Source organism: Amphiura filiformis, chromosome 2 (assembly GCF_039555335.1).
Source record: "Amphiura filiformis chromosome 2, Afil_fr2py, whole genome shotgun sequence".
NCBI lineage: Eukaryota > Metazoa > Echinodermata > Ophiuroidea > Amphilepidida > Amphiuridae > Amphiura > Amphiura filiformis.
Window position 1 is genome coordinate 95,006,478 of NC_092629.1, and position 144,179 is coordinate 95,150,656.

General features: G+C 37.6%; 3 protein-coding genes and 1 long non-coding RNA gene across 5 annotated transcripts; 2 read left to right on the forward strand and 2 right to left on the reverse strand.

Annotated features, from left to right (window-relative positions):
- Positions 1–30,451: 30,451 nt before the first annotated feature.
- LOC140137724 (uncharacterized) lies at positions 30,452–68,554 on the forward strand. Of its 2 annotated transcripts, none has more exons than XR_011856889.1 (5): positions 30,452–30,540; positions 38,601–38,692; positions 62,330–62,475; positions 62,660–62,813; positions 68,178–68,554. It is a non-coding gene; the product is annotated as an uncharacterized lncRNA (long non-coding RNA). The 2 variants fall into 2 exon arrangements; XR_011856890.1 differs by having other exon boundaries at positions 30,452–30,535.
- Positions 68,555–77,860: 9,306 nt separating this feature from the next.
- Positions 77,861–78,370, reverse strand: LOC140145117 (uncharacterized). Its single transcript, XM_072166900.1, has one exon. The coding sequence runs from the start codon at positions 78,368–78,370 to the stop codon at positions 77,861–77,863; it is 510 nt and encodes a 169-aa protein (XP_072023001.1).
- Positions 78,371–89,467: 11,097 nt separating this feature from the next.
- LOC140145125 (craniofacial development protein 2-like) lies at positions 89,468–90,493 on the reverse strand. The gene has a single exon (XM_072166905.1). The coding sequence runs from the start codon at positions 90,491–90,493 to the stop codon at positions 89,468–89,470; it is 1,026 nt and encodes a 341-aa protein (XP_072023006.1).
- Positions 90,494–98,772: 8,279 nt separating this feature from the next.
- On the forward strand, positions 98,773–126,022 carry LOC140146862 (uncharacterized). The gene is made up of 16 exons (XM_072168752.1): positions 98,773–98,814; positions 99,279–99,365; positions 99,805–101,049; positions 102,537–102,593; positions 103,788–103,835; positions 104,920–105,162; positions 105,920–106,036; positions 106,990–107,111; positions 107,637–107,783; positions 109,353–109,746; positions 110,058–110,212; positions 110,616–110,756; positions 111,315–111,424; positions 118,134–118,405; positions 121,520–121,598; positions 123,272–126,022. The coding sequence occupies exons 2-16, from the start codon at positions 99,311–99,313 to the stop codon at positions 123,978–123,980; spliced, it is 3,894 nt and encodes a 1,297-aa protein (XP_072024853.1). The 5' UTR covers positions 98,773–98,814; positions 99,279–99,310; the 3' UTR covers positions 123,981–126,022.
- Positions 126,023–144,179: the final 18,157 nt, after the last annotated feature.

Sequence of the window (144,179 nt, forward strand, 5' to 3'; positions counted from 1 at the left end):
TGGTTTAATTGCTTTTAAAATAATGCCTGAAAATGAGAACAATCAAATAGCTACATATTGATACCAAAATGAATTCATTTTCATCAGTAAAACTTGAGTTTGGGGGATTTGTATGCCCCCTCACCCCTTAATATTGTCATATTTTACGCTGTTAGACATTGAATATTAACATTTTCATACATTTTATGTCTATCTACCGGACAACTAATGGCTTAATTGCTTTTAAAATAATACTAGAAAGTTAGAACTATCAAATAGCTACATATTGATACCAAAATGAATTAACTTTCATCAGTAAAACTTTGAGTTTTGGCGATTTGTATGTCCCCTACCCCTTAATATTGTCATATTTTACGCTGTTAGACATGGAATATCAAAATTTTTCTCATATTGTTTGTTTAAATACCTGATAACTAATGGTTTAATTGCTTTTAAAATAATGCCAGAAAATGAGAACAATCAAATAGCTACATATTGATACCGAAATGGAATTCATTTTCATCCGTAAAACTTGTTTTTGGTGATTTTTATGTCCCCTGCCCCTTAATATTGTCATATTTTACGCTGTTAGACATGGAATATCAACATTTTTCTCATATTGTATGTTTAACTATCTGGCAACTAATGGTTTAATTGCTTTTAAATAATACTAGAAAGTTAGAACTATCAATTAACTGCATATTGTTACCAAAATTAATTCATTTTCATCAGTAAAACTTGAGTTTTGGTAATTTGAATGTCCCCTACACCTTAATATTGTCATATTTTACGGTACTACACATGAAAAATTGATATTTTTTAAACATTTTATGTCTTTCCAGCTAACAATTAATGGTTATTTTGCTTTAAAAGAGTACAACAACCAAATACCTATATATTAATGCCAAAATGAATGAATTATAATGAATAAATGTCGAGTTACGTTGGTTTGCACGTCCCCTAACCTTTAATATTGTCAAATTTAACGCTGTTACACATGGGAAAATTAACATTTTTATCATATTTTATGTCTATCTTATGGTTTTTCTGTTAAAAATAATACTGGAAAGTTAGAGCAATCAATTAGCTACATGTTGATACCAAAATGAATTCATTATCATGAGTAAAGGTTGAGTTATGGTGGTTTTTATTTCCCCTACCCTTAATAATGCCATATTTGACATGGTTATACATAGAAAAGTAACCTTTTCTTACATTTTATGGCTATCTACCTGACAATTAATGTTTGCATTGCTTTAAAATAATACTAACACGTTTGAACAATCAATTAGCTACATATTAATTCTAAAATGAATTCATTATCATGAGTTGAAGTTGAGTTATGATGGTTTATATTTCCCCTACCCCTTAATATTGTTACACACGCTGCTACATGTGGAAAAGTAACTATTTTTTACATTTTCAGTCTATTTTCCTGACAAACAGCGGTTGATCTCACCCCACACATATAAATATTCAAAATATTACATGAATGGCAACTTACCAAACAAATTTTGTTAATAGAACTTATATAGTTTAGCCGAGTGACATATTAAGACATGTAAAACACCCCAACCCTGAACCCTATACACACCCCACACACACCCCCACACCCCCACACACACCTACCCCAAACCCACACAACAAACACACAAACCAACATGCAAGCAAACATGCACATACATAAATATTTGAACCAGAACATCAAAGTTTGCCTAGATATGCTTGATATTAAAAACAAAATTAAAAAATGGAAACTTAATTAATTTTGAAAATAAAAATTGGCACAATAGTAAAATTTGAAGCCAATCTCACAAAAACACCCACCCTACGCATTGTTGTGAAAAATCTGATTTTTCACTAGTGTATTGACTGGCCACTTCAAATCATGATCAAATGAAACCTAGGTTTGCTTTCAAATAATACTAGGCAGTTAGATCATGGAGGTATATAAATAAATGGAGAATGATCCAGCCAAGCCTCTTTTGTACTACGTTGGTTATGACCAATTATTGTTGAATAGGCAATTTTAGGTTTATATTGATTATGCTAAGCCGATTACATTGTGAAGTCTGTTTCACTGGCCATTGATTTCAATGGGGTAAAATGAAGTTTATACTTATTGGAAAGGGCTCATGTTTCATAAAATTTTGATATCAAAATCTCATTTTCGCCAAATATTGAGTGCTTAAATTCTGAGACTAGTATACCTAGGTTTAGGTATAGGCCTACTAGTCTCAGTTAAATTGCATCAAGAAATCAGTCTCTTTGAAAAAAGAAACACCTTATCTGTTGTCATCTTGTGACTCCCTACATTTTGGTCATGAAAAATTGAATTATGACTTTTTTTTCCAAAAAGTTATGACCCCCCGTATATTTGGAACCCCTCCCTCCAAAGAAAATGATAGCCCCCTAATAATATTAATATAATCCTTTAGGCCTAAATACTGATAATTATTTATTATAAAATGAGAAGTTTAATGATGATGATTTAGGCGGCCTATACGATTTCATGACAATACAGAATTAAAAGTTTAAAAACAATAACATGACATATCCGTCATGGCACTCAATCAATTTGACCCGAAGCTTCAACCAAAATCACGGTTATCACACACTAAACTATGAGAAACTGTTTAAACAAAGTATGTAGGGCCTACACATTCCGTATATCAATTTCTCTCTAGAAAAGATCTGATCATCACTTTTGCTTGAATTCCGAAGTACTTCCGGTAAATTTTGCTCGCTCGTAACTCAAATGGCCCAAATTGGCCCAACATATTTTTTTTTCACAATCGGAAGGTAAAAACGTTTTGCTTTCATTTGCACTATATTTGAACTCCCTCAGACCCCTTAAAAGCTTAATATATGAACATGAAAACTAAGTATATTTGTCAAGTTACGGCACAACTAGTGTAGAAAACAGTTTCATAACTTGAGAACAGAACATCCGAATTTCTTCGGGTTTTCGCACGATCATACATTGAAACTATAAGCTATCAAAACTGGTGACTTTGAACATCTGGTTGACTAGCTGACGTCATTATTATACAGTCTCTTTTACAAGGCTTCCGGTACGGGTCAATGTAGGGTCAATTCCTATGAGGAAATTTTGGGAGTGACAATCAATGAACCATGGTAGAGGCTCATAACCATCGTGGAGATCAATAGCTTGGCTGAAGTGCCTGGTCAATTCAAGTTTGGTGACTCATTGAATAGAGGTAACGGGATAATCTCCACTTAGGAGATTAGAATTCTGGCGATCATTCTCCATTTATTTATATACCTCCATGGTTAGATCAATCAATTAGCTACATATTCATACCAAAATAAATTCATTATTATGAGTAAAAGTTGAGTTCTTGGAGTTTATATTTCCCCTACCCCTTAATTTTGTCCTATTTTTGGTGATTTTATGCGATTATACGTCCATACATAAAATGACCTGTAAAAAAAAGTGATACCACAATTTGAGTCCACTACCTACCTAGCAGTGATCTAGAGGGTCCATACTAACTACCTATGGTGTCAAACCTTGTATGTAGTGGGGGATGAACCAAGTCCTTATTTAGGCCCCCTGTGGGATCTTGCTCCTGGACTTGCGTGCAGGCATTCTGAAAATGCTTAATTTGCATATTTTACTTTCTGCGATGATATTGTTGTGTTTTAATCTTTCTCAAGTTTTCCCAAACTATTTTCAGGCAGTAATGTCTTGACTTAACAATAAGAGAATACAGTAAGCCAAAAAATTAAGGTACCAGTAACGTTCACCCCCTGTATATCCTAAACAAAGGCAGATATGTAATAATTGGAACCAACAGCCAATAGCTGCATCTTTTAGCTCGAATTTAAGACCTCATTCGTTGACATTGTTTAAGAAATAAAGACACGACGATCCAAAACCCAAGGAAGATGCAAATATAAAAGTTGCAGTTTGCCACATTGTATACCCTATTGATTTGTACACAAAGCGTCTGCGAACAAGATAGCTAGCGCTGTGCTTTCATTGATTAGCACGAAAAACTAGCGTCATGCTTTCATTGATTAGAACACATGTGAAACTTTTTGGGTGGGTGCGGCGTGCCGCACCCACCCTGTATTCTCTGACTATTGACCTACTTTTTCACATGCCGCAGTGTTGAGAAAATATTCGTGCCGGTTATATCCCAAACACCCACAGAGGTGATAGTTTACGGCGAGTTTTGTAATTATTACTTGATTTTGATATGTAAGTAATACGATAAAGTCGTCATAGGCAGTAATGTGTTTGTATTAAAAGAAATAACAAAAATAATTATTTAAGTAATATAAATACTATTTGGAAATTGCAGCAAGATTTGCAGATGTTTTTATTTGAACAGTACCAGTTCACCAGTTTTGCTAGTTTTCCTAATCTTTGGGCTAAATTAATAGCATCGTGAAGGTCATATATATCATTTTATACTGACAGCTTCAGCATGTAGGCCTATACTCTGGTTGCTCTATCAAAAAGGAATTACTATCAAACCCACAAATTTATCCAATTACCCCCTGCTGATGCCCAATTATAAAGCTATCAAAATGGTGTAAAAATATCCCATAATACCATTATTACATAACAATTTTCTATCTTTTGGCTTGTCTACTGTGGTTTATCATTGGGGTGCCCTAGTCTAGCCTGGAGTGAATTTGGCTGAAGGGGATAATTACATTTGTACTAGTAATTGGTCCTGGATAAACATCCCTTTTTTCATAGAGCAAGAGGACTATACTTAAATACAGCTTGTATGTGCATTGTGTTCAGTGTGTACATAGGCTATTTACTTTTCAAATCTTGTGACAAATAGTGCTTGTATAAGGTATTATAAACAAATTATTGGATGTGCACCAGTAGAAATATGAATGAATATTTTATTCCCTGGATTATTTTTGTTGGGACAAAATAATGATATAGTTTGACGCTTTGAAATACAGTTATGTTAATCATAATAAAGTTACAAAGTTAAAAAATAATATCGAAATATTGTAAAATCAAACATTTCCCCTCATAAGTTGCAATACAACATATTGAGGAAATTGATATGACAGATTTTAAACTTTGATATGGAAAGATACCCCAGCCCTGTTGTCTCACCAGAGAAGATGAGCAGAAGTCTTTCTATCTGATGATAAAAAAAACCTCTAGGTATGATTACGAAAATGTTTTAAATAACTATTATCTACAAAAGTTTTATAACCATGCTTTATATAAAATGTTAACAAAAAACGTCTTGTGTTATGATGTGAAGGGTTAATATAAGGAAAATCTGTTCCAACTGACCAGCAGAGAACAAAGGATAAGCAATAGATCAAATTAAAATCAGGGAAAATATGACACAACCTCCAATGGGGGAATAACAAACGTATAAACGTAGAAAGTTAAAAACTCTTTTAACTTTGTTTTATACGTTTTGTGTTATTCCCCTATTGGAAATCGATGTTGTGTCATATTTCCCTGTTTTTAATTGTGAACTTGACTGACTCATTCTTTCATTTCTCTTGACAATTTTTCATTTGCCCACCCTATTCCTTTTAAAGGAATTTTTATTATTTCGTATCTTCATCAGGTTTCTACCGTTTCTTTAATTCTCCAATTTCAACAAATAAGGTCTTAAATCAGAGCTAAAGAGTACACGCATCAGCTGTTTGTTTTGACACATTTGTGTTTATTTAGGTTATTATACAGGGGTGAACACAACTGGTACCTTAAATTTTTGGCTTACTGTAGTGCGTAAACCTGTCAAATTTCTTGATATTTTGGCAATAGAATCTTGTAAAGGATTTGGTACCTTTTCTATATATATTGTACATTAAATTTCTCATTTTTCAAATGTTTGATTCAATAACATTTATAACAGTTTTCATATGCAGGTATAATATTGTTTTTACATGCAGATAATTATACGTGTATATACACAATACGTAGCAGCTAAAATTTGAATATCTATTTAGTCATTCTGTTTACACTTGTTATGGTACTTTTTTTTTTCTTCTTTCTTTTTTTTTTTGGCATGCAAGCCCAGAGACTTCGAGTCTAAATTCAATATATCCACATACTTTTATCAAAGGACACATAATATAAATTATGTACACAATTTGATGGTCAACTACAGAAACAATCACTTCGATTGCTTAAGTTTATAATCTATAAACTGAATATTCATCTCATTGTAACATGATCAAGAGAAATGATGCTAATGTCAAATATACAGATTATTGTTACACCAGTTACTAGTGCTTTAAAACTGCTATGTTTGATGCAAACAACATGCAAATTAAACTCTATGTTACTAGTTAAGCTACATATTAAGCGACATTAGACTCAGTTCAATTGTTCATGTCACATTTATGGACATTTATCATTAGTCATCTGTCGTATCTATTGGGTCATCCACTGGTCGGACATTTATCCTTCGAAGCTACAAAATAGAAGAGAAATATAATAAAGTTATCATTAATTGAAATACTTTTTCTTTAAATCTAATATATTTTATAATAGTAGAGATGTATTTTCAGTTTCTAACCTCTGGCTATAATTCATCCATATTTTTGGTGTACAAAAAATAGGACTACCACCATATCCCAGGCAAAAATTCACGTGTATCGATCCCGGGTATTGATTTTAGTGACTCATAGATAGGCATTTTGAGCAAGTGTGAGTAACTTTGAACTCTATTCCCTATGACATTTTTCCACTTAATGAGGGGGAGGGGTGCTATTGAAATGGCTCCATAGGTGAAATTAATCCGCTTATAGGTACTCTACCAATTGATACAGCACCGAACGTGACTGAGCCCTCATGAGGACGTTTAACAATTTGACATCTCCGGTCTGACGAAAGTTGGCTTTTAGCTTGGAGATCATACTGCGGGAAACTCCCAAAGTTGCCGCAACTTGAGGCATGTCGCCCTTAAGCTGACCAATAGCTTCAGCCCTATCCAGATATGATAATCGAACCATGGTTAATTAGTAGAACTTTCTTGCAAATGACGACAATGAAGAAGTGACCAGCAAGAGAGATTGACTTTTGTTGGTCCATTTCGATCCACCTGTAGAACTATTAATCCCATAGCACTTTTATTTAAAATGATATACTGATACTGCCAACAACTTTTCATTCATGCATTAACCCAGCGCTCTGCAAGGTTTATTGTTCTATTGTGTCCGATTTGAGCGCTGACATATTGCAAAATGTTGCCAATCAACATTCATGAGAGTGTGTGTACATTCAACGTCCAGTTTTCAAAATTGGATGACTTGTGTTTGGCAGGTATGAAGTACATCTGACTGGGCGTATCAATTACGTAACGCATAAAGGCATTGACATCATCGAGTGGCTGCCCAGGGCTGTTATGTGTTCAGTCTCTACACTCACTGCAAAAACAGTGTTTAGAAAGTGAAGTCAAGAATGTGTTAAGAAACGATGTGTTTAGAATATGGATATCAGATATTTAGAAATTGAACACCATCACTGACCAATGTTCAGGAATTTGACACATGGTGTTTACCTTCTTAAGGGATCTGGAATGAGCGTTTTGAGAGTTTCGACAGTATTTTTTGTGGGACATGAGAGCACACCAGACATATCGAATTGGATTCTGAACACGAAGAATGTCTTTCTGATATCAAATAATTTTCATTTTTATGTCATATTTATGACAAATTGTTCAAATTTGTTATTTTTCACATTTTTGATATAACAGTCCTCGGAGTAAATTTTATAAATCTAATGATATATTCTTAAAGTGTATGTAGCAGGGAGGAAAAGCCGACGATCATTTGAAAATTTTGACCTTATACATTGAAGATATGGATTTTCCCCCAAAAGACCTCATTTTTTTGGTGTTTTGGGGAAAAAATCCATATCTTCAATACGAAAGGTCAAAATTTTCAATTGATCGTCGGCTTTTCATCCTACCTACATACACTTTAAGTATAAATCATCAGCTTTATAAAGTTTACTTCGAGGATTGTTAAATATCAATTTTTAATCATTTGCCATAAAATGTGTATTACATTGCGAATTTAAAAAAAAATTAAAATTATTTGATATCAGAAGGACATTCTTCGTATCCCACAATAAATACTGTCCAAACATACCCACCCCTTAAAGTGAAGGTAAAATTGTGCTTATATTAGAAAAGTGTTATATTTCTAAACACTGTTTTTGCAGTGTATAATAATTATTATTACATTTATTTATCATTCCTGTCTTTTCATTTCTCTGTATATCCTTATTCTTTCCTAGGTTTACTTTATCACTCCCTCACTCTTCTTCTCTCTCTTCCATTCTCTCTCCCTTCTCTTTCTCCCTTTTTGTTTTTTACTTTTTGTCCCCTTTTACTCTCCCTGTCATTCCCATCATTTTTCCTTATCTTTCTATTTATTTACTTCTCTATGTTGTTTTCTCTTAATTTCTTCCTCTCTCTCTCATCCTCCAGGCTCCTCTCATTCTCCATATCCCCTCTCCCCTTCCTCCCTCATTCAATCCCAAGACTTCTCACTGGGGAAGCTGCTCCCTCCCCTTTCTTGGGTACGCCACTGTTAAAGTTTCTATGCTAATCTCCTTAAAATAAAAATTAGATGAAAATTTGTGAAATTGATCAGCACAGAACATTCAATTTATTTAAATGAAGTGCCTAATTTCAGGTGGGTGATCACGAACTGTACATCGACGGCTAAAGTGTGCCTTTTGTGTTTTCGGCTACTCAAATACACCTCTTTTTTGAAGAGTTTATATAGACCCGTACGAGTTGGGGTAAATTTTTCATTAGCGATATTAAGGGAAGGGGTATGAACGTTTGGACAGTATCTTATTGTGGGACATTAGAGCACATCAGACATATCGAATTGCATTCTGAATACGAAGAATGGCCTTCTGATATCAAATAAGTTTGATTTTTTGAAATTCGCAATGTAATACACATTTTATGGCAAATCTTTAAAAATTGATATTTTTGATATTTAACAGAACTCGAAGTAAACTTTATAAATCTGATGATTTATACTTAAAGTGTATGTAGGTGAGATGAAAAGCCGACGATAAATTGAAAATTGTGACCTTTCGTATTGAAGATATTGATTTTTTCCCAAAACACCAAAAAAATTAGGTCTTTTTGGGAAAAAATCCATATCTTCAATATGAAAGGTCAAAATTTTCAATTGATCGTCGGCTTTTCCTCCCAGCTACATACACTTTAAGACCCCGTTTACACTAGGGAAAAGTCGTACTTCAACAACGACTTTTTTGAAGTCGAGTTCAGTCGAATTCAGGTCTAAACAGGTACAGTCGTTGTTCAAGTACGACCGAAGTCGAGTTCAAAAGTCGTTGTTCAACAATGCTCCCGAGGTTCATTAAGTCGAATTGAATTCGACCTTGTCGTGGTTGAAGTGCGACTTTTCCTGGTCTAAACAGTCAGTCGAATTGAATTCGACTTTTTCATGCGTGTTGATGACCTGGCGAATTTCCAGTCCGTTGATTTGTCGGTAAGCATCGGCACTGTGATATCGATAAACAGCTCTTCTTGTGTATTTTCGTACATGCACAGCATACTGCAGTGAGTGTACATCCATGCACGAAAGCTCACGAAGTGCATATCTGATCGTATCTTTTTCGAGTTTTAGGAATAGTTTTTGCTAATTTTGCTTTAAATTGATCGACCTGAAATTGAAATGGTTCGCAAGGTTCCCAACAACTTCAACAAGGTCGAACCAAAAAACTTGGGGTAAAATGTGGACTGAAAAGGAACTTGATAAATGCTTTTTTTGATGACCACATACAGAGTCGAATTCGTTCGGGCGCATACGGTGTAAACACACAGTAAAAACAACAAACACAAATATGCTAATCCTCTGTTTAATCGAATTTGATGTCGAGTTTGAATTCGACTTTCCTCTAGTCTAAACGGGGTCTAAGACTATATCATTAAATTTATAAAATTTACTTTGAGGACTGTTATATCTCCAAAATGTGAAAAATATCAAATTTTTGTAATTTGTCATAAAATTTGTATTATATCGTGAATTTCATCAAATGAAAATTATTTGATATCAGAAAGACATTCTTCGTATTCAGAATGCAATTCGATAGGGCTGATGTGCTCTCATGTCCACAAAAATGCTGTCGAAACGCTCAAAACGCTCATTCCAGTTCCCTTAATATGTAAAATTTGAAAAGGTTGGCTCTCAAAATACTCACGGGCCAAGTTCAACTAAGGCCGGTCATAATTAAAAATCTTACACTAAAAGACTCTGCCTAACAATATTAAAGATTTAAAAAAAAAAGGTATACCAAAGCACTATGGTTTTATGTGACATTACTAAAAAAATCCTACACTGATTGTTTTTTATTGAAAAAAATTAAAAATGAATTTGAAAACAAAAATGCGTGTCTCAGAATTGTGTTGATTTAAACATGACTCCATCGACTTCCAGCACGACTGTGCGTAACAATTCGCCAGCGAAGTGTTACGTGTAATCCGATTATCACCATGTCAATTGGGTCACGGCTTTTGAGTTGTGCACCACAATCGAAATGATCGCAACATAAAGTCTATAGCATGGGTCTTTTTATCTTTTCAGTTTCCGTAAGTCTATTATTCAGATACGAAAACGCAAGGGATTCAGTAAGTTTACTGTAATCTGACTTCATTGTTAACTTTGACGTACCAATCAGCTTATTTCAATAGGGGATGCCTATGTCAATAAAAGAGGAAGAGGCAAGATTATGAAACACCTGTGTTAACACCGGTGTTTTTAATGGTCTAGCGCCCTCTCGTCTTTGACATTTTTAAAGTGATCTACATTAATTTGACAAAATGCATGGCAATCCGAAAGACATAGTCCACTTTTTTCTATAAAAACGTTGAAAATAAGCCCTTAAATCACAAAAGGTCCGCTTATGAGCCTGTCGCACCCCAATGCACTGTGCAGGGCCACAGTATCGCCCTCCCTCGTATCAATGTCTATCTCCTTATATTGCTTCCCCCCTCCCATGATCAATCTCCCCTCCCCTCCCCGGTCCCTACTCTCTTCTCTTTCTAGTCTTTCCGTCTCTCCCTCTCCTTTCTTTCTTCCTCACCCCCTCCCACTCTCACTTGTTCAGTCTCAAGTATCTCCCTCCCTCCCTCCCCCTCCCTCCCTTTTTGAAATTTATCAGTATGATCCATGACTGAAAATAAGCTCTGCAAAAATAAACATTTAAAATTAACCCAAGTCTTGCATATAGGCCCAACCAATTATCAGATTAGCTTGCCATTGCTACGAATGAATAGAATAAATTATCTTGGCTCCAATGCAATAAAACACAACTGCCTAATAGACAGTTAATAGGCAGTTGAAGACAAATGACTGCCTAATCAAACTATCAACAAGAAGTTGCTGGAAAATTAGGCAGTTGAAGGCCTGTGACTTAGGCAGTCAAAGAACTTGACAGATATGAAGGTATATAATAGGCAGTCACTATATGAAGCTCTAATACTTTGATTTTTTATCTAATCAAAATGAAGCTCTAATACTTATGATTTTTTCATCATCAAAATGAAGCTCTAAATGAAGCTCTAATAGGCAGTCAGACCTAATAGACAGTCAGAAGCTAATTTGCATAAGTCATGACCCGGTCACATGATCATCAACTGCCATTTCAAATTTGCTGTTGGATTCAACAAGCTGTTCTTTAGATGGTGGTGTTTTAATGGTCTCTATCTTCACACAAATCATTCATTCTTTATGGGGAATTTTATACTACAGATGACTACAATGACTATATACACCTGTTGATGCACAGGTAAATTAAAGGTTTGCAGGGTTGCATTGCAAGCAGTATAAATGTTGTAAGCTTATCAACTGCATGTACAGATAATGTGTGCACAGGCTGCTGAATTATGCAGTATGCACTTGCATGTATCCCGTTAGTTTTCTGTGATAACCTTGCTTTCTAGCAACTGCAAATTGGATTCATATCATTGGCAATAACTGATACGTCTAAAAGGTTGGGGATCACATGATGCAGTCATGTCTACAGTAGAATTCATCTCGACCTTTGCAGGACTTAACCCCATTAAAAGCTATTAAACCAAGATAACACTCATTGAAACAGCTCAACTGATTAAATCGGATCTTCTCTGGTTGTGCACAAGTGACTGTTTTCATGTGCGATATCGCAATAAAGCTGGTATTCATAGCTTCAGTTGGGTAACCGATTATAAAGGAAACGAAAGGAAACAATGTTATGTGTGGCTTTGTTCACGAAATCAGACAATGTCGTGCTTTTTGTAAACCAGCATTCTTGAAAATGAGCAACATAATGATTTTTGACTTAACACGGTTTAGAAATAATTTCTTCATATTTTTGGTGTTATCTGTCGTTTACATGTCCTTCCTAAAACACAAAAGTACGACCCTCTCCAAACACCTAAATTAGCTAAAAATTTAGGACATGTTACAAAACTTTATTTTCTAGAACCTATTTAGAATAATTTAAATGTAGCTTTTACCGGTTTTTTGTGGCATCCTTCAGAAGTGAGCGGTCCGATACCAATATTTTCGGTCAAATCTCCATTCAAATAACACGGGGAGTTGGCTAGCTATGCCTTGCCCTCACTCATATTTTACAAAAGTACGACCATTTCTGAACATCTAACCTAGCTGTAATTTTAGGTCATGTTAGAGAAATATATTTGCTAGAAGTTTTGGAGAATAAATAAAATATTGGCTGGTTATTTTTCACACAGTGATGTTAACTAGGCAAGTGTCCATTCTCCCAACATACATCATTTGTAGGGTCACGCGTCAATGGTGAGAGCACTGTGTATTGTGTATAGGAAAACGGACAGTAACTGCAGTATGAGAGGTATAGTGGTACAATATGCCGCAAAGTATATGTGGTGTACTGATGGGCCCGGGTTGGCACCAGTGGCGTAACTAGGGTTGGTAGCGCCCGGGGCAAGAAACCAAATTGACGCCCCTACCCCCCTCCACTTGACTATTTTAGACCCCCATCCCAATTTTGGACAAATAAGGCCTACTACTAATTAATTTTGGTTACTAGAAGGTGAATATCGGTCTTAAAATGTTCTTTCAATTGATTCTGTGCTGAAATACGCGCGAAGCGTGCGAAAATTGACTTTCATCGCTTGGAGGGGCGCAGAATCGATGCTGAATTTGTCAATTTGGCGCCCCCTAAGAGTGGCGCCCGGGGCACGTTTCCCCCCTCTGGCCCCGGTAGTTACGCCACTGGTTGGCACCTAGGAATCTGATACTTTAAAAAAAATTGTCCGGGCCTTGGATTTTAGTTTTGCATTTTACTTTGTGTTATCATGTCATATGGTGATGGGACTCAAAATCATTTAGTGTTTAATCAGGAACATGGCTGTCAACTCTCACACCTATACTCGTAGCGCAGCTAAACGAGGAGACAGAAAAGCATAGTGTGCACACTGTACATACAAAACGAGGAGTTTTCAAAGGAATGTGACGAGGTGTGTGAGGAGAACTTAGCACAAATACAATTATGGATCTCCTCGAATTGAAGGAAATGCCGGAAAAAGACGTCCTAACACCCCTATAGGGTTCTCCACTTTGAGAAGCTCCTCGAATTACTGCTTTTTGGGTCTAACCTCCTCGAATTCCTGTGTTTGTAAACACTCAACTCCTGGTTTCGCACGTGGTGCACACACGCATTGGCCGCGAGTTTCACGCATTGGGTCACTTTCTCACGGTCTCACGCCAGGGTAGTATAATCTCACTCCTAGGTAGTAAATCTCACGCAAAACGCTGGAAAATGAGTAAAATCTCACGCATCATCAAATAATTTGTTGCTCCTACCCTCCTGGCCCCCTCAATAGCCAAACATTGTTTCCAATCTTATCTGGGTGTATGGTCACCGGTTCATGTGTATGAATGATTTTTTTATGTTGTTGGAATTGATGTGTAAGAGCATACAGCATTATATGTTTGATCTCTTTTTTACAGATCTTTTTTTTTCAGAAATAAATGTAGCTTGCTATCTGAAAGAATGAATACATGATGCTTGTCTTACTTTGAGTAACACAGATTGAAGTGTACACTGTCAAAATATGGTGAAAAGATGTCATGTTGACCAGGAAAAGACTGCAAATTGCTTTAATTGTTGGCTGCCTGCTGAGATTTGAGGCTTCATTGAAAGAAATTATGGCATAATTGATTGTCAGCTGAGGGCATGCTACAATCAAACATTCCCCAATAATTAAGACTGGTCTGCTGTATAAATCAAATAAGTGTTGGCAGACTTCAAAAAATGATTTTTCTTCAAACTTTGTGCATGGATGCACCTTGGGTCAAAGTCAACAGGAATGACATTCATGTCGCCTCTGCACCTTTGGTTACCATGGCAACCGCCAAAATGTAAATTTGCCCAATTTTCAGCATTTTCAGCATTTTCACATGTAACAAAATGTAGAAATATCAGGTCAGATTTCAGGATGAAGGAAATCATGTTCAGTACCCTTCTTTTATACAGTGAATAAGATATCCTTTCTCTCTATTAAAATCATGTAAACACAAACAAATCACTTTCAAAAGTGGGTGAAACCATTATGTAAAATAGGGGTGTTTTTCATTATTTTCGGCCATGCCAAAACTTGTGTTGGGAAAATTGATGTAACCCCCAAAGTAACACTTTTCTCACAATTATCTGCTCAGGGTAGGTAGATAAGATGTTGGTCTAGTAATATCATGAAAAAAAAGTTTTGGTTATTTTCATACGTGGGAGCAGTGTTGCCAGGAAAATTGCACAATTTTCAGGTTTTTAATTTAATATATTATGAAAAATAAGGGCTTTTATCCACCTAGTGGATGGTGATGCATTTTTATGATATTAGTATGAAGACATTACCAACTGTAGTGCATGAGTATCAAGTATTTCTGCCTAAGTGTTGCCAGAAACCTCACTTTTTTGACGTTTGAGATTTTATTTACAATGGAAAATGCTGATTTTAACAGACAACTCTCTTGTTAATTTTATGCAACACTCTAGTATTGTTATTTGAATTAAGTGCATGGTGTGACATGATTTGCATTGGTTTCAACACCAGTGTTGCCAGTAGCGTTGCCTTTTCAGGTGCTGTTATAAAGTAATTTTCATACGTGGGAGCAGTGTTGCCAGAAAAATTGCACAATTTTCAGGTTTTTAATTTAATATATTATGAAAAATAAGGCTTTTATCCACCTAGGGGATGATGATGCATTTTTATGATATTAGTATGAAGACATTACCAACTGTAGTGCATGAGTATCAAGTATTTCTGCCTAAGTGTTGCCAGAAACCTCACTTTTTTGATGTTTGAGATTTTATTTACAATGGAAAATGCTGATTTTAACAGACAACTCTCTTGTTAATTTTATGCAACACTCTAGTATTGTGATTTGGATTAAGTGCATGGTGTGACATGATTTGCATTGGTTTCAACACCAGTGTTGCCAGTAGCTTTGCCTTTTCAGGTGCTGTTATAAAGTAATTTTCATACGTGGGAGCAGTGTTGCCAGGAAATTGCATAATTTTCAGTTTTTTAATTTAAAATGTTATGAAAAAAAGGGCTTTTATCCACCTAGAGATGATGATGCATTTGTATGATATTAGTATGAAGACATTACCAACTGTAATGCATGAGTATCAAGTATTTCTGCCTAAATGTTGCCAGAAACCTCACTTTTTTGACGTTTGAGATTTTATTGATGATGGAAAATACTGATTTTAACAGACAACTCTCTTGTTAATTTTATGCAACACTCTTGTATTGTGATTTGGATTAAGTGCATGGTGTGACATGATTTGCATTGGTTTCAACACCAGTGTTGCCAGTAGCTTTGCCTTTTCAGGTGCTGTTATAAAGAAACAGCGAAACCAGTTTTGCTAGTAACATTGTCTATTTAATGAAGTATAGCGTGACGTATAGCGGGTCCTGGACTGCTATTATTCACATGTCAACAACAGTTTTGCTAGAAAACTCACTTTTGTATTATTGAGGTTAAATTTACTGTTTAAATTAAGTGTAGTATACTTTACTTTGCTCACTGTGATTTCAACACCAGTGTTGCTAGTAACCTTTTCATTTTATTTGCAACGGCGAACCTGATGAGTTCGAATTTCAACCAGCCTAATCATGAAGCTCCCGTGGCCAAGCTGTTAAGGCGTAGGTCTCGTAACCCTGAGGTCCTGGGTTCAATTCCCAGGCGGGATCATTTTTTCTTCTTGTCTCCTTTATTATTTGTGAAGGCGAACCTGATGAATAACAATGTTTATTTATATAATTCCCGTCGATCCTGCCACTGTTTTTCCGTGTAATATTTGTGAACTTGTAAAACAAAGAGTCTGATCAAGCAAACTGTTTCAAAACTTAAGGACATATGCATATACCTCAACATCGACACCTAAACGTCCGTATATCAAGAAAATTGAAAGCTTTGTGGAAGGGTGTTCCTGTTTAGTTACAAACAATGTTTTGAACAATTTCAAAAAATGTAATGTTTCTAAGCACTATGTCTGTAAATGTCGGTTGGCAATCTTGTATCTTCCGTAATGTGAGTCATCAAATGAGATGAAAAAGGGTACTCTGCTGCATCATATCTAGTGTATGAACTGTAACAGACATAGCTAACCATGTCACATCTTTAGATTCTTCTGTAGCTTTCTCAATTGTTTCAAAATAACTGAAAATGTTACTACCAACACAGCTGAAATCACAGTGAGCAAAGTAAGGTATACTACACTTAATTTAAACAGTAAATTTAACCTCAATAATACAAAAGTGAGTTTTCTGGCAATACTGTTGTTGACATGTTGATAATAGCAGACCAGGACCCGCTATACTTCACGATTTGAAAAAATTGAGTATACTATGTATACCAGTGCTGTTAACCTCCTTTTCTGTAAGTTTGTCATTATGTCATTAAGAGTGTCATTATCCTGTAAACTGACTTAAATAGACAATGTTACTAGCAACACTGGTTTCGCTGTTTCTTTATAACAGCACCTGAAAAGGCAAAGCTACTGGCAACACTGGTGTTGAAACCAATGCAAATCATGTCACACCACCCCCTTAATCCAAATCACAATACTGGAGTGTTGCATAAAATTAACAAGAGAGTTGTCTGTTAAAATCAGTATTTTCCATCATCAATAAAATCTCAAACGTCAAAAAAAAGTGAGGTTTCTGGCAACACTTAGGCAGAAATACTTGATACTCATGCACTACAGTTGGTAATGTCTTCATACTAATATCATAAAAATGCATCATCATCCCCTAGGTGGATAAAAGCCTTATTTTTCATAATATATTAAATTAAAAACCTGAAAATTGAGCATTTTTCCTGGCAACACTGCTCCCACGTATGAAAATAATTACTTTATAACAGCACCTGAAAAGGCAACGCTACTGGCAACACTGGTGTTGAAACCAATTCAAACCATGTCACACCATGCACTTAATCCAAATAACAATACTAGAGTGTTGCATAAAATTAACAAGAGAGTTGTCTGTTAAAATCAGCAATTTCCATTGTAAATAAAATCTCAAACCTCAAAAAAGTGAGGTTACTGGCAACACTTAGGCAGAAATACTTGATACTCATGCACTACAGTTGGTAATGTCTTCATACTAATATCATAAAAATGCATCATCATCCCCTAGGTGGATAAAAGCCCTTATTTTTCATAATATATTAAACTAAAAAACTGAAAATTGTGCAATTTTCCTGGCAACACTGCTCCCACGTATGAAATTTACCAAAACTTTTTTTTCATGATATTACTAGACCAACATCTTATCTACCTACCCTGAGCAGATAATTGTGAGAAAAGTGTTACTTTGGGGTTGCATCAATTTTCCCAACACAAGTTTTGGCATTGCTGAAAATAATGAAAAACACCCCTATTTTACATAATAGTTTCACCCATTTCTGAAAATGATTTGTTTGTGTTTTTATGAATTTTATAGAGAGGAAGGATGTCTTATTCACTGTATAAAAGAAGGGCACTGAACATTATTTCCTTCATCCTGAAATCTGACCTGATATTTCTACATTTTGCTACATGGGAAAATGCTGAAAATGCTGAAAATTGGGCAAATTGACATTTTCGCTGTTGCCATGGCAACAAAGGGTTTAGAGGCGATATGACTGTCACTCCTGTAGACTCTGACCCAAGGTGCATCCACACAAAAAGTATCAAGAAAAATCATTTTTGAAGTCTGCCAACATTTTTTGAAAATATCTGATTTTTACTGCATAGTGTTCTTAATAACCAAAATGGAAAGTAAGTACTTCGATTCAGGAAAACAAGATTCAACAGCAAATCGGGAGACGTCCAGCGATCTTCCTGTATAATCGCAAGCTTGCGTTTTATTTGAGGCAGTTGACGACTGCAAGGACAGTCTTTTAGAATTGCAGGAGAACGTTTTAGGTCTGATGGAGCCTTCAAGGAGAGCTGTTTTATAGTGCATTTACAATAGAATAAAATAGAATAAAATAGTAAGATAAAATAGTAAGATAAAATAGAATAAAATAGAATAGAATAGTAAGGAGAAAATGGTCAACTAAGGAGAGCTAAAATCACTCTCCTATATCGGGTTTAAGGAGAGCAGCTAGACTGATTGCTCTCACTCTCCTCAAAAGGCATGTCCTTGCAACTGCTTGGATTAGAGCTTCATCTGAGGCAGTCAACTGCCTAATTTAGAGCTTCATTTGACTGCCTAAATTAGAGCTTCAGTAGAGACTGTCGACTGCCTAAATTAGAGCTTCATTTTAGGCAGTCAACTGCCTAAATTAGTGCTTCTTTTGAGGTCGACGACTGCCTAAATTAATATTAGAGCTTCATTTGAGGTGAACTGCCTAAATTAGAGCTGAAGGTGAAGGTCTATGAACTGCCTATAGTGCTTCATTTTGCCCATTTTACATGTCTAGGTACTGCCTATGTGCTTTCATGTCTATATAGAGTTTCATATATCAACAGCTTCAAGTGACTGCCTGTATTAACTGCTTAACAGACTGCCTAATAACTGCCTAATGAAGGCTTTCATTTCGGTAAGGGGAATTCAGTAAGTTTACTGTAATCTGACTTCATTGTTAACTTTGACGTACCAATCAGCTTATTTCAATAGGGGGGGATGCCTATGTCAATACAAGAGGAGGAGGCAAGATTATGAAACACCTGTGTTAACACCGGTGTTTTTAATGGTCTAGCGCCCTCTCGTCTTTGACATTTTTAAAGTGATCTACATTAATTTGACAAAATGCATGGCAATCCGAATGACAAAGTCCACTTTTTTCTATAAAAACGTTGAAAATAAGCCCTTAAATCACAAAAGGTCCGCTTATGAGCCTGTCGCACCCCAATGCACTGTGCAGGGCCACAGTGTCGCCCTTCTCTCGTATCAATGTCTATCTCCTTATTTTGCTTCCCCCCTCCCCCCCATATGATCAGTCTCCCCACTCCCTCCCCGGTCCATACTCTCTTCTCTTTCTAGTCGTTCCGTCTCCCCCTCTCCTTTCTTTCTTCCTCACCCCCCTCCCACTCTCACTTGTTCAGTCTCAAGTATCTCCCTCCCTCCCTCCCCTCCCTTTTTGAAATTTATCAGTATGATCCATGACTGAAAATAAGCACTGCAAAAATAAACATTTAAAATAAACCCGAGTCTGGCATATAGGCCCAACCAATTATCAGATTAGCTTGCCATTGCTACGAATGAATAGAATAAATTATCTTGGCTCCAATGCAATTCTTTTGTATTGCATTTCAATATAAAACATGATTACCAAATCGCCACTTGTACGCGCCTCATTGGGAGATATTTGGCTATTTCAGACGCTAGTTTCATCGCCAATATGAAAGACTTTTGCTTATAACTTGGCAACATGGTTAGTATATATTTCGATGCAAGACTAATTTTACGAGCTACTTACGCCTAGACGTAAGTGCATATACACCAAACACAAGTCAATTGAAGTCGTACAATTTACCGCGAATTTAGGACCGTAAAATTTAGACTCTTCTTTTGTCTAGATTAGCACCCAACAGCACTTCTCAAGGTTTTATGTCAAAAATCAATATAACTTACCAAAACGAAAACTGAAATTCACGAGCTTCAAATTTTCAGTAACTAACAAAAGGCTAGAATAAAAGATTGGTCACACCTGGGAGACTACCACTTCAGAATAACAATGACTTACAAAAACGGATACGGATACGGAAACAGAAACTGAAAAGATAAAACGACGGCATGTATATAATAAACTACTAATTCCAAAAGATGTGTGATCCAGTTACCAAGATAGGACTTCTTTTCTTGTGTTCGGAAAAGCGAGCTACCTTATTGGTGAAATACCAATCGCGTGTCAAATTTGTTTCTAGATTATAACAGATGAATGTATCAGATGTATTTTAGCATAATTTTTTGTTGGTACTCGACTGGTAAAATGCTTCAAATTATTTTCTGAAACCTGGTAACAAATTGTGGCATATATTCTGAATGCGTGAGTAACAAAAATATTCATAAAATCGTCAAATTTCAGCCAATTTTCTTTGGGTATTTTTTTTTCTGTAGAACTAATTTAAAGAAATATATTAAAAAAACAGGCTGTAAAATGACTCACCCTGTAAGGGTAATATTCACATTTCTGTAGTGTATATCGAACACTGCCATGAGGATGATGCTACAAAAATATACTGCCATCATGCGTCCAATTAATTTACAGGGTTGCTATGATTCGGTTCGGTGGTAAATGAAAAAAAGACGGCACAGAGTCAATGCAGACGCCTGGTGATATAGAACTGAAAGGCTGTTTCCATCAGGATTCTCTGCGTGGACTAAACAAGAACGTAACGTACAGTCATCAAGAATCGTGTGTACAATACTTTATTACCAAAACAGTTGGGATCTGTACAGGATCAGTTATCATTTAAGTAAGGTAAGCTTATTACTCTTATCTATGTGTTATTTTACAATATTTTATACCTATTTTGATTAATAATATTAAAACACTCCCCATTTCCCCAGTTTTGGTTTCGCTTTTGTTCAGAAATCAAAAATCAAGGGATTAGGTTTGGATAAAACATTTATTAGACCCTAATTTTGTTAGCACTTGAAAATTTTTGGAGGTTAATGTTCTTTCTCAATTCAACCAGGACACTTTAATTTTGTTCAAAACTAATGCCAATATAAACTGTGTTTTGAATTCCTTGAAAAATTCACAGGTTGCCGAAACCATAAAGAATTGGTATCTGTATAGAGACAAAGTTAAGGAAAATATGGGTTATGGAAATATTACCACTTGCAGGATCCAATCTGGTAGAACAAAAATGTCCGGCTGAAAACAAAACAGTTTTTCTTTTATCCCGAGTGGAGTAATCTTGGTATTTCTACTCTTTCTGATCTTAATAGAGGTTACAATTTAGTTAAGACTTTCGAGGATCTTATCATTGAGTATGAAATTCCAATTAGAGATAGACGGAAATACAATTCCCTTATGAATGGAATTCTGATTGAATGGTTTGAAAATCTATCTGCACAAATAATTTCCTTTATAAAATTGGTAGAACAGATTCGCCTTTGTGTTTCTTTTGTAAGAAATCAAATGAATCTTTAGCTCACATATTCTGTGAGTGTGATTGTGTGTCTCTTTTGTGGAACAAACTTACAACTCTTTTTTTATTTATAATAAAACTGGTGAAAATTTTATTTTTCTAATTTTGAAAATGTTTGGGACCGATACCACCAGTACAAAGCATTACACATGCTTGAACTTTTGTATTCTCTGTCTCAAGTTTTATGTTTACAGGTGTAAGTTTCAACAAATTATTCCAAATTTTCAAGCCTTTTTAAATTTGGTCAAAACTAAGTTTAAAACTGAATATAAAATTGCAGAAAAAAATGGTAAATTGAGAAAACATTAAAAAAAAAAAATTCATTTGATATTTCAGGAGAATGAAATTCAATTTATTTTAATTCATTTTGTTTTTTATTCTTGTTTTTCCTGAAATTACTTCTCCCATTTATATTTCATGCTTCACATATTCAGGTAATCAGCCTGCATGTGTTGACTGTATTCTTCACCATGTTCCATGTGTATGTGCCCATTTATGCCCATTTATACAGATAGTAGTACATGTACATGTATACATGTATTCAAGAATACCATCATGAATTTTTGTCTCTGTCTCTTTTGTCCCTCTCTGTACCTGTTGCTTTAAAAAGGATTGATTATGATATTAAATATATAAAAATTAATGTGATTGTAAATATAAATGTATTTGTTCATGATCGTTGGGAACTGGTGCACACCGACATCGCCTGGCTAATAATTACTTGGTACACCAGAGATACTAAAATCAATACCCGGGATCGAAACACGTGAATGTGCTATTTTGATATTCTTTGGATACCGGGGTAGAAAATGATGAATATCTCCGTAAATAATTTCGTCCAAAGAAACCAGATGTGGTTGCACTTGAATATATGTGTTGAACAGATATGATAGTCGTTAGCTTGCGACTTGAGAAAGAAGCTTGCGTCTTGAACTCAAAAACTTACAATAATTCTGATTTTATATAGCGCGGTGTATAGGCCAATCGTGGGTAGTCTAAAAGCATATGACCTATGGCGTACCATGCTTGAGTCACACACAGCCAGGTCAGTCACCGGGCAATTGTCAGTAGCCTTAGTCAGATGTCCTTCGGCCCATTATGCGTTTCAAAACTATTAAACAGGTCGGAACAAAATGGCCATGAGTGGCGGTGCATTCAACCTACCATGGCGATTTCTGCCATGAAGATATCGGGCGATGACACTGTGTGGTGGTTCATTGTGTATGTTTTTTCTCCCTCCACCAGTTCCAAGCACAGGGAATAAAAAAAAATCAAGGGATTAAAAAGGGGAGATGAACTGGTCTGCAATCATAACAGCATTGTGCTGGGAGGACACAGTGTCGTAGTGTTGGGTATATAAAGTTAGAGAATAAACGATAAGGATTTTTGTTTTTACTATCCTCTACCGTGTGATAGACGAACGGTTGAGTGTATAGCATCATAAGAGCTGTGTGAGCTTATAGCTGGTGGCTATTGAAACATACGGCATATTTGATTGTTTTTTGTCAAAACCCCGAATGCCTCCTTTATCCAATCAGAATTGTTTTATATATATATATCGAACGAACACTAACACTCCCTCTAAAAAACGTGTTTTTTTTCATTACGTCAACGTGACAGGTAACAAGGCGAATGTTGTAATCTGTTGAAAACGACCTATTCTAGCACATTTTTGACCATAATTATTGTGGGTTTTAAAAGTCAAAACCCCGAGTGATGCTTAGAATATCTTTCAAATTTGATGCCATTAAATGAAAGAGCACACTTATATTATCCATTTAATTTCAATGAGCAATGGCCAATTCTCTTTAAATAGGAAATCGTGTGCAAAAAGCTACTATTTTCGCCTGTTTTATCATAATGGTTATGAACAATAAACTTTGCTTAAAGTGCGCTTATAAATTGATATGGGTTAAAGGGGCTATGCAATAATTATATGTACCCCCGGTTGGAGAATTCTCAAAATGGTCTTCCAAAAATTGCCCCCCCCCCCCTTGGCCGTGCCAAAAAACCTTTGCCCTCCCTTTTTGACGTGCCAAGAAATCTTTTACCCCCCCCCCCCATTACACATGTAAGATTTTGGGGAACCCGAATTTAAAACCTTAACATGCTTAAGTTGTCTTATATTATAATGCGATCGCAGTGAGCAGGAAATTTTGCATATTTGAACGTGTTCCAAATGTTTTCCTACACCTTTGGTATTTAGAATCGGTGCCCAAAATACATGTGTCAAAAATTCGGCCCCCCCCCTTTCGACCTGCCAAAAATCGTTTGACACGCTCCTCCCTCTTCAACATGCCAAAAATGCTTGCCCCCCTTTCGTCCTACCAAAAAAACTCCCCCATATAATGCACCAACCCGGGGTTACACATATTTATTGCACCCCCCCCCCCCTTACGCTAAAGTACGGTAGTAATAATAATTGCTGTATAAATGTTATCATCTAATAATAATATTTAAGAGAATACTTTTTTCGTCTTGCGGTCATCTTATCATTGCTTGCTTGACCATAATAAGCACAAGACAACACTGCACACAACAGTTGTAAATGAGTTTTGTGTGTTGTTCTTTTTTATTGGTTCAATTTAAATTATTCAATAAGGTGTACGTAGTCTCATTAAACTAAACAGGGACGGTGGATAAAAAAGAATCGATTTGGCGCCCCCTCGAAGCTGTGAAAGTCAAAATGTCAGCATTTCAGCGCAAATAGTTATCTAAAAGATCATTTTAAGACCGAAATTCAACTTCATTGTAACCAAATTTCATTAAAGTGGCGCCACAACCCCTACCTACGCAATCGTCCATTGAGCTGTTCCATTTGAAATTCATACACCCCCTGTGGAAGATATAACCTTAATCTCCCACACAGGGAGTGTGAAGTCTAAATAAATGGGGCTACCTAGCTTTAATACCTGGATGGGTGACTTCATTTGAAATCTATACACTCCCTGTGTGGGAGATTAAGGTCATGTCTTCCATATGAGGCGTATGAATTTCAACTGGAATAGCCGAGTACAAATACAGTCTTGGACAAAAGTTTGGAATATTTTTATTTTTTTGCACTGTTTTAAGTGCAGATTTCTTACCATCAATGACCCGTTAGCCATGCAAAATGGATCACGGCTATCTGGCAAGGTCTTAGGTACCATTCCATATCACACAATACATAATGTGGGACAATGACTTCTTATGCCTGACCAATGAACCATCGGGCATCCTTTTCACAGTTATTTTAGCGATATGATTCATAAGGTTACATTGGTTTTTGCATTACCGTGTGAAGAAAGCAGCTTTACTTTGTTGCATCTGTCTGTTTTATACGATATTTCTGATCATGGGGTGCGAGTTGAGCGCATTGACTTACATAATCACGGCTACAAACAGAAGGATATTGGTGTCGCTTTAGGAATTACATAAGGTGCAGTTTCTAAAATTTTGAAGAGACGTCGAGAGACCGGAACTACTACACCTAGGCCAAGGTCAGGTCGGCCCCAAAGACAACCGCCAGGGAAGACCGATCTCGGCTACAAACAGAATGGCTAAGGTCCATAAACGCGCCTGTTACCAGGAATCTTGCGAAAAATAGACTGGTTAGTGCAGATTTTCGCACAAGATGACCAATAAGAAAGCCAATACTTCTGAAAAGACATCGGCATGCGCGCTTACTTTGATCACAGAGACATTGGAACTTTACAGTAGGCCACTGGCGTAATGTGATCTTCACTGACGAGGCCCGGTTCCTCCTCTCCAGACAAGGTGGCCGATTCAAGGTCTGAAGACAGGTTGGTCAAGCCCTACTTGAGGATTGTATCCTGCCTAGAGTCCAGGGAGATGGTTACAATTACAATTACGTTAATTACAATGATTTTTTTCAAACATAGTGACCCCAAGACAGTTCCTTTTGGTTTTAATAATTAAAGAACATTCTAGGCTACTATTATTCATGCATGCCATACAGGCTGCGCACTTGCTTGTTTTATTGGTGTCCCCGGTGGCATATCAGCGATGAGCGGCGATGAAAATGTTTCTGATGGTCATTATTTTTGGTATGTCACTGGGACAATTGCAAACGAAACACGCAAAACCTTTCCATTTTACACTATTCTAGCACAAACAAAGGTGATATGTTGTGGTAATTAATTTATTTTGCCCCCAAATTAAGGTGTTTAACGGTCTAAAAAAGAAGATGAATAGGGCAATTCTGGACAATTTCTGTCCGATTGGACTGCCCCACGCCTGTTGCGGATTTTCTCGTCCAGAGGCTTTCCCCCACGAGTGACCGAAAAATTGGGAGGAAAGGGCGTTACCAGAGGCGTTGTGAGGCAACATTTGCTTGACTTCCCCTGCCAATTGAATGTTTGACTGATCACCACAAACTATACAATATAGGACATATGATTTCCCGACTAGATCAGTCTTACTTTGTGGGGGAACTTCTTTAATAGAAATATTTTAAGCACGGATTTTAATTCTCACTGCACGGATTTCTATTCTCACTGCACGAACGTGCCAGGAGGCACGTTAAAATAGCCCCTGGGTGTACTGATGGGCCCGGGTTGGCACCCCGGGTTGGCACCAGTGGCGTAACCAGGGTTGGTAGCGCCCGGGGCAAGAAACCAAATTGGCGCCCCTACCCCCCTCCGAGAATATTTTAGACCCCCCATCCCAATTTTGGACAAATAAGGCCTACTACTAATTAATTTTGGTTACTAGAAGGTGAATATCGGTCTTAAAATGTTCTTTCAATTGATTCTGTGCTGAAATGCGCGCGAAGCGCTCAAAAATGTGGACTATCATCGCTTGGAGGGGCGCAGAATCGATGCTGAATTTGTCAATTTGGCGTCCCCCTAAGAGTGGCGCCCGGGGCACGTTGCCCCCCTCTACCCCCCGGTAGTTACGCCACTGGTTGGCACCTAGGAATCTGATACTTTTAAAAAAATTGTCCGGGCTTTGGATTTTAGTTTTGCATTTTACTTTGTGTTATCATGTCATTATATGGTGATGGGACTCAAAATCATTTAGTGTTTAATCAGGAACAGGGCTGTCAACTCTCACACCTATACTCGTAGCGCAGCTAAACGAGGAGACAGAAAAGCATTGTGTGCACACTTTACATACAAAACGAGGAGTTTTCAAAGGAATGTGACGAGGTGTGTGAGGAGAACTTAGCACAAATACAATTATGGATCTCCTCGAATTGAAGGAAATACCGGAAAAAGACGTCCTAACCCCCCTATAGGGTTCTCCACTTTGAGAAGCTCCTCGAATTACTGCTTTTTGGGTCTAACCTCCTCGAATTCCTGTGTTTGTAAACACTCAACTCCTGGTTTCGCACGTGGTGCACACACGCATTGGCCGCGAGTTTCACGCATTGGGTCACTTTCTCACGGTCTCACGCCAGGGTAGTATAATCTCACTCCTAGGTAGTAAATCTCACGCAAAACGCTGGAAAATGAGTAAAATCTCACGCATCATCAAATAATTTGTTGCTCCTACCCTCCTGGCCCCCTCAATAGCCAAACATTGTTTCCAATCTTATCTGGGTGTATGGTCACCGGTTCATGTGTATGAATGATTTTTTTATGTTGTTGGAATTGATGTGTAAGAGCATACATCATATATGTTTGACCTCTTTTTTACAGATCTTTTTTTTTCAGAAATAAATGTAGCTTGCTATCTGAAAGAATGAATACATGATGCTTGTCTTACTTTGAGTAACACAGATTGAAGTGTACACTGTCAAAATATGGTGAAAAGATGTCATGTTGACCAGGAAAAGACTGCAAATTGCTTTAATTGTTGGCTGCCTGCTGAGATTTGAGGCTTCATTGAAAGAAATTATGGCATGATTGATTGTCAGCTGAGTGCATGCTACAATCAAACATTCCCCAATAATTAATAACCAAAATGGAAAGTAAGTACTTCGATTCAGGAAAACAAGATTCAACAGCAAATCGGGAGACGTCCAGCGATCTTCCTGTATAATCGCAAGCTTGCGTTTTATTTGAGGCAGTTGACGACTGCAAGGACTCTCTTTTAGAATTGCAGGAGAACGTTTTAGGTCTGATGGAGCCTTCAAGGAGAGCTGTTTTATAGTGCATTTACAATAGAATGTAAGGAGAAAATGGTCAACCAAGGAGAGCTAAAAAATCACTCTCCTATATCGGATTTAAGGAGAGCAGCTAGACTGATTGCTCTCACTCTCCTCAAAAGGCATGTCCTTGCAACTGCTTGGATTAGAGCTTCATCTGAGGCAGTCAACTGCCTAATTTAGAGCTTCATTTGACTGCCTAAATTAGTTCTTCATTAGAGACTGTCGACTGCCTAAATTAGAGCTTCATTTTAGGCAATCAACTGCCTAAATTAGTGCCTCTTTTGAGGTCGACGACTGCCTAAATTAGAGCTTCATTTGAGGTGAACTGCCTAAATTAGAGCTGAAGGTGAAGGTCTATGAAGTGCCTATAGTGCTTCAATTTGCCCATTTTACATGTCTAGGTACTGCCTATGTGCTTTTAGGTCTATATAGAGCTTCATATATCAACAGCTTCAAGTGACTGTCTGTATTAACTGCTTAACAGACTGCCTAATAACTGCCTAATGAAGGCTTCATTTCGGTAAGGGATTCAGTAAGTTTACTGTAATCTGACTTCATTGTTAACTTTGACGTACCAATCAGCTTATTTCAATAGGGGGATGCCTATGTCAATAAAAGAAAAGAGGCAAGATTGTGAAACACTTGTGTTAACACCGGTGTTTTTAATGGTCTAGCGCCCTCTCGTCTTTGACATTTTTAAAGTGATCTACATTAATTTGACAAAATGCATGGCAATCCGAATGACAAATTCCACTTTTTTCTATAGAAACGTTGAAAATAAGCCCTTAAATCACAAAAGGTCCGCTTATGAGCCAGTCGCACCCCAATGCACTGTGCAGGGCCACAGTATCGCCCCTCCCTCGTATCAATGTCTATCTCCTTATTTTGCTTCCCCTCCCATGATCAGTCTCCCCACTCCCTCCCCGGTCCCTACTCTCTTCTCTTTCTAGTCTTTCCGTCTCTCCCTCTCCTTTCTTTCTTCCTCACCCCCACCCACTCTCACTTGTTCAGTCTCAAGTATCTCCCTCCCTCCCTCCCCCTCCCTTTTTGAAATTTATCAGTATGATCCATGACTGAAAATAAGCTCTGCAAAAATAAACATTTAAAACAAACCCGAGTCTTGCATATAGGCCCAACCAATTATCAGATTAGCTTGCCATTGCTACGAATGAATAGAATAAATTATCTTGGCTCCAATCATAGACTCTTCAGAGTCTATGCTCCAATGCAATTCTTTTGTATTGCATTTCAATATAAAACATGATTACCAAATCGCCACTTTGGGAGATTTCAGGCGCTCGTTTCATCGCCAATATGAAAGACTTTTGCTTATAACTTGGCAACATGGTTAGTATATATTTCGATGCAAAACTAATTTTACGAGCTACTTACGCCTAGACGTAAGTGCATATACACCAAACACAAGTCAATTGAAGCCGTACAATTTACCGCGAATTTAGGACCGTAAAATTTAGACTCTTCTTTTGTCTAGATTAGCACCCAACCGCACATCTCAAAGTTTTATGTCAAAAATCAATATAACTTACCAAAACGAAAACTGAAATTCACGAGCTTCAAATTTTCAGTAACTAACAAAAGGCTAGAATAAAAGATTGGTCACACCTGGGAGACTACCACTTCAGAATAACAATGACTTACAAAAACGGATACGGATACGGAAACAGAAACTGAAAAGATAAAACGACGGCATGTATATAAACTACTAATTCCAAAAGATGTGTGATCCAGTTACCAAGATAGGAATTCTCTTCTTGTGTTCGGAAAAGCACGCTACCTTATTGGTGAAATACCAATCGCGTGTCAAATTTGTTTCTAGATTATAACAGATGAATGTATCAGATGTATTTTAGCATAATTTTTGTTGGTACTCGACTGGTAAAATGCTTCAATTATTTTCTGAAACCTGGTTACAAATTGTGGCAAATATTCTGAATGTGTGAGTAACAAATATATTCATAAAATCGTCAAATTTCAGCCAATTTTCTTTGGGTATTTTATTATCTAGAACTAAATTAAAGAAATATATTTAAAAAAACAGGCTGTAAAATGACTCACCCTGTAAGGGTAATATTCACATTTCTGTAGTGTATATCGAACACTGCCGTGAGGATGATGCTACAAAAATATACTGCCATCATGCGTCCAATTAATTTACAGGGTTGCTATGATTCGGTTCGGTGGTAAATGAAAAAGACCTCACAGAGTCAATGCAGACCGCTGGTGACATAGAACTGAAAGGCTGTTTCCATCAGGATTCTCTGCGTGGACTAAACAAGAACGTAACGCACACCGACACCGCCTGGCTATTAATTATTTGGTGCAGAAGGGACACTAAAATGAATACACGGGATCGATACACGTGAATTGCTATGCACGATTTTGATATCAGACGAAAATCTTCGTATACCGGGTTAGAAAATGATGAATATCTCCCGTTATGATTTTTCTCAAGAAACCAGATTTGGTCTCATACACTTGAAAATACGTGTTGAACAGATATGATAGTCGCTAGAATGCGCTTTGAAAATTGGCCGTGCGCTTTGAACTCAAAATCTAACCAAAACTCTAATTTTATAGTATGCGTTACAGCTGTCACTACCAGTATAAAAGTCGATGACCATTGACAATGGGGTATACAAGTTATTCACGCACAACCAAGATAAAAAAAGTCATGTCCCTCGACTAATTATTCTGCCATGAAGATATAGGGTCGATGACACTGTGTAACGTACAGTCATCAAGAATCGTTTGTACAATACTTTATTACCAAAACAGTTGAGATCTGTACAGGATCAGTTATCATTTAAGTAAGGTAAGCTTATTACTCTTATCTATGTGTTATATTTTATACCTATTTTGATTAATAATATTAAGACACTCCCCATTTCCCCAGTTTTGGTTTCGCTTTTGTTCAGAAATCAAAAATCAAGGGATTAGGTTTGGATAAAACATTTATTAGACCCTAATTTTGTTAGCACTTGAAAATTTTTGGAGGTTAATGTTCTTTCTCAATTCAACCAGGACACTTCAATTTTGTTCAAAACTAATGCCCCTAACTGTGTTTTGAATTCCTTGAAAAATTCACAGGTTGCCGAAACCATAAAGAATTGGTATCTGTATATAGAGACAAAGTTAAGGAAAATATAGGTTATGGAAATATTACCACTTGCAGGATCCAATCTGGTGGAACAAAATGTCCGGCTGAAAACAAAACAGTTTTTCTTTTATCCTGAGTGGAGTAATATTGGTATTTCTACTCTTTCTGATCTTAATAGAGGTTACAATTCAGTTAAGACTTTTGAGGATCTTGTCATTGAGTATGAAATTCCAATTAGAGATAGACGGAAATACAATTCCCTTATGAATGGAATTCTGATTGAATGGTTTGAAAATCTATCTGCACAAATAATTTCCTTTATTAAAAACTTCGGTCGAAGTTTTGCCAAAAAAAAAAAAAAATAACGGTTAGTTCATGAAAAGAAGAAGTGAAATTTAGCAAAACGCGACGAGGTTTATTTGCCCGTAAGAGAGCTCTATTGTTCCGCTATTGTATCCGCTATTGTATCCACTATTGTATTCTATTCATAAAAGCTACTGCAAGAATCGCGGCAATCCCTGATATTGCTGATGTCTACCGCCGGCGTTTCGCATTTATTAACAATCAAAATTATCCCATACTCTTACATTTATAGTCTTATTCTCACCTTTTATATAATATTCAGAAATTGCAATTCGGAACTACTAACTTTTCAAGTGAAAATATATATTCCATCGAAAATATATCAGACTTAATTGTATACATAGAAATCTATTATACCCAACCCATAAGTGCCCAATGCACCCAAATATCCCCGCAAATATCTCATACACGATTTTATTCATTCATTTTGGGCTTTAAACACTCAGAAGTCGTCCAAAATGGCAACATCATCAGCATGATCAAACCCTCTATGACTTGTTCACAAGTTGATGCTTTACAAATTACCCTCACTTGACCAAACACGCATAATACATGATCGAAACACCCAGCAGAGTTTTACATAAGATTATGTGGCTTGTCTTAACGATTCAAAAGATGCCACTTTCTTACCCACTGACACTAGCTAATTTGCATGGCAGAAATCTATAGTGCGGACACTCTTCAGTCGCAAACCAACAAAATTCGTGCTATTTTGGCGTTCTTGCAAAAGAAATCTCGTGAATCGAGTGCCCTCTCAACAATATCCCTAGATGTTTGCCAATAATGACACACTCTAGAAACGCCAACATAAATCACCCAACAGCTTCATTTTAAGAATTATTTCAGTATCCAAATCAATAGGAACAGAAAGAGTATGGTCTACACATTCCAGGAAAATGTTTTATTTGTTTCTTCCGCCATTCTATATTTCCCTAAAATTATCACATTTTTTCTCCAAAATCATATGTAAATGATTCTCCACGCTACGCAGAAATTATGTGCGATAAATCATACAAATTTGCCACAATTTTACATCACTTTAGACAGTATTGCAATATCTTGATGATTTTAGGCATTTTGAACGGCAACTTGAGTATTTTCAGAAATCAAATATCGCGCCAAGGGGATGACACTCTTATTCACGCATTCATTTACAACGCAAACTTGTATCGAATCCCGGTGGTTTGCGACCAATGAAATGTCCGCACCCCTGGATTTATTAATCTCTGGTATGAATTATGTATTAGATTTGTCAAGGCAATAACCACGATCCGTTTTGTAATAATATAAAAGCGCTTGCAATAGAATCCCGCTGAGTTCAATGAACTGCGCCCTGAAACCGATGGAGAAGTGCCCCATAAAGAAGCTATCCCATTGACCTCTATTAACACGTCAGTGAGCTCTCCATACACAAATGAACAAGTACAATAGGACAAGGCCAGCACCTATTACCTGCTTAGTAACATGTTATTTTGAAGTCTTGAAGATTAGTAATCGTCTGTGCATATGAACTGCGCATTTATGATGCAAAATATTAGTTCTATATAATATAAAATTACAAATACTGGTATTATGATATACAAAACGACTAATAAAATCATGTCATCATGGCGTCATGTCAAAGGTTCATTATATCCCGTATGTTTGTCTAAATTCATATATATATTTGAAAACAATTTCTACACCAATTTAATATGTACTCAGGTGGAACCTTGCTTTTTTTAATTTTCATTTCTTTTTATGTAACAAATTCAGGGTTTTCCATTACGCGGGGCCGCCGGGCAATACAAATTTAATGCTAACATTGAATGAACGCAGAATCAAGAATGGGCGTTTCTAGTACATACAGCGTCTGACTCTACCTGAGGACCTAGCCTAAGTCCAATGGGCTCCAAGAGTGGCTCTCCATACACACATGAACAAATACAATGACGGGTCGCCATTGCTCTCCATACACAAATGATCAAATACAATGGCGAGTCCGACTGAAAAGTTTTAAAGACCCATACGAAGTCATCTATACACCAATCCGACTTCGCCATTACTGCGGTGTCCCCGATGTAAAACTGCGGTGTCCTGAGGTCGGGGTTCTATCCATTATTTATTGTGTGCTATACAGAATTGTACCCGGGAATTGTACACAACAGTGACATTCAATACACAATCATGAGTATTGAATTACGAATTAAATCTCCCGCTCTGGTACATCTGTGTTGCCGTCAATAGAGGGCCAAATACAGTAAACGCTTCTCGGATTGGTGTATAGGCTACTTGTTGGTTTTCTTAGTTGTCAATGTTTATTTTGTAGAGCAAATGAATTAATGTTCGTGCGTAATTGAAGTTTTTTTCCGTATAGACGTTATAATGTATTTTGTAGCAAATACTCACTTTGTTAAATTCTTCATCGTCATGTGCGATTCTGCACCTTATGTACAGATGTAGGGCCTATATGTAGCAGGTTGACACACAGTCAATTTGCTAAGTATATATAATACTCTACTACTCTTTATGATCACGCAATATAATAAAACATAAACTTTGAAATGTTTTTGATAATACATACGGTAGCCTACGTCATATTGCACCGCTTTCGAACAGTCTTAAACCTATAAGAGTACATTGTTGCATGTAAAAATTAGGACTCATTCTTCATGTTAATACTACTTTACTAAATGGGACCAAGTTTAAAAAAGGGTGAAAAGCCACACAGGAAAGATTTTTAAACTTTGGCCGCTTTTTACGTTTTGAAACGTTTTTTGGTAGATAAAATTGGTAGAACATATTCGCCTTTGTGTTTCTTTTGTAAGAAATCAAGTGAATCTTTAGCTCACATATTCTGTGAGTGCGATTGTGTGTCTCCTTTGTGGAACAAACTTACAACTCTTTTTTTTATAATAAAACTGGTGAAAATTTAATTTTTCTAATTTTGAAAAATGTTTGGGACCGATACCACCAGTACAAATTAGCTAAAAATTTAGGACATGTTACAAAACTATATTTTCTAGAATTTTAGAAGAGTACTTTTAATATTGGCCGGTTATTTTTCACACAGCGACGTTAACTAGGCAATGTACTATTACCTATAAAATACACTAAAACACCAAAGTACGCATATTTCCAAACATCTAAATTAGCTAAAAATTTAGGACATTGTTACAAAACTATATTTTCTAGAATTTTAGAAGAGTACTTTTAATATCGGCCGGTTATTTTTCACACAGCGACGTTAACTAGGAAAATCCCCATACTTTTAACGTACGCTATTTGTAGAGGTCACGCGTCAATGGTAAGAGCACTGTGTATTGTGTATAGGAAAACGGACAGTAACTGCAGTATGTTTTGCCTCTGTCTCTTTTGTCCATCTCTGTACCTGTTGCTTTAATGTATATTTGTTCATGATCGTTGGGAACTGGTGCACACCGACATCGCCTGGCTAATAATTACTTGGTACACCAGAGATACTAAAATCAATACCCGGGATCGAAACACGTGAATGTGCTATTTTGATATTCAGACGAAAATCTTTGGATACCGGGGTAGAAAATGATGAATATCTCCCGTAAATAATTTCGTCCAAAGAAACCAGATGTGGTTGCACTTGAATATATGTGTTGAACAGATATGATAGTCGTTAGCTTGTGTCTTGAGAAAGAAGCTTGCGTCTTGAACTCAAAAACTTACAATAATTCTGATTTTATATAGCGCAGTGTATAGGCCAATCGTGGGTAGTCTAAAAGCATATGACCTATGGCGTACCATGCTCGACTCACACACAGCCAGGTCAGTCACCGGGCAATTGTCAGTAGCCTTAGTCAGATGTCCTTCGGCCCATTATGCGTCTCAAAACTATTAAACAGGTCGGAACAAAATGGCCATGCGTGGCGGTGGATTCAACCTACCATGGCGATTTCTGCCATGAAGATATCGGGGCGATGACACTGTGTGGTGGTTCATTGTGTATGTTTTTCTCCCTCCACCAGTTCCAAGCACAGGGAATAAAAAAAGGGATTAAAAAGTGGAGATGAACTGGTCTGCAATCATAACAGCATTGTGCTGGGAGGACACATTGTCACAGTTTTGGGTATATAAAGTTAGAGAATAAACGATAAGATTTTTTGTTTTTTACTATCCTCTACCGTGTGATAGACGAACGGTTGAGTGTATAGCATCATAAGAGCTGTGTGAGCTTATAGCTGGTGGCTATTGAAACATACGGCATATTTGATTGTTTTTTGTCAAAACCCCGAATGTCTCCTTTATCCAATCAGAATTGTTTTATATATATATCGAACGAACACTAACACTCCCTCTAAAAAACGTGTTTTTTTCATTACGTCAACGTGACAGGTAACAAGGCGAATGTTGTAATCTGTTGAAAACGACCTATTCTAGCACATTTGTTGACCATAATTATTGTGGGTTTTAAAAGTCAAAACCCCGAGTGATGCTTAGAATATCTTTCAAATTTGATGCCATTAAATGAAAGAGCACACTTATATTATCCATTTAATTTCAATGAGCAATGGCCAATTCTCTTTAAATAGGAAATCGTGTGCAAAAAGCTACTATTTTCGCCTGTTTTATCATAATGGTTATGAACAATAAACTTTGCTTAAAGAGCGCTTATAAATTGATATGGGTTAAAGGGGCTATGCAATAATTATATGTACCCCCTGGTGGTGAATTCTCAAAATGGTCTTCCAAAATTGCCCCCCCTTTGGCCGTGCCAAAAAACCTTTGCCCCTCCCTTTTGACGTGCCAAGAAATCTTTTACCCCCCCCATTACAAATGTAAGATTTTTGGGAATCCGAATTTAAAACCTTAACATGCTTAAGTTGTCTTATATTATAATGCGATCGCAGTGAGCAGGAAATTTTGCATATTTGAACGTGTTCCAAATGTTTTCCTACACCTTTGGTATTTAGAATCGGTGCCCAAAATACATGTGTCAAAAATTCGGCACCCCCCCTTTCGACCTGCCCAAAATCGTTTGACACGCTCCTCCCTCTTCAACATGCCAAAATGCTTGCCCCCCTTTCGTCCTACCAAAAAATCTCCCCATATAATGCACCAACCCGGGGTTACACATATTTATTGCACCCCCTTACGCTAAAGTACGGTAGTAATAATAATTGCTGTATAAATGTTATCATCTAATAATAATATTTAAGAGAATACTTTTTTCGTCTTGCGGTCATCTTATCATTGCTTGCTTGACCATAATAAGCACAAGACAACACTGCACACAACAGTTGTAAATGAGTTTTGTGTGTTGTTCTTTTTTATTGGTTCAATTTAAATTATTCAATAAGGTGTACGTAGTCTCATTAAACTAAACAGGGACGGTGGATAAAAAGAATCGATTTGGCGCCCCTCGAAGCTGTGAAAGTCAAAATGTCAGCATTTCAGCGCAAATAGTTATCTAAAAGATCATTTTAAGACCGAAATTCAACTTCATTGTAACCAAATTTCATTAAAGTGGCGCCACAACCCCTAGCTACGCAATCGTCCATTGAGCTGTTCCATTTGAAATTCATACACCCCTGTGGAAGATATAACCTTAATCTCCCACACAGGGAGTGTGAAGTCTAAATAAATGGGGCTACCTAGCTTTAATACCTGGATGGGTGACTTCATTTGAAATCTATACACTCCCTGTGTGGGTGATTAAGGTCATGTCTTCCATATGAGGCGTATGAATTTCAACTGGAATAGCCGAGTACAAATACAGTCTTGGACAAAAGTTTGGAATATTTTTATTTTTTTGCACTGTTTTAAGTGCAGATTTCTTACCATCAATGACCCGTTAGCCATGCAAAATGGATCACGGCTATCTGGCAAGGTCTTAGGTACCATTCAATATCACACAATACATAATGTGGGACAATGACTTCTTATGCCTGACCAATGAACCATCGGGCATCCTTTTCACAGTTATTTTAGCGATATGATTCATAAGGTTACATTGGCTTTTGCATTACCGTGTGAAGAAAGCAGCTTTACTTTGTTGCATCTGTCTGTTTTATACGATATTTCTGATCATGGGGTGCGAGTTGAGCGCAGACTTATACGCCCGCGTCATTGACTTACATAATCACGGCTACAAACAGAAGGATATTGGTGTCGCTTTAGGAATTACATAAGGTGCAGTTTCTAAAATTTTGAAGAGACGTCGAGAGACCGGAACTACTACACCTAGGCCAAGGTCAGGTCGGCCCCAAAAGACAACCGCCAGGGAAGACCGATCTCGGCTACAAACAGAATGGCTAAGGTCCATAAACGCGCCTGTTACCAGGAATCTTGCGAAAAATAGACTGGTTAGTGCAGATTTTCGCACAAGATGACCAATAAGAAAGCCAATACTTCTGAAAAGACATCGGCATGCGCGCTTACTTTGATCACAGAGACATTGGAACTTTACAGTAGGCCACTGGCGTAATGTGATCTTCACTGACGAGGCCCGGTTCCTCCTCTCCAGACAAGGTGGCCGATTCAAGGTCTGAAGACAGGTTGGTCAAGCCCTACTTGAGGATTGTATCCTGCCTAGAGTCCAGGGAGATGGTGGTGGAATCACAGTATGAGAGCATTTCACAGTAGTTCGAAATCACACCTCTACATGCTAGAAGGACACGTGAACCAGGACCAATACCTGCATGTTCTTGGTACAGTTATGCTTCCGTTTGCGAGAAGAGACTTCAGGAACAATTTCGTGATCCAAGATAACAGTACTACGGCGGACAGAGCCCTACCTGCGAAGAAATTCCTTGAAAATGAGAATGTAGGACACCTGGACTGGTCACCTTTGAGCCCGGATATGAACCCTATACAGAACTTATGGGCAGAAGTATCCCGCAGGTTTGGTAACATGGACAACCAACCAATCACCCTGCAGGAACTTAGATACGCCCTCAATGCTTGCTAGCGAGATATTCTACAAGGAACTTTGGAAAACCTGATCGAAGGAATGTCACGTCGCGTACATGACCTTGAGCTGGCCAGGGGTAGACACACCAAATATTGAGTTGCGTTTTCTCAAGCAACAGACTTATCTGAACAAGTCATAGTGAGAGTTTAAATTTTTGTCTAAACAATAAAGATTGCTAGTGTCTTTAATCTCATTTTGTGACACAAAGAGACCGCCAAAAAGTGTTGCGATTATGTGATCCTTCCATTGTAATGCGCTTCCTCAGGTAATTCTTTGTTTAATTGACAAACTGTGTGATATAATCATCAAATGACATTAGTATCTTTCAATTAAATTCAACTGAGCACTACTCCAGAACAATAAACCTGTTCCTAATATGATTGAAAACTGCATTTGATACAAAAATAAAAATATTCCAAACTTTTGTCCATGACTGTATTATCAGAGTGTCAACTGATTAAAATATTCATATCGTTTTAATTTTCAGAGTGTACAACGGCAAGATGTTTTCTGCTCAGTTATGGATGTTGTTAAGCGTTATTTACACTGTGAATGGTGAAGAGTGTTTCAATCTGACAGGTGGGTGCAAATTGTAGGTTGGGTAAAGTAGGTGATTTTATGCAAATTGGGAATTTTGTTATGATGTATAAGGCAACATGTTTTTACTGTACTTTGATCAGCTCGTAATCGGCGGGAATTGTTAGGTTTTTACCACTACGCCATAGGCGTAGATCGGGGGGGGGTAACCCCCAATATTTTGTCAGGGGGATGGTCCATACAATCATCCCCCCAATGTTGATGCCTGTATATGGGTTTTGACCAAATTAACCTCATGCCATTTTAGTCCTAAAAGTGCAATTTTTTTCGCGCTTCGAGAATTTATTCGATTTTGCAGCATATTCCAACAGTTTAGCTTCAAAATGGCAAACTTTTTCGCGCGCTTCGCGCGCGTTTGTACCATAAACTTATTTATATGTCGCCAAAAGGTGCTGAATTCACTATACTTCAAGAATTTTTTTCCAACCCCATCCCCCAATGTCAAAAAGAAATCTACGCCACTGCACTACGCCGATAAGTAGACTGACGTTAAAAGTGATATATTTGACCTGTATGATCTATATTCTGAGTATGTAGGTGTTTGATATCGCATTATATACTTATTGAGGCATAATCATAATATTTAACTAATTTGTTGTATTAATTATTGCAACGGCAATGATAACCATTAGTCCAGATCTCTTTACATTAGTGTATTCCTAAATTTAACAAAAAAGTTTCATTTGCTGAACACCTATAATTATTTAACCTGCAAGAGTAGGGCCTACGCCAGTTCAAACAAGTTAATTAATGGAATATTAAAAACCGTCTATATCATCAACAACATGAACAATGTCTTGCTTTTTACCCAGTGGCGTAGCTGGTAGGTGTGTGTGTGTGTGTGTGTGTGTGTATGGGGGGGGAGTCTCATGGCCATCGGTAGATATAAGGCCGTCACAGAGTGGTCTAGAATCGGCTTGGGGTGCCCGCATCAGTCCGAAACGTCTTCAGTCCGAAACGTCCTCAGTCCGAACAGTCATCAGTCCGAAAATGAAATGCACTATTTTAGTTCGAAACGTCTTCAGTCCGAAACGTCTTCACTCCGACACGTCGTCAGTCCGAATCTGAAAAACACGTCGTCTGTCCGAATCTGAAAAACACGTCGTCAGTCCGAATCTGAAAAACACGTCATCAGTCCGATCTGAAAAACACGTCGTTAGTCCGAATCTGAAAAGCACGTCATCAGTCCGAATCTAAAAAAACATGAACATTAAACCCGATGCTCCCGATGATTAAAACGCTGAACATAGAACCTGTTCCCAAAACTTGCCACTAATACTGATTGCTAGTGCCTTATACTAGATGATATATAGGCACAAATTAGATCCGATGGTCCCCATGTTAGGGTTAGGATTAGGGTTAGGATTAGGTTCAGGGTTAAAGTTAGGGTTATAGTTAGGATTTGGGTTAGGATTATGGTTCGGTTTAGGGTCATGGTTAGCATTAGCGTTAGGATTAGGGTTAGGATTAGGGTTCAGGTTCAGGTCAGGGTTAGGGTTAGACGCCGGAACATCTGCTCCCACGAGGATTAAGACGATAGACCCCTGAGGTTAGGGTTAGCATTAGGCTTAGGTTAGGATTAACGTTAAGGTTAGGGTTAGGATTTGTGTTCGGATTAGGGTTCGGCTTAGGACCAGGGTTAAGATTAGGCTTCAGGTTAGGCTTAGGGTTAAGGTTAGTGTTGGGGTTCGGGTTCAGGTCATGGTTAGGGCTAGACGCCGGAACAACTGCTCCCGAGGATTAAGACGGCGGAACAACTCCTAAGACCCTGTTCTCAAAACTGACTTGCCCTTAATACTAGAACCTAGTATAAGGCACTAGCAATCAGTATTAAGGGTAAATTTTGAGAACTGGTTCTTAAGAGTTGTTCCGGCGTCTTAATTTTCGGGATCATCGGGTCTAATTGTAATTTAGCATATATATAGCATCTTCAATAAGGCATTGGCTATCAGTATGACGGGTAAATTTTGAGAACAGGTTCTTAGGAGTTATTCAGGTGTCTTAATCTTCGGGACCATCGAGTCAAATTGTGCCAATAGCATCTAGTATAAGACACTAGTAGCCTAATCAGTATTGAGGGCAAGTTTTGAGAACAGGTTCCTAGGAGTTGTTCCAGCCTCTTAATCCTCGAGACCGCCGGGTCTAATTGTGCCTATAGCACCTAGCATAAAGGACTAGCAGAGTTTTAAGAACTGGTTCTTATGAGCTGTTCCGACGTCTTAATCCTATAGCACCTGGTATAAGGCACTAGCAATCCTTATTAAGGGTAAGTTTTGAGAACATGCTTTCAGGAGTTGTTCCGGCGTCTTAGTCCTCAGGACCATCTGGTATAATTGTGCCTATAGCACCTTGTATAATGCACTAGCAATCAGTATTAAGTTCAAGTTTTGAGAACAGGTTAATGTTCTTAGTCCGGCGTCAAACCTTAACTCTAACCATGACCCAAACTCGAACCCTAACCCTAACACGAACATTAACCCTGCCCCTAACCCTAACCGTAAACCTAACCCTACGCCTAAACTAACCCTAACCCTAAACCTAACCCTAAACTAACCCTAATCCTAAACCGAACCCAAACAATAACCCTAAGCAGTACCCTAACCGTAGGTTCTTAGGAGTTGTTCCGGTGCCTAACCTAATCCTAACCATGACCCGAACCCAACCCCTAACCTTAAACCTAACCCTAATCCTGAACTTAAGCCTAAGCCTATCCCTAACCTTAACCCTAAACCTAACCCTAATCCTAAACTAACACGAAGCCTAACCCTAACCCTAACCCTAATTCTAAACCGAAACATAACCCTAACCCTTGCCATAACCCTGGGTTCTTTAGGCGTCTAACCCTAACCCGGACCCTAACCCTAATCCTAAACTTAAGCCTAACCCTAACCATAACCAGGGTACACCCGTCAGTCCGAAACACCGTCAATCCGAACAACCGTCAGTACTTATTTTTAGGATTACTAAACCTAACGCTAACCCTAAACCTAACCCCCATATTCGGACGGCATAGCTATAGAATACCCATCTCACCTCCCAACACACAGGGTTAGGGTTAGGGTTGGGATTAGGCTTAGGGTTAGGTTAGGGTTAGGGTTAGGCTCCCTGAGCGGGGTATTCTATAGTTATTCCATTCGGACTGACGGTGGTTCGGACTGACGGTGTTTCGGACTGATGGGGAGACCCCCATAACCGATAACCCTAAGCCTAACCCTAACATTAACCCTAACCCTAAGCCTTACCCTAACCCTAGGTTCTTAGGAGTTGCTCCGGGTCTAACCCTAACCCTAACTCTAATCCTAAACTTAAGTCTAACCCTAAGCCTAACCCTAACCTTAAGCCCAACCCTAACCCTTACCCATACCCTAGCCCTATCCCTTATCCTAAACCCATCCCTAATACTTAACCCTAAACCTAACCCTTAACACTAACCCTAAACTTAAGCCTAACCCTAATAATAACCATAACCCTACGCCTAACCCTAAGCTGAACCATAACACTAAGCCTAACCCTAACCCTGATCCGAAACCTAACCCTAACCATAACCCTTACCCTAATCCTAATCCCCAAACTTAAGCCAAACCCTAACAATAACCATATCCCTAACGCATACCCTAACCCTAACCCTAAGCCTTAGCCTAAGCCTTACCCGAACCTAACCCTAATCCTAACCCTAACCCAAGCACCATCGGGTATAATATAAGCCTAAGCCTAACCCTAAGCCTAACCCTAATCCTAAACCTAACCCTAATCCTAAACTGAAGCATTACCCTAACCCTAGGATCTTAGGAGTTCTTCCGTCGTCAGAACCCATTCCCTAACCTTAACCGTAACCCTAATCCTTACCTTAACCCTACGTTCTTAGGAGTTGTTCCGGCGTCTAACACTAACCCTTACCCGAACCCTAACCCAAACTTTCACCCTAACCTTAATCCTAAACTTGAGCCTAACCCTAACCCTAATCCTAACATTAACCATAACCCTAAGCTTTACCCTAACCATAGGTTCTTAGGAGTTGTTCCGGCGTCTAACCCTAACTCTTACCCTAACAGTAACCCAAACCTTAACCATAACCCTAATCCTAAACTTAAGCCTGACCATAACCCTAAGCCTAACCCCAACCCGAACCCTAACCCTAACCCTAACCTTAAGGCTAACCCTAACCCTTACCCATACCCTATCCCTAATCTTAATCCCAACCATTAACCTAAACCTAACCCTTAAGCCTAACCCTTACAATAACCATAACCCTAACGCATACCCTAACCTAATCCTAAGCCTAACCCTTACCCGAACCCTAACCTAACCCTAATCCTAACCCTAACCGAAGCCTAACGTAGACACCATCGGGTATAATTATGCCTATTGCATCTATTATAAGGCAATCAGTTAAGGTTCTTAGGAGTTTTACTGGTGTCAAACCTTACCCTAACCATGACCCGAACCCGAACCCTAACCTTAACATTAAACCTAACCTAGGCCTAACCCCAAGTCTAATCCTAAGCCTACGCCTAACCCTAATCCTAAGCCTAAACCTAACCCTAATCCTAAACCGAAGCATTACCATAACCCTTGGTTCTTAGGAGTTGTTCGGTCGTCTAACCCTAACCCTAACCAGAACCCGATCCCTAACCTTAACATTAACCCTAACCCTAAGCCTTACCCTCACCATAGGTTCTTAGGAGTTGTTCCGGCGTCTAACCCTAACCCTTACCCTAACCGTAACCCAAACCTTAACCCTAACCCTAATCCTAAACTTAAGCCTGACCATAACCCTAAGTATAACACTAACCCGAACCCTAACCTTAAGGCTAACCCTAACCCCTACCCATACCCTATTCCTAATCCTAACCCTTAACCTAAACCTAACCTTTTACCCTAACCTTAATCCTAACGCATACCCTAACCCTAACCCTAATCCTAAACCTAAGCCTAATCCTTACCCGAACCCGAACCCTAACCTAATCCTAACCCTAACCCTAGCCCAAGCCTAACGGTGGCACCATCGGGTATAATTGTGCCTATATCACCTATTATAAGGCAATCAGTTTAAGGTTCTTAGAAGTTTTTCCGGCGTCAAACCCAAACCCTTACCCTAACCATGACCCTAACCCGAACCCTAGCCCTAACATTAACCCTAACCTAAGCCTAACCCTAATCCTAACCCTAAACCTACGCCTAACCCTAAACCTAAGCCTAAACCTAACTCTAATCCTAAACCGAAGCATTGCCCCAACCGTAGGTTCTGTAGGAGTTCTTCCGTCGTCTAACCCCAACCCTGACCAGAACCCATTCCCTAACATTAACCGTAACCCTAACCCTTACCCTAACCCTAGCTTCTTTGGAGTTGTTTCGGCGTCTAACACTAACCCTTACCCTTACCCGAGCCCAAACCTTCACCCTAACTGTAATCCTAAACTTAAGCCTAACCCTAACCCTAACATTTACCCTAACCCCAAGCCTTACCCTACCTAACCATAGGTTCTTAGGAGTTGTTCTGGCGCCTAACCCCAACCCTTACCCTTACCCTAACCGTAACCCAAACCTTAACCCTAACCCTAATGCTAAACTTAAACCTGACCATAAGCCTAACCCTAACCCTAACCCTAACCCTAACCCTAACCCCTAACCCTAACCCTAACCCTAACCCTAACCCCCTAACCCAAACCCCAAACCCAAACCCAAACCCAAACCCAAACCCAACCCTACCCTAACCCTAACCTAACCCTAACCCTAACCCTAACCCTAACCCTAACCCCTAACCCCTAACCCTAACCCTAACCTTAAGGCTAACCCTTACCCATAGCCTACCCTTAACCTAAACCTTAACCTTAACCTTAATCCTGAACTGAAGCCTAATCCTAACAATAACCATAACCCTAACCCTAAGCCTAACCGTAACCCTTTCTCATACCCTAACCCAATCCTAAACTTGAGCCTAACACTTACCCTTACCCTAACCCTAACATTAACCTAACCCTAACCCTAAGCCTAATAACCCAAGCCTAGCGTAAGCACCATCAGGTATAATTGTGCCTATAACACCTATTATAAGACAATCAGTATTAAAGGTCAAGTTTTGAGAACAGGTTAACCCTAATCATAAACTTAACCTTAACCCTAACCCTATCATATACCCTAACCCTAACCTTAACCCAAACAAATCTTGTTTGCATCTTTAGAAGAAGTAAACACTGGTATAATATAATGGCATTAGAACATCAGAAAAAAGACTAGCAAATGGCAAGAGAATTTTCAAAAAACTTTTTATCATGAAATGTAAGGACTAACTCATATTATTTTGCTAATTTAAATTATTTAAAATGTATATAAATAACGCCCTCAATTTTCACACAAATGTCCAGTTATAGAATAAAAGTTACCACAAAAAAGCAGGAAAAAGATAAATATTATTATTATTATTAGGGTTAAGGTTAGGGTTCGGTTTAGGGTATAGGTTAGGGTTAGGGTTAAGGTTAGGATTAGGCTTAGGGTTATAGTTAAGGTTATGGTTCGGGTTCTTGTTCGGATTCGGGTCATGGTTAGGATTAGACATCAGAACAACTCCTAAGAACCTAGGGTTAGGGTAAGACTTAGGGTTAGACTTCGGTATAGGATTAGGGTTAGACTTAGGGTTGGGGTAAATTAGGCTTAGGTTAGGGTTAGGTTTAGAGTTGTGGTTAGGGTTAGGCTTAAGTTTAAGATTAGGATTAGGGTTAAGGTTAGGGTTAAGCTTAAGTTTAGGATTAGGGTTAAGGTTAGGGTTAAGGTATATGTTAGAGTTATGGTTAAGGTTATGGTTATGCTTAGGCTTAGGGTTAAGGTTAGGGTTAGGGTTCGGGTTCTTGTTCGTGTTTGGGTCAGGGTTAGGATTAGACGCCAGAACAACTCCTAAGAACGTAGGGTTAGGGTAAGACTTAGAGTTATACTTCGGTATAGGATTAGGCTTAGACTTAGGGTTAGGGTAACTTAGGCTTAGGGTTAGTTTAGGGTTAGGTTTAGAGTTAGGGTTAGGGGTAGGCTTAAGTTTAGGATTAGGGTTATGGTTAAGGTTAGGATTAGGGTATAGGTTAGGGTTAAGGTTAAGTTTAGGATTAGGTTTAAGGTTAGGGTTAGGGTTAGGGTTCTTGTTCGTGTTTGAGTTAGGGTAGGGTTAGAGTTAGGGTTAGGTTAGGGTTAGGGTTAGGGTTAAGATTAGACGCCAGAACAACTCCTAAGAACCTAGGGTTAGGGTAATGCTTCGGTTTAGGATTAGGGTTAGGTTAAGGGTTAGGGTTTGGCTTAGGGTTATGGATAGGGTTAGGATTGGGTGTAGGGTAGGGTTAAGGTTAGGACTAGGTTTCGGGTTAGGCTCATGGTTAGGTTAAAGGTTAAGTACAATTATTATACCAGATGGTGCCTACGTTAGGCTTGGGTTAGGGTTAAGGTTAGGTTAATGTTAGGGTTAGGGTTCGGGTTAGGCTTAAGTTTAGGATTAGGGTTAGGGTTAATGTAAGGGTTAGGGTTAGGCTTAAATTTAGAATTAGGGTTTGGGTTAGGGTTAGGCTAAGGGTTATGATTAGGCTTAAGTTTAGGATTAGGGGGGTTAAGGTTTGGGTTACGGTTAGGGTAAGAGTTAGGGTTAGACGCCGGAACAATTCATAAGAACCTATGATTAGGGTACGGCTTAGGGTTAGGGTTAATCATAGGGTTAGGCTTAAGTTTGGCACTAGGGTTAGGGTGAAGGTTTGAGTTAGGGTTCGGGTAAGGGTTAGTATGTATTAGACGCCGGAACAACTCCTAAGGTAGGTGGGTTAGGGTAAGGATTAGGGTTACGGTTAAGGTTAAGGTTAGGGTTCGGATCTGGTCAGGGTTCGGATTAGACGCCGAACAACTCCTAAAAACCTAGGGTTAGGGTAATGCTTCGGTTTAGGATTAGGGTTAGGTTAAGGCTTAGGGTTTGGCTTAGGGTTAGGGATAGGGTTAGGATTGGGTGTAGGTGTAGGGTAGGGTTAAGGTTAGGACTAGGTTTCGGGTTAGGCTCATGGTTAGGGTAAAGGTTAAGCACAATTATTATACCAGATGGTGCCTACGTTAGGCTTGGGTTAGGGATAGGGTTAAGGTTAGGTTAATGTTAGGGTTAGGGTTCGGGTTAGGCTTAAGTTTAGGATTAGGGTTAGGGCTAAGGTTATGGTTCGGGTCAGGGTTAGGGTTATGCTTAGTTTAGGGTTATGGTTCGGGTTAGGGTTAGGCGTAGGGTTATGGTTATGTTTATTGTTAGGGCTAGGCTTAAGTTTAGGATTAGGGTTAGGATTAGGGTTAAGGGTTAGGCTTCGGGTTAGGATTAGTGATAGGGTATGGGTATGGGTAAGGGTTAGGCTTAAGGTTAGGATTAGGGTTCGGGTTAGGGTTAGGCTTAGGGCTATGGTTAGGATTAAATTTAGGATTAGGGTTAGGGTGATAGTTTGGGTTAGGGTTCGTGTAAAGGTTAGTGTTAGACGCCGGAACAACTCCTAAGAACCTAGGGTTAGGGTAAGGATTAGGGTTACGGTTAAGGTTCGGGTTCTGGTTAGGGTTAGGGTTAGACGCCGGAATAACTCATAAGAACCTTGGGTTAGGGTAATGCTTCGGTTTAGGATTAGGGTTAGGTTTAGGCTTAGGGTTAGGGATAGGCTTAGGGTTAGTATTAGGCTTAGGGTTAGGCTTATCGTTAGGGTTAGGGTAAAGGTTAGGGTTAGGGTTATGGTCAGGGGCGTAGCAAGCGGGTGGACAGGATGGACGAAGTCCATGGGCCCCGAGAGTTCAGGGGCCCCGAGCAAAAGCGAAAATGAAATAAGGGGTTCAGCTTGAGGTTCAGATGGATGAAAGCAGAGCCTTCATGGCTGAAATTGTAACACTCACCATACTCTCACTTTATTTTATGTAAGTGCAGTGTTTTGTCAAAAGCGATAGAGTGGTTTGTCCTATTGTACTATATCTTGATGGGCCCCTGCAAGATTCGTCATAAGGCAGTTTAATAAAATTACACACCAAAATGATAATCTTCAAATTTATCATTTCGATCTTTGTGGTATTTACAATAATATTAATAGCAAGGGCCCCTAGTATGTCGGAAAATCATGAAAATTGTGTTGCCATGTTCAAAATAATTAAAGAAAAAACGATTTTAATAAATTGCCTTCATCAGGCGTGGTACAATAAACAATCTCGACAGAATCTATGAAAATGTGGGTTGAGCATGTTGAGGGGCCTAATATATTCAAGTTTGACAATTTTGTTATTGTCATGACTGTGTAATAAAGACAAATGTGACGTAGTTAATACGGTTATATTATGATGAATCTCAACACAAGGAAGTATAGGAATCTTGGTGTGTAGAAATTTGAAATATAAACTTTAAGGGAATAACCCAAAAGTTTGATGAAGTCATAAACGAAAGTCCTTTTGTTTAGGGGGTGTGGGTCAAAAATGCCGAATACGTTAGTAAAAAGTAGTTAAAAGCTACCGTATTTAAAGCCATAATGTACGATGTTTTTGAAACGAGTTTGGTCATTTTTTTTCAAAACTGATTTTTTACCATAATTGTAATGTTTACACATGCCAGTCCCAATTGGATTCAACCAAATTCATTGTGTTTTAGGACAAAAGCACACCGCCGTTAAGCGGATGAGATAATGAGTTTTCTGTAACATTCGTTACCACATTAGTTTGGATTAAAATGACCAGAAAACGTTTTTATAATATTGCATATTGCATATTTTTGTATTCTCAGTTACAGTGCAAATAATGAGATCAAATTAAAATTTGACTGAAATCGTATATTAATACTACAATTATTGAAATGCATCGTAGGTCCATGGTAAAAGGAGCCCTGTACATGTACGGTACGTACAAGTGTACGTGGGAGGTTTTTTCTTATTTCAATGTAAAATATTTTCTATAGAACATGTAAATCGTTGACATGGAATGATTCATATAACTGGGATTTATGCACATTATTTTTTCAAAGGTTTCCATGACTACTTGATTCATGAGAAGACACATGAATAATTTTCATAATGATCAAATGACCCGTGAATTCTGTAAAGCTCAGAATAAAGTTCATTACACATGTTAGAGGTAGACTTAGGACTATTAAATTTAGTTACGATGATAAAGATATGGAATGACTTCCTCTTCAATTTTTTTGCAGTCTATTAAAGTTTCAAAATTCATAACCATAATTCAATACATTTTAGGACAGGAATTAGACTTTAGAAACATGGAAACATATGAATTAATTTACATAGTTTACAAAATTAATATTATTGTAAATGATTTTAATAGTGCACTTTGAAAATAAAAATGTGCAGCCTATACAGTTTTTCATTGTTTATTATAGCCCAGCGTGTTAAAAAAAGTCGCTTACCCCTGCTTTAGATGGATGAGGATGACACTCTCATCATCACATCAATGACAGATGAATAAGTACGTTAACATCATTCCTAGTCATATAATAAACCAGCAACAAAGATTCATAATGTTTGCCTGTTGTTTCCTGTGTGTCAATTACTTAAGGGAGGTGTTATGAGCGAACCTTGGTTTGGATTCCAGAGGGATGGTGCATGCCGGGGGTGCCTGTAAGAGGCAAAGCCATCAGAAAATGAATAACTGAGATCGCGCGCCAAATAAACTTACTGCAGTAATTTTCCAAAAAAATAAAAAGATTAGGCACAGGTGGGAATCGAACCCGGCACCTTCCGGTTCTGAATCAACAGATAGTATCACTAAGCCAACTTCCTATCTGCAATAAAACCTGTGACATTAATTCTTGATAATGTTTAACGGAAAAATCAATACTAGTGTACGATGTCATTCAAACTCAAATAGAAGTCCCACAACTAAAGCAGCAATCGATAAATCTGCTAACTCAATCATCAAATAATCAATCGAAAAATAAATAAATAAATAAATAAATAAATAAATAAATAAATAAATAAATAAATAAATAAATAAATAAATAAATAAATGTGTCCGTTCTCTCGAGCCCCAAAACGTCATTAAATAAATAAATAAAATTAAATGAATAAATAAATAAATAAAACAAATAAATAAATAAATAAATAAATAAATAAATAAATTAATTAATTAATTAATTAATTAATAATTAATTAAAATTAATAAATAAATAAATAAATAAATAAATAAAAATAAATGTGTCCGTTCTCTCGAGCCCCAAAACATCATTAAATAAATAAATAAAATAAATAAGTAAAACAAATATAAATAAATAAATAAATAAATAAATAAATAAATAAATAAATAAATAAATAAATAAATAAATAATAAAACAGAAATTATAAATTAGTTTTTCTAGGCCCTACGCTGGAAAAATAAAGCAGCATAAGAAAAATAACAGACGCACGGATTCGAACAAGCGACGCTCAGAACAGCAACTAAGAAACCACAACGCCTTAGACCACTCGGCCATAGAAGCACACAGATACACAAAATATATTAACCTTTAACGTTGGCACATGACACGGGCACATGTCTGTGGGTAAAGATACTGCATGATAGAAAGGCGTGCAAAGGGTCTATCCCTGAAGTTAATGGTCATTGACATGTAACCAATTCTTTGTATACCAGCTACATATTAATTCCAAAATGAATTCATTATCATGAGTTGAAGTTGAGTTATGATGGTTTATATTTCCCCTGCTACTACATGTGGAAAAGTAACTATTTTTTTTTACATTTTCAGTCTATTTTCCCGACAAACAGCGGTTGATCTCACCCCGCACATATAAATATTCAAAACATTACATGAATGGCAACTTACCAAAATGTTGTTAATATAACTGATATAGTTCAGCCAAGTGACATATGTGATGCGATCAAGCAAAATCAGTCGGAACTCGGCAATAATAAATTTTCAGTTTCTTATAGGATAGTAAAAAGGATTTACAAAGCTTGATTTTGCAGAAACCCCCATTAAAATTGAACATCCAGTTCCAAAGATATGAGCAATTAAAGCGTTTCCAAAACAATAGGAAACAAAAAAGAAATATTGCCTTTGTTTGGCTATATCTCAAAATCGATATTTCCGAGTTCCGACTGATTTTGCTTGATCGCATCACATATTAAGACACGTAAAACACCCCAACCCTGAACCCTATACAGGGAAAAAATGCAAAATTAGTCACAAAATTTATCAGGGGTGTAGTACCACCTTAAAGATTAAATATCTATACTATTAAAGCGGAACTTGCCGATAATCGATAATGATCGATTCATCGGTATCATGTCAGAGATTATAGATGACAAATAAATAAATAAATAGATAAATAAATAAGTTTTAGCATTTCCAGCTACACTCAACCTATACAAAGAAGTATATTATTAGGCGTTGACGCAATCATGAATGCGGGAAGTATAAAACCATAATCGCCACTCGTGCACTTGTTTGAGTCCACAGGTATTCCGGAAACAGCCTTCAACCTCGAATTCAGAGGTCGATTTTGGGTTGTTACATGCAAATACAAACTAATTATATCATGAAAAAAACCACCAAGAGGACTCCGATACTTATTCAGAGCCAATCTACATTCTGTTATTTACAAAAGCCGACGGTCAAAGTAAAATTATAAAAGGAGCAAAACCAGATATCAACGTTAAATCACGGTAAGCCTAAAATCGCATCGAAAACGCGATTAATAATAGACCGTGATTTAACTGGATTGACTAGATTCATACATGGGTCACTCCATATCAAATCAAGGAGGCGCCCCACCTGACCCCCTCAGATTTGCTTTATATTTTAGTCATATGTTGTACCTGTAAAAACCTGCAAATTTGAGGTCTGTAGCTCTTACGGATTTTCTGTGGCAGGCATTTAAAGTTGGAGTAGGGGGGTCTAAATTTGGACCTAAAAGTTACCCCTTAAATAAATTTCATCTTTGGGAGTCTGTGCCTTCTTTATAAAAGGAAAGAGAGGTCTGAAACTTTGCATACACACTAACTGCATGCCCAATTTGTCAAAAAAATAAAAAATACAAAAAATCTGTAATTGCGCGTTGTGTCACGGGCTCATTAAATATGCAAGAAAAAAAATGTAATGTTTTGTAAACTGGCAAGTTTAGCCCCCTAAATTCACATTTTTTGTCAGATTAATTATTTTTGTTGTCACCGATGCTATATATAGGATAAATACAAAGAATACAAAAAAAATTGGGGTCACAACTCATTTACATTTCGAACAGCGCCCTCACGAAGATGAAATTTATTGCAAATTCAACATTTTCAGGGGGCCCAAAGTCGATGTGGTCCACCTTCAAAATTTATAAAACAACACTTTTATATAACTACTAGTCTTAAATTACAACTTTGCTAAGTCCCAGTAATTGTATAGGTTGACTTCATATAAAATGACAAGCCCAAAGTTGACCATTTTCTTATGATTGCATGTAGTGCAAATGTGCCGAATTCGGAAGGCTTGAAAGTCAAATTGGCCACCAATATTAAAAATAAATGATTAGATGAGTAGTTATTGGCCCCATTTACTTGTATTTCCATTTCGTTTTCAATATATACAGATTTTCTATGGTAGCCATTTAAAGTTGGAGTGCAGCGCCCTCACGAAGATGTTTTGTAAACTGGCAAGTTTAGCCCCCTAAATTCACATTTTAATTTTTTTTGCAATACTATATGGATAAATACAATGCATACAAAAATTGAAAATTTACATAACAGACACAAAGATGAAATTTATTGCAAATTCAACATTTTCAGGGGCCCAAAGTCGATGTGGTCAACAGCAAAATTTATAAAAACATCACTTTTATATGACTACTAGACTTAAATTACAACTTTGCTCAATAACATTAATTTTATAGATTGACTTCAGATAAAACGACAAGCCTAAAGTTGACACATTGATTGGTACACAAATGTGCCGAATTCGGAAGGTTTAAAAGTCAAAATGGCCACAATATTGAAAATAAATGACTAGATGCAAGTTATTGGCCCTATTTACTTTTATTTCCATTTTATTTTCAATATTGGGGCCAATTTGACTTTCAAGCCTTCCGAATTCACACATTTGCACCACATGCAATCATAAGAACATAGTCAAGTTTGGGCTTGTCATTTTATATGAAGTCAACCTATACAATTACTGGGACTTAGCAAAGTTGTAATTTAAGACTTGTAGTTATATAAAAGTGATGTTTTATAAACTTTGAAGGTGGACCAGGTCGATTCCGGGCCCCTGAAAGTTGAATGTGCAATAAATTCCATCTTCGTGAGGGCGCTGTTCGAAATGTAAATGAGTTGTGACCCCAATTTTTGGGTATGCATTACCTATATATAGCATCGGTGACAACAAAAATAATTAATCTGACAAAAATGTGAATTTAGGGGGCTAAACTTGCATTTAAAAACATTACATTTTTCTTGCATATTTAATGAGCCCGTGACACAACGCGCAATTACAGAATTATTTTTATTTTCTGACAACTTGGGCATGCAGTTAGTGTGTATGCAAAGTTTCAGACCTCTCTTTCTTTTTATAAAGAAGGCACAAACGCCCAAAGATGAAAAAAGATTAAAGGGCAACTTTTGGGTCCAAATTTAGACTCCCTACTCCAACTTTAAATGGCTGCCACAGAAAATCCGTAAGATCGCATATTTTACAACAACATATGACTAAAATATAATCAAATCTGAGGGGGTCAGGATTCCTTGATTTGATATGGATGACCCACATGAAAACTTAGACCTATTTGGGCTATTTGACGTAATGTAGCTTTCATAATTTTCGGCATCTGGCAACACCGCATTAAAATTAAACTTCATTTATTGTTTCGAAACATTCAGAATAGTTGACCATGATGATAAACTGACTCTACATACAACTCATTACATTACATGTGCTAAATCTAGGGCAAAATGCAGCAAATTTTCTTTTTATGATAATTTTGAATTTTTACAAAATGTATGTTTTTCTGGCAACACCTTGCTTAGAGAAATAAATTTCCCCAAGCTGTTCTTATTAGATATGTTGGGGGCAAGGTATGTTCTACCAATAACCATAACGACAAAATCCTAGGTGAGCGCAAAAGTTAATTTTTCTTATCACCAAAATCGGTAAAAATTGGCATTTTCAAATTTGAAAAACTTGCAGTGTTGCCAGGTCCGAAATCGATATTTAAAAAACGACTCTCTAAGCACGACTTCGTTTGTAGATAGAACAAGGATGGGGCTTTTTTATGATACAATTTATTTTTAAATACCAACTTGTATATTAAGGCAACGAGGCGCCCTTTTAAGGGCAATTTTTACTTTTTTAGCTCCAAAATAGGCGAAAATTGTAAAAAACACAAATCGGGCCGTTGCTGAATTTTCGAAATGCATTTTTGTAACCTCCAAACAAAGTCCTTTCACCTCAGCAAGTAAAATTTTTTGACCGTGGCCAACCCTACTAAATAAATATCTGATATTGCACTTAACATTTTTCTCATATTGTATGTTTAACTACCTGACAACTAATGGTTTAATTGCTTTTAAAATAATGCCAGAAAATGAGAACAATCAAATAGCTACATATTGATACCAAATTGAATTCATTTTTGTCAGTGAAACTTGTGTTTTGGTGATTTGTATGTCCCTTACCCTTTAATATTGTCATATTTTACGCTGTTAGACATGGGGTATTAACATTTTTCTCATATTGTATGTTTAACTACCTGACAACTAATGGTTTAATTGCTTTTAAAATAATGCCAGAAAATGAGAACAATCAAATAGCTATACATATTGATACCAAATTGAATTCATTTTCGTCAGTGAAACTTGTGTTTTGGTGATTTGTATGTCCCTTACCCCTTAATATTGTCATATTTTACGCTGTTAGACATGGGGTATTAACATTTTTCTCATATTGTATGTTTAACTACCTGACAACTAATGGTTTAATTGCTTTTAAAATAATACCAGAACATGAGAACAATCAAATAGCTACATATTGATACCCAAATGAATTCATTTTCATCAGTAAAACTTGTGTTTTGGTGATTTGTATGTCCCCTACCCCTTAATATTGTCATATTTTACGCTGTTAGACATGGAATATTGACATTTTTCTCATATTTTATGTTTAACTACCTGACAACTAATGGTTTAATTGCTTTTAGAATAATGTCTGAAAATGAGAACAATCAAATAGCTACATATTGATACCAAATGGAATTCATTTTTCGTCAGTGAAACTTGTGTTTTGGTGGTTTGTATGTCCCCTTACCCCTTAATATTGTCATATTTTATGCTGTTGGACATTGAATATTAACATGTTCGTACATTTTATGTATATCTACCTGACAACTAATGGTTTAATTGCTTTTAAAATAATACTAGAAAGTTGGAACTATCAATTGACTACATATTGATACTAAAATGAATTTATTTTCATCAGTAAAACTTGAGTTTTGGTGATTTGAATGTCCCCTACACCTTAATATTGTCATATTTTACGGTACCACACATGAAAAATTAACATTTTTAAACATTTTATGTCTATCCAGCTAAGAATTAATGGTTATTTTGCTTTAAAAGATTACAACAACCAAATAGCTATATATTGATGCCAAAATGAATGAATTATAATGAATAAATGTCGAGTTACGTTGGTTTGTACGTCCCTAACCTTTAATATTGTCATATTTTACGCTGTTACACATTGGATAATTAACATTTTCATCATATTTTATGCCTATCTTATGGTTTTCTGTTAAAAATTATACTGGATAGTTAGAACAATCAATTAGCTACATGTTGATACCAAAATGAATTCATTATTATGAGTAAAGGTTGAGTTATGGTAGTTTTTATTTCCCCTACCCCTCAATAATGCCATATTTGACATGGTTATACATGGAAAAGTAACCTTTTCTCACATTTATGTCTATCTACCTGACAATTAATGTTAGCGTTGCTTTAAAATAATACTAAAACGTTTGAACAATCAATTAGCTACATATTAATTCCAAAATGAATTCATTATCATGAGTTGAAGTTGAGTTATGATGGTTTATATTTCCCCTGCTACTACATGTGGAAAAGTAACTATTTTTTTTTACATTTTCAGTCTATTTTCCCGACAAACAGCGGTTGATCTCACCCCGCACATATAAATATTCAAAACATTACATGAATGGCAACTTACCAAACAAATGTTGTTAATATAACTGATATAGTTCAGCCAAGTGACATATGTGATGCGATCAAGCAAAATCAGTCGGAACTCGGCAATAATAAATTTTCAGTTTCTTATAGGATAGTAAAAAGGATTTACAAAGCTTGATTTTGCAGAAACCCCCATTGAAATTGAACATCCAGTTCCAAAGATATGAGCAATTAAAGCGTTTCCAAAACAATAGGAAACAAAAAAGAAATATTGCCTTTGTTTGGCTATATCTCAAAAGCGATATTTCCGAGTTCCGACTGATTTTGCTTGATCGCATCACATATTAAGACACGTAAAACACCCCAACCCTGAACCCTATACAGGAGAAAAATGCAAAATTAGTCACAAAATTTATCAGGGTGTAGTACCACCTTAAAGATTAAATATCTATACTATTAAAGAGGAACTTGCCGATAATCGATAATGATCGATTCATCGGTATCATGTCAGAGATTATAGATGACAAATAAATAAATAAATAGATAAATAAATAAGTTTTAGCATTTCCAGATGAATGGTAAATGCATAGATAAATAGATAAATATTAATAAATCCAAATAATTATTTGGATTTATTCGGTAGATCAACCAATGGTGGCCCCGCTATTGTAGGCCTACGGTTCGTTAACGCCTTGCTTCGTTGCTACGGACAAGCTTTAACACGCGTATACTATACGCGCATGTTCAATACGAGGGCGCACATTTCGTATTACTTTGTAAAATTGTATCACCGTTTGCAATGGTAGGCCTACTGTAACCGCTACACAGATGATTTTCGAAAAATGTCCAAGTGATCTAATATTTTGAAAGGGATATTAGTTTATCCGTTCGTGGTGACTTTCGATGGAGAGTGGGCATTATGCGGCATGGTAACCGACTAACCGCAACCGCTATAATAATAAATCAACTGCATTCGTTTATGATAACTTTCGGAAACTTTTGTACTTTTCTTTCAAAACGAATGATTAGCGACGCTGAATGCTTTCGAAGATTTTAAATTCAAGGTAGGCATAGGCATATATACGGTATTGTAAAGTAATTTGAGTTTATTCGTTTGTCAGGTTGTGATGAATTTCGATGGGGATTAATCGATGTGGGGCATTATTAGCATGGTAAACCATAAACATTTCTTTCTTAATGAACGAGAGGCTATAATATCTCAACAAAATTATTAGAGTAGATCTTTTTTTTTTTGATATTGGGGAGGGATGAAAAGTAGGTATATTAATAGTGAATCCGGCATCTTTTGGCAACATTAACAATGGCGTAGATTTCTTTTGACATGGGGGATGGGTCCGTTTAAATCAATTTCTTGCAATAGGCCTACAGTGAAGCCAGCTTCTTGGCAACAGAATAATTCATGGCAAGGTAATTAGGCCTATTGGTGAATTATATTGTGCAAAAGTGGAACAAATTCGCACGAAGACCGCAAAAATTGGCACTTTTTAGTTTGGCCAAAAATGAGATTAATTTTGTCAGAAACCCACATCTATTATACATGTGTCAACTTGGGGGTGATTGTACGGACCATTGGCCATATCAAAATATTGGGGGTGGGGTGGGGTGGGGGTATCCCCCACCCCACCACCGGAATTTACGCCTATGTAACTCAACCTTCTTGAAACCCAATGTTGCTATAGGCCTATACTTGATGAAGAAACAAATATAAACTAGAGCAACTGTGCCCTTGCAAGGCCGGGCACGAGGTAAGTTAGGCGGATGACTGTGACGATCTGGTTTGACCTGACCTTTGACCTCGGATGACCTTTGCGGTTTTATTATTCTCCCCAAGTGTCAGGGATCATGTTTAGAATGTCATAAGAATCATTGCAATTAAATTTGAGCATTTTAGAAAACTTGACCTTTGAAGACCCCTTGATGACCTTAAATGAATTAATGTCATAAGGATCATTGCATTTAAATTTCAGCTTAAGGGTAGGCCTACATGCCACAAAATAGCTTTCCATAGACTTTACGTGCAAAATAGGGGTCACGTTTTAGGCTATAAGTCGAGTTACGTCTTACTTTGAAATATATATTTGATATCATCTTAATCAGAACGAAATTCTAAAGAGGCTAAAACATCGTTTTTAGGCCTTGAAAATGATTTTATTATCTTTTTATCTTAATTCACTACATTTTGAATTAATTGTAAGAAATTTTGGGTTATTTTCTTTCCTACTTTAGACAGGATGTCGATTTCAAGCACAAGCATGATAGCCGACATTTTTCGTCATTTTGATGCACATGAATGCACAATGGTTGCTGTTTTGCTATTTTCATGAAGATATTAATTGATGTTAAGAGTAAACGTTCTTTGAACATCTTTTACAAGTACATAACTTCAAAATTAAAACATTCTCAGTACCTGCAGAATATTTAAAAAGACAAGAAATGTCAATCAAGTAGGCCTACCCCCTCCAGCGTCACTTTTAACCCATTTTGTCCAAAAAGCAAATGTAATGAATGGCTATTTGAAATGAAATATTAATATAAATTAAACTTTGAATGTTATAACAATTTAAAATACTGGACAGTGGTATAAATAAAGCAAATTAGAAACTTATTATATCTTAAATCTAATTTTTATGTAATTTTATTAAAATTGAAGGCAAAAACTTGAGTTTAAATGAAAAAAAAATTGGTTAAAAAATAACAATGAAATTGAAAAACTTCTTTGTAATTTAAACACCAATAAACAATGTTTTCAATATTTTGAAACTCTTCTTTATTCATATCAAAAGGTTTCAAACTTCTACCAAACGCACATACAGCGAAAAACCTTGCGGCGTCCATCAACGCGCTTGTTGATGTCCATCCTCTTTTCTTCGCGTGCATTTTAAATAGATAAAGACGCGCGGAAAACGCATAGAATTGCTCCTTAAAGGGTACATGCTACAAAATAGCTTTCCATAGACTTTACGTGCAAAATTGGGGTCACGTTTTAGGCTATAAGTCGAGTTACGTCTTACTTTGAAATATATATTTGATATCATCTTAATCAGAACAAAATTCTGCATAACATATCTGAAAATGACACCATATTTTAGGTCTACTTTTTGAGAAAAATAGCGCTATATAAAAAGACCCGATTTTCCCGTGTTTACGTCCGACTGCTAACCGCGTTTTGACCTCGTGTGTTCATGCGCTCATCATCGTAAACATCACTCAAATTTTCGCGTTTTCTGTTTAAATTAGTAGAGATCACATTCACAAGTTCTAGCAAAACACGATTTGCAACACTAAAATTGTTAACATTGGACCGATTTTGAACATTTTTATGCAAAGTTGGGATTATAGTCGTGATAAACTTTTACCGGAAACCGCTTCACAGGCGGATTTAGTGGTATGAACCCTTAAATGGAGCAACTTTAAATTTGACCTGACCTTTGACCTCGGATGACCTTTGCAGTTTTATACTCCCCAAGTGTCAGGGATCATTGTCCCCAAGTTACAGCCTAATCGGAGCACCTTCAAATTTGACCTGACCTTTGACCTCACATGACCTTTGCGGTTCCATACTCTCCAAGAGTCAAGGATCATTTTCCCCGAGTTACAGCCCAATCAGAGCAACTTCTAATTTGACCTGACCTTTGACCTCACATGACCTTTGCGGTTTCATACTCCCGAAGTGTCAGGGATCATTTCCCCCGACTTACAGCCCAATTGGAGCAACTTTAAATTTGACCTGACCTTTGACCTCACATGACCTTTGCAGTTTCATACTCCCCAAGAGTCAAAGATCATTTTCCCCTAGTTACAGCCCAATCAGAGCAACTTCTAATTTGACCTGACCTTTGACCTCATATGACCTTTGTGGTTTCATACTCCCCAAGTGTCAGGGATCATTTTCCCCGACTTACAGCCCAATTGGAGCAACTTTAAATCTGACCTGACCTTTGACCTCACATGACCTTTGTGGTTTTATACTCCCCAAGTGTCAGGGATCATTGTCCCCAAGTTACAGCCTGATCGGAGCAACTTTAAATTTGACCTGACCTTTGACCTCATATGACATTTGCGGTTTCATACTCCCCAAGTGTCAGGGATCATTTTCCCTGAGTTACAGCCCAATTGGAGCAACATTCAATTTGACCTGACCTTTGACCTCACATGACCTTTGCAGTTTTATACTCCCTAAGTGTCAGGAGTCATTTCCCCGAGTTGCAGCCCAATCAGAGCAACTTCAAATTTGACCTGACCTTTGACCTTGGATGACCTTTGCGGTTTTATACTCCCTAAGTGTCAGGGATCATTGTCCCCAAGTTATCATTTTTATTACCTTTCTATTTATTTACTTCTATCTATTTATTTCTCTTCATTTCTTCCTCTTTCTCTCTTACTCCAATCCCCCTCTCATTCTTCATATCCCCTCTTTCACCTCATTCTCCCTCATCCCTTCCCAAGAGCTCTCACAGAAGAGCTGCCCCCCTTCAGTACGCCACTGTTTATGACATTCTCCTTCTTAAAATAAAATAAAATGTCAATTTCTGAAACAACTTTTATATAGGCCTATACCGGTATACTTATTATTTGTTACATGTATACGTATAGCTATTACCATTATACAGTACTATAGACATGTAGACATGGCAGCCTTGATGGGTAATCATTCAGCAAGCACATTCAATTTATTTAAATGAAGCACCTGAAGTCAGTGGGGTGATCACGAACTGTACTCAGCGGCTAATGTGTGCTTTCTGTGCTTACGGCTACTCAATCACATATTTGTGTGTTATTTGTAAGAAAAGGTACTTTTCGTTCCAGACGTCGCTTTCACGCGCCTTTCGTTTGATCACTTATTGACAATAACCTGCTAGGTAAAGCGTTAATACACTGTCGGGTCAGCTTACCGATTTAATGGCGGAAGCCCTTGTCCCAAACAAAAGGTACCTTTCGATGAATAGCTTGTCAGATTTCAAATCGGCACAAGGTTTCAATGCGTTACGTAATCTATTTCTTCTCCATCTTTAATAGCTCCATGGTGGTGCCAGTATAATAATTATAGTTGCTCAAACTCCATACAAAAAGCAACTAACTTTATTGAGGGCGTTTCTTTGATATATGCTTCTAGACGGGGTTTTACGGTACTTTCAAGAGAAAGTCAGGTATTTGTAATTTGTGTCTGGAAGAGAAGTTTACAATTTTGTGTCTGTTAAATAGAAGAAGTGAGCTAATAAATAAATGTAGGTATGGCAACAGGCCAGCAAGCCGTGTTAAAAAGAAGTAGTTTTAAATTTGTGCTTAGCTAATCAGTTACCTGAAGATTGCAGGGCATGAAACACAGTGTTGTGGCACTCGGTGTGTAAACCATATCAATTTGTATTACAGCTCTACCCATCTGGGTATCGAGCACTCTCAAACTGTTAGTGATACTTTTACATATGTTTATAAGTAAATAATAAAGTAAGTAAGTAAATAATAAATAAATAAATAAATAAATAAATAAATAAATAAATAAATAAATAAATAAATAAATAAATAAATAAATAAATAAATAAATAAATAAATAAATAAATAAATAAATAAAATAAATAAATAAATAAATAAATAAAAAAAATGAGTGATGTTTGTACAGGGAGGCGGGGCTGTGCAATAAACATGAGCCCGGGGGTAAATCAAATCGACATCAAAGGAACAATGTGTTACGTAATCTATTGCTTCTCCTTTGATATCAATCCTTGCAAATTAGCATCGAACCTCCAGCAAATGTTCACAACTGTAGCCACGCCCTCTATGGTCGCTATTTCAGTGATTGACAGTGAGTTTCGATGATGTAATGCAAATGTGGCGCTGGCCATCTGGTCACGTGCGCATTAATAAAACCGCATTTATAAATATACACGAAGTCCCGAAGTACACTGATTGGGATTGTAGGCTTTATCTACTATCAGAATGCGCTTGCAAAAAAAAAAAAAAAAAAAAAATGACGGATTTTATACTTCCCTGTTTAAATCTTTTAAACTAAATTGTTTAAAAGAAACTGTGTGCATTTCAAACAGAAATTGCTTAAAATCGTAAACCATTTCCCATAAACAGCGCAATCTTAAGTTCTGAAATAAGAGTGTAATGAAAATTGAATAACAATCAAAGACATACCCAAGGATGTGTTACAGACTTGTTTATTCAGCAACGTTAAAAAGCGGGCCATTGGGCTATTTCATTAAACATATACACCGACTATGCAAGACATGAAATGAACCTCCCACACAGGGGATGTTGAGTCTTTCATTAAACGCCATTTGAAATTCACATTCCCAGTGCAGAAGATTTACGTCACGTCTTCTACATGTATAGGAGGTGTTTCAACTAAAATAACCCATTACATTTTATAATGTACTAACCATTTCTAACTGTTAAAATCCTTTCTCACATTTCTAACTGTGTTCGTTGTGTCTTCATTTCTGTCCGTTTAAATAGACATTGATAGTACTATTTGGATGCAGGCATTAACACTTAGATATTATCAGCTTTATGGCCGTCAAGATGCTGCAGCGATGGCGGAGAAGTTTACGGAAGATTGCTTTTTTTAGATAAAGGACGTCCCCTACAAAGGGGTAGAGAGGGTAAGTTGGACATTATTTTATTTTAATGCAGGCGAATGGTAAAATTATATCCCATCGTGTAGAGTAAGTAACTGTATGATGTTATTATGTTACATTATTGCCGCCGTCTTTGCAACTGAATATGCTACAGCTAATTAAAGACAATAGTGAGTAGATATTGTTAACATATTTGTTTATTCATTAGTTGTCCAGAATGCATATGAAAAGCTATTCGAACAAGGTGTGACATCCAGTAGCTTCGGCTTTTTCGATGGGGTACCAATTGGGAGCACTGATTATTTGAGTGTCGTCGTCCAGGAAGGGCTCCGTGACGATAAAGACAGACCGATTAAGTCAGTGTGAGTGATTTGTTGGTTAATAATTATAAGGGAACAGTGATGTTTATGATGAAAACACACGTTTGTCTGTAAACACACGTCACTCAGGAAACTTAGTTTTTAATCATTACACCCAAAACTGACAGTGAGCTGGTTTGCCAAATTCTGTCAAGGATCATTTCGTCGGACGCATCACATACTGGTCTATCTCGAAAAACACGCATTTCGAGAAAATCGCAATTGAAAATCTTCGTATTAAGTTAACCTTTCTATAATTTAATTAGACTATGGATTTTAATGAAAGTGGTTTTAAATTAAAATATATACTTAACAGATTTATTTAAGTGGAATCTTGAATTCTATTTACCTTTGCAATATTACTTAAAACTACACTAAAGTTGTAGTTCTGTATGTGAAATAGTTAATTTCCTGATATCGTATTTAAAGTGCATTTAATACTGGTCTATCTTGGGGGCTATCTCGATTTCGCGAACAATGACGTGATTTTAGACGCATCACATACTGGTCTATCTCGAGATAGACCAGTATGTAATGCACTTTCAATACGATATCGGGAAATTAACGATTTCACATACAGAACTACATCTTTAGTATAGTTTTAAGCAATGTTACATACGTAAATATAATAAAAGATTCCACTTAAATAAATCTGTTAAGTATATGCTTTAATTTAAAACCACTTTCATGAAAATCCATAGTCTAATTAAATTCTAGAAAGGTAAACTTAATACGAAGATTTTCAATTGAGATTTTCTATAAATGCGTGTTTTTTTTCGAGATAGATCAGTATGTGAAAAACGTATTTTGAAAAAGTCAGAGATAGTTTAAATTTAACATTTTATTACTAATTATCTAGGAAAAATTGAGGTCTGTAATTTGTTGTATTGGAAGAGCTTCGTAAAAAAGAACTATATACCAATTTTCTCAAAAAAGTCAAAAAATCAAGATAGACCAGTATGTGATGCACCCGACGATTTTATCTTGTACATGGGCACAGAGTCTTTTAAAAAACATTTGAAAAATTATTTAGTGAATAACAGTACTGAAGAGCAGGACTCTTAAATTTTGTTGTCTCGGTTTTCTGCTCAGTGACCTATTTTATCCGTCTTCATGGCCTGTGTTGGTCTGGTGGGTGGGCGTGGGGTGTTGCATGGTGGGTTGGTCGGGTTTGGTGGGCCGGGGAGGAGGGGGATCCATGTGTCTGATAGGTAGGGGTCACTGAGCAGATTTCCATCTTATATGTAATGATGTGTACATGTACATCCATATCGGAAGGGTGGGCTTGTCGGCTGCTGCATGTGTCTCTTTCCATAATGTTGGCTTTGGGTAGATGCTGGACTCGTCCTGGGTCCCGGTCGCTTGGGGTCGTCCCCGGGTTGCCTGGTTTGGGAAGGTTTTTGTATTCCTGCATGTAGGCAATGTGTCTTGGGGATGATTTGGTGTGGCCTCCACGTGGCATGGGTCTGGTTTTTGTTCCTGGCTGGTAGGTGGGGGGAGACACGTGTGATGGCTGGCGGCTGCACCCTTGTGATGTGGATGTACACACAATGTGTTGAAATAGTGCAATACACTAGACGAAGTTTTGGATGAGAAAACGGACATTTTGATGAGAAACGGCCAAAATGATGAGAATTTAAATTTTCTCATTCTTTTGGATGAGAAAATAATAATGTTTGTTTTGAGCTCAGCGGGGATTAGGAATTCTCACCAGTTTTAATAAGACAATAATGATTGACACATACACCAGGAAGTTTCTCATCCAAAAGAATGAGAAAATTTAAATTCTCATCATTTTGGCCGTTTCTCATCAAAATGTCCGTTTTCTCATCCAAAACTTCCTCTAGTGTTAAACATTGTCATTATCGTCCCCTCTCATTTACACATTAAATTGCGTTGACACTGTTGAATAAAATAATCAAAAGTAAATGGATATATTTTTACAATTTCTTTCATTTTTAATGATGAGTCATTAAGTAACTTTGTCTGAATAAGATGTATTAATATTTTGGATTTTGGCATTTACATCAAATTTACATCACATTTCTTGAAAATGCACGTTGATTGTTTTGTTCTTCACTTTAATATTTGAATTGAGGATAAATTCCCAAAACACATTGCTCGGGGTGTCGCCTCCGTCTATGAATCTCTGGCTTTCTGTTTATATGGGTCGAAATGATTGTACTCTACTGAGTTTTGGGATTAAATCTAATACTGGAACTTACTTTTTGCAACTATTGCGACGTTGCGTCTGGAACCACCAGACTTCATCAGGCAACTGACCCGTTGGACTGGTCACGTGATAGACGGCTAGGTATCGACCTGATGGCCCGGTCCCATGCATGAGATAAATTGAAGCGGAGTACCCCTTTCTTGTTCAGTGACGGTTGCTCAATGCGTTCCCAAATGGCTTCTTTTATATCTCCTATGCCATTGTTCCTCCTTATCAAGAATAACGACTTCCTCGTTCTTAATTGAGTGTCCAGTGTCCTTTAAATGGAGGTAAACAGCAGAGTTTTGCGCTTCGTTGGAACTTGGTCTCCTATGTTGACCAATGCGGGTTTTTAACGCCTGTTTGGTTTCTCCAACATAAGCCGCAGAGCAATCGGTATCACCGCACACAACCCCGTACACTAAGTTTGAGCGTTTGTCCTTCGGTTGCTTGTCCTTCACATTCACAAGTTTCCCGCGAAGCGTGTTAACTGGTTTGAAGGATGTTGAAATTCCAAAGGATTTGAAGTGGTTGTTCACGCGTTCCGAGATTCCCGAAATATATGGTATAGTTACGCGGGCTCTGTTGGTTTGACCACTCGCGCCTCCGGTCTTTGGCTCTTTACTCTTGGTGGCTTTGAGAAAGGCCCAGTCCGGATAACCACAGTTATTAAGGGCTGTTTTGATGTGGTCCTTTTCCTCGGGAACTTGTGCAGAGTCACTTATGATGGTATCAGCTCTATATTGGAGAGTTCGAATTACTCCCAACTTGTGTACGAGTGGATGGTGGGAACCAAACTGAAGGTAATGGTCAGTATGTGTGGGTTTCCTATACACCTTAGATGTCAGGGTACCATCGCTTTGAACAGAAATCAAGCAGTCGAGTGACCAGTCCAACGGGTCAGTTGCCTGATGAAGTCTTGGTTCCAGACGCAACGTCATTGCAAAAAGTAAGTTCCAGTATTAGATTTAATCCCAAAACTCTGTTTGAAACTACTGGATGACTAAGAACATTCACTCAATTGTACTCTACTGATCACGAACCAAAAACGTACAGGTTGTGCAGTGGTTTGCTATCTACTGAAGATAAACCCTGCTATCTACTGAAGATAAATCTTGCCTCTGCGGTAATTCACTTCCAGTGGCTCAATCAGTGATCAATTTAGCACAAAGTTTGGCATTTATTATCGAATATTTATTAATTGTACACAATTTAAATATATTTGCAATGAAAATGATTTTTTTAACACTTAATATCAAAATGTGGTCTTTTCTCATAAAAAAGTACCTAATTTACATCAAAAAAACCTATAATATTCAATATTTATATTGACCGATCCCTAAAATATAAAGATCCCCCATAGAAAATAATATTGTGTATATAAAGTTCTTACTTTCAGGAATAATATCATTAAATTCTACTAAAACATTTTAAATTGGCAGGCAAAACACTCTTGACAATAGAACAGTTTTTACATAGGTTTACATGGTGCGCTACACATTTTCATTGACCGTTCCCTTAATTTAATCAATATCATGCTGTCCAATTCAGAAAACATGACACAATTATCATTGTGATAAAGTGTGCCAAATTTGGTTGTAATACCTGCTTTTGTTTTACAGATATGAGCCAAAAACCAATTTTAGATGAAATATTTTTGACATCGCAAATACAATCCCGGTCATAATTGTTCGAACACTTTAACATGGGTACCTCAAATATGCCCCCCATTCCCCCTGATCAATGTTGTTGCTTGTTTTTTTGGTCATGAACCCCTAGAAACATCCAACATTGATTGGTGGGGCAGGGGAGGGTTGTAGTAGTAGGAAATGGTTCAGACTTCACGTCAAAGAAAGCGAAATTTTAATATGTCCAGTATATCAGAAATACGGTCTCAAACGGTCCTACTTTGACACAAGTGTTCGAACGACTTATGTCCGGGATTCTAGTTGTATTGGCGATGTCCACAAAAAATCATCTAAAATTGGTTTTTGGCTCATATCTTTAAAACTGAAGCAGCTATTACAACCAAATTTGGCACGTTTTATCACAACAATATGTTCTCAGTTTCATAAAAATGGGCAGTATTAAATATTGTAAATTAAGGGAACGGTCAATGAAAATGTATACCGGACCATAAAAACCATGCAAATTCACATTCTAAGAAAATCTATGTGTAAATGCGCAAGGATATGTTTTCAAATTCATATCCTTGTAGGTCCTGGTGATCATAAGGATGAATACTAGTAAACATGGTAAATATATAGTCAACGATTTAGGGATAAATCACAGGAAAATATGAATCATCTTCATGAAACAACATATTAACTTATAGCACAACAAACGGAGTGTAGGAGAATCTGCCTGAAATACTAAGAAGATACAATAAACTGCGCATACTATTGACATTTTGCATTTTAGTTGAAAAAATAAAAACAGTTTGACAACAGTTGCTCTGCAAAGTTATTTGAAAGAAAATGTTCCTGAAATATTGATAACCATACGCGCATCTTTAGGGAACAAACCAAAAGATCGATGACGTCCTATAAACGTAACTGGTTTCGTTTCTCAGCCGACCCCCTCCCTCCCTGCCAGAAACGTAATAATGAAATGTTGAAAATTTGACATAATAATAATATTGACACGTTCTTCAGACCGATGTTTTTGTACAAACGTAATCGAGTATTTTTACCCCCTCCCCCTAAACGAAACTAGTTTCGTTTATAGGACGTCATCGATCTTTTGGTTTGTTCCCTTAACAGTAGCGGATTATCGATGGTATGCATTGATTTGCGTATGGTATACCGTTGGCTTATCGTCATGTGCGCATCCTAAAATGCAAAGTCCATACAGTATATTTAAATTTCACGATTAGACTTAGTTTTGGAACGAGACTGAATGAAGGACTTGCTACATAATGATTATGAAGGAATTCTTTATGATGCGTTAACTCGCATACGGATTTGTTGTATGTTTGAATGATATATAAATAAATAATTAAATAAATAAATAATTACGTATGCCCAGACCTACGTATGATAATTATGTATGTATGTACGTATTTATACGATAATAAGGTTGTCTCACCACTAATTAATGAATATTTCTTATCTCAACATCTTTTTATATTCCTACTCTACATTTATATTTTTCAGAGTCCTTCTGCTACTAAAAAGGGTAGATGAAGGTGTATGTTATCAAATACATCTTAAAATGGAAATATAGATATTGCGACTATTAGGTATCCGGAAGGACAATCAGGAGAGGATTCTACCAACAAATCAGGGCCTTAAATGTATTTACAATGCAAGCCACAGTATTTTCATGATCAAATGATCTGCAATATGAAAAAACACCAACAAATGAGACATTATGTATAGTATGTTTGTAAAAAGTGGATTTCTTGAAACCTTAATTAATTATAGGTCAATGAATGCGTCTTACTTGTTGAGAGTGAAATTGTACAAAATAATGCACGCGTACTGAGATGTTGATGCGTCTAATGCACGAGCCCCGAATATTGTACAATTTCCCGAGCAACAAGTAAATACACATTTATTAACCTATTTCATACACGAGAAAAAAAGCCCTGATTTTAAATTACTAGCCGTGCATTTTCCAACATATTTGGTGACAATTTTGTTATAAAAATAGCAAAAATGACGGGATTTTTTTCTCGTGTATGAAATTAATAAATGCGTATCACTTATTGCTCGAGAAATTATACACAACTAGATTTCGCGGTTCTCGGGTTGGGCGGTTCTCGTGATAGGCCTATCTCTAATTACCCAACACCCTTTACCCATAATACTTGTCCTGACCTTTCAAACTACTATACGATATACGGCTCTCAATGATTAAGACACAACTATATCAACTCTGTTTTGTAGCTGTGACGCTTACTTCGGAACCTATAATCTGAATATCCATCGTTCGCCTCTTCCAAACCCTGTCCTGCAACCACATCGGAGGACCCAAAAATATCCGAAATTTTAGTAGGCCTAGTGTCTGGATGTAGGCCGTCAAATCAATCGGGAGACATGTGAACGCAAACGGGTTACATAGGCCTTATCATAACTGATGATTTTTATGTTAATCATGTCTTTAAAATAGGCCTATAATTGGTCCGATGAGATGCACCTGTTAGTCACTGTAATGCTTTCCGATGCTCGCACTGCGCCCGTCGGTACTCCACGCACTACGCGATAGCGCACCGCGCGCACGCGATACGCACCGCGAGCTCGCGTTATGCGCACCGCGAGCACGCGTTAGCGAGCCACGCGATCGCGATAGCGCGCGGACAGAGGACGGACGGACGGACGGACGGACACGCCATAATTAGTATTAAGATAATGCACTTGTACTGAGATGTTGATGCGTCTAATGCACTTCCCCTTCGAGGCTCGTGCATTAGACGCATCAACATCTCAGTACGCGTGCATTATTGTGTACAATTTCTCACTCAACAAGTGATACTCATGTATTAACCTATAATTCATACACTCCTATATCAAAGCAGCCAATCAGAAAAGCGGTTAGAAAAATACGAAACATGCATTGAATGTGTATATTTTGCACTCCGAGTACTACGCGCAGTGTTTCGCGCGCGTTCGGGCGGATTTTTCGTTCGGATTGATGCATTTATATTTGTTTCTATTTTCCAAATTTTTTAGTGAGAATTCATTATAAAAACAGAAAAATAACGTGTTTTTTCTTCTTAAACTTGTATTACTTGTTGCTCGAGAAATTAGACAAAATAATGCACTTGCGCTGATGTTGATGCATCTAATGCACTCCCGTGTATTAGACGTTTAGTTCACAAAAAGTAAACAAAAGTGTGATTTTCAAATAGCATCGCGGTTTATTCCGTATCTTTTTGTATTTTGTAGCATCAAAACAAGCTGAAACAAAGGTAAACAGTCACAGTTCCCGTTTAAACAATTATTTTATGGAAGTTGAAGTGAAAGATGACGAAACCGAGGAGAAAATACGCAGTATTTGGTGTTTTCACATCGCGTTTGTTGTTTGTTTACATCTGAGACCCCAATATTGATTAAGCGACGTCATCAGAAAACGGTCTATACAATATGAATGCACTCCGCGTATTTTTCTAACGGCTTTTCTGATTGGCTATGTGGTTCTAAGATTGTACGAAAGAGAAATAATGTAGTTCTCTATTCTGAGACAATAGTTATAATTATTTAAAACATACAAAAATGTATGTAAGCCCTATACTAAAGCGTACAAATAAACGCCGGATATTGTATAGCATAGTAAGCTTAAACATTGCACAGGTAAACATCTAAAAAAAAGTAACTAATCCCCTTAAATAGTGACCATTATTAAAAAACGGGCGATTTTATTATAAATCCGTAAAATGCGTTGGAAGCAGAATTTATTTCTGCGCATTTTGACACCTCATTTGTAGCAATTGTCTAAATGTTGACGCCGCAGCGTACATTTAAATCAATGTAACCCAAGATTTGAAAGTCGCAGTAAATTCTATTGATGTATTCAGTAAAATGGAAGGAAATCTGCTTGTTTCATGCATTTGGGGGTCAAAATGTCTGGAAAATCAATATCAATTGTCACTAGTGGCAAATGGTGGTCATAGACCACAAACCTAGCTGGGGCATGTTGGTGTTGTGGAGGTATCTGACCCTTACAGGTGTCCAGAAAATGCAACTTTAAGATTTGACCCCAGATGACCTTTCACCTGACCCCTGCAAAATGTTCCAAAAATGTTCCCCTGGTCATCAAGTTTGTTGTCACTGATTTTGAGCCCCATACCCCTTACAGATATCCAGAAAATGAAATTACAAGATTTGACCTCAGATAACCTTTGACCTGACCCCTGCAATGTGTTCTAAAATGTTCCCCTGATCATTAAGTTTGTTGTCAGCAAGTTTGAACCCTGAACACCTTACAGTTGTCCAGAAAATGCATTTCTAAAATTTGACCTCTGCATGACCTTTGACCTGACCCCTGCAAAATGTTCCCCTGGTCATGAGATTTGTTGTCACCGAGTTTGAGCCCCATACCCCTTACAAATGTCCAGATAATGCAATTGTAAGATTTGACCGCCTTACTTAATGACCTTTGACCCCAATTCTATGAACAAGCTATGGGCACTTGGTATTGCCAATGTATATATGCAAGTAACGACATTGTGCTATGTAATATGTGGCAGAAGAAACATTTTGAAGGTATTTGGTTATATACCAGAAATGCCCCTTTAATGACCTTTGACGCCAATTATGTGTACAAGCTATGGACCCTCAGTATATCCGATGCACATGTGCAAGTGACCAAGTGACGTCATTGTGCTATGTAATTATGTGACAGAAGAAGCATTTTGAAGGTATTTGGTTATATACCAGAAATTCCCCCTTAATGACCTTTGACCCCAATTCTGTTTACACCCTATGGGTAGCGGATATATATGTGCTAGTAACGTAATTGTAGGGTGTAACATTTAGGAGGAGAAGCATTTTGAAATTGTTGCCAGAAGAAGAAGCAGAATCGGATAGCATTACAGTGCCTAGCTAGGGGGTGTAAACCCCCAGCTAGGTAAATAACTTCCGACTAGCTATAGTGGAAAAAAATCAATGTTCATCATAGCTATAATATCCACAACAACAGTGACCATCTGAATGGTGAAATCGGAGTAGTGGCTGACATCACCTTCTTGGAGGTCAGTGAAGTGAAATTAGAGTTGTGAAGGGGTGGTTTTATTACCCAATTGGGTAATCAAATTCCAGCTGCAAGTCTGATTCTACTTTTGATCTCTGTTCTGACTATACAGTATACTTCCATGATTATATTTGCAAGTGACATAGCATTTTGAATTTGTTATGTGCCCTCCAGATAACAGAGTAGAAGTTTTTTTGTACCCAAATTGTCAAAGGATATTCAACGAATATACAAATATATTGGGGTTCAAGAACTGTGCTCTGATAGATGAGATTTGTTGGCAACGGAAGAACAAACCCAAACAATTATAATGGTTTGTTTCCAACGGAAAAACAAACCCAAACAATTATAATACCTAGCTAAACCCCCCAGCTAGGTAATTATTCTTATCTATGAAATTATTATGATCTGATCTACTGGACTTACGTTTTTGTGAGTGGCAATATTTCACATCCTATCTCGGATGCATCATCAGGCCAACTGATGTTAAAGCGGCAAAAGTTCGTTGACCTGTGAAGAGGATGTTACGTCACAGGTCGAAGATGAGCAAAACCTTGTTAAGTGAAGGCTCCTCCCGTTTAACATAAATCGCTTCCTTGACTCCTCTCTCAAACCATCTGCCTTCGCGATCTAATATCTTGACGTCCTTGTTGTCAAATGAATGATTAGTGCTGTCTAAGTGCGTGTAAACCGCAGAGTCTCCGCAACCAGTGCTAGCTCTCCTATGCTGGTACATGCGCTTCGCTAGAGTCTGTTTGGTCTCCCCTATGTATGTAAAGGTCATCACATCCATTGTCCTTGCACTGAATTGCGTACACAATGTTGCTTTGTTTGTCCTGTGGTTGTTTGTCCTTGGGATGGACCAGCGCTTGCCGCAAGGTGTTCTTTGGTTTGAACGACACTGGAATCCCTTGATCTTTGAAAATTCTGCGAAGTTTCTCCGACACTCCAGATACTCCTCCTGCCGCGTTTAGATTCACCGTCACCTTGCGTCGCATGTGCGGTGGACACTTTATCAGCTGATTTGGTTTGAGAGAGAGCTTTGTGAAAAGTCCAATCGCGATATCCGCAAAGATTCAAGGCTTTCTGAAGGTGTTCGCGTTCCTTTTCCTTAGCGTTCTCACTTGACGGAATCGTGTCCGCTCTATGAAATAGCGTCCGTATTACTCCGAGCTTATGAATCAGTGGATGGTAGGAATCAAATAACAAGTACTGATCTGTGTGTGTGTCCTTTCTGTACACAGATGTTTCTAAGCGACCATCACTTTCCACTGTAACTACACAGTCTAAAAAGGCAAGTTTGCCTTCCTTGAGTTCTTCCTGCGTGAACTTAATATGTTCGTTGACACTGTTTATGTGATCAAAGAAGGGGGCTATTTGAGCCTTACGAATCTTCACCCATGTGTCGTCGACATATCGAAACCAGTGCGTAGGGGGTGTGCCGGTATACGATGCAAGAGCCAACCGTTCAACCTATTGTTCAGCAATAAAGAAGATCCCTCAAAGGTTTTGCTCATCTTCGACCTGTGATATAACATCCTCTTCACAGGTCAACGAACTTTGGCCATTTTAACATCAGATGGCCTGATGATGCATCCGAGATAGGATGTGAAATATTGCCACTCACAAAAACGTAAGTCCAGTAGATCAGATCATAATAATTTCATAGTTATTTATACCTGGATGAATGATAATCTTCATTATCGAATTATGCTTATCGTTTGTGCACTTAATCCCTAGTTGAAACATGAAGAGATAACACATTTTTAAATGCCCCGCCAAGTTGTCATTTCAACGTATAAGTTAGATCAGGTTAGGCTGGTCATCTTCGTAACACCTCACCTTTTGAACATGCCAAAATTACAAAGACTTCATCTTGATGGACGATAATGCAACTCCACATAGGGCTAGGATAACCAACCAGTTTCTGGAACAAGAAGGCATCAATCGTATGTTATGGCCTACCAAATCTCCAGACCTGAACCCGTTGGAGCATTTGTGGGGGCATTTAAAGTAATGGGTAGACTAGAGGATCAAGCCAACAACAACTTCGATTGGACTGAAACAAATTCTGAGACGGGAATTGGCAGCAATGGACCAGGGACGCATCAGACGTCTTGTAAAAGCTATTGGCAACTATGATTTCACCTTTGCACCAGATAAATCCAAGTGAATCCCTGAGTTACTGAAGTTGACACTTATGGAAGTGCAGATACCTCAGAGACACATCTCGGTATATAGCAGATATCGGAGACATCCCACCCCGTCAGATTATCGATTTATCTCCAAATACAGACACCGCCACCCATAGTGGGTAGGAGAACATGAAAACTAATATGAGATACTGTATTAGGATCACATATTAAGTATCATGTGAGTATACTCTTGTACTCCAGAAGACAGGATCACATATTAAATATTTGACACCATAGAATATAAAAACTAGTAATTTGATAAGTTAAAATAAGATTTTTAACGGAATAAATCTAAATAATATGATTATGCAGTTTATTCCGTTAAATATTTACCCCATAATTTCCCTCATTCTTCAGGCCCTGCCCTCTATCGGGTGCTAATTTAAAGTTTAAGCTTGATTGATATTGTTTCTTTGTAAGCATGCGGCGCAACCATGAACAATATTGTCTCTTTGTAAGCCTGCGGCGCAACCTTGAACAGTATTGTCCTTGAGATAACGCCCCGTAGCCACCCCCAGCCAGCCCCATTCCTCATTTCAATTTTTAACATACCCATATCCTGCTTTTTATATTCCATAGTGTCGCACATTTAATATGTGATCCTGTCTTCTGGAGTACAAGAGTATACTCACATGATACTTAATATGTGATCCTAATACAGTATCTAATACAGTATCTCATATATTTCGACCCCTTGGATCATGTTAATTAATATTGGCAAATAACAACGTTATTAGTTTTGCGAACTTGCCTGTTCAATTTTCATGTTCTCCTACCCACTATGGGTGCCACCGCACAGACTACATCTACGAGGGGGTATCAAAGTTTTAAAAATCACCTAGGAGTGAAGAAGCTATTTCAATGTAATTTTGTCAGTGTAATCACTGGTCCTTATGTACATTATGGTGCAAAATGGTCTTATAAGTATGTTTTTTTTTTTTACAGTGGTTCTAGATGTCAGAACCTGCCTCGATAACCGGCAAGATCATTTTGGCAATGTGGCCACATTGTCCGTAAGTGATGGACGTTCGTGGCTCATCTGTGAGGACATGTGCCCAGTTTGGAAATTTCTTTTTAATAAAGCAACAGTGCCATATGACAATCACCACCGTCGACAGCTTTGATTTCATCATAAAATTTTCTGGGCACTGTAACCCTTCAAAAGCAGGATTTTAATCACGATGTGAGCCTCAATTTTCCCCATTTTTGTCGGGAGGAGCGCAAGAACAAATTTGGCCAGTGAGCATTAGTCCCGGGCATTAGTTCGGCCCAATGTTATGAGATACCGGTATGTGTGCGTAGTGCGCGAATATTCATTCCATTTCATACTATTTAGGCCTAAAGTAAAAGTTCATGTATTATGGTAAATTTCGCGCGAAGCGCGCGAAAATTTGCAATTTCACACTATTCTATATCCAAATCGAGGGTTTATCAGATTTGTGAGTGTTTGAACGGTAGGTAAAAGAACAAGGAATATTTCCTTTTCTGTTTTTATTTGATAGTTAAGCCCGGTAGTTAAGAAGCAAGCAAAATCCCAGATTAAGGTCCAGAATCAGTTTTAATATCATAATCTGACCTCAGTGAATAGGAAGCCAATATGTTACGCGTGAATTTTGACATTAGGGGGGATGGGTTGGAAAAAATTCTTAAATCCCGGACCTTTTGGCGACAAAATAAGTTTATGTCACAAATGCGCGAAACATTTTGCCATTTTGAAACTAAACTGTTCAAACATGGTGCAAAATCATCCACGCCTATGCAGCTTAGGGCCTCTGGTCAGGGCCGGATTTGCCTTTTGGGGGCCCTGGTCAAAATTTGGAGGGCCACAAACTCACTGTGAGGAAAGCATATGCACTCAAGTGGCTTAGTTTAATTTGACTTACGTACAAGATTGCAGCAGAAGCATAACAATTAAGGGGGAGCCGAGCATATTTTGTTTTTGATTTTCCTATGACATTTACCTGGTGAAGCACGGAAAAATTCAGTTTGTTTTAGCCCAAAATGAAGGTGAATTTTGCTATATACAGGGCCAGAGCGCGCTTTACGGCCCAAAACATGGTGTTAGGTCTAAAATGGAAGAATCACGGGGCAATTTTGGGGACCCATATTTTGGGGGCCCTGGGCCTGGGCCCATCTGGGTCTTGTAGCCCATAATATTTGACATTATGAGGCCCATGTACCCATGAAAGGTACACTGCCCAAGTGCTGGTGTACCAACTCAGAACCATGAACTGTTATATTTGCTTTGAATTACTTTTTAAAACATTGTAGGCCCTGGGGCAGAGGGCCGCAAATGTTAAAACAAAGGGCCAAGTGGACCTATAATATTTGACCTTTGGAGCTCTTGAGAAACGAATGGCCCTTTGTATTGACATTTGGGGCCCCGGGAACTCTTGATCTTGGATATCTGGGGCAAACTTCATATCCAAGGGGAAAGACCTTTAGGCCTAAGTGTATCACGGTCCACATACGGGGTCCTTTGTAGTTTTAGAGCCAGCTTTGATGATACCCTTATATCTAACATTTGGGGACCTGGGCCCATACTAGATGACCTACTTGTATTTTGAGAATTTTTTTTTTGTATTTTTTGAGAAAAAAGCAGGGGGCCCTTTGGCCAAAATAACAGGGGGGGGGTCTTGTCAGCAACTGCTGACTTGCTGACAGCTTAAAACCGCCCCTGAGGATAGACCATCCGCCCCCTGGCTCACCACAGAAGAGAAGTCAGGAATGCGCGACGTAGGCGTCGACGTGCCGAACGACTCTGGCGCAAGACAAAACTGTCTGTTCACGAAGAGTTGTATATTAATGCTAGGAACGATACTATCAAGCATGTTACTGCCGCGAAGAAAGACTACTATGGAAGAAATAGACTCTGTCGGTTTTTCCACCAAACAACTTTTCAATGTGTCAAATGAGCTTCTGGGCAAATCAAAATCTCGTGCCCTCCCATCTAATATTCCTGTAGATGAATTGCCAGACAAGTTTTGCCAATTCTTCTCTGACAAAATGACAGGCCTAAGAGAGGAATTAGATTCTCGGCATTGCCAGCCTCCATGCTTTGCTATTTATGATGGTCCAGTGTTTGATAATTTTTCTCAGGTTTGTGAAGAGGATATTGTTGCTATGATGAAGGAAATGCCCAATAAAACCTGCATCCTGGACCCACTTCCAACATACATTGTCAAACAATGTGCCGAGAGCCTGGTTCCTCTAATCACTCGCATCATTAACGAGTCTCTTCTATTAGGTTTTGTTCCATCTAAACTTAAAGAGGCTGTTGTAGCTCCAATTCTTAAGAAACATGGACTTGACTGTAATAATCTAAAGAACTTCAGACTGGTATCCAATCTACCGTTTATCTCAAAACTTCTAGAAAGAGTGGTTCTTCGTCAATTGCAGCAGCAACAACAACAACAACAACAAGCAGCTTTTATATAGCGCCGTAACATGAGTAAACACGACCTCGGCGCTTTACAAAAAATATCTTAAACTACACATCTTACATTACTAAATAACAAATAAAAACAAAGCAGCATGAAACATGGGAAAGAATTAGTCCGGGAATAAATGAGTTTTTGTTTGGCTCTTGAAAGAAGCAACTGTGATAGAGTTTCTGATGAAATTTGGTAAAGTGTTCCATAACATTGGGGCAGCATTTGTGAAAGCACGATCCCCTTGCGCAGTGAAAGTTCTGTTGACAACAAGGCGAGGTTGGTCGTGTCCGGAACGCAGGTTGACAGACTGACAGAATGTAAATGTGAAGGAGATCAGTGAGGTAAATGGGGGCTTGATTGTGCAGGCACACTTGTAAGCAAGCAGAAGGGTCTTAAAGATGATTCGCTGTTTGACCGGCAACCAGTGCAACTCTTGAATCAGAGGAGAAGTGTTCTCACGTCTGCTTGCCCGGAAAATGAGACGTGCAGAGCGGTTCTGGATCTTTTGAAGCTTTTTTAGTCTTTGGCTGTGATGTTAATAAGCAGAGAGTTGCAGTAGTCCAATCTGGATGTTATTAGCGCTCTGACTGCTTGCTTGCAAGTGTCTTTGTCAATGAAACGACGGATTCTGTTGATATTGCGGAGATGGTAATTAGTGGAGCTAGATATGGAAGCAACCTGAGCAGTCATTGACATGTCAGACTCGAACTTGACACCGAGGTTCTTAATGACAGTTGAAGGGGTGATGGTGGTGTTATCCAAATTCAAAGTGACAGTAGAAAGGTCTTTCAGGTTGTGTTTTGAAGCTAACACCATGAACTCTGTTTTACTTTTGTTTAGCTGCAGCTTGTTAGTGCTCATCCATATCTTAAGTTCTGCAATACAAGCCTGGAGCTTAAAAGCTGCAACAGCAGCATCACCCGGAATTTTAGGGTCAAATTCAATATAAAGTTGCACATCATCCGCATAAAGGTGGTAATTGATGTTATAACGGCGGATGATTGCTCCCATTGGATAAGTGTACATTGTAAAAATTCCCGGGCTGATGCAAGACCCCTGTGGAAGTCCATAAAGCAGAGGAAGGCTTTCAGACATGGCACCTGACACACAAACTTGGTGATCTCTCTTGGTGAGATAGGAGGCAAGCCATGCCTGCGCTGTTTCAGTAATGCCATAAACGCAACACCTTTTGACAATAACCTATTGGAAATAAATCAATCGGCGTATAGGAAGGGTCATAGTGTTGAAACCGCAGTACTGAGTGTCATGGACCGCCTGCTCAAAAACTCTGAAGAGAAATTTGTCTCACTCGTTGCCCTCCTTGACCTCAGTGCTGCGTTTGATACGCTCGACCACTCAATTCTTCTTAGACGCCTTGAAATCACTTTCGGTATCAGTGGCAATGTTCTTAAATGGTTTCATTCATATGTGTCACAAAGATTCCAATATGTCATTGCTAATGGTTCTACTTCAAATCCGTGCCCAATTTTGTAAGGGGTTGCACAGGGCTCTGTATTGGGGCCAGTTTTGTTTACATTATATTCCCAATCCCTCTCAGATGTCATCAATCTTCACAATTGCTCTTTCCATAAGTATGCCGATGATACCGTTGTATTTCAAAGTGGTCCTCCTGAGAAGTTTGAGGTAACTAGATCGCAATTCAAGAATGTATCAGTGACATTATTTTATGTTGGATGGACAGCAATAAGCTAATGCTAAACACAGATAAGACCGAGGTTATGATTGTGGGCAAGCAGGTTGCTAGTAATTCCATCACAATTTTGAATTCTGATATCAAAATACAGCAGTCTGTTAAGTACCTTGGGGTGAGATTGGATCAAACTTTATCCATGTCCAGTCACATCAGTGAAGTTTGCCGTTCATCATTTTTGTCTTTAAGACGTATTGGGCGTATTCGGCCTTATCGGTCTGATAAAGCTACATCATGTCTTGTCAATTCAATTATTACATCACGTCTTGACTTCTGTAACTCGTCCTTGACTGGTATCACCACTGACCAACTTAACAGACTTCAAAGAATACAAAATTGCGCGGCCCGTTTAATCATGAAGAAAAGGAAGTATGAGCATATCACCCCCGTCATATATGGGCTTCACTGGCTGCCATTAGAATTTCGGATTCAGTATAAGCTTTTGTTTGTCGGCACTTTGAAGATATTTTACCAACTTATCTGTCTGCCACGCTCTGCACGTACAAACCAGCTCGATCACTTCGATCTTCTACTGAAAAATTATTGAAATCTCCCCGTGTAAATCTAAAATCGGCTGGTGAACGCTCCTTTCATTTTGCTGCCCCGGCTGTTTGGAACTCGCTTCCAAACAGCCTCCGTAACACACATTCGCTTACTCAGTTCAAAAAACAACTTAAAACTCGTGCTTTTCCGGATTCACATATGTAACTTGTTTGTCTTTATTGTTTGTGCGCCTTGAGTTCGTTTGAAGATTGCGCGCCTACTAAGAACCCTCCATTATTATTATTATTATTATTTACGCGTGGTAACCGGGACAGCAGGTGGCATCTAGTGCCACCTGTAAAAAAAGTAAATATACTTTTGCACCTTTGCACCATAGTGTACATAAGGACCAATAATTACACTGACAAAATGTCATCGATATAGTACCTAGCCTTCTGGGTGATTTCAAATACTTTTTGATACTCGTAGTAGGCAAAGTAAGTCACCTTCGAGGCCTTCATCCTCTCAATTCAATGAGCAACCTCCCAGTGTATCATATACCACAGCGACTGCGTGCACGCAACTCAATGAGTCAACTCCAAATTGAAATACTAGAGAGAAAACATCCACCCTCTTAATGAGTCACGACCTAGTCCCGGGGGCACTTCAATATGAAAAGGATATAGGTGTAGGGCTGGCACTTTCGCACTAAGGGGCATTCGGTGAGAGCAAAATGTAAAAAATATGGGGTCATTGGGTGAGAGCATGATTTTTGGCATTCGGTGAGAGCAAAATTTAAAAAATATGGGGTCATTGGGTGAGAACATGACTTTTTTTTAATTGAAATTTTTGGGTGAGAGCCGAAACAGCGCCACAAAAACCTCGAAAATCGCATTTCTAGCTCGAAATGGCTTCAAATTTCATTGTTTTTTCCAAAATAAGTAACAAAATCGGTGATAAATGGAAGTTGCTGTTCAAATTGAACTTGTAAGGGTCTTTGGGTGACAGATCAAATGTAAAAATAAGGGGGCTTTGGGTGACAGAGCATGTGTTCGTAAAAAATATGGGGTCTTTGGGTGACAGCGATGCTGAAAAAGGGGTCTTACTCTTAACAGCCCTACATACGCGTCACCTCCAAAGTTGAAGTGCCCCCCCGGGGACCTAGTATATAGAAGAATTGCAGTAGTGGATGGTATGATTGTATAAAGTTCAGAAACTGACAAAGCCAGCATGGGTGAATACAATGAAGGATCTCAGTAAATGCTTCAATGTCAGGTTGATGAGAACATGGAGAATGACTGATAACATTGATGAGATCATTCACGTTTTTGACACGTATATGAGTATACTTCCCTCAAGAGCAAGATTAGGGGAAAAGACGTCATGGGAAAGATCCTGGTAACCTATGAGCCGTCTTCTTTCTCAAACCAAACAATGACCTGATCGAGCAAAGGTCTTTCAGAGTGCAACATGGAATCCTCAAAATTGGTAATTGTCTCAGCATCTGGACATATTATAAAGAGCAATGCTAACTTGCAATTTGAGGACAATAATCATGAGGAAGCGGATATATTGATGATATGCTTGGCTGTGTCAGCATCTCAAACACTCACACAGATGCAGAAATGATCATTTTCTCTCCGGCAACGGCATCAGGACTAATCAAGATACAACCGATTTGGAATGCCTCCTGGACGGACTATATACGTACACGTTATCGCCTAGGATTCAATCATGTTTTACCGTTGTTCCATTCATTAACCGGTGAAGACAATACTGAAAAAATGGAACAGGTAAAGGAACACGGATGAAAGCCTTCCTAAAAGCCCCCAGTGCTACAATCAATGCTTTCCACACACTCATGGAAGGAGTAGATGTAACAGAAGCCACTGTTTCTACTTTAGCCGTGTTTGTGTGCTCAGTATACTGCCCTAAGGGAATAAGTATGCAATTAAGCTATACCTGAACTACGATGGTATCTTCTCTGCACACACATGGCAGAAAGTACAAGGCTGCCACCAATTATGTATGCTTGCTTTGAAGCAACATATCCTCAGAGTATGTGTCGAAGTCAAGCGAGTGTCTTCTGTCAAAGAGTTTTTGAATCCAGTACAGAACACAAATAATAAATTGGTGCTGTTAACTACAAGTGTCCTGCCAGCACCCAAATCTATACTTGAGATGGCCAAATGCCAATGCACATCAGACTGTGCTTCAAACAGGTGCTCTTGCAGAGCAGAGAAGTTGCCATACACAGACCTGTGTAATTCGGAGCAGTGTGAAAACAACGACTACTTTACTGAGCTAACAAAAGATGCAGATGAAAGTGACGATGATTTTTACGTGGGGAGCAGCGATGTCCGCTGCCGTCCAAGAAGAGGGTCTAGTTTTGTCATTCTAATAAGATTATTCTAATGCAGGAGGGGTAAAAGGGGGTAAAGGTCAAGTTATCTAAATCTCAAACTTAATGAGCATTGGCAAGTTAAGTCTACATAGCCTTATGACGATCAGTAAATTCTACACAAATGCCCCAAATCAAAAATGCGTGCTTTGGTTTACACGTAGTTGAATGCGTATTCGGCCTCTCTCTGCGCAGTGGTAGAGACATTTTGGATACAGCATAAAGCCGAATAGCTGTTAAAATGCGTTTTAAGGGTAATACCGGGTGTCCCAAAAAAGGTTACATGTAAATTTTTGAAAATAATCTAAGTTAATGTAAACAAATATAAATATCCTTTTCGTGACATAAACTATGTACCCTCTACTAGTACCACTGTGAATGTCAAGTTCACAACTTACGTACTTAGCCCGCATTCCAAGCATTCCTGACCAAGCTCTTTACGTGACATACCGTAATGCAACATGAGGCTCGGTCTACTGCCGTCATAGCCACCGTGCATTTGGCGGGGTACTTGAGTAGGCCAAGCCATAGCATGGCAGATGCAGTATTTTATTCTAATAAAAACAGAATAAAACTTGTTCAATTTTATTTCAAGATTTCAGTCAAAAATGTAAAAACAAACAGCAGCGATTTCAAGTCAACAAAATTCAAGGAAGGTCTAAATGCAAAAGATTGTTATTCATTTGACTATGTTGATGACAGGGGATACAGTGTGCACAACTGCTTTCACCAAAAAACGTGTTCTTCTCTAATGACCATCTTCCTTTATTTGTTACCACCAAGAGACAAGAAGCTCTAAAACTGATTATATTCAGTGTACAATATCTAATTTTCAATATGTTTCTTTTGTGGAATAAGTTCAACAATGAAAAATAAGAGAAACATAAAATATATTCATAACCTCATTAATAAACGCGATGCGTGCGATCCAATCATATTTTATTATTTGTGAAAACGCGAACGCAAATCGAGGTCATTAATAGAGAGATTGCGAAATTTACGTGAAACGTGACACGGGAACGCGAACGGCAAGCTACATTAGTCGAAAATCGGTTATTATGCCCTCTAGAGGGTGAAATCTATTGTGAATTGGTCAATCGTGGAATTACCATAAGGCGATTACGTTGCGGTTGGTAGCAAAAAATGACGTTTCAAAAAAACAAAAAAACGCATTATAAAATGCAGAAAAATGTTATGTTTATCATGTTATGAAACGAATCAAAGTATCCTAATAGAACAAGTAGAGTCCGACATGTATAAAATCCATTTTGGGGTTAAAATTTGATCTCGTATAGACAAGAAGAAGTGAACAAATTTCGATTTTTTCGACGCGAATTCGAACGGGTAGATTGCCTATTCATTTGTGTGTGGAAAATGCCGTCCAAAAATCAGCTTGCGAAGAGGCGTTTTAGGCAAGATTGTGTCGTGTTACGGCATAAATGCGGTATAATTGTCTGTTTGGGACGGGGAACAGAAGTTCGTGCAACGCTATTTTTCGCCTTGCTTTTTCCTTGTGCATTAAACAGCTGTCAAAGTGTTTTGCTTATGGGTACTATTCAGCAAACTCCAAAATGTTTTTAAAACATGATAATGCATGTGTTTTTGGTTTTAGTTAAAACGTTTTGATAACATATCGATGTATGTTTATATAAAAATCATGAAAACTCGTGTTATACTGAAAAAATAATACAACAACATTTCAAGGCAAAATTCGAAATGCTATAGTGAAATATCATTTGGCAAACATATTTAAGTGTCTATTGTGTTAGAACGTTTATCAGCAAGTTTAGAACAAAGGTTTTTTTTATGTTATTAAAACTTTTAATGCCCTTGACCCTCACATAACCTTTAACCCGACATTTAACGTTTTCTGTAATATATTTGTGTTTGCTGGGTAGTAACTAGGCATATTAGATTATCTATTTTCATTTTGCTTTAGAAAGTAAACAGTGTATTATTTATATGATAATGGAGTTTGTTTCTTGTTATTCGAATAAGACTTCCTAGGCATCCAACACCAAACTCTGTTAGATTATTTCGACAAATAGCATACACGTGTGAACATAGGCCTATACTCATTTTCCAATAGCCCACAAAACTCAAATATCGCTAATCTGGACTGAATGCTTAGAGCATTATATATACAGCCAGTCGTATTTGCATATCAATACCGAGGAAAGGAGTTCGATAAAAGATAATCTTCTCTGGTTCGATGCACCCAAGGTGAATCAATGGGTGCTTCCTATTACCAGAGAGTTGATATTCTTGAGAGGGCACTCTATTCACGTGGTGTCTTGTCCAACGCTAAAAGATCACGAATTTTGGTGGTTGCAAATGAAAAGTGTCCGCACTATCGATTGATTACGTAACTGTTATGAATAATGTATTAGGTTTTCAATGCAATCGCCTCGACCCATCAATACATATTATCTGTATTTATCAAAGTACTTGGAATAGCAATCTGGTGAGTTCACTGAACTACGCCCTAATACTGATGGAGTTTCAAATGGCGTTTAATGGCGCTAATCCTCTCCATACACAGATGAACAAATACAATAGGAGAAGGTCAACACATATGACCTCCTATATGACATGTTATATGAGATGTACAACAACCTGAATATCATAAAGATCAGTGTTCGTTTGTGCATATGAACTGCATATTTACAATACTAAATATTAGTCGTTATATATTATGCCAAATATTGGTATTATGACAACACGGTATATGCATTGTATATAAAACAACTAATAGAGCCTGCTATCATGGCGTCAGGTCATTGGTTCATCATATCCCGTATGTTTCTTAAAATTCATTCATATTTGAGACAAATTTCTGTGCCCATTTTATAGGCGTACAGGTGGATCCGTTTTTGGTCATTTTCATTTCTTTTTGATGAAAGAATTAAGGTTTTCCACTGCACTATGTGATACTAATTTAATGCTATTTGTAAATGAATGCGGATTCCCGGTTGTTGTTTTTCCACAGTGTGACAACTGTCCACCCATCCAGACAACATCATAACATAATAAAACGTCTGTATTTGTACGATGAGTAAATATTAAACTGAACTTTGCCTTGGAACATTGTGTAAGACGGTGTAAGATTTTGTGGGCGCCCTCAACATTATTATCCTCTTTGTATCCGTAAATGACATGGCATAGACTGTGTGAATTCTATGAAGACTACTTATACATAGGGTCATATCCATGGACACAAGTAACGATAATTGACAACACGATACGCGACTGTATTTAGGGCTAAGCACTAATAATTAATAATGCCGGGTAGGGCCTACTCCTGGGCGACTCGTGTGGGCAAGGACGCTTAGGACGGTGACCAAATGAGTCCCAAATTTCACCGGGGGTGGGGGGCACTCAAGTATGATAGTGTAGGCCTAAACGCATGACTTTTTAAACACCCCTAAAACGAGTTTTACCCTACCAGCAAATTTAGGATCAATAGGCCTAAGCTAACTTAATACACTAAAGGAAGTTTTGGATGAGAAAACGGACATTTTGATGAGAAACGGCCAAAATGGTGAGAATTTAAATTTTCTCATTCTTTTGGATGAGAAACTTCCTGGTGTGTGTGTCAATCGTTATTGTCTTATTAAAACTGGTGAAAATTGGTAATCCCCGCTGAGCTCAAAATAAACATTATTATTTTGTCATCCAAAAGAAGAATGAGAAAATTAAATTCTCATCAGTGGCCGTTTCTCATCGAAGTGTCCGTTTTCTAATCCAAAACTTCCTCTCAGTAGTGATAGGCCTATAGGCATAGGCCTAGAATTTACCTCCTAAAGAGTTTTTGCCTAGTAAAAATGCAACAAATGTAGGCTACCACTTTTGGACTAAAAACATTGAAAATATAGGCCTACTTCCAACTTGTTCAGTTTCAGAAAACTACCCTTATTTTTGTGTCACGCGCGTAACTTGCCTAAAAACGTGATTTGTTTTCGTTGCTCCATCATTTTGCTTCAGTCTGCTCCATGACCCAAGCGTGTGTCCAAGATACATGTTAAACAAAGAAAGAAATAGAGATCGAGTGGACTAACGTCCGTTTTCTTGATTACCCACCTTTGCTGTTTCCTGACACTATGATCTGTTTTTTTTTTTTTCATATTTGTGATGATCACCATCAGGCTACCATCATGACCATAACTGAAGAGATATTGAAGCCTGAAGGTGAATTTCTACTTTAAAACAGATAGTAATGAAACCAGTTTTTATTTTTTTTTCTCTAGCGAATTCACAGAGAAGGTGTTTCTAGTACAATACAGCGTCGGACTCTAGCTGAGACCAAACGGACTCCAAGAAGGGCTCTCCATACACAAATGAACAAACACAAAGGAAGGTAGTCTCCTCCGTGACCAGCTTGATTTCGATGGAGCGAAAACAAATTGGCTGCAGAGGAGACGGGTAATTTTGCCATGCAAATGAGGTGAGTGTCATCCCCCTGCTATTACCTTTAGATTATTTGTCTCAGCATAGCGCCATCATGATTGCAATTGCGTTTACACGTAGTCTTGGGTCAGACTCTATGCGGCTATCACGAACATACTAGGAACAACGAGCGTTAGAACCGACACAAACTGGCTGTGTAGGAGGCTAGTTTGGATGTGAACGGGACTATGACGTTCTACCGCAAAATGCAGAAATCCGTAACCCGTATGGCGTTTGCATTGAACGCCTCTCCGCAATCTCTCTAATATCTCACAATTGACCGCAAAATGAGTAATTGTTCCAATGTCGCACACAATTGACTTCTGCGTGCGCCGTATTGTGCGTCCAACGAACTGCGCGCGCGCTGGCTGCCGTATTTGGATTGCGCGCTACCATATTTGCACAGATTCTGATACGCACTTTTGTTATTGGTCGTTTTGTTTTAGCCTGATCGATTTTGGGAAAGGGAAGATGTAAGAATTGTTTATTTTACAAACTTTTGAGGAAAATTTTGTGTTATTTTGTTAATTTTAAAGATCAAAGTGACGAAAGTTATGAATGAGGTTAATAACTTTGCATCGGTTATATGTCGGGCATTGTGAAAAATCTAAACATTTTGCTTTGGACCTCGGAATATCCTCGGGGCTGCGCCCTCGGGATATTCCTCGGTTCCAAATGCAAAATGTTTAGATTTTTCACAATGCCCTCCAAATAACCGATGCGCAGTTATTAACCTCTAAATAAAGAAAAAAATCTCAGTGCTTGTGTTCAATGTTCGTGCGATATTTTGATGGTTAGCCAGCTCTTGACATACCTGTCATCTTGCGCTCATAAGTTAAGTTACTTTTAAGATACGAAATTGAAACTTAGCAAACAGTTACAAGAAGGATGAATAAATAATATCTGAAAAAATCACATTGTTTTGTTGAACCATCACAAAATGCGGTACATTTTCTACATGTAACCTTTTTTATGGGACACCTTGTATCAATAATTATTATTTCAGAACATGCAAGTATTGCCAATAATTCGTGTACATTCACTTCTATAATATACATTTCAAATGAGTGCTCACGAATGTTCTAAATTTTTAGAAGGTCCAATGGAATGGTACCAAGATTTTCAAACGCCATTTACTCAGAACAGCAATTTTGCGTATTCGGCACTCTGCCGTGTTCATAACGAAATGATATCGAAAACGGTTTGTACATTAGATGTATGGGATGTTGAAAATGCAACTTTTTCTGAAAGCATCATTTTTTTACCAAAGAAGCATTCAAAATGATTCTTCAATCTATACCGCTTACTTACTTGCTTACTTGCTTATTTCGGGTTGTTTTCCCGAACCACGACAGCTCTCCATATCCTCCTGTCCTGCATCGCCGTTACCAAGTCAGATGCTTCCAGTCCGGTGTCTTGCTTGAGTACATCTACATATGTAAGGGGTGGTCTACCAGGGTTTCTTGTTCCATGTTTGGGTGCCCAGTTTATCAGGTTGGCGACAGGTGCACACTTGCTCCTGAAGCAGTGGCCAGCGAAGCGTGTTCTCCTTTCTCTGTTCTTCTCCGAGAGCCTTGGGAGGTCTCCACACAACTCTTTGTTGCTTATGTGCTGTTTCCAATGGATGTTGTACACTGCATTAAGCATACGAGTGTAACAGCCGTCCAGCTCTTTAGATAGTTTGGGAGTTATGGTCCAGGCTTCACATCCGTACGTTAACACAGACTCCACTGTTGCACTGAAGACCCGCAGTTTGAAATTCTTTGGTAGAGCAGACTTCCAGATCTTACTTAAGCTCTTGCATGCTCTCCAAGAGGCTGTCTTGCGTGTTTTGACATCATGCTCTGTGCTAGCCATCCATGCTCCGAGATATTTGAAGTCTTTCACCTCATCTAGCTGTGTACCATTATTTGTGCTGATGTTAACTTGCTGATCTTGGTTAAAGGACATGAACTTTGTCTTGGTGGCATTCATCTTTAAGCCGACTCTTCCGACTGATGTATCTACCCTTTGTAGCAGTTCCTGAGCTTGTTTTATTTCTTCTCACAGTAGGGCGATGTCATCAGCGAAGTCCAGGTCGGTTACCACTTCTGGCCCAACTCGTCTGCTCTTTCTCCTTTCAGGCTGGAATCTTAGTGCTTCTTCCTTGCCATCTATAGCCACTCTCAAAGCATAGTCAAGCACTATCACAAACAGATACGGGTCCAGGGTATCACCTTGTAGAACGCCGGCTGCGATGTCAAACAGCTCAGTTTCTCCATCAAGGGAGACCACTTTGGCTCTGGTTTTCTTGTATGTCCTTCTAATGGCATCCACAAGTTATTGTGGTATCCCATAGGCTCTGCGGATTTGTAGCATCTTGCCTCGGTGAATAGTGTCGAAGGCTTTTCGGAAGTCATTGAATGTTACAATGGCTGGTTTTTGGCCTTCACTCCTTCTATTATCCTTCTAAGAGCCAGTATGTGGCTGACAGTAGTTCTTCCCACTCTGAAGCCATTCTGGTTGTTTCTCAGAAGTCCATCAACCTTGGGGCTTATCCTGTTGAGTATCAACCTATTGAAGGTTTTGGCCGCTATTGAGGATATGCTGATGCCACGGTAATTACCTCCTTGACTTAGGTCACCTGACTTTGGTATTGGGATTATGTTAAGAATAGACCACTGATCAGGCATTCTTTCTTTCAGCAATGCATCGTTGCAAAATCCTAGCACCAGGTAATCCAGGTCACATCTCTTTAAGACTTCTGATGGGATGCCGTCTTCTTCACTACTCTTTCCCTCTGCTATTGCTGTCTTTGCCCTTGTGTATTCTTCATGGCTAAAATGACCAACCTCAATCGTGAGATCATCTGTGATGGGCTCTATCATATCGTCTTCTCCCTCTATATCTGGGGAACTTCCTAGTAGGTCTTTGAAATGATGATACCAGTTGTTAACTCTTTCCATCTGAGTGGCTCCTTTCAGCTGGCCCCTCATTGACGATTTTCTTCCTGTAATGTCATTAATCAGTCTCCAACTCTGACTGTCTTTACAGTTGTCATGAGCCATTTCAACTTCTCTCAGCTTGATGTTGAGATCATCCTCTATTGCCTGGTTAGTTCAGACTTTGCCTGATTATAACTGAGCCTGTTGTCTTCGGTTGTGGATTCTTGATATGTCTCATAAACCTTCTTGATTTTCTGTCTTGCTGTTGTTACTCTGTGATCACTTGAGAAGCACGCCTTCCTGATTTTCTTTCTAACAGGGATGATCTTCTCTGTTGCGTCTGTAGTGGCGCTTATGAATCTCTCATATCGCTCGGTTGCATTTTCATTGATGTCTTCTAGAGGCTGGAATCTGTTGCGTACCTCAATTGTGTATTGCTGCTGTAACTTGATGTTTGAACACAGTACCCTCCAGTCGTAGTGTTTCTTTCTTGACAAAGCCTTGCTCTTTCTTAGACTTAGTCTGATCCTTGCTGATACGCTCCTATGATCAGTTCCTATGCTGGAAAAGGTGCTATAAGCTTCAGCGGTCAGCAAGCTGTTCTTCCACTTTTTCCGAATCAGAACATAGTCCAGTTGATATTTGCTTCCCGTTGGGCTCATGTACGTCCACAGCTTTCCATTCCTCTTTCGGAAGTAGGTATTAGCAATAATGAGGTTTTTATCAATTACCAAATCTACCATATACTTTCCATTTCTGTTGGTTGTGTTATGATAGGTATAATTTGCATCTCCAGTTCCAACTCTACCATTGAAGTCTCCTACTATTACAAGGACATTGTGAGCTGGGATGGAATCAATGGCTCTTCTTAAGTTGTCATAGTGTGCTTCAATGTTGTCTTCATTGTTCATGTTAGTTGGACAATGGGTAACTATTACTGTTGTTGCTGGGTTACCCTGAAAGTTGTTAGCCAGGATACGGTCTGTGTATTGTGTCACGCTAGCTAGTGAGCTTTTTGTACTAGAACTGAGAACGATGCCAACTCCGCCAGTTGCTGCACCTGCTCTATTTCTGACAGCTGAAGTTGTAATTAACGTCTGGCCAAGAATATTCTCATATCTGACTGGTTCCTTGTGGACTATACGATGTTTCTGTATCCCTAGGATGTCTATGTTGTATGCCATTAAGCTGCACACTAGTTCCTCGCTTCATCTTTGTTCTCTGATGGTCCTCACATTCATGGTGGAGATTGTGACAATTTTCTTGCAGTTCCTTTTGCTTCCACATATGTCAGCCTTGTCCCTTCCTTGCGGCTTTGAGGACAAGCCATCATTTGATTTATCAGAATCCGTGTCAGCTCCAGGAGTTGATGCTTTTGTAGGGACTCTAACCCTAGTGTAGTTTAGGTTTGCTGTCATAGTTTTTCTTTTGCTGCTTAATTCTGCGGTCGCAACTCCTACAGAATGGTTTAACATAGGAGTTTACCTTCTCACAGTTGTCTTGTGGACGCTGTATAATAATGAGAAATAATTTTATCAACGACCTTCACTCTTACCACTTCCGTCTCCAACCAGATGTGGTAAGTTGTACAGGTCTCAGGACTCCCTGCTTGTGTTCACTGACCGTATCCATATAGTATTAACTATTATGAAACGCCCTTCTGTCGGAGACAAGAGATTGCATCTCAAAACCGCCTGAGGTAGTGAACTACCTCAGCTATTTGACCCATAGCTGATGGGACTTGGTCGATGGGCGCCAGGGCATGTCCACTCGCCTGTGGGCCTGCACACCGCATCTCGGGCCCAAGGCTGCTCCGAGATCCCTTACAGTTTCGCCTGGGGCCGTGGGGTACCCAGTTACCGTGTGTTGTCGCTGGGAGGCACTGTAAGAGTCTTGATGTAGGAGAGGCTATGTACTTACAGGGGAAGGTTTACGTACTTTGCTTCCCTTTTCGCCTTACGGCTAGCCAGCGGCAGAAGCTGAAAACAGAAAATTACAAGCACTAAACTACATGCTACTACTAATCTACCTCGCTAAGGCACTAGACGCATCACAACACCCTGTGTCCAAAGGACACCAACTCACTAATATATACTAACATGCCAATTCATGGATATAAAGAATGATTCTTACGAGCACACCGATAGCTGTGTAAGGCTCGGATGAGTATGAATATGTTGAAACTTAATGACATCAAAACTGAGTTTACTCCACACCTGAAGCGCTCAATGATACCGGTTGCTTTGAAGGTTGGGGACAAATCCATTTGTCCTTCAGATTCTGTGCGTAACCTAGGGGTTATATTTTGACTGTCAAATGTCTATCGCCATTCACGTCAAGACTCTTTGTTCTAACCTTACGTACCAGCTTCGCAACATATCCCGGATACGTCGGTACTTGGATTATGACACTTGTCACTTGGTCATAAATGCCCCTGTCCTTTCCAAGATCGATTATGGCAACGGGCGACTTCTTGGTTGTTGTAAAGCATACATTCAAAGATTACAGCGCATCCGTAATTGGGCTGAGAAGCTGATATGTAAATCCCTCCAATATGGTCATGCTAGCACATACTTAAAACAGTTGTACTGACTCCTTGCTGAAGAGCGCATCACTTTCAAAGTTTTAGTCACTGTGTTTATATGTGATGCGATCAAGCAAAATCAGTCGGAACTCGGAAATATCAGTTTCAGTTTCTTATAGTAGGGATGACCACTGTCAATACAGTTTCCACTAGAACGATTCTTCATTTACTGTGTGCGCGCGTGCACTCACACACGTATTGTCTATGGAGAAACTGATCGATACAAGAAATCCCAGGCCTGTTAAATGGCGTACATACTTGTTTTGATCCAAATGTAGGCCTATACCAGGGTGTTTCAAGAAATTCCTGATTCCACCAGAACACATTAACCAAACTTTTTCCTGTTTGGTCAGTAAATAGAGAGGACCTTCCTTCATGAAGAGATCAACTTTTTTAATGAGAAATTGAATGAGATGAGAACTACAACAGGTTGAAGTGACACCATTCCGTGCATCAGGTGTTCAAACGCAATTATCTCCGAATTTGGAGTGAATCATACAAGCAAACTTACATACTCATAAAATTTAACTATTTTTGAAGACAAAATGTGCAGGATGTTAAGAAATTTAAAATGTTTAAGCCTACCGCGGCCCATCTCAAATCTTTTACTTCCCCGTGCACTTCTCACTACCATGTCCATTTCATATGCTATCCATCATGGCTTCCATGCACACACAGTGTATTGCTCAATGTAGTAAAGATAACCTTTGAGTTGGAGCAAATTTCTCAAAATTGGTAGTGATTAATGTTACCAAACTTATGCCATGATGAAATATAATAATTTTTGAAGATAAAATGTGCTGACCTTAAAAGATATTTAAGACTACCGCTATTCATTTAAAATAATGCACTTATTGTTCATCTCCTCTATGGAGATATTTTCCATGGCGGCCATCTATGATCATGCTTGAGGTTTCACCAAACAAACCATGGGTTTTGAGGTCTTATATTTTGTTGTATGTCAACAAAATCGATTAAATTTTCAGGATGATCTTATTTTCATGTTGTTATAAGCAAATATAATGTTCCAGATAACGCTAGTTAATAAATACATTAAGAAAAAGTACCTTAAAGTTGCACTTTCTGTTTAGTATTCCTTTTTGGACTTTAACTTTTTAACATGTTCTAGCAGCCCTATATAAAACCGTGACACTCGAAAGGCCATATCTCTGGAATGAAACGTCCGATTAAGATTATTTAAACGCTAAAATGTTTCTTTCATCAATCCCCAGCCAATAAGTTAGGTCTGAATCAATTTAAAAGTACTTCAATTTTTAGTGGACATGCCTACTTATAGGATAGTAACAAGGATTTACAAAGCTGCATTTTGCAGAAACCCCCATTGAAATTGAACAACTAGTTCCAAAGATATGAGCAATTAAAGAGTTTCCAAAACAACAAGAAACAAAAGGAAATATTTCCTTTGTTTGGCTATATCGCAAAGTCAATATTTCCGACTTCCGACTGATTTTGCTTGATCGCATCACATATGCCTCGCCAAAAGTGTTCCCGAGTACCTGTCTGATTGTGTTCCGCCGCTAATACCACTCTCCTGACTGAGCACAATACAATCAAAACCCTCATGTCAGCTGAACGCAGGATCTCCTATGTTGCGCCTCACACCTGAAATAGACTCTGAATTGATATCAGGGAATCACAATCTGTGAGTATAGAGGTTATCCAAAAGCCCGGTTCCCGTAGTATTCCTCATTCAAACCAATTCAATGCACGACCTTGGAGTTACCTGCATGACTTTGGCGGACTATTTTGAAACAGCCATGGTTGCACATGCAGGCATTCTTTTGAAAAACCTAAACAAGGTATAGCAGTCGAGGAGTCGCTGATAGGATATGCAGCTTATAGAACACGGATAGCCTCTAACAAGAAGGTTCTAAAGTCACATTTATTAAGTGTTTCATCTTGGAAGTTATTTGTCCTTTCGATGCTTTCATTGAAGAAAGTTACAACACACAGTCCAAAGTATACTCCACTTTGTAACTTGCTCACACTGTGCGGATTTGATTGCAAAATCCTTGTCTTCGTGATTGGGTCACTCAGCCATGTACATTTCCGTTTCCGAAGTGGGTTGAAGAAACTTAGTTTTCCGAAACCTGTTCCCAATGCTGTTGCCAAGTATGCCTCTGTCTCATGATTGGAACTAACATCATTTGGAGACTGCGAAACAGTCTCGTACGTCAAATTGAATTAACCATTCCAGTTTATAATCATGTTGTTTGTAATTTATTCATGTAATGATTTGTAATGCCGCTTTGGTGGTCCAAATGTATTCGTTCATACAAATTTCGTATGTGTGTGTGTGTGGGGGGGGGGTGTATGTGTGTGTGTAGGGATGGGGTGTGTAGGGTATTAGTTCGTAAACCCCTCCGAACGAGGACTTTTGTGGGTGCCTTTCCCACTAACTGGGGACTTTACCTACAAGTGGGGACGTCCCAATCGTTATTCCTATGGCTAGGGCTCCCCCTATGGGCGAATATATATATAAAAAGCATTACTACAAATGGATACTTTATTGGGGTAGGGTGAGGTCCCCTGTTGTACTAAACACAAAAACAAACAGCTCCCCGATTGGTAGGAGTTTGGCCTATAAAAGTCCCCAGTCGACACACAAGTCCCCAGTTGTCAAAAAAAAACACGTGTTGGACACACATACGAGTAGGTGGTATGTGTTCTTATGGGTGTGTGGGTGTGGGGGGGGTGTATGCACCTAATTCCTAGACGGGTAAATATTCATTTATCCTAAAGATCCTTAAATTTTGAGGACTGTGGATGTAAATCAAGTTTTGGCGAATAAGCTGTATAGGCAGGTTTCATACTGTTCTCATCATATTCAACCACTTGTTTTGATAACTGTCGGCAATCAAATTTATGATCAACTCAGTTACCATAATTATTCTATGAATCAGCAGGCATATCGATATAGACATCATATCATAAACGCTTTCCCATCCAGGCAAGGCAAGAACAGCAACTCTTTATGTAGAAGATTACTCTGCTTGCTTTAATAATTTTGACAGCCCTCTTTAAATCTTGCAATGGCAATGCATGGTATACACCACAAGGTAAGGACATGTTTCTTCGTTTTCTCTTAAAAACAGCAATTCTGTACATATACATTTTCACTTTTTTTTTTTTTTTTTCATTCATTACACAATCATTTTTATCTCAGCGGATCATTGCATTCTTTTCTGGTGGTCGATGTGTTGAATATAACTGGATTAAAGGGGTACTACACCCCTACACCCATTTGCATTTTTTGCATTTTGTGAAGAAATGAGAAAAAGAAATTGGACAAAGTGGTATGCAAAATGAAGGGGCAAATCTTCTCGTTCAATTGGTGGCATCAGTATCAATGACGCGTACATGCTTCTAATGGTATAAGCCAAAAAGTGGTACACCACTGATGTTTTAAATTCACTTCATTTTGGAAAGCTTACTATCAACGGATTTCGTTAAAATTTTGGATATGTGTTGCTAACACATTAGGGAAATAAGGTTGATATGTAAAATGGGAATAAGTGGTCCCTGATTTCTTTTATGACTTCATGAACTTGGTGCTCCACAACTATCAAAAAACGAACCGGTTAAAATGCTTCTATTTTCAATGATGAGCTATATTTTGTATTTTGAACTTGCGACACTATGTCACTGAAACTTAATTAAGCCATAAACAGGTTACCATAACCACACTACAGCAATGTTGAAAAAGATAGTATTTTTGTCACCTATACCACCATATTAGGTAGTTTTCCGTAAGCTTCATTTTTGTGATTTTGGTAACTATTTTATATTTATTTGCCCAATCCATCTCAACTAGGCAATCAAAATTGTACTCACCATTTACATCCCAAGGTGTTTTAGTATATCCACCTCACACATTTCCATTATATATCCAGTAACAGACAAAATATCAAAATTGATGCCTCATTATGACATGTATGATATCACAGACTATCACATGTATTCAAAATTGATGCCTGAATTTGACCTGAACCAATTGACCTATAACCTGACCTTTGATGACCTTATAGCCTTTTTAATCTCTTTTCCTAACAACACATTATAGAAGATACATACATGGTGTAGTATTAAATTGTCTATGTGGAAGAGATTAGGCCTATTTAATTTATTCAGTGTTATAATCAGTGAGTACATTTCTACAGATAGTATAACAAAGGATTTAATGTATTCTATTAATGTATTCTACTTGGACATGTTCAATAGAATAAATTATGGTTTGTTATGAAACACACATCTCAGTTACCAGGATACAGTAAACAAAAAAATATATAGGGCTAAAATGATTTTCTAAAATTGGTTTAAAACCACTTTGTATGTAGAGATATTTTATAAGTTCAGGACATGAGATGATGAACATATTTATATACTTCATAAATTTGCAAAAAAAAAAAGATGGGTACTGATGAAAATCAGGGTATTATATCGCCTTAAAAGAATAAAAATTAAAGGATAATAAACAATTTGCTGTAATATAATAATAATGAAATTCTTATAATAAAGGGTTCATCATAGGATGAAATTTGAGCCTCGGTCGTCATTGTGTTATGCGTAAATTTGCTACAAGCAAAAAAAAACCCGATTTTCATTGTCTAAATCAATATTATTGAAAAATAACACTTAAATGTTTTGCAAAAGTTCATTCCACGAATCATGTACTTTAAAAACTTGCTTAATATATTGTTATTAATGAGTTATGTACGTTTTACAAAAGTGTTGTTGTTTCAGCCCTCTTTACAACATAACTCAAGAACCACATGACCTACAAAAGTATATCTGTGATATTTGTATTCTTGTATACACACTCACTATGAAATGATCAGTGCAATATTTTGCCAACAGTTTAAAATAGTTGCTAGCTTTAAGAGGCTATCACAATGTGTCAACAGTTGTATCACATCACCACTGAACAATTCTTTGACAAGGACAACAATAAAAGTGGAGAATAAAAGTGATTGTTTGGTTAATGTCACAAAAAACAAACAAACAAACGACAAGACGCACTTGTATTAGTGCTTTTTCAATTATTGGAATTGGTTTAAAGCTGAAAAAGTTAGATTTTGTTAGCTTAATTAAACAGTGTATTTGTGTTGTGCATTCGTGTGAGTTCGGGTAAAAGGTGATTTTGGCTTTGAGAATGCGACTCGTAACACTAGGCACTCTACTCCTTATGTAAATTACAATGACATTTTCCCACTAAATAGGGTGGGGTGATATTGAAATGGCTCCATAGCTAAACTTCATCAGCTTATAGGTACTCTGCCAAATACGGCACCTTTAATATGATTTGCACGATGAACATGAACTGAACTGAAATCTCTTGAAGATTTATAGATCCACAGCCTCATCCTCCACTTTTCTAAAAAAAAGTTGAGATTTTTACTACTGGGAACTTCTGATTACATTTTTTTATTCCCCATTTATGAACACTTTCTAAATGAAAGTAATATTTTATGTTAGTGCAATAATCGCGGTGCTGCTTTATTGATATGAAAGGTCATTAGCAGACACTCATCGTTAGCAGCTTTTGTGGCGGGAAACTCCTCCACAAGGTATAGTTTCCGGTTATTGCTTTCAAACTAAGAGTCTCTGATTGCAATCCCATAATCCTGTGCGTGAATCTACCGGAAGTTTGGAAAATTACTTTCATTGTTTTCTTGTCAACTTTAATCCACCAAAAACGTTGACAAATTAAAGAAAGCAGCAAGTTTAGAGAGCGCCCAAATCGGATCACTTTTTGAAATATGTCCCATTTGTAAAAGGACTGATTTAACTCATCATATTACCCTTTCCAGAAGTGCTATATGTATCTTCCATGTACAGATGCGATAATAATTTGTAAGCTTTATGGAACGACCAGACATGTCACTATCTTGTTCTTGCATATAGAGCGGCTTATGTCTTACACATGAAACATGTTTTGCTTTATTATATTAATTTCATGATTAACAATTGAATTAAACTAATAACAAGTTATGTAATGGCAGTGATGATATTAAAACGTTATCTTGTTGAAAACTGAAAAATTCTGAAAAATAGTGATATCAAAACGGAAATTCAGACAAAACTATATAGACCCGTACGAGTTAGGACAAATCTTTCATTAGCGAGCTATATTAATTTGAAAGTTAAAAGGTTGGCCCCCATACTCACGGGCCAAGTTCAGCTGAGGCCTGTCAAAATCGAAAATCTTACACTAAAAGACTCTGCCTGATTTCAACACCGTGTTGTTATTTTTTATTTTACTGGAGTTAAACCTACGTTATGTGACACAAACAAAACACTGACAAAAAAAGTTTAGCTTTGTGAAGAAACTTTAATCCTTAATACAGCTAGAGAATCTACAACTGACAGGTAATGACGGAGATAATAACATGAATAATACAAACTTTTCGCAGAACAAGGAATGACCTTTGATCTGACCTACGGTCAGGTCAGCACTTATTGAATTAGTCTTAGACCTCCAGTCGTTTTCCTAACCTAACTACAGTTAGGTATATGCAAGCACTATCATCGTTTTATCTGACATGAAAATCCCACAATTATTGTTTTTTATTTGACCGAGAAAATGAATTTGAAAGCAAAAATGTGTGTCTCAGAATTGTGTTGATTTCAACCATGACTCGATCGACTTCCAGCACGACTATGCGTAACAATAGAGGATGGATGGTCAGTAGCGTTCTGAGTGCATTAATTTTGTGATAATGCTGCAAAAGGGAAATGCATTATGGGTATTAGAACTGAAGGGATGTTTCCATCAGGGTTTTCTGCGTGGACTACCAAGGACGTAACGGAAATGCTGTACAGTCATCAAGAATAGTTTGTACAACACTTTATTATCAAAACAGTTGGGATCTGTACAGGATCAGTTATCATTTAAGTAAGGTAAGCTTTATTACTTGTATCTATCTGTTATTTTACAATATTTTCTACCTTTTTCAATTAACAATAATGGCGACCGTCTTCCATGAAGATTTAAATCGTGGTCTCTTTTGCAGACAATATTAGTAGTAATATTAAAATTAATAACAGTGGCGTAGATTTCTTTTTGACATGTAGAAATAGGGTTGGAAACAATTTCTTGAAGTATAGTGAATCCAGCACCTTTGGCGAACAGAACAAGCTTAATAGTAGAAGCGGGCAAAAAGTGGCCCTTTTAAGGCTACGAATATGAGGGTAATTTGGTCCGAAACCCACATACAGGCGTCAACATTGGAAGGATGATTGTATGGACCCCCCTTATCAACATATTTGGGGATCCCCCAGTGGTTTACGCCTATGAAGAACCTAATAAAAAAATATTGTTAAGAATGTGATTTAAAATGTTCATATCGTTTTAATTTTCTCAGAGTGTATATCGATTATATAGTACAACGGCAAGATGTTTTCTGCTCAGTTATGGATGTTGTTAAGCGTTATGTATTTGACTGTGAAAGGTAGGTACAAATTGGAGGTTGGGAATTTTGGTAGATTGTTGGATTGATTACCAAATATTTTTAAGATTTGCATATATGTGATGTGATCAAGCAAATTCAGTCGGAATTCGGAATTTGAGATATAGCCAAACAAAGGAAGTGGCCCAGAATTGGACTATATTGGCCCGCCATTAAGCCATAAACAGCCATGTACACTATATCTTTAATTAGAATTTATACATTCACCATGTGGACATGGGCGCAGCTATTGTATAAGAACATAATCAGTTAAAATGAGAGATTAAATTCAATCTAGTCAACCATATTATTCCAACATACATTGGAGCAACCAACTTTGCGGTCAGTGCCACTGAACTTCAGCTGGGTTGTGATGTTAAACACCTTGATTCCCGATGACGTCATAATACTTGATACTTTATATCTTTGTGTGTACATGTAGGGTATCCAGATTCAGTAGGAGAGAAATTTGTATTTGCGATGCCAGTGAGTTACATGAGAAATGGCGCCACCCCGTACGTGTATATCACCACATTGTCACCACACCCTTGTCATGTAGTAATTACAGTACCCGACCTCAACTTCGAAGATGGTGACGTCATCGAACCATCTCTTACCCAAGGCATCGGAATGTCATTACCTAGATACGTTTTTCCAAATCGTGGTGATGTGTTAACTCCATCTGTTATTGTGAACTCTACGTGCCCTGTGTCTGTTAATGTGTACTTCCAATATGGTGCATGGGCCGAATCTTTTACCGTGTTCCCGACTAACGCTCTAGACAATGAATATCTAATCATTGGAAATTCGCATATTTTTGGGTCGGAACAATTTCCGGTCTTTTTCTCAATATCTGCTTTGTCAGAAGTGACTTCTGTACACGTGGAATTAAGTATTGGTGGGGAACTTGATTATGTACTCCAGCCGTATGAGAGCTTCTTTTACGAGAATTCAGTCAAAGGAACGGATTTAACAGGGTCATTCGTTAGTGCGAATTCGTCAATTGCTGTGATATCTGGAATGACCTGCGCATACGTACCGGCAGTCGGGAGTGGTCCATGCGCAACAATAATCGAACAAATGCTACCCATACCTCCGGCGTCACGTGCACCGTTTGAGTTTGTTCTGGCGCCATTTTTGAATCGAACTTCAGGATATGCGTATCGGCTTATAGGCGCTTCTGATAATGTTACAGTTGTTATAAATCAAGGAGAAACGCGTCGTCTTAGAAAATATGAAATATATGAAGGCACAAGCGATGAGATCATATCTATCATTTCCGATGGATCAATTTATGTTTCTCAATATATGAAAAGTTTCGCAACAGATAGGATTGGAGGTGCTGCTATGGTAACAATACCACCGGTATCCTCATATGCAAATAATGTTACTTTTTATGCATTTGATGGAGGAAATCCAAATACTATTATTCATTGTTATATTAATATCATTGTAAAATGTGAGCATATTAACGAGCTGTTGCTGGACGAAACCACATCATTGGCAACATGGAATAGATTATCACTGGAGGAGAGAAATGTGTGCGTTGTAAGAGGCAGAGTCGAGATCGGTAGCCATAGCATTGTGACTCACAACGAAGACGTAACATTTCTTGTGATTATTTATGGAATACCAGTCCAAGACACGTTTGCGTTTTTGCATTTAGGACGTTTTTACATTGATGAAGGTAGGCAACTGATAACGGTTTATATGTGATAGGCCAAATAACCAATTTGGCTATACCAGTTGAAATCCATACATCTACTATCATAAACATGATCTTAATCTCATACACAGGGGGTGTAGATTACAAATGGAGTCACACGTTCAGGTAACCTCATTTGAAATTCACACTCCCTGTGTGGAAGAATAAGGTCATGTCATTCATTCATTCATTCATTCATTCATTCATTCCTGGATTCCCGGCGTTAGCAACTTGATGCGTTAGCATCTTAAATTTAGTTGCAACATTTAATAAAACCACGTAATTCGTGCATGGCAATTGTTTTCTCTAGCAATCACAACATTATGCATTATATACCGTGTGCAATAAGTTCGTTCCGCCCCTACCCAAAAGCATTTATAACATGTTTAAAATGAAACTCACACAATGCATTTCAAGGCTACTTGTTATTTGTTATGTTGTTACATAAGTAGAGATGTTAAACAAATTTATTTGAAGTCATTGGATCCTTATGTGGTCAATCACCATGATAACTCCAAACCATGCTTGCCACAGAAATAATGTCAACTAATGGCACAAGAAGTTCCTTATTCTTATCTAGGCTTTGCCATGCACTCTGGACTCTATTTGTAAGTGGTGTTATGATTTTGCAATAAGGAGTTTCAAAAAACCTTTCTTTTAGACTAAACCACAATATTTCTCTATTGGGTTAAGACCTTCTTCTTCCATTCTCTTGCAATTTCTCTCTCCTTAAACAAGCCATTGTCGGTTTTTTTGGACGCCATCTTTAAATTCTCCGAGGTTTGGGGTTCTTTAAATTCCTCAAGACACACGTCTGTCCGCACTAGAAGAAAATTAAAATGGCTGGATAATTTTTACAGTGTGTATGCCTTAAGAACATTCATAGCAAGTAATCCTGAGGGCAAAAGCTGATGGTGCTCTAACTATAGTGATAATATGCTTAGAGCAAACCGGACATAAGGGCGGAACGAACTTTTTGCACACCGTATATGATAGGAAATTAACTATCAAGCACGAAGCACGTGGTTTTATTTGAAACAAACTCATATTGACCATAAAAGGAATTAATACAGCCGTCTCTCAACACGCGATATTCAAAATTCCAGGGTAGCGAAATTGACCAGCACAATAACGTCTTAGTAATACAATAAAGGATGACAACAATTGAACACAAGTAACCAGGACGTCATTGCACTAGAAAATTTCGGCGTGGGAATTTTGAACATCGCGTGTTGAGACCCGGCTGTTTTTATTGATATTTATGGTCAATATGAGTTTTTTTCAAATAAAACCACGTAATTCGTGCTTGGTAATTGTTTTTTTAACATATAAGGCATAATGTTGTGATTGCCGGAGACATCCTTTAAAGACAAATAAGGACAAAAGATGCATTATTCTGGACTTCAATATTTCCTGACCACCTGATGTATGTATTTCTTTGATTTGGTATTTGTTTTTATTCATCACAGAGGACGCAACTACTACTGTTACCATGACTACGCCGATCATAACAACCATTGCTAGCGGTAAGGTCATTTGTTAAAGACAGAGATGCGACTAAGTTTCACTCAAAACCTGAAACTAGTGAGAAAAACCTAACAAACCACGTGAATACAGCCTGAACGGGCTGAAAATAAATGAAAACGAGGGAATTCAGGCTAAAACCTGAAAAGTGGAATCTCTCTAAACATGCTAAAGAACAAAGACCTTTCATGATCTTTCATGAAGTGTAAAAAAGTCAACAGTGCTAGGTTAATGCATTTACTAGATCAAGATCACATAAAACCACCCGGTAAGAACACCTTTGATGGGATTATGAAATGTCATAAGTTCTAACCTTACAGATGAGGCGACCCCATCTCCGTGGCCACTTACCTTCACGACACAAATTTGCACAATTGTGACGTGTCATGTCAAAAGGAGACACTTTTGGGCAGGTTATCAATTTAAAGGTTTTTACATACAGGCTGTATCAAAATGATTGGTACCCATCAAGTTTCCAGTGATTATGGACAAGACCATCACAACAAAATGCAACATAGGAGCTACCTTATTTATAGATGAATGTTATGAAAGGTCATACAACTAAATTATAAATCATGGGCATTTCAAGAGAGTCCATTGTTGCATATTGATGAACAGGCTTGTCAATAAACATCCAAAACTGATGGGTACCAAACATTTTCATACAGCCTGTATCTTAAATATAGAGATATTTTGCTCCACAACGCCGTTTTCCCCAATGAAATCGGACATTCCTAAGCGAAGATATTGAGTTCGTAACTTATGGTATTATAAAATTGGAAATTAAGATATCGGCCTTTAAAAATATTATTGACAATGTTGAGAGTAGGAATTACCTTGAAAAATGTGTCAAAAAATACAAGATGACAGCTATATTCCGGTCTAAAACTATCAGATAATATTTTAAACATTAATAACATCACAAATTCGCAATAAACCCAAATTGTGAGAAAATCACCACCGGGCAGATTTTGGTTATTTCTCCATTTACATTCCTGCCCAAAAGTGTCTCCTTTTGACATGAAACGTCACAATTTAGCTCTGGCTGCAATATGAATTTAAATCAAATGCGTCAATACACCAATTATAAAATGTACCTTATACAAGCATTGCTGCGAGTGAATCGTCAATTTATATTTTGAGACTCACAATTTTATAATAGCTTGCAAATTGTTCATGTCTTTTTTTATTCGTAGCTTCCTACACAACCATGACAACAGATCTTCAAACTACGCGTGTACCTGGTAAGCAAGACATTAGAATATAACTATACATTTTCGGAATCATTGTGACTAGAGGAATACATTGGAATGGTTTTAAAACAATTTTGACAATTGAAATTTGACCCCGTGCAAAGTTCGATGACCTTTTCCCGCCAAAAGCTACTCCGGTTCAATTGCTATCAGGCATTTTTGTGTAGCCCATGATGTCAACTATCTCTGGTAGCTGCTTTGCCCCCTCCCCACGGTTGTTTGATTGCATGTAAAACAGAGTCATTTTTAAGAGAAGTTGAACAATGATGGCGCTATTTATCTTAAATCTTGTTTGAATCTTTGCAAGGGGTACGGTAGACACTTGTATAATGGTATTAGAACATCAGCAAAAGGACTAACAAATAACAAGGGAATTTTCAAAAAAGTTTTTATCATGAAATGTAAGGTATAACTCATATTCTTTGGCTAATCTAAATTTAGAATATATGTAAGTAGCGCCCTCAATTTGCACACAAATGTACAGTTTATAGAATAAAAATTACTATAAAAAGCAGAAAAAGATGAATAACTTGATAAAGAAACGAAAATCTATGTTAAAAATTGCTACAAAATATTATGTATAATACAGTTTATTAGTGCAATAGCTGTTAGTATTATTCAGGTCTAGAATTGAACATTATTATGGTGTTTTGTTAGAAAATTAATAAATGATCACACCAAACAACAGCTGGTACCAAACACCCCATCTGAGACACACTAAGATGGGGATCAGTTACATCAGATGACCTTGTTGAGTCCAGCTTTCCAGGAAGTGACTTTTGCTAATTGGTTGTCAAATGTTGACAGTTGGTAACAGGTGTCATGCTGGAAGCAATTTTGGCCATATAACATGGTTGATTTAGTTATTACCTTCGTTTTCAAAACGTTGGTGAAATATATAGGACTTATCAATAAAGTAACATGGTAACCATCATAGCACAGAAGAGAGTTTCATTCGGGATGATAATTTTTCTATTCAGGTGTCTAACTCTAGCAATATAAATGTTACTAGAAGTTTTATATACAAAAAAGTCATATACAAAAACGTTTAGATGTTTTTACCATGTTTTAACAGATAATGAACCTCCAACACTAGTTTGCCCTATCATTATGGAGCAATATGTAACCACAGATGATTCCGTGAAAAACGTGACATGGTCAGAACCAATATACACAGACAATTCCGGCATAGAGGTTGCCCGGAAAAGCTCACATCACCCACCAACACAGTTTCCTGTTGGTAATCACCGGGTTGTTTACAAAGCTTGGGATCCCCATGGCAACACAGCTACCTGTGTGGTCATCGTTCAAATTACAGGTATGGTGTTACAATTTGGTTATTTGTTTAAAATTTTGAGCAAAAGATAGTAGTATGTATGTACCATTTTTCACCCTGATGTGGTAGTGACGTCAGTGTGCACTTCATTGGACGCAGCCTCAAATCGCTAGCATTCGCTGGCGTATTAAAGATGCCGCATAGATGGAGACTGAAACAGCTGCCTTAACGCGTTGGAGTCACTGCCACATCAGGGGAGTGACATTGGGGTGAAGAATGGTATAGGCCCAGGTAGATGAGTCAATATACTCAAAATATAATTCTTATTAAACCATTCAATGTTTTAGCTACGAGTAGCATCAAAGGAAATGAAAGATGTATGGATTGTCAGGAGTTGCTCTGGCAGCAAGGTCTTTGTCATACATTGCATCTAACTGACAATTCAAATGGTTATTGAATTGTTTTTTCCTTTTACATCCAATCGAACCCGCCCAGCAAACATTGTATGCTTAACTTTGCCAATGCTGGCTCCCGTGATTGGGCGAATGTTTGCAAACCGGCGCTGGGCACCGGCGTCGTACTGGGCCAGTACTGGTGCTAAACTGGACGAGTACAAAATAACAATTTTAAGCCTACAAATATTATTATAATAATTCCAAATCTTATTTTCAAATATAAAATGTAATCTAAAACCATATCTATTATAGAACACACATTTAGGCCTACCCGGTTTTCTTTTATAAGCATTTTTCGGTTGTTGTTGTTTCGTTTTAAACACTTGCATTCTTACTATCAATAGCGGCCTGTCCTGCAGTCTCCATTCAAGTTGGTTCCCAGAATCTTTCGTGGCCCCAGACAGCGGTACGAAATCAAACAGTACCTTCAAACGAAAGATGCGAAGTGGACACTGAGAACCGTAAGTAAACACCAACCCAACAAATTCAGTCCGCAATTATTTGAGTTTTCATAATACATTTTGTTATCATAATTCTCCACACGTTCATAAGGCAAGAAAAAGAAAAACAAAGCTCCCGCGAATGTTTGTTTGTAGTGCGCATTATTATTTGTTTGGAGAAATTTGCTAGATTAATTTTTCCCTGAATTTGTTTTTACAAAATATCCCAAAATATGTTTTTAACGAATTTGTTGGTAAAAATATTATTACGACTTCATGTATTAATCAAGTTTTCCTATGAAAGTCTCTTTAAATAAATTATACTCGACTCCAGTGTGTGCACGCTGTGTGTACAGAGGCGTTCAAGGTCAATACACAATGCATACATTACCACACAACACACTAAGCAGGGCTGTACGGAAGAGGGTATGGGTTTTCCTACGGTACGACGGCATTTTGTAACCAATCAGATTCCTTTTTAGAGAGTAGAATCTGGCAAAGTATTTCTAGGAAATACCGTTTGAGCCAAGTCAATCGGACTGACTATTATTAAGTGAGTGCCGTCTATAGCACGCTACTTTAATGACACGGGGTGCATGTCAGTGTATTTCGCCGTAAATCGAGTGAGATTTTGGGAATACCTCGCGGTGTTTAGTGCTCCTGTACGACGAGGTCTTTCATCAGATTTCCTTGAAAATCAGGGAAAGTAAAGTTTAATATATACATGAGACAATTAAGAGTGAGCCAAAAAATAAAAGACTTTCCCTTTATAATAATTGAAGTTGAAAGTGAAAAAGACAATTTTCTCCCATTGCTTAACTGTGGGACCCCTTTTATTTGAGCAAAAGAGACTACTTTTCCATATAGAATAAATATTGTGTGCGTCGTCCATTTTGAATACAAATTCATCCTTGCTACCTCATCTATATAAACATTAACAATTATATCGATTTATTTTCTGATACGTGATACAGGTGGCAAGGGTCTCGCTTATCGCTTGTGTGTACCTGATGAACAACGAATTGCCTTATGGCTTCCAGTGAATATTACTAGCTGTGGAAGAGATGACGAAATAGATCTGCAGAAACTATCCGAGGTATAAACAAAAGAACGTGCTTCTGATGTAATTATGTTGACATTATTTGACTGCTTAATCAATTTTACTGATGGATATTATTGCTAAAATGAAAAATAAACAATAATTTCTTCTGAAAGGTTTGTTTTTAATTATTACTATTATGATGATTAGTAACATTATTTTTCCTTTCATTTTTTATTGTTATTATATTAATATAAGTAACATATTGAAATAAAACTGATATAATTGCTACCCATAGGCTTCAACATAATTTTAAGATACTTTTCCAAAATATCAAGAGCAATCTTAAGTAAGAACCATTGAACCAATACTAGGGTTGTTTGTACTCATTTAAATACATTTTGCATGCTAATAATAAATATAGTCATGAAAATTTACAATTCTGAAATTTTTGATCTAACAAAATTTGAAATTTGTCGTCTCCAGGCGACACCAATCAAGAGTTAATGAAGAAAGTGTTAAATTGTTACTAGGGGACTCGAGACAGTCTGAATCACATTACTGTATCTATTGTCTATATAGACCGATGTTGTTGAAAGTAACGCGAAAAGTGTTGCTGAGGCTTTACACAGTGTAACTGATGATGTTGATGAATTAACGATACAAGATGTTGAAGATGTTGCAGATACTATCCGCCATATTGCTGATGTAGAGACAGTTACTTCTGAGGTAAATGATTAACTATATTTTGTTGTTCTTATTCTTCCTGTTCATGTGTTTTTATCTTATTCTTCGTAACTGAATTTGGATGAATCAATGGCTGAAGATATGTTGCTAACTCCTCCTCCTCTTCCTCTTCTTCTTCTTGCTCCATGCATGAGTGTCCAATTGATCAGATTGGCAAGAGGTTCACTCTTTCTCCTAAATCAGTGTCCAGCAAAGCTTGCCCTTCTTTCTCTGATCGTCTCTGAGAGTCTGAGGACGTCGCCATACAGCTCTCTATGTTACATTTGCGCTGTTGCCAGTGGAATTTGTACACTGCCCTAAGCATTCATGTGTAACAGTTATCCAGCCTTTTCTGTTGCACTGAAGACTCGCAGCTTAAATTTCATTAATAGAGCAGACTTCCAGATCTGGCATAGGTTGTTACATTTGTTACGAGTCGTACTTGACTCAAGGCCAAAATCACCTTTTACCTGAACTCACACGAATGCACAACACAAATACACTGTTTGTTTAAGCTAACAAAATCTAAGTCTTTAATTGAAAACAGAGTATGATTGGTACATATAATAACAATATCGCATATACAATAAAATCACACAATGACAGTTTTACTCTATCAGTACTTAACCAGCTGTCTTCTTGTTGGTGATCCTAGAGTTCTTGCAATGTTCTGGACGACTGATGTAATATATCCTTATTCACTTGTCCTGTGAAAATCAACGAAATCCAGTGTACACTTGCGTTTATAAATATCCTTGCGTATTAAATCCTCACACGAAAAATGATGCTGCTTTCTCCAATCACTTTTGTTCTTGCGCTGCTTTCTCCAAATATTAAATCTCCTTGCGCCGCTTTCTCCAAATATGGTGTTTCTTTTACCAATTATTCTTTCTCCAGGGAACAGGCTTCTTTCTGCTCCGCTGTATTTGACAGATGTGTTGTCTTCAAAATACCAGCAAATTCCAGCAATTCGACAGAAGAACTTTAATCCTTCGATGAGGAAGATCACATTTGTTTGCTCGCTATCTCCTTCGTTGCTGTATTAAAATTAGCTCAATTATTGGCTATGTAAACTGGTTAAAATGTACTTCTTATTTGAAGCACGAAGACCATCACACACATGTGGAGTTTCACAATCTCCCATGACATTCTGTAAAGTCCAAATTCAAGCCTCAAGCTTTTTTACCAGTACTCATGCAAAAAAAACCCATCATCTATTAATTAACCATTACTTCAATCACATTTTCACAACATTGCTGCAATATTGGGATTTTCCAATATTAATTATACACATTCACCTTTCTCATTACATCACTTCCTGGGTTTTTCCCCTCTGTGGTGCAATACACTGAACTGGGGATTTCCAAGTTCCAAACATAGATCTGACTTTGTTTACAATAATTTTGGGGGAATTCCAAAATGACTTTCCACACCATTATCTTGCATGTACAAGGGGTTTCCCATCTCATGACATACTTTCAGATTGTAAACAAAGTTAAATAATTAAATTAAATTACTCAGGGCACATCACACATTAGCTTAATTAAACTTTACGAATAATTCAACCAACAGGTTATAACGGACGTGGTAGCTATCGTCAACAATGTCGTCACGACCACAAATAAACATGCTACGACAACACCAGATGAACTTGCCACAAAAGGGCCTCACTTGAGTAACATCCTGATAGCCTTTGAGGAACAGATAACAAGAATTGCAAACACCGGACAAACGTTTGATCCTGTCATTGAATCAAACATAGCTCTATCATCAGCGACTAAGTCATCACAAGAAAACGCCACTGCAAGGTTGAACTTTGCCGTTTTAAGTGATTATAAAGACACCAGCGGCAACACATTCACAGAGGAAAATATCAAAGTGTATGAAAGCAAGAGTGAAATTGTGGGCATGGAAATCAGGTCATCTATTTCTTTACCAGCGTCTGTTTTTAACGTTAGCCGACACGGTAAGCCATTTTGCCATTCACTAGCTCAAGCTGCCGTGCGCTTGCAACCTCTGGAAAGGTGTATATTATTATATGTATCATATAGGTGAACACACTTTTTTAAGTCAATTTTTTTGTTTGCTTGCTGATTATTTAAATGTTAGTCCATACAAATTCTTTGTTTACTGATTATTCGTTTGTTTGTAATTTAAAAATACTCGTGAACAAGTGTGTTTCTAATAAATTTAATCACAATGTCCATATTCCTTATCAGTTTTAGGTACTTTAATAGGACGTTTTAATATGATCGAACGACTTTTATAATTTCTTAGATACTATTGGTGTGAATTTCGTCGCCTACAACACGGCCACTCTATTCCCATCTTACCAATCCAATAAAACGGTGAGCAGTGACATCTTGTCAGCGATAGTTGGAGGCAATTTGAACGTCAACAAACTTCAAGACCCAGTTGTTTTAGAATTTACAGTGAGTATTATGCGTTATTCCAGTGCACCTCAAATGGAAGACATCACCTTAATCTCCCACACAAGTAGTGTGAATTTCAAATGAGGCTATCTGAATGGCAAGTAAAACAATGTTTGTCGGAGAAACGTAAACGCAATCAGGCTGTATCAAAATGATTGGTATGGCCTATCCATCAGTTTCGATATAAAATCATGAAAATTGATTATAAGAAAGCATTTGACGTGATAGAAACTACCTACATGAACTTGCAATTGTTTTCTGACGTATTTATTATCCATTTCGCTTTGGTATTACGTGTTAATATAAAGACGATTGGCTAAGTACTAAAATCATTACATCAACAGTGCTATAAGTAATTAGTTCTTTAAGTACTAATTTCCTTGGTTTTACTCTAAAAATACAGGTAACAGGAGAAAACCCAGTGTGTGTATTTTGGGATTTTGATAACGAAGATTGGTCACAAACAGGTTGCCAGTTAGTTAACACTACAAGTCTCAGAACGGTTTGTCATTGTAATCATCTAACCAACTTTGCTGTTCTTGTGGTAAGAAAAATAATTGTGATAAACATCACCGATTTGCCCATGCGCATTCAGTCTCATGGTGGGTTAACGTCTGTGTAATTGCGAAGGGAAAAGAGGTATTCGGGGTATTTGTCGTACTATTAGTACATTATTGATCATTTAAAAACAGTTTATGGCCTGTAACTGACAACAATAAGCAAGCACACAAATTAGGTATCCAAATGAGAATAAAACAAGTAAAAGACCAACAACATACAAATTAAAACTTATAATTTTAGTCCTAATAGTATATCATCAGTCTGCTACGCTAATTGCTTAAGTCTTTTTTGTTGTAATTTTGAGAACAAAGTACAAAATATGGTTCAAACATGCATTTAAACATATTTGTTCACCCATCTTTGCACAAGAACAACTGATAATGATACAAATGAACCAACATTCTGTTCTTTGTTCTCAAAACTGCAAGAAATGACTTAGGCAATTAGCGTAGCAGGCTGACGATATGCTGCTATTTAAAATCCAATCGAACCAATGGACTGTAAAAGGATCACAATCTATCGTACTCTGTAAACTCAACAGGATCCTACTTACACGGAAAGTCATTTTATTTTGGACATTATCAGTAAGGTTGGATGTGGACTGTCGATATGTGCTCTTCTCATCACCATCCTCATATTCATCTGTTTCAGGTAGGCTCTCTATATTGAATGTATTATTACCACGCAGGGTAATTTATGTACTCCGACGTTTTTCCGTTGCGGCAAACGCAATTGCATTTCGAGACCATAGTTTGATCAGCTCGTTATCGGCGGGAATTGTTAGGATTTTACCACTGCGCCGAAAAGTAGACCCATGAGTGATATAGTTGATCCGTCTAGTCTATATTGTGCGCCTTAAGGGGGTACTACACCCCTGCCCAATTTTGTGCCTGTTTTTGCTTCTTTCTCAAAAATTATAGCGCATTGGTGACAAATAAGATATGTATACTATAGGGGCAAGGACTACAACTACTGCACTGGAAATTTTATTTCAGCACAGACAACAGTTGTGGAGTTACAGTCAAAAATGAGGGAGAACCAAGTTTTCATCAATAAATCAATAACTACTTGCCTTGAGTTGCTGACTTTTCAGTGCAGTACTTGTAGTCCTTGCCCCTATAATATACATATCTTACTTGTCCCCTATGCGCTATAATTGTTGAGAAAAATGCAAAAATAGGCTCAAAATTGGCCAGGGGTGTAGTACCCCCTTAAAGAAAATAGACAACGTATAGGACTAACATGAATAATTTGCGACGATTCTGGCAAGATGTCACAAGACAGTTCTCGAAATACAAAATATAAATATTAATACGCGATGTTATAAGGCTCGCCGATTACGAGCTGCTCAAACTATAGTTCGACTTTTCCTGTAAATTGCATACACACTATATGCTACTGTACTGTAAAATATAGAATGAAGAATGTATGTAGGATGCATTTTACTCACACCGTTGGCAAAATAAGTAAGCTCTAACCTAATGTTAATGAAAGAATAGATATCACATTTAACTACGATAAACGAATAAGGGAACAACCCAAAAGTTCGATGAAGCCCTATAAACGAAAGTCCTTTCGTTAGTGGGGGAGGGGGTCAGAAAGTCCGATTACGTTTGTAAAAAAATAGTTAAAACATCGGTCAAACTTGATCTTTTTTTAAGGAATTAATAAATAATTTTCCAAATTTTAGTATTTTCCGAAGTACGATGTTGACATTTTACACTGGTGTCTTCAAAATGATTTCAAATCAATATGGAGTGCAGTACTCGCAACCGGCAACGTCATTTTTAAAGCAGCTGTCCCAGCAAACACAAGACGTTTTTAAACGTTTTAAACATATTTTGGGGTTTTGGTTTTGGTAAAAACGTTTTAAGTGCAATATCATATATTTATTTAGTAGGGTTGGCCACGGTCAAAAAATTTTTTCTTGCTGAGGTGAAAGGACTTTGGTTGGAGGTTACAAAAATGCATTTCGAAAATTCAGCTGAAGTCCGTTGCCATGGCAACGGCCCGATTTGTTTTTACAATTTTCGCCTATTTTGGAGCTAAAAAGTGAAAATTGCCCTTAAAAGGACGCCTTGTTGCCTTAATATACAAGTTCTTATTTAAAAATAAATTATATCATAAAAAGGCCCCATCCTTGTTCTATCTACAAACGAAGTTTCGTTTCGAGATTCGTTTTTTAAATATCGATTTCGGACCTGGCAACACTGCAAGTTTTTCAAATTTGAAAAATGCCATTTTTACCGATTTTGGCGATACGAAAAAATAACTTTTGCGCTCACCTAGGATTTTGTCGTTATGGTTATTGGTAGAACATACCTTGCCCCCAACATATATAATAAGAACAGCTTGGGGAAATTTATTTCTCTAAGGAAGGTGTTGCCAGAAAAACATACATTTTGTAAAAATTAAAAATTCTAATAAAAAGAAAATTTGCTGCATTTTGCCCTAGATTTAGCACATGCGATGTAATGAGTTGTATGTAGAGTCAGTTTATCATCATGGTCAACTATTCTGAATGTTTTGAAACAATAAATGAAGTTTAATTTTAATGCGTTGTTGCCAGATGCCCAAAATTATGAAAGCTACATTACGCAAAATAGCCCAAATAGGTCTAGGTTTTCATGTATGAATCTAGTCAATCCAGTCAAATCACAGTCTATTATTATAAATCATTTTATCATAATTTTCACCTGTTTTGAATGTTTGGAAACAAAAAAGTTCATCATACAGTGTTGCCAGATGCCAAAAAGTAGAAAAGGGTTTTTGGTTTACCGTGCGCACTCTATTTTCATAAACAGATAGAAGAACATTTTTTCCAATTTGCCCAAAATTTAGTACATGTGATGTAATGAATTGTATGTAGAGTCACATTATCACCATGGACAACTATTCTCTATGTTTCGAAACTTTAACTTGCAGTGTTGCCAGATGCCTAAACTATGAAAAATAGGACCAGTTTTTATGTATGATAAACAATTTCTTTGATGATGCATCTAAAATACAATTAAATTATAATAAATTATGATATGACCCCTTAAACTATTTGTTTAAACTGAAACCCTGGGGACCGTTCACAAACACTTGTTAGGGGGCCTGATGCAAAAAAAAAAAAGGTGAAAATGTTTGATTCTCCTAAGGGGGGGCTGAAAAAAATGACCAGAGATGAAATTTTTTTTGCATCATGCCCCCCCCCTTACAAGTGTTTGTGAACGGTCCCCTGTTTTCAGACGAAAATTTGTATATTGTTACAAGGAATTCAAAATAATTTTATCATCAAGGGACCCACATAGAGGAATACGACATCGATCGTGAGCTAATCTGCATTCGGTTGTCTGTAAAAGCCGAAGATCAGAATGAAATTCTGAAACGACCATGACCAGATATTTTTCTTAATTTCTTGGTAAACTTAAAACGTATTAAAAACGCCAAATTGCAGTCACAAAATTGATAATATTAGTAAATCACCAAAGCGAATGGTAACAAAGGTATGCGGAAACGAACTGCATTATCAATAACAAAGTATGTGCCCAACGATTTGTCTTTGGCATGTCGCTTTTTTGTTTTATCACCACAAATGTTAAATTTTGGGAAAAACACCCCAAAATTGAGAACAAACACGAACCTTCCAAAATAAATACATAATTATTCACACTCGGCGGCCCAGCCACTACTAGCTGCTGTGATTTGGGGGTAATTTGTTGCTTCCCCTCTTCAGATACCTGTACTTCAAGTATACCCCACGCCTGTACATCAAGAATGTCTTGTTAAAACTCAAACTTATGTTCTGGGAACACTTTTTGATCAAATACCTGATCATTTAATCATGAAATTGGAACACTGGTAAAGAGTGTATGTGTATTGAAAAGATTTGATTGGCCAATTTCTTTTCCAACTTTTCAGCAATATCTGAAATGAAAATGAAAATTGGCGATACTGAGGACTTATATTGAAGTAATGAAATTACAATTTTGTTTGTAAACATGTTTATGTCAATGTTAAAGTGGTTAAGGGAACTGGAATGAGCGTTTTGAGCGTTTCGACAGCATTTTTTGTGGGACATGAGAGCACATCAGACATATTGAATTGCATTCTGAATACGAAGAATGTCTTTCTGATATCAAATAATTTTCATTTAATGAAATTCACGATATAATACAAATTTTATGACAAATTATAAAAATTTGATATTTTTTACATTTTCGAGATATAACAGCCCTCGAAGTAAATTTTATAAATTTAATGATATAGTCTTAAAGTGTATGTAGCTGGGAGGAAAAGCCGACGATCAATTGAACATTTTGACCTTTCATATTGAAGATATGGATTTTTTCCCAAAAGACCTAATTTTTTTGGTGTTTTGGGAAAAAATCCATATCTTCAATACGAAAGGTCAAAATTTTCAATTGATCGTCGGCTTTTCATCCCACCTACATACACTTTAGGTAGAAATCATCAGATTTATAAAGTTTACTTCGAGTACTGTTAAATATCAAAAATATACATTTTTAATGATTTGCCATAAAATGTGTATTAAATTGCGAATTTCAAAAAATCCAAATTATTTGATATCAGAATGACATTCTTCGTATTCAGAATGCAATTCGATATGTCTGATGTGCTCTAATGTCCCACAATAAATACTGTCCGAACGTTCATACCCCTTCCCTTAAGTAAAGTACAAGGTTTAAAAAGCTCTGAGATTTTTACAAAATCCTCCTATGTCTGCTAGTATTTGGCATCTGGCAACACTATGTTAAACATTCACAACTGACAAACAGATAGGTTAACATGGTTAAAGGGGTCATATCGTAATTTATTATAAATTAATTGTATTTTAGATGCATCATCAAATTGTTTATCATACATAAAAACTTGACATATTTTTTTATAGTTTAGGCATCTGGCAACACTGCATTTAAATTAACGTTTCGAAACATATAGAATAGTTGTCCATGATGATAATGTGACTTTACATACAATTCATTACATCACATGTACTAAATTCGGGGCAAATTAAAAAAAATTCCTTTTATGAAAATATGGTGCCCAGGGTTAACCAGAATTGTATATATTGAAAACACATATCTTTTCTACGTTTTGGCATCTGGCAACACTGTATGATGAAATTTTTTGTTTCCAAACATTCAGAACAGGTGAAATTATGATAAAATGATTTATAATAATAGACCGTGATTTAACTGGATTGACTATAGATTCATACATGAAAACTTAGACCTATTTGGGCTATTTGGCGTAATGTAGCTTTCATAATTTTCGGCATCTGGCAACACCGCATTAAGATTAAACTTCATTTATTGTTTCAAAACATTCAGAATAGTTGACCATGATGATAAACTGACTCTACATACAACTCATTACATCGCATGTGCTAAATCTAGGGCAAAATGCAGCAAATTTTCTTTATATGAGAATTTTGAATTTTTACAAAATGTATGTTTTTCTGGCAACACCTTCCTTAGAGAAATAAATTTCCCCAAGCTGTTCTTATTATATATGTTGGGGGCAAGGTATGTTCTACCAATAACCATAATGACAAAATCCTAGGTGAGCGCAAAAGTTATTTTTTCGTATCGCCAAAATCGGTAAAAAATGGCATTTTTCAAATTTGAAAAACTTGCAGTGTTGCCAGGTCCGAAATCGATATTTAAAAAACGAATCTCGAAACGAAACTTCGTTTGTAGATAGAACAAGGATAGGGCCTTTTTAGGATATAATTTATTTTTAAATACCAACTTCTATATTAAGGCAACGAGGCGCCCTTTTAAGGGCAATTTTCACTTTTTTAGCTCCAAAATAGGCGAAAATTGTAAAAAACACAAATCGGGCCGTTGCCATGGCAACGGACTTCAGCTGAATTTTCGAAATGCATTTTTGTAACCTCCAACCAAAGTCCTTTCACCTCAGCAAGAAAAAATTTTTTGACCGTGGCCAACCCTACTAAATAAATATCTGATATTGCACTTAATAACATTAAAATGTCGGGTTATATCAGGGAACTTCGATATCTGGGAATTGCGACTGAAATAGATCATGATTCACACAAGTGGTATATCATCTCTACGAACTGAATAAGCCTTTTTGAAATATGCCTTATTGACATAGGTCAGTTTATTTCCCGGCATTTGGTCACATTTAATCAATATGATAAAATATGTTTAATACATTTTATGGTATAAGAACTATTCTACAGTAAATCAGTTATACCAAGTAACTGACGAGGCATAATGATATTAATATCTTCCTATCACAAGGCGTGGCTTTTTACTTCCACAAATGGCAGTAGTGGTATATCATCTGTTTCTCAAATTGTGACCTAGGTCCCGACATTTAACCTGACTCGAGCATTCTCACCCCCTGGTAACTAGGTCATGAAAACGTTATGTATGAAAACACACTACAAAACTATTTCTACAATGTTTACAGAATGTTATTGTAAAATATTTTGTTAAGAACATTATGTTAGAATATTTGCAGGAGGTTATCAAAAAATGTTTTAAAATGTTTAATATGAAAACGTTTCTTACCCTTTCTATACCCTTTATATAACCCGACATTTAAACGTTTTCTGGCAACCTTTTCTAACCTTTGGCGAATGATGTCAAAAACGTTTTGTGTTTGATACCACATTCTTTTTTATTTAAAAATCCAGCAAGTCCTATTTTTTCCGTGCCAAAAAAAAAGATAACGAAGAACAATATTTTAAAATAGAATGCATAAACGTGATCAATATCCTAGCTTTGTCACACCCCTCCACATCCCCATACACCATAGCGACGGCCCCTGAATCCTATAATATACGTGTTGGAATTTTCGATATTTGTCACTTACGTTAGAGGGGAGGGGGGAGGGGGTTAGCCTTCTAACGAAAGGACTTTCGTTTATAGGGCTTCATCGAACTTTTGGGTTGTTCCCTAACACAGTGTTAAGTTCCCTCAAACTTGGTATTAAATAGGCTACAGAGGACCGGGATTCAAACATCTCAAACTTTCACCCACTGAGGAAGTTCTCTACTTACCCATGAAGACAAAACCAGTCCTCTCCTATTGACTATATTGACAAACACTGTAATCTAATGCCGGTTGCTGGGTCGATCGTCTTTGCTAATGTTTATGGATTGTCTTTATAATTGGCGCTTTCCTGGAGTTGATGGACTAAACATCGATATCACGCCCTTGTCCTCGCTTCCGTTATATTTTATAATCACGTGATACCCTTCTTGTCCTCGTTTTCCTTATTTTACAAAATGTGATGCCGATGTTCACTCCATCAACGGCAGGAAATCCCAATTATAGGAAGGATGTATAAGTTGATCTTCCATATTTTACACACGCAGACGCTTACGAACAGGAGTCAATGCAACACCACGAATCATTCACATTCACCTATGTATATCACTGCTACTTCTCTACACCGTGTTTCTGGTTGGTATCGATCTCGTGTCGCATCGCACTCTATGCATGTCTATTGCCGCAATATTGCAATGGTTGACCCTTGCAAGTCTTTCTTGGATGACCATGGAGGCGTATAATCTGTATCTGAATGTAGTCAGAATGTTTGACGTAGAACCGGAACATTTTGTGAAGAAAGCATTTGTGGTTGCTTGGGGTAAGGACCTTCTACTTATATATATATGGTCGAATCCAACGAAAAGTGTACACGGCATGTTCAGAGCCATAACTTAAAAGTATTAATCAATTCTCATTCATTTTTGTATTGTGTTTATTCGCCTTGATCATACGCTTCGCGCCATATATAATAAGACCCCCTTCTGTGAAAAACTTAGACACTGAGACCCCAAAACATGCTATTTTTACCCATTTTTTCAAAATATTTCTTAAAGTATTTTTAAAAACATCTAAATCAGTTATGAAAAGAAGTCATTGGATTGAATCTAAATTGATTTCCTGAAAGGTGTGTATTCAAAGATTGCCTGTTCAATTTTTCACATATTTGTACATAATTATGAATTTTTGTGATAATTTTTTGAGTGGTATTTTTTACATTACCTACGAATACAATTTTTCATAGCACTAGATATATCTTTAAAAATGGAAATCACTAATAAATGCGCAATTGATACAAGCTTTGATATGTCCAATACTGAAATGCATTGCATTCGGACATCTTTATTATTGTGTTTAGCTGCCAGAAATTCTAAATGGCACAAAGGTAGGTTTGGTAAAAATATGCATTACCTCCGAATACATGTTAAAAGCTGTGTAATTTCCACAAAGTGAGAGAATAGTAAACAATAGTTAAGCAATAGGTGCAGAGTAATACACTCTTTATTTCTACCAAGTTTCAATAGCCTGCGTTTAAATATTTCTGAGATGTCAACAATAAAAGCAAGTATTCGTAGGTAAATTTCAGTAACCGAATGTTACCTACGAATACAATTTGACATCATGACAGTATTGTGAAACACCGCCATTCATGCCAATGCCCATATTGGTACATAACGAAGGCCTGTATGTTTGCTATCAAATCATATGTCAATGAAAGTTGCGAATTCACATACATGCCCACCATGCAAAAAGTGAATACGGCTTAATTGTTGAAAAATACGTACTGAAATAGACGACGGTCTGCTCATTTGAAAGAAAAATCAGATTCAAAGAAGATTAGAAGGGGATAAATACTTGGATTTGTCAACTGTCATGTATGCTTCATTTTAAATGTTTACCGACCTTCTGGTTTCTGAGTAATTTGTGTCCAAATTGATTTATTCGAAGGTAACTTTTGACATTTTCGCTAAGGTTACCTACGAATACCATGGAAAAAAAACGACTGTTCTCATTGTCTCATGATCTAGACAACACAGTGATGGACCCTGGTATAAAGCTAATTGTAGTTGCCCTCAAACGAAAGGCCACAAGACGTAACTGACTCCAAGATGGACATCACAAGTCTGCAATAACGGTTTTAAGCGATTTGTGTGCAATTAAGCAAATTAAAGTCACTTTAGTGCCTTTGTTTCTTACTTCAATCCTCTTTCAACCGCTGTGAACCGACATTATTAATACATGATAGGGTCTAAAGTATCAATAAACGCACATAAAGAAAATAATACATTCAAAGTGCTTTATAAAATGAAGTTTTGATTGCGATATCCACCAAAAGTCTTAATTCTTACCTACAAATACTGAAATGTTACTTACGAATACAGCATAATACATGACATGTGTAATGAAGTGTCCCTACCAATGGAAATTAATTGTCAAAAACTTTAAGCGGTACCCCAGGACACTATTATTACCCATATACGGATTCATTCAACAATTATTTATTATGTAAAATTGCTGATTAACTACTTGTATATCAAAATGAAGTGGTCAAAATCTTGCTAAAAGCATCAAAAAATGTTTGATCTAAGGTAATAGCATTTATTCATTTGGACGTACCATCTGAAAGAGATCTAAAACTACCATTTTATTAATTCATTACCATAATAGCAAAATTTAAACCTCTAAACTCAATATAGATATTGTTAAATCGCTCATGTTACCTACGAATACCCGGGTTTCTTCACCCTTTCATTGTATAAAGCGTTAGGTGTATGCGTATAATTCCTAATATTCTTGAAAACATATATCCTACTCGTTCTTATACAATGTGTAAATTGATTCATACTCATTTGATAAATAAAATACAGAAACTGACCTAAACTTCATTTTCAACAATAAACTAGCACGAAAAAAGCGTTAATGGGAATATTCCATTTGTTTTAGGTTGATTAGTATTGCGATAGTGAAAGCATCCTAGTGGTATTCGTAGGTAACATGGGTTTTGATATCACATTTACTATCACACGTCCTGGATTTATTTTTCAAGATTAGTAATGGCACTTTTGGTTCCTATAAGGCCAATATGTCATCAATCAATGGGCAAAAGGAAAAAATTGTGGAGACATTTTTATTTCGGACTTTTATTTTTGGCCCGTGGACACTTTTGGTTGGATTCGACCATATATATACGTGTTTCAAACCGCTTAACATTTATTCCGTTGCCGTTAGTATTATATATCAGCTGCTATAATGCGCATGATCCATTGCATATACGTTGCTATATATTGCATATACATTGCATATACATTGCTATACAATGCTCATACCTTTGGACTGCGCCCAATACAATATCCACAACAGCTCCTGATTTCACCTATGGGTAAAAAGAAGCCAGTGAGGTAATGCGCCTTGCTCAAGTGCACAGCCGGGGCTCGAACTCGAAAACCTTCAAATGCGAGGCAGAGCACGTATCGCCGCTGCGCCCCCGTGCCCACATGGCACAATTCGGCATTACAAATTATCGAGGATAATATTTTAATTATACATGTAAAAATAAATATTGTAATGATAAACATTAACGATATTCTAAATAATGAATTTGATGACCCGTGAACATTGGATTCCTTTTAATTTCGTTAAAAAGAGGCATCGTTTGATAAAAAAAAAGAGGTCATAATTGGACAATGAGCGTTGATTTGAAGCATTTGTGCCGTTGGCAGAGGTACCTTTGAGTCAGCAAGATCAAAGGTCAAACGAGATCATTGTATGAAATGCGCTATGATGCCTCTTCACAGAGAAATGTGCATGGTAACTTCATGATTATCATGAAGTAGTCAGTTTTCACAGTTGCTGTGTTTGGCCCGAGCCAAAAATTGTGACAATACTTTTTGTAACCTTTCTTTTGATAGTGCCTGTTCTATATTGTTGTATACAGGGGTTCCGTTGATTGTTACAGGATTGTGTGTTGGTCTTTCGGTGGGCCTCAGCTGGCCATATTATGATCACCTCGATTAGTAAGTATTGCATGAGAATTATTAATGGGATACCGTTACCACATGGAAATTATATGGGACACCGTTATTCTGTCATTATGGAGTATAGCATGTTGTGTTAATATTGGCTATTCCAGAGAAATAAGGGAGCATTCAGATTAAAAATATGGGATGCCATACCAATGTCATATGTCATTACAGAACGGTCAACTGCATATCCGTCAATACACGCTTTTTCAATGGGAAATGAACTTAGCTGCTTGGATGATGTCACGATGAGGTTAGCATTTATTCCGTATTGAAAGAGCGTGTACTGACGGATATGCAGTCGACCGGCCTCATTAGCATGTTTCACTTCCTAGATAGACAAGATGTGTGCTTCATTGAATAGAGGCCGTCAGCCTTTCGCGATCTTGTGGCTAGAAATGATACGTGTGTTCATGCGTCGGACAATACGCGCAGGGCGCAGTTTGACACGCAGCTGTTATGCACGCATCGACACGGTGATTTTGCTGTTCACGCATGTAGATCGAACGACCATCGCAGCGTGTACCCACAAGATGGCGGCATATAACATCACGCTGACAGCCTTTAGTTCGTATGAATACCGTTATTAGTGTCATTCAAGGATAACACATTGGGCTATTCCATTTAAAATCCACACAACCCCTGTGGAAGATGTTGAAAATATCTTCCACAGAGGAGTATGAATTTCAAATAGGATGAACACACTAGCAACTCCATTTGAAACTCGCCCTCCCTCAGTGGAAGATTCAAGGAAATCTTTATCATCAGGTGTATAAAATTAACACAGGGCTGCCCAATGTGTTCATTCCATTTGAAATTCATACTCACCCTGTGTAAGATATTTCCAAAATCTTCAACATGGGGAGTGCGGATGTTAAATAGAATAGCCCATCAGAGATAATGGAGTTCTCATTAAAGCGAAAAATACGGATTATCCCAAAATTTTGATCATAAACCCATTACCTATAATCGAAGATATTTTAAAAATACTAGTTTGCGTCTAACGTCAGTGTCAAGTAATCTCCCCGCTTCCCTTGACAGTGTCGGGATTTTTACACAAGGCAAAAAAAAACAACTTTTCTAGGCATTGTTGACAAAAAGAAGGTTTCCTATTTAATACCTAACTTCTGAGACGGTTTGTATATTTGAAGGTACAAATGAACCACAAGGCACGTTGTTTTAACGTCGGTGTTCAGGAACTAAACCATCACGACACTCATAAACAAACGTGCCCGAGTTGGATTGAGAGATGACGTCAGACGCAAGCTAGTCAGATGCACACCTGCTAGCAACCCACTGACTTTATGTTGTGATCATTTTGAACGTGGTTCCAAACACATCGAGGGTTCAGAACCAGAAAGCCGTAACTCACAATGACCAGCTTTCACAAAATGAGCATAAAGTTGGCTCCTTGTTTTGGTCTTCAAAAATTAATATTTCCTCCACAATGTCGTTTGTTTTCTATTCAGTTTTGTCATGAGTAATGGACTGTATCTTTATGCTCATTTTGTGGGAGCAGGTGATTGTGAGTTGAGGCTTTCTGGTTCTAAACCCTCGATCTGGCAACGATCAATTTTAACGTCACACGACGGCGAATTGATAAAGGAAAGTTAATACTACTTACCGGCTGATTAATTCACCTTTAATAATTGTTATTATATTTACAGCTGTTTTGTTGCGATTGGACCCGTGTTTTACTACGGTTTGGTGGTACCCGTTGGCCTTCTCCTCCTATACAACATGATAACGTTTGTATGGGTAATGACTCACCTCTGCAAAGCAAATTTAGGAGGGAACGTCACGCAGCAGTCTAAAATCCACGTGATTTCCAAACGATTCTGGCACGCACTGACTATCTCTGTACTGATGGGACTAACATGGGTGTCTGGGTTCTTGGCGATAGAGGGCGCAAAACTCGTCTTCTCCATAATATTCTGTGTTTGTAACTCTCTCCAAGGTGTTGTCATCTTTCTTCTGTTTTGCGTCAGACAAGAAGATGTCCGCAAAACTGTGTTTCCATTTTGTAACCCCAAATCACAAGGTACGTCATCTTCCCGTCATGAAACACATAGCACAGCTCTATCCAGATCACAGACACGATTCACAACCAATCTGAACAGAAAGATGGACGATTTCGATACTATTATACCAACTACGGAATACCATATTGGACATGGTCGTGGAGGTTCATATACAAATTTCGCGGCTGGTGTACCAGAGTATGAGCTATCTCATATTGATAACGATTATCATCATCCCGATGACCATGATCATAATCTTGAACCACAAGCAGACCCTGCTTCCCCGTTATTAGTCGAACACACTAAAACGTCATCACAAAAATCGTCAGCTTCTGCTTCCTCGAAAAAATGTTGAGGTACAAGCTCATTAACACTACTTTACATTACTTGTAATAAGATAGCACACATTCTTTTGAATCTCTCAAGCATATACCCTTTTATAGTCCCAAGCATATACCCTTTTATAATTAAAATAACATCGGGACATATACTTTCCCCTTTGAAGTCAGCTGTCATTGACCTCATCTTGAAAAAAGCTAAAGTGAACTAAAGTCTGCACAAAAAGTAACTCAGCTGTTATAAATAAAGAAATAGATTCAGAACTAATAATGATGATTTATTTACGCGCATTTTGATACCCCATTTGTCCAATTTTGTTCAATATTGACAATACAGCAGTGTTTTGAAAGAAAAATACCCCCAATTTAAAAGTTGCAGTTATTTGTATTGATTTGAAGTAAGCGCGAAGACAATGGCGGGCTTTACGTGTTTACAGTGCTGGTATTATGACCATTGATCGCTGCAAACTGCAACTTTTAAATTCGGGTATTTTTCTGTGAAAGCACTACTGTGTTGTTAATATTGAACGACATTTGACGAATGGGGTATCAAAATGCGTGTAAATAAATCATCCTTCTCGCTATGTTGAAATATTGTGAAAACAATTATTAGTTCTGAATCTATAGGCGTATATATAACAGCTGAGTTACTTTTTGTGCAGACTTTATATACAGTGACAAACCTGCTGTTCCTTGGTTACCTGGATTGTCTTGATGTTTGCTGAGTAGCACTGCACCAGTGATGCGATGAAAGTAAACACTACAACAATATTCATTTGTGTTGACTTGCACGCATTCGGTAATAGCAATATACATGTAGAATTCTATTATATAAGCGAGCGTGTTCCCTTTTATGTACAGTTGAATTTAGTGCGAAACGTTGAAATTGAACAATTAAATGTCTCAAAATGATCTGCCCGTGTAAAATATGTCACCACTTGCAAAATCTGTGTTGGATTACAGATGTTTTACATTATGTTTCAACCGATCACAAATGTTCGTCTCCTTGCGAAATGATCTGATAACATTGCTATTAAAGGTGTATTTTATCACAGATCATGTTGTACACACGTACAGTGAGAAGCTGAGATGAAGTTAATTCTTCTCAGGTGAGAAGACGACGTGATCACACTATAATAATTGCAACATTACATCTTTTGAGCACACTCCCCCGTGTCATGACGTAATACAACGATATTGTAAAGGTTGTGCTGGCATTTGTCCTAATATGCCTTCATATTTGATGCAGGTTGCGGCGTTAGCAATGTATTGTTTCAGAAAATAATATCGTAGGCCTAAAATGCATCTGAAAGCTGACAGTCTAAGGATTATTTTTGGTAGTATTTTTTAACACAGCTCATTCAAAACAGTACTTTTGCATTGTTTCAATTTAGTGCTCACTGTGATTTTAATGAAAGAGTCCAGTAAGCGAGTAGGTGGTCTCAATCTGATACAGTAAGCTTAAATATCTGAAGGTCAGATTATAGTTTTGTTAAGTGTGTTTTCCTCATTTAGCAAAAACAAAGAAAGGAAATAACAATAACAATTAAGAAGGCATGGACGCTACTTTATTGTAATTGCTTGGAAACAGTTTGATTTGTTATTGGCGGTGCAAGGTTGACTAAGTAGGTTAATGATAAAGTTGAAGAGAAATCATCATTGGCCAGGCTGGTTGGCCAGGCTAGCTGGCCAGGCTAGCTGGTCAGGGAGTATCAGTATTACCAACAATTGCTAAATGTTAATACTAGGATTTATATTTGGGCAAGTGGCCTTGGCCTTTATACATATCACATTGTTCTTTTACACTTCTCAGTTGGACACTTCATTTATCATGGATTTTGTTTCACCATAAAATGTGAGCTTGTGTAAGGGTTCACGTTAATATTAATTTGTCAATAGAGTTTATACATCCTATTTGTTTGGATTTTAGTAAAGTATATATAATTTATTGGAATAAAACGAATATACACAGTTTACATAATCATGAGTGTATAAATTATGTGCAGTGGTGCATATTTGTAATATAATAGGAGAAACACCAATGTAAAGGTAAAGAAAAGCCAAATGGACAAGAAAGAATATGAATTAATCTGAAATATCATTTATTTTAAACATTGCAAGATTGGGCCGGGCCCATGGACCCCAAAATTGCATGTTCCTTTTTAGCCCGATAACACCCTGTTTTGGACCAAAATATCGTAAAAATGCGCGCACTGGCCATTTACATAGTAGAATTCACCTTCGGTTTGGGCTAAAATTGACGGAAGATGAACTTCGGGCGCATAATTATGTCATAGTAAAATCGAAACAAAATATGCTAGTGTCCCTTTAAATTGTAATGTTTCCACCGCTACTATCGATCTCAGTCGACCCCATTTTGTAAACCAAAACGGCCACTTGGGTGCACATGCCTTCCTCACTCTGTGAGATTGGGCCTCCAAAGTTTGGCCTGTATAAGGGCTCCCCAAAAGGTAAATCTGGCCCTGAATACAGTGCGACGCATTTGTCTAGCGATGGATAAACTCTTAGGCATTCAGTTTAGATTGGCCTTGAAATAGTGGTGTGAAAGCACTACAAATGGATCAGGTCAGAACCGAGCCAGGACCACACATGGTAAGACGTATCAAACGTGGACTTTCCCCATAACACAATCAACCTAAACTTGCGTTTCCCAATGAGTTCCCATATGTACTATTCAAGTACTACCATACCCCATGATATCTTGGAAAATGTGGAAATTATTATGAATCGTGTAACTGTGTTTTCTCTGTACGTACAGTTGAAAGAATCTACTCAGGATTTAATGCGAAATGTCGAAACAGAAAAGCTGCATTACACGAAATGGTCTGTGTTTTAGCGTTTTGTTTGATGTAATAACATTGCAAAAGACCGAGGCAATATGAACATAAATTATTTCGACAAGTATCGCTGCACTAATTTAATTGCGACATTAAATCTTTCGATCACAGTCCACTGTGTCATAATGTCATACAACGACATTAAATCTTTCGATCACAGTCCACTGTGTCATAATGTCATACAACGATATTTTTACTGCCTATGAAGTTTAAATTTCAGTGATGAACCTTTTCAGCTCTTTTGTGTATTTTGGAGGAAATATTAACAAGTGAAAGAATACAACTTAGTGTTGATAAAATACCTTTTACCGAAGAACACTTCAGAATGCACAACAAAACACACTGTTTGTATTATACAGGATTACAAAATTTAAATATTTAATGAAACATATAGTATTATCGGACAATGTTCTTGCATATAAACACGAATACTTATAATAGATAGATTCAATTAATTGCAATGATTTACAACGTTTACTCTTCCACGAGATTATGTTGCACTCAATGTTCTGGACGACTAAAATATATCAGACTTATCCAACGAAGTTCACTGTTGACTTGATCATATATTATATCCTTAAAGGTCCGTAACCCGATCGACAGCATCATCCCCCGATATTTTCATTGTTGATGAGGTTTTGGTATCACATAATAGATACTATTTTTCTCATTACTATCCTGAAATTTGACGCCCCAAGTCGATGTATTTCCGGAGAAATCATGAAAAACATCGGCCTTTACAGGCTACCAATTTCTAAATACTAAAAGTACTTCGGATTTCTGGGTAGGGAATTATGAATGAATAATCAGTCTCCTCAACAGCTACTTTTATTTCGCGTCATTCACATTATGTGAAAAGAGCGAACCACACTAACTGCTGAGGAGGTTCCCCGGGAGACTCCAGCTTTACGGCGGTAGTATAAGAGCTCCAAAAATTCATGGACTGAGCGAGCTAAATAGCTCAATTGTTTTAGCGCGGTATGTTTTACCCATGAGGTACCCGGTTCAATACCCGGTAACAGTTCTCTTTTTCCTCTCCATTTTTAACCCAAAGTTTTTTTACATTCATTTGAAATGTACATATTGCAAGAGGAAATATATTTTGTTTCCTTTTTTCTGAAATGGTACGAAAAAGTATTTTAAAAAAAATCGTTCAATACGTGCATTTGCAGCATTGTCGTCAGGTCTGTTTTGTTTTCGTCGATAATGGCATGGCTATTGCCATCATTTATACACAAAAATATATCATGAACGATATAAAGACGAAACTGGTTGTGGTTAGTGGTAGGCCTATTATAATTATTAAAACTAGTGTCACAACTTAGCATTTGCTTAGTATCGGAACGTGACTAGGAGCTTGATTGTCATGTCAGTGCACCACGCACGCACGGCACATGACGAAGGGAATTACGGCACATGTTGTTGTTGCTTGCCTGCCCAGAATGCAATTCACGCATACCAAGGTATTGGATTGCGAATTTTGCTATTTATTCACATTTACGCTGAAAATGCTCTCGTTTTTCACGAAGCAGCATAAAGGGGACGATATTTGATATTATTATGTAGTTTTAAAGACAATCCATATCCAAAAGCAATAGGGTTACCCACCTTTAACGTGAGTCTTCTGTTGCACTCAATGTTCTGTACGACTGATGTATATCCTCACTGATAGCCAGACTAGAGTCAAGTGTCTCTCTAAGTGGAGTAAACTAGCACGGACTCTCAAAAGGAGTCACCTGATTGTCACAGGAGAGGCAGTTGATTATACTTTTGGAGTCAATTGACTCTTCAAGAATTGACTCTCCAAGAGAGTCAGACTCTGGAATAGTTTTGCTGTTGACACCATGGAATGTATATTCTCCCATTTCTAAGGGATGGTGGTTCAGTATGTCGTCTGACGATCACCTTTAGGGCGTAAAACTCGAAGTAAAGTCTCCTATTCCGGTAGGTATATACTTTGAATTTTTATCTTGATGAACATCTATGTTTATAATTATTTTGGGCTATTTCCTAACTGTCGGAGTGACCCAGTCATGGAGTCAGGATGACTCTATAAATGGAGTCTGGTTTATTCTTGAAACAGAGTCCAGCCACTGCGTGACTCTATGTCTAAAATGATTCCATGTTGGGAGTCAAATGATTCCTGTGTAGAGTCAGCAACGGTGACTATTCTGCGGAGTCAAGAAATCTATGACTCTTCAAGGGAGTCAGATTACTCCCAATATAGAGTCATTTTAGACATAGATTCGCAGAGTGGCTGGACTCTTTTAGAGTCACCCTGACTCCAGTTTGGCTTTCAGTGCTGTTTCAAACTTGTCCAACAAAGTCCACTGTTGACTTAAACATAATATATCCTTTGCGTACAAATCTGTACACAGATGGCAATTTCAGAAAACGTTGCTGCTTTCACCATTCATTCATTTTATGCAGGAACAGGTATTGTTCCAATTTGAAACTGGGTTACCTGAAAGGGTGAATCTATTTGAAATATGCACCTAATAAATAATAGTGTAAATGCATTCCGAATGGACCAGGTCAGGAACGAGCCGGAACCACTCATGGTATGACGTGTCAAACGTGAAATTTCCCCCCATTACAGTCTGAAAACCGCGGACACATAACCAACCGTGGACGTACACAGTCTGGCACATAAAACAGTGGCAGTGCGTGAGTTATCCTATGGGGAGGGGGCACAAGCCGACGATTTTCTAAATTTGCAAATTGATTGGAAGGCACGTGCTCCCCCACTCTTAAAGATATTTTACTCAATATAAATTACTCAAATTGAGTAAATAATACCTGAGCTCATATTAATAGATAATACCCTCAGTGTTGGGTAATATTGATCAATATGAGCTCAATGTTGGGTATAATTTCCTAAATTTGAGTAATTTTTTACTCATTTGTTGAGTTGTGACCTTTTTACTCAAGTTGAGTAAAATATCTTTTGCAGTGCCTATGACGCTACGCCACTGTATCAGAAAATCAGTATATTAAGACATACTGCAGTTACTGTCCGTTTTCCTATACACAATACACAGTGCTCTCACCATTGACGCGTGACCTCTACAAATGATGTATGTTGGAAGAATGGGCACTTGCCTAGTTAACATCACTGTGTGAAAAATAACCAGCCAATATTTTAGCTATTCTCCAAACTTCTAGCAAATATGTTTCTCTAACATGACCTAAAATTACAGCTAGGTTAGATGTTCAGAAATGGTCGCACTTTTGTAAAATATGAGTGAGGGCAAAGCATAGCTAGCTCATAGCTAGCCAACTCCCCGTGTTAATTGAATGGAGATTTGACCGAAAATATTGAGCTATATTGGTAACGGACCGCTCCGTTCTGAAGGATGCCACAAACAAACGGTACAAGCTACATTTAAACTATTCTAAATAGGTTCTAGAAAATATAGTTTTGTAACATGTCCTAAATTTTTAGCTAATTTAGATGTTTGGAGAGGGTCGCACTTTTGTGTTTTTAGGAAGGATATGTAAACGACAGATAACACCAAAAATATGAAGAAATTATTTTTAAACCGTGTTAAGTCAACAATCATTATGTTGCTCATTTTGAAGAATGCCGGTTAACAAAAAGCAGGTCTTTGTCTCATTTCGTGAACAAAGGTACACATATATACCATTGTTTTCTTTCGTTTCCTTTATAATCGGTTACCCAACTGAAGCTATAATACCAGCTTTATTGCGATGTCGCACATGTAAAACAGCTTAAAACAGACACTTGTGCACAACCAGAGAAGATCTGATTTAATCAGTTGAGCTGCTTCAATGAGTGTTATCTTGGTTTAATAGCTTTTAATGGGGTTTAAGTCCTGCAAAGGTCGAGATGAATTCTACTGTAGACATGACTGCATCATGACTTTTAAAAATGTCTTTAACAATGAATTTCCATAGGAGGTACAGGGTCAGTTTGCTGGATGTAACATTTGATATGAAGCTAAACTTATACGAAATCCACTAGCCATTTATTTGGTTTTAGAAATCATACCAGATACATGGCCAATGGATCTCAAAGTTTCACGGAGAATAACTCGCTGAATACACGAATTGAAATAGACAGAAGACAAGATGTGACTTCACAATATATTATTTAATTCCGCATTTCAAATATCAACAAAGTATCACAACATAGATCATTGATTGCGTTCGCTCAGTGCGGTGTTTCTCCTTAAGTAGCTGATCGCCAAATACAAGGATTAATATTAAGCACGGATCAATGAGAGAAAAACCGCGGAGCGATATATTTAAATAATTGATTAATCCAAATAGATTTTTAAATCCATAGTCAATTTCGATTCATTTAAAATAAATTTAATTAATTCTTGGTGGACAGCCGGTATTTTTTTCAATTATTGAAACCATCTGTGATGATAAAGTTTACCAATCATACCTATTAGTCTAATCATTTCGATTGACCATGCATAGGTGGCCATTGAACCATTCTACGAATAGACAAGCACCAGTATAGTCATATATTTGTATACTCTTAACCGACCTGACAAGAACAGTTACTGCTTATGATGAAGCTCTCTCTATTAGGTCTAATACAGTTGGCAGTGCTCTTTGTCAAACTTTGCAATGTCAATGCAGGGTATTCAGTACAAGGTAAGAAGTATACATGAAGTGAAATTGTGGTTCTTGAGATATGTGTCGTATTATAAAGATGTTAACTGTGTATATCTGTGATATCCGTAAACAGATACATCAGTAAGATTGCAGATAATATTGGTTAGATTTTTGTTTTGTTTGTCAAATCCAATAAATATTTACTCACTGACTTGAGCTTTCGCCATTCTCGGGATCAAAGTTTGTTTTAGCAGTGGATCAAGAAGTACCAGAGAATCAATTCAGATCCAAAAATAAGGGGCCAAAGCAATCAACCGCGATGACTTTCTCTCTGAGTCATGTATATGATCCACTGCTAAAACAAACTTTGATCCCGAGGAGTGAGATTGCATCCAAACACTGCGGGAAATGCAATGGACCAGATCACTTGTGATCAAGCCATCAGCCTGGATGGCGAAAGCTCAAGTCAGTGAGTAAATATTTATTGGATTTGACAAATAAAAATCTAACCAATTCACATGATACCACGATTCGATCCATTCACAACAGCTAAGTGATTTATTGGTAGAGTTTACCGTTACACACAACATGCGCGTATTTGGTTTTTTTTTTTGGGGGGGGCTTTGGGTGCGCGAGCCCCCGGGGTCAAAGTAGTAGGCGGCCAAAACGAAGGGGCGGCAAAAAGAAGGTCGGCAAAAAGAAGAAAGGGCGGCAAAAAGAATTAGTAAAGAAAAAAGGAAGATGAACATCTCAACATAGATGACAGATGCAGTCTGATAACTAACATCATCCTAGAAGGCAGCATCTGTAACACCTCCAAGTAAAAGATCCAAACAGAAGACAGAGGAGGATATTGAAATCGACCAATTGAACTCAAAAAGAAAGCAACTCAGGGAAAAAGATAACAAGTCAGCAAGAGAGAAAGTAGAATATGCCGAACTTGTTAAAACAACCAGAAAGAAACGAAGACAGAGAAATAGAAAGAGGAAGGAGAAACAGATTCAAAACATACTGGATACGGGAAAAGGTCCCAAATAAATAAACAAAAAGAGTCGAAAGAAGGTCAGAATCCAAAAACAACACAAAAAGATGGGTCACCATCTTCAAATAGGGAGAAAATTCTCAAAATATGTTCAGAATTTTATCAAGAACTATACAATTCACACACGGAGGCCAAGAGCCAGGAAGCCAAAATAACATCACCAGAAAACACTGAATTACCAGACATCTTATTTCGTGAAGTAGAAACAGCAATCAAAGAGATGAAGAAAAACAAGGCACCAGGACTAGATGAGTTAACAAAGGATATTCTCGAGGAGGAGGAAGTGAAGTAATAACCCATCTAGCAAAACTGTTTATCATCACCAAAAATGCATCCCACAATCTTGGAAAGAAGCAAAATCATTCTTCTTCACAAGAAGGGAGACAAAGCAGACATCAATAATTACAGACCCATTAGTCTTCTCTCACATCTAAATATAGTAAATTTCTTAGCCAATCCAGAATCAGATGTTACATACCTCGATCAATGACAGTTTCGTGCTAACACTTAGCACTTTCTCAAATTGAATGATCAATCCCTGCACCTCGACGGCTGCTACCTGCTGGAACTGACGTTGGTGGCGCTGTTGGTTTTAGGACTGGTCATAAATATGCGGAAGAAAGTAGTAGTGTTGAGTGTATTGACCCCTTCTTTCTTATCCAGATGGCTTCCTTGATGTATCTCTTATTTCTGTTCTGTTCTCTGTCCTTTATTTCTGACTGTTCCCATCCAATAACATGGTTTTCCTCAGAAACATGATCAGTTATTGCCAATTTGTTATCCTCCCCTGTAATGGAGACCTGTCTCTGAGATCTAGTGAAGGCTTTCTTTGAAGCCTTTTCTGCTTCAGTTTTATGTTCCTTCAGCCTGGTTCCAAATAGTCTAGATGTTTCGCCTATGTAGGACTTGCCTGAAGTTTGGGTTACATCTCGTTTATCTTTGTGTCTGATGTGGTTTAAAGGCGGTTCTGATGCCATGTTTATTGAATACTTGTCGTACGCGTTGGGAGAGTCCTTCTAAGGAAGAACTGCCACCCCCTAGATTTGGATTCAGTTTGTTTCTTGTCCTGTGGTTTGCTCTTTTCGGCGTCTGATGTTGATGGCTTCTCTTACACCTCGGTTAAAGGTGGAGTCCTGATTTCGCACTTTTAAAACATCCTTGGGTGTGTTGAGGGACTGATGAGGAAGCATTGCTCTTGCGTTTGTGTTCCATCAACCCGGTGCTTAACGTGCGCTCAGATTCTCCAACATATGCAGTGGGGCAATCCTCACATGTAATGTGATAGACAGTTCCGGCCTTTTGCTCACTAGCAGTTTTATCCTTAGGAGCAACGGTTCTGACGGACGGAGTTAACCGGTTTGTAGTGTGTGCGAATGCCTTTGGCTTGAAATAGGCGAGCAACAGTCTCAGAGACCCCTGTACGTAGGGAATAACCACACTACCTTTGGCCGGCGTTCTGTTTTGGTACTTGGCGTTCTGTTTGTCCTTTTCTTTGTTGTCACGGACACCGAAAACCCATGGCTCGTAATCACACTGGTGAAGACACTGTTTGATGTGATTCATCTCCTGTTGTTTGTCTTCTTCGCGGGTAATAATACTGTTAGCTCTATGGGTCAAGGTCCTGATAACGCCAAATTTGTGTTGCAAGGGATGGTGTGAACCAAAGTTTAGGTATTGGGATCGGAGGATCGTAACAATCATCAAAATTCAGATGTTGGCACCTTTGGCAGTGTCATGAATGTGCTAACATAGCGTGCTGAAAGTGTGAAAATGTGAATCTGTAATTTCTGTACTTAAACAGAGAAATTATTTACATGTATTTAAACATTTTGAATGGGGCTTCAACTGTGTTAATACTGCTGTTTCCCTGTTTTTCAGCCGAATTTGTAATTTCAAAAATACTCTTTTTAATACAATTTTAATGACTTGTCTTTGATTTTTAGGCAATATATTAAAATGTTTTTTTAAATTTTGCAGGGATCACGGAATGGGTCTTTAAGGGCGCACACTCCTATATACACAATGTCACAACAGGATTTCATCATAAGTGGACCTTCGTCATTTTGTTTTTATGCAGCTGTATTTAATTTCGGGTGGCTTTTCATTGTTCATCTTTTTAAATTTGCATAATCAATTACCGGTATCGCAATGCATTTTTTTCAAATTTGGGAAAATATTCAATTAGAAAGGTAATCATTTCCCACAAAGTGTCACAACAGGTGTTCAACATATGTTGCATAAATTACGCTGGGTGTGTGTTTTGTTATAAGCACAATGGGCTATTCCATCCACACTACCCCTGTGGAAGATTTAGCTAAAGTCTTCCACAGAGGGAGTATGGGTTTCGAATAGAATAGACAATTGGGTAACATACATTTGAAATACTCACTCCAGTTGTGAAAGATATAGGTAAAGCCATAATACAGGGGGAGTATGGGTTTCAAAATGATTAATCCTGACCAACTACATTTGAAAAATATACTCCCCCGGTGGAAGATATTTCAAGAAAATCTTCCGCATGGGGTAGTGTGCATTTCAACTGGAATAGCCCAATCCAAAAGTCACTACCCCATTCATTACAAGACAATACTTAAAGTCTATGCATTAAATTTTAAAAGTGAAATAGCAAAAACTTGTGTTCTGTAAATTATGATGCCTCATTTGCTTAATTGTCATAGTGAATGGAAAAGATGCATATTTTGCACCCAAACCCATTGAAAATTGAGTTCCTGGCCATATTATCAGATTTTAATGAAAATGGTCTCAGATTTTTCCACTTGCAAAAATATTTCAAACTGAAAATCAGAGTAGCAAAGTCCAGGCTAAATAGCGCAACAATGTCTGCAGGCCCTGTTTGTCGCCAGCCCATAGGGCTGGTATCTAATTCTGAGATGGGATTTGTGTACACTAAAGATTAGCTAAGATTATAGCCTTCTTCTATTGGTATGAATTATTTTTTTTACTTCTTGTGGTGGAAATGTTTTTGATGTCTGCTAATTCGATTTGCCGTTTCAACGAACGAAAACGATTGAGTATTGCCAAAGTTATGTTTGAATTAATTATGACTTAAAAAGTTATCATAGGTTAGGCCTACACATATAAACATAAACTTGTTCAGCAATCAGCATATCAAAAAATGACATGGTCAACAATTAGTAATTAGCGGGGAATGGTCACTGGAACGAGGTCATATCAGTGGACTACTGAGCATAGCATGATGTTTGGTTGCATGTGAGTGCATAATTGATATGTTGATAACAGATCTAATAATGTTGTAGAATCAAAATCTTCATTATATGAACCACATTGAAGTCAAAGTAATTATCTATCCTATCCTGTATCGTTTTATGGATAAAATTGACTCAAAATGTTATTGATGATATTATTGCTATCTTTAACATCAGTTTTGTCTTTTCAACTGGAAAAATCCGATGGAAAATAAAGTTTTTAGGGGCTAGCTATAATATTGAACAATATATCCCATATTTTGATATGCACTTATAGAAAATAAATAAATTATTGTCTTACTTTATAAATTATAAATACTGTAAAATGACACATAACTAAAGTGAGGCCACTTTCTATCATTTTTATTTGATTCATAAAATTATATTCAACAAAATGATTGAAGACTGAGAAAACACACAAAGCAGACTATTACAGAATGGAGTAGGTATAAGATGCCATGTCCATAGCTTTGCAGGAGTTTCGGGCTAACAATCAACACATTCAAAAAATACAGTTTAAAAGTGAAGATTGTAGTGAATGATCAGTCCTTTATCATGTGCTTGCCACTATCTACTTTATAGTAAACTATACATTGCGAAATAATATAAAATCATTTTAAAATAAAATGTGCATGTAAGTTGAGTTTACATAGCGAATTAACTAACAACTGCAGTGTATTTCTTGATTTTAATAATAAGCATGGGTAAAAAGCAGTAAAGACAAAAATACAGAACAATTTGGAGTAATGAATTAAAGAGTTGACAGGAGTTATAGGAGTTAATGTTTTTGCTGTTTCAGTGTGCATGTTCTCACCATTGATGGTTTGGTGGACTGTCATGTAACATGGATGTAAGCGTGATCCTAAAAAATGCCTTTCACGGTGACCCAAACTATTTACAAGACCTCTTCTGCATTGAGGCTGGCATTCCCTTTTAAAGGGAATTTTTTTATTCTAGTGGTTGTCCAAACTGACCAGAAATCAGAGTATTTTATGCTTGCCGAAGGCAATTCTATAACACATTGTAGCACGTACTAGAATACTAGAATGTCTCAAAAGGATAACCTCTGACGTCGTTCGGAAAAATATCTACATGTACTACTGTTCTGGTTTTTTTTTCAAAAGGCAATCATTGGCTAAATGACGGCACCGTACCCAATGGCGAGAAAGATATTGAAAAGTTTACCAACATCCTTAAGAGTGAATTTAAAAGACTCTGGGAGCTTCACGATGCAGCAGCGTTGGCAGAGAAATACACAGATGATTGTGTGTATATTCGTCAAGACGAGGAGATCATTCGGGGGAAAATCGGTACGTTAACTCTACTTGATTTTGTTTAATATAATACTTAATTTCTAGTTTCTAGTTTAAAAGGCTCTGGGAACTTCAAGATGCTACAGAGATGGCGATAGCTACAGTCTCCTGGTGATACCCTTATTTCTCACCCAATAACACAACCATGCCTAATGATTTGGTGTGAGATCTCGCACCGACAGACCTAGACTATGCCATAGTCGAATTTTATTAGAAATATGTTATTATTAGTCATTAGCCATTTCGTTGAACTCAAAATTATACTGATGTTTATTAAAATTAAAGTATTCAATAGTAAAATGGTCATAAAGAGTTAAAAATATCAGATGATTAGTGACAATAAAAGTAATTGAATGCAACATTATCTTGCATAATTATAATGGCTCACTTTAATACTGAACAATTCTGATTTTGGAATCTACAGTTTATTGATAGCGAACCCCGAAAATCCGACTATGGACTTTGAATTTTAAGCAGAACTTTACCCCGGACTTTGCTCTCTAAAACACACTGTCAAGCATACTTGTTTATCAGTCCATTAACCACAAATACTAAGCATGGTATGGTACAAGACGCGCTAGATGTTTGATGAGAGATTAACTTTCGCGTCAACACAAAAGCGCCGCAAATACCACAGATAATTGTGTACGGTGTAGTTAATGGTAATGGCGCGAGCCCGGAAGATTTAAACCATAGCGAGATATGGGCGACCAATCACAAGGCAGATCCATTTAAAGATGCATTACATCATGGCCAATTTTAGTTACGCCAGAAATTCATAGAATCCATAGTGTCCCGTGTTAAAAATCTTAACCGCAAGGCAAAGTCAGTAGTCCACTTGGGAAGCTAACAAACAGAAGGAGTGCGGTGACTGAAAAGATCAGATACAGATGTGAAAATCTATCAGTTGCACACAAATCAATATAAATCAGAGTTTTATGCTTAAATGTAATAGCCAGAGTATGCAAAATGGGCAAGTGGACTACGGAGTAGTCTACGACAGACCCTAAAGTTTCAAACTGGTGTCCCCGTCACTTCCAAAGTCGAGTGCCCCGGGCCACGGAGAGTAGTTCACGCTATCATGGGGGATGGTTAAGCCTTATCCTTTTACTGCCTCTGACACATTATTTGGGTTTCTTTCCTAAGTAAATTAATGTTTTCATGCTTTGTTGTTATGCTTTAGAGGTCCAAAAGGCATATCAAGAGTTATTTGACTCCGGAGTAGCTAGTGTAGAGCCTGAGGTTCTCGAAGAGAGTGACATCGGTACTTTGGGAACTGGTTATGTACATGTCATTGCAGCTGGGCATTTCTTTGACAAAGACAATAACAAAATTCGAGAATCAAAGTGAGTGTTTCTAATGATTATTAATTAAGAAAAACTGTAGCTGGGAGGAAAAGCCGTCCATTGCTTGAAACATTTGACCCTTCGTAATGAAGATGTACATTTCCCCCCCAAAGACCTACATTTTTGGGGAAAACGTGTATATCTTCAATACGAAAGATCAAAATTTCAAATTTAGGTCTTTTGGGGGAAAATGTTTATCTTCAACACGGAAGGTCAAAATTGTCAAGCTCCCAGCTACATACACTTTTAGTACATATCATTAGATTTTTAAAGTTTACTTCGAGGACTGTTCAATATCAAAAAGATAAAAAAATTCAATTTTAATAATTTGCCATTATGATAATATTGTATACAAGTTATTTTATATCAGAAGGATATTCCTCGTATTTGTGTATGCAGAATGCGATTTGGTGTGTCTGATGCGCTCTCCGGTCCCACAGAAATCCTGTGCAAACAAAAAAAACGTTTAAATGTATGGTTTGAGAAAAAATGTTAAAGAAATAACAAACATGACAAAGAATTCCAACCAAAGTTGTATGCTAAAAGTGCTGCTGACTTAAACCGTACGAAAGATCGCCTTCCTCCATCCATGCACATAAAATCACCCAGCTCGCTTTGGGCTATTCCATTTAAAATCCACACTACCCCTGTGGAAGATTAAGCTAAAGTTTTCCACAATGGGAGTATGGATTTCGAATAGAATGGACAATTAGGGTAACTTCCACTTAAAATACTCACTCCAGTTGTGGAAGATATAGGTCAAGTCATAATACAGAGGGAGCTTTAAAATGATTAACCATAACATTTCTGTGTTTGCTAGATTCCATTGTACGACCTTATTCAGTTTTGAGCATAAAGAAAAATATTTAAAATTAATTAAGGCGTTTTCAATGTCATTTAATCATTTAAATATACCTTTCTTATCTTAAATTATCGCAAAATTATCATTATTGTATAATTTTACTTTTCAGAGTCCTTGTGATCCTGAGGCATGTGGAAGATGGGTATAAAACATATCTGAAAGCTGAAATCACCGAATAACTATTCAAACTTAAAAGCGCATGCGACTGGCGTTGCCAACTAAAATTGGGATATTATTAAAATTTCTGCGTGAATAACATATTTTGCGTAGTACACGTGTGTTTCATTTATTTATGTTGATAAATTAAAATGCATATCACTTGTTGAGAGAGACAAAATGCACATGCGTTGAGATGTTGATGCGTGCAATGCACGAGCCCCGCAGGGCAGCACACTGGGACGCATCAACATTCAGCGCGAGTGCATTGTAGTGTCCAATCTATAGACGAATCCAATTTCAAGCATTCTTACACCTCAACGGCAGCCATAGCTGGGTCCCCGTCGGCTCCATCTCACCTAAAATGTGAAATGATGCGGCCTTCGAGGGTATTTTAAACTGCATTCTATCACCCGTGTTACACGTAGACAAATGAATGATGACAGTTTACAACACAAAAGAATCTAACATCGAATTATAAGCGGGGACCCAGTAATGGCCGAACAAATCCCCGACCATGACTTAGCTCGTTGGATTTGTCTATAGAGCAACAAGGGAATCTGTACTTGACAAAGAATTTCTGCAATTTCCGCCATCAAGATTGACCAAAATCAATGCATCCACCTTCCTGAATCAATAGTAGGCCGACACGAAACTGCACGCGACTACTAATAAAAGCGCTCAAGGCACTAGCGCAGTGTTTTCCAAATTCGGACCAGCGCAGTGTTTTCCAGATTCGGACTAGCGTAGTGTTCTCCAGATTCGGACTAGCGTAGTGATTTTCAGACCTAAGGATTTCTAATTATCTGTAAATCAGCTTCAGGTTACACAATATTCTTGCAGGTATATTTTGTTGGACACAATATTCTTGCAGGTATTTTTTGTTGGTTTGATATTTCTTTCTCTCTATCTGCCCCCCTATTTTTCCCCTCTCTCGCTCCCTCTCTCTAGTTATGGTTTTCAGATGCCTGAATGACACATAATGTTCAGTTGTCAAAAATTTGGAATAATTTTATAACAACAGGTTCATGCTATTTTCTTAATCAAAGTTAAAAGGGATATTCTGGTGAGAAAACCGATATAGTTGCATAAAATGATAGAGGCGCACTGACTAACCACCGTTCGGGTTCGGGTAGCCAGTAACTAGGGGTTGAAGGGGGTCGGGTGGTAGAGGGGGCACCTTCTCAGTAATAAGGTGTCCTCCATGCCGTCCGGAAAAACAGTAGTATGAGGACCACATAAAAGTTAACTACTGCCATCTAAAATATCAGCTAATAATAATGTACCACATGGGGGAGGGGTCAAAGGAGGGTTGAGGGGCTTAGTATGTTACTATTTTGAAACATAATTTTGACATAAATTTTGACACCAATCGGTTACGCCAAAGTCAGCTCATGAAGCGCTACAGAAAAACCTTGATCACAAAAATATATATGGAGGGGACGAGAGAGACAAAATACGACTGTACATATCTGCAATAGTAAACGCTAGAGAAAATACCTGCCTGAAGCTGTGTGACAGTAAATAATACATGCTTTAGTCTAAATAGCACGGCTTTAGTCCGAATTTGAGAATCACTGCGCTAGTTCGAATATTGATTCGGACTAGTGCCGTGTTTTTCAGATTCGGACTAGCGCAGTGTCGGACTAAAGAACTGTATATCAGATTCGGACTATCGCAGTGTATTGCAGATTCGGACTAGCGGCGTGTCGGACTTAAGAAGTGACTTCAGATACAGACTAGTGGCGTATCGGACTGTTGCAGTGGTTTTCATTTTCAGACCAGCGTATGCTTTTTAGGACTAGCGCAGGGTTTTTCATTTTCGGACTGACACACCGCTAAGTATAGGAAATGTGTGTAGTCGGACTAGTGGCGTGTCGGACTGAACGGTACACCCCATAGCGTCAAGCCTTGATCTTACTCTCCCATGCACTGACCACTGGTATTTGTATCCTATTAATGTTTCCTTATTTTCACTTCATACATTTTCCTCATGTGAATATATGAAACCAATTTAAGTTGTTGTTTTGTAGTGCAAAGAAGCAATTTAAAATACCAATAGCAACCCATGTAACGTGAGTCTAGAACAAGAATGACTCAGGCAAAACCCGGACCCCAGAGGGCGTGGTATACATGTTCATACAGACCCTAGTCCACCTGTTGCAAACTGGTTAAATAATGACATATGGTATGAATACACCAGTAGAAATTCTAGCTGTCAACTTTCAAAATCTGCTTTCAAAACTTTTAAGGATATTGTACACGTGATAGGAAATAAAATTTGATCGGTTGTACTTTCACTTACCACAATGTCAAAAAACTTTTCTTGAAACTTGAAATATGTACTTTCACTTCAATAATATTCGTATGGTAATATAACGATTTATAAACGATTCATCTTAGAGAGAAATGCACTAACGTAAAGTTGAATTCGGTATTTATAGTTACGCTCACTGCAGTTGTTATTTTGTAATATTGTTTTATAATAAAACTTCGCGTTAACGATTTCAGGAATCTCGTGATTTTTTTTCTTGTAAATTTATATAGTGAGTTTGACTTGTCTTATTAAAATTAATCCGGAGAACCTTGAATGAATGCTCGAATATCCGCATGTTAAAAGTACATTGGAACGAAGAAGGTGAAATTAATCAACTCGTTTTCCCTTTGGGATTGGGCGAATTGCATGGGTGTCAAACCTGGGGGGGGGGGGTCGTCACGGAGAAATCCCCCCACATCCCCCACACTTTTTGGCAAAAGGTCGCATTTATTTTTCAATATTGAATAGTATTGTTGTATCAATATGGTGTAGTTAACAATAACTGCATGATGAATCGCTCGTCGCTCAGCGATGAAGTATAAATTCAGCTTTACCATTTCGCCGTCCGCTTCTGAAGACCCACCATTTTCAGTTGACGACTGTATTGCTCATGCGCATACCTGCTATAATAGAACAGCGCCATGCATGCATGGGCGTAACCAAAGGGCATCAGACGAATACAGTAAAGAAACAGGGACTATCTGAGAGTCATGTTATACTACACAGTCTTACAGATCTAGCTTAGTGTGGTTCAGGGAAAAGGAAACGCTGCAAAAAGGTAAGAAACAACCGCCATTAACGCAGGGCTTTTTATTTTCTACTACTAAACAACGTTCAGATATTTACAATGTTTGAAGATATTTACAGTGTCAAATATACAATGTTTTAACGTATGAGTTATAATCTAATGATATAAGTTGTTTAATGCGTATTGGACGTGTTTTTACACAGGTCTACAGATGTTTTCTTTTTTTTTCCTTTCGTACCTTGGATAAATAAGATGCAATAATTTCCTCATTCCGTAACAATTATTATCAGAAAATGTATTTTAATGTACATTTCAAAGTAAGTCCAATTTCAAAATCTTTCAAAACTCACAGCTATAAACAGATTGCACATGATGCAGTCATGTCTACAGTAGAATTCACCACGACCTTTGCAGGACTTAAACCCCAAAAGCTATTAAACCAAGATAACACTAATTGAAAACAGCTAAACTGATTAAATCAGATCTTCTCTGGTTAAATCCGCACTACACATGTTTCTGCTTTACCTGTGCGGTATTGCAATGAGCTGGTATTATAGTTTCAGTTGGGTAACCGATTATAAAGCAAACGCAAGGTAACAATACTATGTGGGCCTTTGTTTACGAAATGAGACAATCGTCTGCATATTGTTAACCAGCATTCTTGAAAATGAGAAACATAATGGTTGTAGACTTAACACGGTTTGGAAATAATTTCTTCACATTTTTGGTGTTATCTGTCGTTTACATATCCTTCCTAAAACACAAAAGTGCGAATATTTCCAAACACCTAAATTAGCTAAAAATTTAGGACATGTTACAAAACTATATTTTCTAGAATTTCAGAGAGACCTTTAAATATTGGCCGGTTATTTTTCACACAGTGACGTTAACTAGGCAATGGCCTATACTTCTAACATACACTATTTGTAGAGGACACGCGTCAATGGTGAGAGCACTGTGTATTGTGTATAGGAAAACGGACAGTAACTGTAGTAAGAATTCAGAGGAGGCTTAAAGGCATTCCTACAATGCACTATGATTGGGAAATTTGATCAATATAACCTAATTTTAAAGGCAAAGTCCCCATTGCCACACACACAAAATAGTAATTTTAAAACTGCAGCCAACGAGCTAATAGTTGAGACTTAGGACTGATATTTGATTTTCTTACAGGAAACATTCATATTGTCCCACTGTATTAATTTTATTCCTAAGTCTCGATGTTTTGAATGTTAAATAATAGGATGAAAACATCAGATATTTTCACACAATCCAAATGCAAGGTATGATCAACTGTACCACATGTGTACAAAAGCCAGACATACAAGGTCAGAAACCTCATTGTGTTGTGGGAATGTCTTTAAACATCCTCTGGTATGAATTATTGTCACACTATAATGAGCCAGTGGTGTGCGCAAGGGGCACAAGGCCCCCACGTTTGTTGGTCATTCGGGGGAAATTGGAAGGTCCCGACGGTGCAAACACGTCAAAATGTGCCCCCTCAAAATAGGATTCCTTGGCATTTTAAAACGCTAAAACCCCAGAGTTTCACGCCCCCTGGACCCCCGCCAGGGGCTTTGTCCCTGGAACCCTGGACCAAACCCGTGAGGGGCTTCGCGGCAAGCACCTTACACTCCTAATCAGACTCCATTCGGGGGAATCGAACAACCTGGCCCCGAGACTTTCAATGTGCTGCGCACGCCACTGTAATGAGCTTTTTTTAGTTAATTTCATTTCATTTCAATTATAATAATACA

What these genes read in the sequence shown, in the direction of transcription:
- LOC140145117 (XM_072166900.1), bottom strand. Translation starts at nt 78,370, where the DNA reads ATGTACACTTATCCAATGGGAGCAATCATCCGCCGTTATAACATCAAT.
- LOC140146862 (XM_072168752.1), top strand. Translation starts at nt 99,311, where the DNA reads ATGTTTTCTGCTCAGTTATGGATGTTGTTAAGCGTTATGTATTTGACT. An exon ending in ATCTGCAGAAACTATCCGAG is followed by an intron (nt 107,112 to 107,636) that starts GTATAAACAAAA and finishes TTGTCTATATAG; the next exon opens with ACCGATGTTGTTGAAAGTAA. An exon ending in CAGTTGTTTTAGAATTTACA is followed by an intron (nt 110,213 to 110,615) that starts GTGAGTATTATG and finishes CTAAAAATACAG; the next exon opens with GTAACAGGAGAAAACCCAGT.
- LOC140145125 (XM_072166905.1), bottom strand. Translation starts at nt 90,493, where the DNA reads ATGGCATACAACATAGACATCCTAGGGATACAGAAACATCGTATAGTC.